The 118,573-nt window shown below is 29.4% G+C and overlaps 11 protein-coding genes across 17 annotated transcripts; 5 read left to right on the top strand and 6 right to left on the bottom strand.

Annotated features, from left to right (window-relative positions):
- Positions 1-872: 872 nt before the first annotated feature.
- On the bottom strand, positions 873-5,679 carry LOC137821506 (oxysterol-binding protein-related protein 4B-like). 2 transcript variants are annotated; one of them, XM_068626128.1, is made up of 7 exons: positions 5,523-5,679; positions 4,334-4,495; positions 3,055-3,300; positions 2,617-2,713; positions 1,602-1,896; positions 1,311-1,410; positions 873-1,184 (listed from the first exon to the last, which is right to left on the bottom strand). In XM_068626128.1, exons 1-7 carry the CDS (start codon positions 5,523-5,525, stop codon positions 936-938), a joined length of 1,152 nt encoding a protein of 383 aa, XP_068482229.1. In that variant the 5' UTR covers positions 5,526-5,679; the 3' UTR covers positions 873-935. The 2 variants fall into 2 exon arrangements, with proteins under 2 accessions (XP_068482229.1, XP_068482228.1); XM_068626127.1 differs by lacking the exon at positions 5,523-5,679 and having other exon boundaries at positions 4,334-4,504.
- Positions 5,680-15,736: 10,057 nt separating this feature from the next.
- Positions 15,737-22,401, bottom strand: LOC137820391 (subtilisin-like protease SBT2.6). 2 transcript variants are annotated; one of them, XM_068624464.1, is made up of 12 exons: positions 22,079-22,160; positions 21,709-21,943; positions 21,520-21,566; positions 21,006-21,150; positions 20,510-20,904; positions 20,218-20,313; positions 20,071-20,143; positions 19,471-19,756; positions 18,357-18,682; positions 17,920-18,187; positions 16,989-17,270; positions 15,737-16,375 (listed from the first exon to the last, which is right to left on the bottom strand). In XM_068624464.1, exons 4-12 carry the CDS (start codon positions 21,102-21,104, stop codon positions 15,966-15,968), a joined length of 2,235 nt encoding a protein of 744 aa, XP_068480565.1. In that variant the 5' UTR covers positions 21,105-21,150; positions 21,520-21,566; positions 21,709-21,943; positions 22,079-22,160; the 3' UTR covers positions 15,737-15,965. The 2 variants fall into 2 exon arrangements, with proteins under 2 accessions (XP_068480565.1, XP_068480564.1); XM_068624463.1 differs by lacking the exon at positions 21,520-21,566 and having other exon boundaries at positions 22,079-22,401.
- A 10,245-nt stretch (positions 22,402-32,646) lies between these two features.
- Positions 32,647-36,494, bottom strand: LOC137821157 (DNA-directed RNA polymerase I subunit rpa49). Its single transcript, XM_068625620.1, has 5 exons — positions 36,385-36,494; positions 35,723-36,137; positions 35,495-35,635; positions 33,995-34,306; positions 32,647-33,248 (listed from the first exon to the last, which is right to left on the bottom strand). Exons 2-5 carry the CDS (start codon positions 36,131-36,133, stop codon positions 32,832-32,834), a joined length of 1,281 nt encoding a protein of 426 aa, XP_068481721.1. The 5' UTR covers positions 36,134-36,137; positions 36,385-36,494; the 3' UTR covers positions 32,647-32,831.
- Positions 36,495-56,734: 20,240 nt separating this feature from the next.
- On the top strand, positions 56,735-61,717 carry LOC137820353 (uncharacterized). Of its 2 annotated transcripts, none has more exons than XM_068624398.1 (6): positions 56,735-57,174; positions 57,263-57,463; positions 57,885-57,988; positions 58,474-58,650; positions 59,171-61,272; positions 61,445-61,717. In XM_068624398.1, the coding sequence occupies exons 2-6, from the start codon at positions 57,267-57,269 to the stop codon at positions 61,544-61,546; spliced, it is 2,682 nt and encodes an 893-aa protein (XP_068480499.1). In that variant the 5' UTR covers positions 56,735-57,174; positions 57,263-57,266; the 3' UTR covers positions 61,547-61,717. The 2 variants fall into 2 exon arrangements, with proteins under 2 accessions (XP_068480499.1, XP_068480501.1); XM_068624400.1 differs by having other exon boundaries at positions 56,737-57,123.
- Positions 61,718-62,706: 989 nt separating this feature from the next.
- LOC137820967 (uncharacterized) lies at positions 62,707-66,809 on the bottom strand. The gene is made up of 5 exons (XM_068625325.1): positions 66,652-66,809; positions 65,944-66,161; positions 63,881-64,114; positions 63,504-63,652; positions 62,707-63,234 (listed from the first exon to the last, which is right to left on the bottom strand). The coding sequence occupies exons 1-5, from the start codon at positions 66,736-66,738 to the stop codon at positions 63,041-63,043; spliced, it is 882 nt and encodes a 293-aa protein (XP_068481426.1). The 5' UTR covers positions 66,739-66,809; the 3' UTR covers positions 62,707-63,040.
- A 2,510-nt stretch (positions 66,810-69,319) lies between these two features.
- LOC137821143 (uncharacterized) lies at positions 69,320-72,042 on the top strand. Of its 4 annotated transcripts, none has more exons than XM_068625603.1 (3): positions 69,320-69,872; positions 71,118-71,277; positions 71,676-72,042. In XM_068625603.1, the coding sequence occupies exons 1-2, from the start codon at positions 69,509-69,511 to the stop codon at positions 71,246-71,248; spliced, it is 495 nt and encodes a 164-aa protein (XP_068481704.1). In that variant the 5' UTR covers positions 69,320-69,508; the 3' UTR covers positions 71,249-71,277; positions 71,676-72,042. The 4 variants fall into 4 exon arrangements, with proteins under 4 accessions (XP_068481704.1, XP_068481703.1, XP_068481702.1 ...); XM_068625602.1 differs by having other exon boundaries at positions 69,395-69,872; positions 71,538-72,042; XM_068625601.1 differs by having other exon boundaries at positions 69,427-69,944; positions 71,538-72,042.
- A 1,977-nt stretch (positions 72,043-74,019) lies between these two features.
- LOC137821460 (putative clathrin assembly protein At5g57200) lies at positions 74,020-80,244 on the bottom strand. The gene is made up of 15 exons (XM_068626068.1): positions 80,155-80,244; positions 79,966-80,035; positions 79,667-79,764; positions 79,377-79,515; positions 78,813-78,940; positions 78,624-78,716; positions 78,487-78,537; positions 77,357-77,422; positions 77,212-77,277; positions 77,049-77,129; positions 76,884-76,961; positions 76,190-76,396; positions 76,025-76,103; positions 75,359-75,471; positions 74,020-74,496 (listed from the first exon to the last, which is right to left on the bottom strand). The coding sequence occupies exons 1-15, from the start codon at positions 80,242-80,244 to the stop codon at positions 74,074-74,076; spliced, it is 1,782 nt and encodes a 593-aa protein (XP_068482169.1). The 3' UTR covers positions 74,020-74,073.
- Positions 80,245-86,415: 6,171 nt separating this feature from the next.
- On the top strand, positions 86,416-92,757 carry LOC137821514 (pathogenesis-related homeodomain protein). Its single transcript, XM_068626142.1, has 11 exons — positions 86,416-86,638; positions 87,806-88,360; positions 89,398-89,563; positions 89,778-89,901; positions 89,979-90,091; positions 90,204-90,542; positions 90,871-91,104; positions 91,255-91,344; positions 91,545-91,595; positions 91,982-92,218; positions 92,380-92,757. Exons 2-11 carry the CDS (start codon positions 87,828-87,830, stop codon positions 92,629-92,631), a joined length of 2,139 nt encoding a protein of 712 aa, XP_068482243.1. The 5' UTR covers positions 86,416-86,638; positions 87,806-87,827; the 3' UTR covers positions 92,632-92,757.
- A 3,875-nt stretch (positions 92,758-96,632) lies between these two features.
- On the bottom strand, positions 96,633-97,920 carry LOC137821148 (protein CHLOROPLAST IMPORT APPARATUS 2-like). Its single transcript, XM_068625607.1, has one exon. It carries the CDS (start codon positions 97,505-97,507, stop codon positions 96,713-96,715), a length of 795 nt encoding a protein of 264 aa, XP_068481708.1. The 5' UTR covers positions 97,508-97,920; the 3' UTR covers positions 96,633-96,712.
- Positions 97,921-102,111: 4,191 nt separating this feature from the next.
- LOC137821660 (pectinesterase inhibitor 10-like) lies at positions 102,112-102,906 on the top strand. The gene has a single exon (XM_068626360.1). It carries the CDS (start codon positions 102,185-102,187, stop codon positions 102,734-102,736), a length of 552 nt encoding a protein of 183 aa, XP_068482461.1. The 5' UTR covers positions 102,112-102,184; the 3' UTR covers positions 102,737-102,906.
- A 5,156-nt stretch (positions 102,907-108,062) lies between these two features.
- On the top strand, positions 108,063-117,250 carry LOC137821260 (RNA-binding KH domain-containing protein PEPPER-like). The gene is made up of 6 exons (XM_068625767.1): positions 108,063-108,448; positions 109,522-109,777; positions 112,072-112,220; positions 115,116-115,370; positions 115,897-116,088; positions 116,859-117,250. The coding sequence occupies exons 1-6, from the start codon at positions 108,155-108,157 to the stop codon at positions 117,036-117,038; spliced, it is 1,326 nt and encodes a 441-aa protein (XP_068481868.1). The 5' UTR covers positions 108,063-108,154; the 3' UTR covers positions 117,039-117,250.
- Positions 117,251-118,573: the final 1,323 nt, after the last annotated feature.

Below are 118,573 nucleotides of genomic sequence, written 5' to 3'. Positions count from 1 at the left end.
ATAAAAAAAGTGGGACCATCTAATGGTTATGAAAAAAAATGTTCTGTTTAAGTAGTATAATTGTAATAAAATAGAAACACTTTAAATATATTTTTTAAAATAATTATCATGAAACCAATAATTTATATTATATATGTACAATCCACGAATGAATTCAGTGTATAAATTTCTATATTAAAATTTTCTACCAGTTAAAAGAAAAGTATACAAGTAATTGTTGAAAACAAAAAATATTTGTTTAATTTCTAAAAGGAATTAAATGATATACGTAAAAAAAATAAAAAGATAAAGATTATATGTATGGAAAGTAAAACAATTATAAACTATTAACAAAAAACAAAATAACCATTGGTGTGATTTTTCAACTATCCTCAAGAAAATTCAACAACTTTATCACAAATGGTGATTTATGATTAAAAACCATAATAAAACTTTGCACTTTACAAAAAGAGTTTGTTTTTAAAGTGAACGATTAATTTTTTTTTATTTGTCATAAATAGTTCTTGAAACATTTATATAAGTTTCTTGAGAATTTAAAAGTAATGTGATTTTTTACAAAAAATAATTAATTATTTATCATGTTAAATGATCTAATAATAAGAATATCATATTACTTTTATCTATTATTTTTTTAAAAAATTGAAAAGAATTAGATTCTTATCTCTGAAAAAACTTATTTAAAAACATTTCCTGGTTTTCTAATAATGTTACTTTTTAAGACATAAACCAAACATTTATAACCAACATTTTCAATCTTGGATTCCTAAAGATCTTTTTCTTTTTTTTATCAAATTCTCCATTATTAGATAACTTTTTTTTCTCATATATATATATATATATATATAAGTTTTATAAGAATTTGAACAACTAAATTCTTCAATGAAGATTCTCTTCTAAAATGTATTTCATTGCTTTTGAGTAGTGAACATGAACAATTATTGTGCTATGATGGGGGCAGCTGGTACAATCTTATGAATAGGTGAACATTCCCACCCTTCTTTGTTGTTAGATACTACAAAATGCTTAGAAATCCATGTTTCTCCTTTTGATTCTCTTTCTTTCACAATCTTCCTTTGTCTTTCCTCAACTTCTAGCTTTGCTTCTCTTGCTCTCTCCCACTCCTTGCTCAATATGGCTTCACTCAGTTCTCCCCAAACATGAGTTGATTCTGTTGGCCACACACTCTGATGAACAACAAAATCTCATGTCAAACTCAGCAAAACATGACACAACACAATCACTTTTTGAACATAAAGTTTGATTGTTTGATGTGTATACACTTTGAGTATATAAAGTAGAATTTCAATTACCTCTGAATCCTTGAGTATAGGAGTTAGAACTGACATAACTTCCTTTGCATCGTATATTACTCTTTCTTCCCTATTATTTCTATCCTTCAACTTTACAATCCTGCATAACAAAAGGGATAAGAACATGCACTATGGTTTGAAAATACTATTCTTGAAAATAACACAGGCATGTAACTAGTGTAGAAGTTAATCAATTGTGTTATCTACTGCTATGCTCTTTATATACTTATACTACATATGATTTGAAAAACAAGTGAAAGTTCTAAGATGTGTTTAGAAGGAAGATAATACCTATCCCAATGACCATCAACTTCATACAAAACTTTTAATGATGAAGAATCAAGGATCTTTCCTTTGATCACTCTATGGTTCCCTCCAATTCCTAGAAAGGAATTACTTGATCTGTAGGATAACTCAGCTACTAGGCCTGTCTCTTTGCACCGGATAGTAACTGTGCCAGACCAATCAGCCGAAGTAACTGGGAAAATTCTAAGTAAAAGGTGAGGGCAATTCATTTCATATGTTTCACCATGATTTAGTAGCTTCAGCTGCCGAATACCATGCACTTTAGCTTCAATTGATGTGCCTGTGTGTTTAATTTGCAGACACAGATAAAAATATGTAAGTCTTTGCAGTAAGAGGCTACATTTAGAACATGAAAGTTGAAACTGACTTGCTTAGGTCTGTCTGATTAATCTTTTCACCCAGAAATTAAAATCAAATCATGTTCCTCAACTTATTGATGAGAACTCAAACGAAGAGACTTTTCTACAATGTTGAAATTTTAATTTTTGAGAAAGTTTGATTTTTTTTTCTTCATTTTCTATGAGTACTTGTTGAAAAGTTTATTCAATTTGGACCTTACTTTAACTATCATTTGGGAAGAATTTAAAAAAATCCAAGAATTCAAATTGTGATGCACATTTCTGATTTGAAAATCAGAAAGATCTTTAAAGGGTTAGATAAACACTGAGACTGAGTTCCTAATAATTTTGTCAAAATGGAAGTTTCCTTGGTACTAGAAACTATCAAATGCAGTACTTGATATAAAGGATTGATAAGAAGTGTGTCTAGAACCACTGGTTCTTAGATTTCCCCTGTTGACATCTGATTGATAATATGAAAAATATGTCCTCAGAATTGATTCTTTGTTGACATCTGATCATAGTTTTATTTAGTCAATTAATCAGAAACACAATTTTTTGCTGCACCAATCACACAAAGTTCGAAACTTTTTGAGCAAACATCTGAAAGTTTACTTTTGAAATGGATAATAGTCTAGAAAAGGGTCAATATAGTGAAATACCATTAAACTTTGGATCAGGTCGCTGGCACCATATCATTTCAATGTTTTCCTTCTCATCTGTTGCATGGAGAGCAGCTACTGGAGGGTGATGTGAAATCTGCACACAAGAAGTAAACCAAGAATTTAATTATCTTTGAAATGGATATCAAGAACAAAGTAACCAAGCCAAAAATCATGTTTCAAGTTTGAACCAATAGAGAGGTCAGGAGAAATAGAATTTGTGCAATTTTTTCTATAACAAACAAAGAAGTATACAATTGATGGTTGATGTGATGATCAACAGAGAAAGAAAAACGGATGCAGAATTTGTTTATGAATAACATTACTTCATAAGAGTTCAGAATGAGGCCATGTTTTAGCATTGTGACCACACGAAAATAAGCATTTATCCATAATATTAGGAAGAAATATGCAAATGTGGAAATGAGAAGCATGTACCTGCTCCAATAACACATTAAGATTTCCCTTTGAAACGTGGTGTGTCTCTCCAAGAATTGGATTATAAGGGGCAACCCCAAAAGTCACAGGGCGAGTGGTAGATATGCTCCATGCTACAACAGATATGAACCTCTCAATTGGACTCTCTCCATTGTTGCACATGCTTAGCAAGTCTGAACCTGTGCAATACACTGATTCACCATAGCACTGAAGTTGTGACTTTGGTAAGTTGAATAGTGGTGGAAGCTGCAATCATGGCAAAACATTTTCATCATTCTCTGTAATATGGTCACTCAAATGACACCAGTTAATAAACTAATCAAATGTATACAATATTTGCATTTCAACAAACATCTCAACATTACACATTATATACCACCTTCCAATGGTTGCTCTTATGAAATGAATTCAAGTATGTCAAAATACAACTAGTAAGGATAAATTATTTTTAAAAATTTGAGACATAAAAGATAAACAAAATTAAGTTAGAATTGGTGAAAATTGAAGTACAACAACTGAATGTAAGTCAAAATAATGTACTATTTATCTGAGTTTTTTTTCTACCTGCATTTCTAAAACTTGAATTTAACACCGCAGAACAATCTCTGATTTACATGCTGATAATAACAAGAGAGAGCAATTGTGTTTATTTGAAGAAAAATCACAAAGAAACCAGACTTTACATTTATTTTAATATACGTCGTGATCATCATTGTGTAGTTGCCAACTAGGGACATTATTTGCTCCCAGAGGGTGGCTCAGGCTCTTTGTTAGCCATAAATGTACATATTGAACCAATCAACTTTAATATCCCAATTTATCAAATATCCAATTTGTTCCATACATTAGAGATAATTATCAAATTATGATGCAAATATCACTTTAGAAGATGATTTTACGAGATCCAGTTAAAGTTAAACTAGGAGGGTATCAGAAGAAATAGTCAAAATCTTTCCTTTTTATTCTCATTTTTCAAGATGTCTAATCTTTGGTAAAAGCAAGCATAAGGGTAGGTCGATTTGTGAATTGAGTTAAACTTTCTATTAAAAACAAATTTAAGTGAAGCACCTCCAAAGATTTTCTAAGTTTCATCAATGGAAAAACATAATAAAAAAATTATATAAAAGGTAGATTACCAGAACTATTTTGAATAGTTAGTAATTTTTTGAAGTTGGAAAGTGATAAGACAGTGCAAGTGTGAGATCAAAGTGGCAATGGAACAAGAAGAAGAGAATTTGAAGAAGAAGAAGAAAAAGACGTGAAAGAAAGTGAGAGATACCTGAAAGCGTGTGAGGTCAGAACCAGGGCGTACATTCTTGAATAAACTGAGTATTCTTTGCATAAGATTAGGGGCTTTATACGTGTCTGAATCAGATTCACTTTCTATTGTTAATGGCTTTGTCAGCACAATTTTCCTCTCTTTTTCCTCTTTCATCTGAACCTGCACCATTTCACATTCTTATGTTCCAAAACGCCAAAAGGGTTACAACAACATTGCCATAAACATGTGTTTATGAATTGTACGTTATCATTCCTGAATATTCTTAGTTTATGCAAAGTAAAAGCAACGATGACTACAATGCAGCCTTGGCCTGCAAATTGCAAATACAGTCCAAATCTAGGTCCACAAAGTTTGACCCGACCAAACATTCTAAAATTTCGATTGTGTCTTATGGTAAGGTCTAAACATTGTTATGCAAACATATCGAACTTTTCTTTTATCATAAGACACTTCATGAGCAGTGTTCCAATCCTTATAGAAATAATCCTAACACAAGCTTTTTATCCCCAATCAGTTGAGTATCCAAGACATTACAACACATCAGAGACATTAAAAACATATTGAACTTGTTGTTTGAGGGTTTACAATTTAATTTGGTAACTTGCATAATGATAATGATGTTTGATTTATACTTGCACAAAAAAAATTGTATTCTTGAGCCAATCAAAACACTCTCAACCAAAGGGTTGCCAACTCGAAATTGACAGGTTCCAAGGCACTGTGCCCGTGAACTAAGGAGAACTAAATTAAACAACACCAAATTTTGTTTTCCTTTTTGGCATTCACATGCATGTTTGAAGAGAGAATCATTATATTATTGTAAAATATTCTGTGCACAAAACGAACTGTTATATTAATTTTGTAATGGTAAAGATAGATTAACTAGTTTCCAAGACCAGAAACTCGGAATGTGTGATTAGCTATGAAATTGCATGCCTCAGAACACCACTCATTTGACCCTCCAAACACTAAAACCACCCTCAGAATCCGAAAAGCAGAGACATCAGAGAGATTTTCACCCCTGGATCCTTCACACTTTTGAAAAAAATTATGCAGAAAAAAAAACTCATGCAGAAAAGAAAACACATGAAACAAAGGAACGTGTCCATACAAAAGCACATATATAATAGAGAGAAACTCATGCTTATGAGAAAACAGAACTAAATGAAGAGATTAGAGAACATACCATGTTTATGTTGAAGAAGAAAGAGCCTGAGATATGAGAAGTGAGGTTAGATTTGAAAAGAAATGAGAAATGGGGTGTTAAAGGAGAGTGTGCAGTGCTTTGGTTTTGGTGCTGAAATTAAGAAAAGTGGTGTTTATAGAGAGAGCCAATGGAACATGCAATATGCAATGGTGGGGTGTATATATGTGTGCAAAGGTTGTCTTTTTTCTATTTTTATATATAAAATGTTTGCAATATCTATTCACAGATGATCATCAATATATTATTTGTCTTTACCTTTTTTTTCCTTTTCTGGAATTTGTCTTTACTGTAAAACTTTATTTATTTTTAATAATTATAATGAACTTTTAATTACATAATTAAGAGTAAATTGATGCTTTTGGAGAGTTTGTTAATGTGATTTATCTTTGCTTTTTTAACAAAACACTAACAAAGATAATTTAGAAAATCACCAATTGTAAGTGATTTGCGTCATGGTTTTCTTTTCTTTTTTTTCTTTTTTTACATTTTTTATTTAGTTTGTGAGTTGTACCTGTGCAAAGTGCCATCAAATAAAATATATATATAAAAAAAAATATTTCAATTTGAGGATGTGCAAATGATTGATCCATCATACACGGAAAAAAAAGGAAAAAAAAAGGGTATTGGATGCATTTTATATGAAGAATATTAAAAAGTTTCTTTCATGAATATTTATTAGATGGAAAGTCAAAAGAATTCCACGCGTTATCATCAAATGAACCTTCCAACATAATATCTTAAGTGGGAAAAGAATTTTGACCTTAGCACATGTTTGAATAGTTGAAGTATATCATATAAATTACGTTCTAAAAAAAAGTTTATACAAAAGAGAAAAAGAGATAGTCTTTCTACCAAACTTCTTTTATAGTAAGACTAAACAAAGACATTTGAATCTCCTTCAGAGTTTTTTTTTATATATCGGTATAAATTATTATCGTTTTTTCTAATATATAAGTTTTCGATACAAGAAAATAATGAAATAAAAATTAATTTTAGAGACAAAAACAATTAATTGGTATATTTACTAAATTAGAAATTATTTTAAAAATTTAAAAAAAAATAATTTTTAAATTAATTTATATAATTATTAAATAGTTTAAAAATTGGTATCTAATTAGCTTAGCTACTAAGATTTTTGCTACCAAATTTATAATCTAAATAATTAGTAGCTAAAACTTTGGTAGCTAATTAGATACCAATTTAGAAACTATTTACCACTAATTTAGAAACTTTTTTTTTTAGTTTATAAAATAGTCTCTAATTTAATTAATTATTTTTTGTCTTTAAAATTGATTTTTTATTTTATGATTTTTTTTAGTGTTTAGTCTAGTTTTTTATATTTATTTATATTTTTCTTTTTATTTATAATAATATTTTTTTGTTAATTTAAGTATTAGTTCTGTAAAGTATCATAATAATGTCTAATCTAAAAAATTTTAATAAAAACAAAGACATGTGAATGCAATTATATTCAAAACAAAGCATGTAATTAATGTTCCGTCCATTTATAAAATTCGACCAAAATAAAAAGTACTATTATTAATGTTGATTTTACACATGTTCAGAATGTCAATATTAAAAATTAAAAGGTTCACATAAATTAGTTCTTTACATATTATAGTAAAAACACGTTAACAAGCGCGTCCAAATATTTGTGGACATATTATATTAGTTGATAAAATCTTAATTCATTTCAAAATTTAAAATTAAAAGAAATTGATTTTTTATTTTTATTTTTTTTTGTCTGCTGATATATCTGTTAAATGAAATGAGAGAGAACATTACTGAAATTAGAGAGCAGTAAAAATTTTATATAATAATTTTCTATAATTTATAGTATTTATTTAATAACTTAATTACTTCATACGCTTTAAAATCTTTAAAGAACTACAAAATACTCATGAATATTTCTCCTAACTAACTTATTAAAAGTTTTGATTGAAATCGAAATATTTATATGAAATTTGTTTTCTTATTATATATATTATATATAGCTGTTATAACATTACAAGAAAATCACTAAATAAAAATTAATTTTAAAAACTAAAACAATTAATTACAAATTGATTAATTATATAGTATTTTATAAACTAAAAAAATTATAGATATCTAAATTAGTTTCTATTATTAATAAAAATTTATAAAATAGTTTCTAAATTTGTATCTAACCATTAACTACCAAAGTTTTAGCTACTTACTAATTTATATTATAAATTAATCTCTATTAGTCTCTAAATTAGAATCTAAAATATTAGTAGCTAAAACTTTAGTAGTTAATTTATATTTAAAAATTATTTTATAAATTTTTATTAATACTAGAAACCACTTTAGATACCAATAATTTTTTTAGTCTCTAAAATAATATCTAATTTAATCAATACAGTGACTAATTATTTTTTGTCTTTAAATTTGGTTGTTGCTTAATGATTTTCTTGTGGTGTATATTTCGTTAAATAATTTTTATTTAAGATATATATGCTTATTTTACCATGATTAATAAACATAATTTATGTGCAAACAACCTAACTTCAAACATTCTTTTCAGTTTATTATATTTGTATTTTTGTATATATCTGAAAAAAAAATATTTTTATAGAAAAGTATAGGTGTATTCTTATTAAAAATAATCATGTTTGAGTTTGATCAAGGTGTAAATGATGATAAAGTTTTCCTTTCAAATTACATAAATTTATACCAATGTTACTAGTTAAGTTAGAAAAACATATACCAATTAATTCATGTGTAGATCATATTCTTTTTCTAGGAGAAGTTACCATGTGAAATGTGATATAAAAAAATTATGAGATTATTTGAATTAACCTCAAAATTGAAGGAGAATTTTGGTATCATTGAAATGTTTCTTATAAATATAAAAAGGATAGCTTTCTTATATAGAAGACACCTTTCTTATATAGTGAACTTTCTATTGGGATAAACCCATTAAAGCATTCTATGTGTTGGTCCATAATTGAAAAAGTTGAGAAGAAATATTGCTTGTAAAAAGAAAAGTGTTTATCATTTGCCCAAAAAAAAGTGTATTTGGTAAATTGTTATCTTTACCTATTTTTTCTATTTTAATAGAATAACATTGTTTTGAATGTAATTTTTAGAAATTATAATTTACTTTCATTGTATTTTCTTTCATTTGTAAAACATGTATAAAAAGTAATTTTTGTAATTAGGTATATGAAGGTGTAAAGGACATTGGAAAATAAAAAGAGTAAGGAGTATTTTTTAAGTCAACCAAACTCAATTGGGGTCCAATTAAAATTCAACCAAAGTAAGTTAAATAAACGGAGAAGATTAGGTCTAACAAGTGCAACTCTGATATGGAAACATAGACCTCATCTTAGCTATTGATCTAGATCTATGTTTTGAATTTTAAAATTTAAATTTTCCCTCTATATGAGGATTTAATTTTCTTTCAAATTGATATGATCCTAGATCTCTCATTCTAGTTGTCCTTTTAGGAAAATTGAGATGTCATTAAGGAGAAATTTCATCTACTCTTAGATTATAACTCCCAGATTATAAATAGTCATCTCCTCTCTTTGTAAACAAATTTGAACTAAATTTGATGAGAGTAATTTCTAGAGTACTTTGAAAAGGAGAGAGTTCTTTTCTTGCTTTATTCTTATCTTGAATCATTGGATTAAGTAACGACTCCATCAACACTTATCTTAGAGCTTCTCCGAGTGGCATGACAACTTTTATTTTCTCATAAGTTTTCTATTCCATTTTCTCTTTTCTTTCCTTGAATTTCTAAATTTGTATCTTGTTCTCGATTATCTTGTTTCACTCTTATTATATTTTTTTTGCGTATATTCAATTTTCTCTTATGAGTGACATGTAAGGACATGGAAGGACAAGTAACAATACGAGAAAGAAATGCATTCAAAATCCACTATATAAATGGGATACGACAACTATTTCTTTTAAATTGTTGTGTATCCATTTTACGATGATGATTTCCTATAAAATTGTCATTAATACATCAACAATTCAAAAGTAACCATACAAAGTGGATGATGCAAAAACATTTTTCATTGTATAGTTGAAGAAAATTTTAAAAAAGTCATTGGTCACTCATCAATAACAATTATAAGGGCATCATCATTGTTTAAATCGTAGATTAATTACTTTATAATAGTGATGTGTGTGTGAATTCTATTACACTTATTGTCACATTAATATATTTCTTATGCTTAGAGCTAAAACTTTGCACCAATTTTTAAAAGACACTGGAAAAAATAAAAGTTTGGACATGTTTGGATGAGTTTCTCTAGAAAGACTTTCAGGAAAAAAAAATATATGAAAAAAAAATAATTTGAATTCTACTTAAATTAAAAATACATTATAAAAAAGTTCAAAATTAAAAATTAAAGAAACCATATGAAAGACTTCTTAGAAATTAATTTATACATAAACATGAAGAAGTCAATTAGGTCTTCAACAATTAGTTTTGCACCATAAGCTAATTTTAAATGGTAGAGAAGTCAAGTTCATTTTTTTTTTATGTCTTTATGAAGAAGTTCATCCAAACAAACTCTTTGAGTTACAATATGTTTGGAAGTTGTTCTTGGTTAGCACCAATTGCTAATTTGTCACTTGAGCATAGGATAAAAAAGTTATACCTTAATTAAAAAGAAATTCTAGATATTCATTTCCAGACATCTAAAATCTTAGAATGAATTTCTCATGTTTTAGTTGATTCATCTCTTTATTATTTTTGTTCGTTCATCATTGATTTCACCTTTATTAGAGGTTGGATGCAACTAAGCTACTTTCATGTAATTTTTTAATATTTATAAAAGCATTCATTAACATCTTTTATATACTTCAAATAACTTATGTTGTGATCATTCTCTTTTTAACTATATATCATCTATCTATATCTACCTTTCATTACTTAAATTAAGTCTATTATTTATGCAATTGTGTTTAATTTCAAATTCTAACTATATCTAGTTTTCTTCATATTAAATAATTATATGGTTATTATTTAACTTTCTAGGCACACATTTTAAGAGGAGAGTGGAAAGGGTAGTTGTCCTTTCAAACAACATATATTAAACTCATTGATGAATGGATATGGGAGTCCATAGTTTGTAGTTTTGCATGTTGAACTTTTTGAGAAAATATTTTCAAACATTATCATTAAATCTAAAATTTATGGATTCTTCAACTATAGAAGTTCTAGGGTTAAATGAAATGTTGGATATATTTTCTTTCCACAATTCATATGGAGTCTTTTCAATTATAGGTCTCATTAATACTTTGTTTTCTATATAACATTATTCAAATCATCTATCTGGTAGTACTCAAAGATTTAATTCTTACAAAATTTTGTAAGAGTCATCTCTTGCAGTATTATATTTTTCCTTTCAACTGCTAAATTTTGTTGATGTATTCTTAATGAAGAGAAAATGCGAAAAGTTCTATTTTGTTGAAAAAATATTCTACACCATGCATTTTCAAACTTAGTTTCATGGTTTCATCCAATGACAAAGATGCAAATTTCTTTCCCATTTTGAACTCTTTTACATAATATTTCAAAGATCTCGAATGAATCATGTTTGTGAGTTAGAAAGTATAATTATGTGAATATAGAATAAGCGTCTACAACGACAAAAACATATATCTTTCCTCAAATACATATTATTCTTGTAGGACAAAACAAGTTCATATATAGCCGAGCTTAATGGTTAAAACTACACTCAAGGACTTAAAAGAGATCTTAATTTTGTTTTCTTTGTTAACAGACTTTACAAAGAATTCAAGTTTTTGAAGAGATTTCGAGAAATATTTTAACTAAGAACTTTCTATAAAATTTTGAAATATGTTCCAAATTGATAAATCCAAATCTTTTGTGTCATAACGATTAATCAAGTGACATTTTGACTACTTAGTTCTTTGAATATATAAATTGTTTTTTCTTTTGAAAACATTGTGTTTTTGAAAAATGTTATAATATACCCAAAAAAAAAAATAGTATAGTTTAGTGATTTTATGATCAAAATATTTTTAAAAGTAACTAAAGATCCATTTCCAACCTTACTCATACCTACAACTTTTTCTTCCCATTGCCATTAAAGAATATGGTTCCCTCGTGTGGTTGAAGGTTTTCTAATATTGAACTTTTTCCCATTGGATCAAGTTTTTTATTCTTCTATTAACTATATTTGCAGCTCAAATAATTTGAGTTATTTCCTCATTATTCTTCACTTTTTTTAATAATAAAATAAATAAATGTGCATGTTCCTACTTCCATCAATCTTTCTTAAATATGACACTACTACAAGAAAATTATACAATAATAACTAAATTTAGAGATAAAAAATAATTACTCATTATATTGATTAAATTAGATACTAATTTAGAGAATAATAAATATTCATATCTAAAATGGTTTCTATTATTAATAAAAATTTATAAAATGGTTTTAAATTAATATCTAAATTAGCTACCTAAATTTTAGCTACTAATATTTTAGATTCTAAATTAGTCTCTAAAAGACTAATAGAGACTAATTTAGAATATAAAGTAGCAAGTAGCTAAATATTTGGTAGCTAATGACTAAATACCAACTTAAAAATTATTTTATAAATTTTTATTAATAATAAAAATATTTTAAATACCAATAATTTTTTAATTTATAAAATAGTTTTTAATTTAATTAAATAATAATTAATTATTTGGATCTCTAAAATTAGTTTTTATTTAATAATTTTATTTGATTTATATATGTATATCTTCTAAATAAGTCCTCAGAAAATTTTATGGCCGTTGGTTCCAAATTAGTTTATTATATCTTGTGGAAGTAAATTGATAGTGATGCATCCATTGTTTTATATATTAATCTTATCATAAAAATTTGTGCAAATAAATACTTCCAACTTTCCCTTATCTTCAACTCATCTTTCTCTTTCTCTTGCAATTTAGTTAGATGTGGATGTTTCCAAGAAGATATTTAATGAGAAGGGAACACAATTTTATAGGGAAACAAAGATTTTAAATTTAAATATTCTCAAAATAAATATTATTTTATAATTTGGATTCTCTACTAATGGCTTATTCAGTATGAATTTTTTAAGCAATCAATATGATTAAATAGTAACAAAAAATTAAAAATATATTTAATGGTTGAATTAAATTACTATAAAATGAAACTTTAAGAGGTATGTTGATAAAAAAGATAATACTTCACGCGTTACCCAAAAAACTTGAATGCTTTGATATATAAAAAACAATGGGTTTATTAATTTGTTCCAGTCACCAAAGCATTTAAAAAATACTAATAGTTTTTTTTATAAATTGAAATTAATTTATACACGTGTTCGGAAAGGACATTTAGATAAGTATTTATAAAAAAAAATAACTTTCTTATAAATTAAAATGTATAGCTTAAACACCTGATTTTAAAGGAACTAATACGAGATAGTTTATATAAATAAATTAACACGGAAATCAATTTAAAGTAATGAAAACCTTATTTTGTTTTATTTTAAAATGTTGAAAAAGTTCATCAAAACATTCTTCAAGTATTCTAAGATCCATTTTATGAAAAAAAAAAAAACGCAGAAACCAACACATAATCACAAATTAACTACAGAAAATAAACAACAATATAAGATTTAAAGTGGTTTGGTCACCAATCTGCAACCTATATCTATGGGCAACCAATTAGGTTTGCATTTTGTTTGTTACAATTTTATTACGAGTACAAAGATTTCTTAAATAGAAATTACAGAGAAAACACAATAATTAAACTCAATCACTAAAACATGGTGTCTAATCAACTCAGTTCAATTGGTCCTGACTTCACACTCAACATCAATGCATGATATTAAAAGAAAATCTTTTTCTCTTAATTACACTTTGGACATTTGGACATTTTGTTATATATTTTGATTTTTTTTAAGATCTACAATATTTTAATAATAAATTTCAAAGTAAAAAGGAAATTAAGTTTATAAATGAAACTTTGAGGTTCATTCAACAATATTTTTTTATATATTTTTTTATTTTCTCTAAAGTCTAACGAGTTTTTGACCCTCAAACTTTTTTTTATTAGACCAAGGTTACGAGGAACATGTAGATTAAAGAAAGTTTAGAATTAATCAAAATTTAATTTTGGTAAGTAAAATCAAGTTTTAGTCATTTTCATCTATTATTTTGTATATGTTAAGTGAAGGTGCTGGTGTGAACTTAACTTTCAGAGGCTTAACTAAGTTAATAAAGTTGATTGGAAGGTTGTGAAGATATTTTTGTATGAATAAAAATATTTTTTATTTTATGTAAGGGGAGTTAATGGATTTTTTATGATTGTACTTATATAATCATTACACTCATAGTCTTTAACTTGTTCAAAAAATTATATAAATCACTTATATAATTATATATTGTATAGTTTAAATGATAACTTAGAGATTAAGTAAGAGGGAAATCCTCTTTTCTTTAGAAACATATATCTAAGCATTGTTCTAAACTCTTTAAATAATATGATTTGTAACTCTAATATTATCTTAGAAACTCATTAAAGGATTTACCAATCACTATGGAGATGCTCTTATCAAAGTTCTGTTATAACTTAGGAGTGCTTTAAATTTGAGTGAGTTATAGGTAAGAAAAAACTCTATTGTTATTACTCTCTTTCTTATGACCTTTATAAGGTGCATGTAGAACATTAAGATGGACCTTCAAAGGAATTGTAGTGTTCTGTTCTCTGAGGTCCCCCTAGACTTTGATAACATTATATTTAGTGGATGGATCCAAACTTACTTCATTGTGCTTTCTTTGGATCAAAGGTGGCAGAAAATAGGGATGAAGTTTTTGGTTGGCTTGGTAATGAGTAATGAACCAATCCCAACTTAAATTTTTTCTCTTTAAAATTGAACCAAGTTGTTTAAAAGAAACCAGCAAACCATTAAGGTAGTATGGTTCCTTTGACTCTTTCTTCCTCTTCTTCTCACATCCCCGTACAAAACATGAAAATACGGTTTTATCCTTTTTTATGTTATTTTCATATTTCGGATTACATAATTCGAAAGTTAATTTCAAATCTGGAAATAGCTTATGGATTATATAATCCAGAATATATCTTTAAAAAATGGTATTCTGGATTATATAATTTGGAAGTCTGGATTTGAGAGTGGCTTCCAGATTATGTAATCCATAAACGCATTTGAAAAACGACTTCCAAATTACGTAATCCAAAAGCTTAAAAAGATATTCGGATTATGTAATCTGGAAACTAATCATACATCTGAAAAAAATACTTCCAAATTATGTAATGCAGGAAGAGTTGATTCCTTTTGGTCTATTTAGATTTGCGAATGGAAAGTTGAAGAAGTAGAAAAGAGAATGATAGAAATTAAAAAAAACATAATTATTACAAAAATATAAATTTTGAAAAATTAAACTTTCTTTGAAAGGAAGATTTATGCAAAAACAGACATAAATAATCATGTCTCTGTATATTGACTATATGTTATCATATAATCATTATGTTGAAACATAAATTAATTATGTTGTTAATATTTTATTAATATTTATATATTGTTTAATATAATAAAATAAGTAAATAATATAACATTATTAAAATAAAAATATCAAAAATAAATAAATATATTTAATTTTTTTCACTCACTTTTTCTAAATCTAATAAACTTTACTTTTCACTAAAAATAAGACATTTTTTAATTATTTTCTTGTGTTGCAATCGATGTAGCTCAGACACTACACAAAAATATATATAATCATAATCTCTAAAATGTAAGACACAGATACACGAATCTATATATTATAAAATTAAGAATTATATAAATTGACAATAAAAATTTATATGCACAAATATGTTTCAGATTTTTTTAGTAAAAATATATTTTTCTTGACTGGTTAAAAATATTTGTTTCTTATTTTTATAATTATAATAAAAAAATTACAATAAGTTGAGTTTTTAAAAAATTAATGTATTTTTTTTAAAAAAAAATTGTTAAAATCATGTTATAATTATCATAAATTTAATAAATATTTTTTTGAATTGTACACTTTCTTAATATATGTCTACTAATGTTAACAAATGTCTACAAGTGTTAGTGTATCTGTGTCTACAAATATTGCGAACCTCGTTGCAACCTGGTATAAGAAATTTGATATTGACATTGGAAAAAGGGGGAGATACATGGAAAACCTTGAGAAGAAGAAGAAGCATTTTAATAAATAACAAGATGTTATTTGCAAAACTTGAAATGTGGAATAAAATAAAGCAGGAGTCTCCCCTTACACCTGCTTATACCTTTACATCTATTGAATACCATATTATATTTTGTGAATAAATCTAAGAGCGTACATACCTTATTTCCACGAGTTACAAAGAATATTACACGCATAACTTTTCTTTGCTGACCAGACTAAAGCTATCTATCTTGAGTATCCATTGGCAAGAACAGGGATCCTCACCTTGTGCCCTCTGCTTCCCTTCATTAACACCTCTCCAAAACTATACGTTCCTGTCACTGACCGAACACTGAGTGTCACAGTGAACTTACGTGATGAACCTGCTCTAATGGTCATTGCTGGAGGGTTCACGTCAATGGCCACTGCTGGTTGCATCCTGGCTGTCATCGTGTAGGTTTCTTCCTCATGAGCAACATTCGTGACAGTTCGCGTCACAATTTGAGTTCTTACAAGATGGGAAATTGTAATGGATGGAGTGTTTAAGTTTGATGGGTGGCCCAGGGTGTAGTTACATGGCGAGTTTGTGTAGTTCTTTATCTCATTAACATCAATGCCAGGTGTTGTGCACAAGAACCCAAGATAATCCTCATACCCTGAAAAATCAATACAAAAATTACTTAAGCAGTTTTTCCTTCTTCTTTTTTTCTTGCTCTACATATTGATACTTAAACGGATTTTTATAAATTTATTAAGAAATATAATTTAAGTTTAACTAGACTTCGTAATATCGACTTATGAAATTAAGTTTGTAACTACTTATATACTATAAAATATCTAATTGATTAAATAATTTAAATTAAACCTTGTAAAATCAATTTATGAAATTAAGTTTGTATCTACTTACTTATAAAATATTTAAATTTATAAAATATTTAAACGATTAATTGATGTGAAATCTCTAACAAAATTTAAAATACATTCACAAAACTGGAAAGATATTTAAGTACATATTTTAGTAAGAGAAGATTCCAAAGGAAGTCATCACACAATATTTTCCATAAAGGAACAACAATATCTTAGAATAACTATTTTAACCATTTTTTTTAAATGACTTATCTTTAACCCAATGCCCATTTCTTGTCACAGAAATTCCTGGATTTTACTTACCTTAAATTCTCACATACAAGGGAATTAAAGTTTATTGATCAACTCAGAACACAAACGTGCCAGGAGAGGAGTACATTAGAGAGGGAGGGGTGAACAAACCTGCGTCAAAGACGAGACCAGGGTCCAAGGCAGCTCTTGGATGAACGTGTCCACTCCCATAATCAAAAGGAGTGGCTCTGACCAGGTTCATAGCTTTTGATTCACAATATTGCTGTGCTAGAATAGGATTTCCTGCTCTGTCTAGAGTTGTAGATGTTGTCATCAAGGCTGATTTAATGGCAGCAGGACTCCAATGTGGATGTTTTTGCTTTAGAAGAGCAGCAATTCCAGCTATATGTGGTGCAGCCATACTAGTCCCGGATATCATGGCAAACCCCTCTCCTGCTCAAACACAAACTGCTTAAATAAATCAATTTCTATAATATATTGATGATATATTTTATTTCATGTTTTTCTTCTGTCTTCCGTACTTAATAGTGCAACAATTCTTCCGAAAATGCTAATAAATCCTGCCACATGCGTAGGGTCCGAAGTCTTTCAAAGTAGTAGATCTATGGGCAAATTTGAAGACACTTTTTTCTGGATATTGCAGACTGAACCTATCACCCGCAATAAATTTTACAGTATCATGTGACAAAACTAAGCATTGTTATAACCTTTAAAATAATTATATGCTGACTTATGATTAGATGATGGTCTAAAAGTAATTTTCTAAAAACACTAATTGACGTCAATTGAGAAATTTAATAAGCATTATTTAATTGTATGAACATTTAAAGAATAAACTTTCTATCAAACTACTTTTTCTTAAAACTTCGTCTCAAGAATAAAGCAGAGTTATGGGAAATAAAATCTCAAATATATGAAAGGTATTGTAGGATAATCTCATTAAATTATTTGAGATTTGTTGACACGAACAAGATTTTTATCTTTTTTATATATTTGAGATGAAAGGGAGTAATTGTTTGAATAGAGGCAAAAAAAATTAAAACATCAACATTAAAAGCAACTTAGTCAAACCATTACTTACCAAGAAAATTTGGCTCATCAGTTCCATTTAGAGACCAAGCAGCCCAAATCAAAGATCCCGGAGCTAATATATCTGGTTTGAGAAGATCTGCCTCTTGGAAACTAAAGTCCTTTATATTTGGTCCTCTAGCAGAAAATACTGCTACTTGTGGTGCAGATTTATGGAGAATAGGCATCAAACCGTCCTCAATTTTACCTTTACCTGTGAAAGTCTTCACCCTTCCAGTCCAGTCTCTTGGTGTGGAGATATTATAATAATCTATCAGTTCCTGAAGATTAGAGTTTGCATGTTCCATATAATTATATATAGCACACTTTGTGATAAAAGAAATAGTGATAAAAACATACAAAAAAATGGAGTAAATAATCGGGTACAAGAAAACATATGCAAACAGTTAGCATTGATCTTCAATCTCTACCTATATGTGATTCAAGTACCTTTGATTTGCTGGCATCTGTGATAAGAATCCCAGGAATGCCGACAGGGACCGGATCAAATTTTTCTCCAGGAGAAACATTTTCAACACAGAGAACAAATCCAACAGCTCCAAGGGCCTTTGCTGTTTCTGAGACCTGCTTTATTGATGCAGAACCATCAACAAAATTGTAAGAATAGCCACAGAGAAGAATATTTCCCTTTATTAAGTTCTTATTAAAAACTTCTGGCCTCTGACAATCAGTAGGGCTGTACTTCGTAACCGAAGAATCTAGAAGCACATCATTTGCAGCAACTAATGTGTATGTTTGGTTTAAACGTGTAGAAGCTGCAAAAGACATTAGCAACAAAAGTAAATGAATTGTGGACAACCATCAATATGCTTTGGCACATAAGCATGAAGTTTGCAGAACACTAAAATGACAAATTAATTGCTAGAAACAACTCATGAATTTGCATACCCACCAGCACGGCATTTATACTCCCATTTAAAACAAACCTTACGAATTTAAACCCATAATATGATAATAGCGAGTTGGAAAGAGTGTATTAAAGACTATGCTACTATCATTATCTTTTCACATAATAACTTATATTACCAAAATACCTTAGACAACTAGAGATGAATACCATTCCACATTTCTGTTATTTTTTTTATAAATTAAACATGAATGAGGGAATAACAATACTCATACTTTTTTCTTCAATAACTTTAAACAACTTGATACAATTAATCTAGTATATGCTTTTCGTCAATTATTGTAAAGAAAAATACATAAGATTATTTGACAAAGGCATTAGGTTTTTCGTCAAAGTGATTCACATCTACACTCAGAACTAATTGATTTTATTTGAAAAGAAAAGATTATGACTTATACTGTCTTTTCTATTTTCTTCTTGTCGCGTATGAGAACAATGCTGAAATAATCTATTGAGCAAAGCCGTAAAATGAAAAGAGACTACCTGAACAATGTGGTTTTCTTTTTTACTTTTTATTCTTTACTTCAATTATAAGTAAGATTTCCATCATAATCATCGACATTGTATCTCCAAGCATCAATCCATGATTAAGAAAATTACATCTTAAGAAACATAGTAAGAAGTTTGAGAACTCACGTGACAACCCAATTCCAGCTAAGATTTTTCCATTTTCAAGGATCAAATGATTTTTGTATCTACGATCATCAATTGCGGCTGCTACTGTTGCTATCCATGGACTATATGAAACTAATGACTTGGGAAAAGGACCACCATTTCCAGCAGCCTGTGCGACAAATACACCAGCTTTCACAGCTCCAAGAAGTGTAGCATCAAAAGGATTCAAAAACGTAGTTTTGGTGTTTGATGGAGGACTATCTGGTCCAACTGATAGGTTAAGTATATCCACCCCATCATGCACAGCCTGTTCACGTTCAAATTTAAATAATTAGACATCTTGAGATAAATGCTTAAAAAGTTAAGTATATACGTGATTGTTTAATTTTATGATGAGCTTCAATTTTGAGTTAGACTTTTTCATTCGAAAATAAGAAAACTGAGGAATCATTTCGTCATAAGCAATTTAGAACATTGCCTCAAGATTAGTGAAGTAAAACATCAGAGATTTTCGTGCAGAGTCAATGAGCTAAAAGGAAATTTCTGTCATCAATTTGTTGCAAGGTCAACAGATCATTTTGAGATAAAACACCATCATAAACATACAGCAAACTTGCATACCTGATCAATTGCAGCAACTACATCTGCCACAAATCCTCCAAAAAGTCTATAAAGTGCTTTATACACAGCAATCCTGAATACAGAAAACATCAAGTAGTTCCCCGTTTTAATCAAAAGGTGATCAATTGGGGAGGCGTCATTCCTCACCTGGCACGTGGAGCCATTCCACTTGCTTTCCCGAATTCATGTCCGTACATCCTCACTGCAATTCCAGTTCTTCCAGCTGCAATAGAGGCTGTATGACTGCCAGATGAAGATGCAAGAAGAATGGGCAATTGTTAAAAGAACAACCGTTATCAAATTGGTATTACCCATTTCCTACGTTTATAAGACACAGAAATAGTTTTCTTTTATGCAAAGCATAGGACCCCTTGTAAGAGCATCAGAAGAATTCCTACTTCCAAGTGCGGAAATCAATAAAAAGGGAATCAGGGCTGACCTCCCATGCCCATCTCCATCGAGAGGTGAATCAAAATCAATTGAAGGGTTAAATACCCCCGCAGCTATTGCAGCTTTAGCAAAATGTTGTGCTCCAATAATTTTCCCATTACAAAAACTTCTTTTAGTGTCAGGATCAACCTCACATTTTCCTCTATATCTCGAAACTGGCCCATATGGTTCAGTGTTATAAGTGGTAAAGCTTGGATGGTGAGGGTAGATTCCAGAGTCTACAAATCCAATCACAATGTCTTCTCCAGCCCTTTCATAGCCACCTCCTGTTGGCCACACCCCAGTTGGAAGCCCCAAAAATTGTGGGGTATGTGTTGTGAGCCTCTTCACTTTCCAGTCCCTCTCAACAGATTTCACCCCAGGAGCATGTCTAAGAGTTTCTGCCTACTAATATAAGAGGATAGACAGATGAAGCTCAAAAACTCAACATATGATTATTAACATAACCACAACATAGTAAAAAAGATAACAACACAAGACATCACCTGTTCGGGGGAAAGATGAACAGCAAACCCATTTATAAGATGTCGATAGCTATAGAGTTTCTTATACGTCCCACTCTCAAACAGCAATCCGAGAAGCATGTCATGTCTCTTCTCAAGGTGGCGAGCATAAGAAACCACCACCTCACTAAAACAAGATTAAAAACATCACAAAAATTAAGCAAAAACTCACTATTCAGTCCTTAGTCAACAACGCACTTAGCATTAATTCACGTAAAGGAAAAGCATCGCAAAAACAGAGTGACGCGATGAATAACAAACAAAAAAAGTAATAGCCAAATTCACAAGTCACCATATAGGAATATCACCACTTTATTATATTTAGAAAAATGTATACATATTATGTTATCCATTAAACACTATTTTTTAAAAATTCTAGGCATTAACATCAATAATTTTATTTTACACTTCCCTCTCGTCTCAACCCATATCTCTTCATTGTATTAAATTCTGTATATAAAAAAATAATATCAATACAAATTATCTTAAAGAATACCTTATCCGACCAATCGTTGACAAAATTTTCCACAACCACGTTCTTTTCTGGGAATTTAATTTAAAAACAAGGTAAAATAAAAAATTCAACACGCGATTCCTAACTTAGTAAGAATAATAATAATAATACAACACTAAATAATAATAATAATAATAAAGTATAGAAGAATATTATGATTAAACATTACACCTCGTGGAATCAAGCTTGTGATCATCGTCAGATTCCACCGCAGTGGCTTCAAAGCCATCGACACCACCCGTGTAACTTACAATAGGCTCTCCTTCAACCGTCACTATGTAAATCTCTGCCTTCCCGAATTTCGCAAGGCCAAACAGAATTACCACAAACACACACACGAACTCCAACCTCATTTCTCACCAGTGCAGTCACAATCTCAATAAATAAACCAGTACAAGCTTTAGATCTGTTTCATGATACAACAGAGTTAGAGAAGAAAAACAGCATAACATTAATTAAGGAAAGTGAAATTGGTGAAGAGAGTGAGAAAAAAAACAGAGTAAGCAGCATTGAGAGTGGAAGTTAGTTAACGATAACGAACCTGCGTGTGAGAGAGTGCGATCGGAGAAGAGAAAGGCGCGTGGAGAAGACGATGCATAGAATAAAGGAGCGCAGCGAAAAGTGAAAGCGAAGAAAGAATCGTGCGAGAGAAGAAAAGAGGAAGGTTGAAAGAATGAATGAATGAATGAATGATTGATTCAGATACACGCCATTCCAACGGTGATCGGAGAATGAGATCTAACGGTCACCGTTCGTTGTTGAGCATAGTGAAAGTGAATGAGTGAGTGAAGTTGCTCTGTGATGAAGGAGCATCGACACTCCATTTATGGAAACTTTTTTTAATCGTCTTCTCATTTTTTTAATATTAATAAATATGGGTTACGTGCTTTTATTAAGTTTTTTAATCTTTATTATTAGTATATAAATAAATAAATAAAAATGTTGGTTTAATTTTCAATTTTCACCGTCAAATGAAATGGAATAATGTTTCTTCTTCTTCAATTTTCTGTTAAGTAGCGCCGGCAAATTTAGTGAAATTATTGTTGCTTACTTTTACCGGTTTCTTTGTCAAAAAAATTACACACACTTCTCCTACACTCATCATTAATTAAAGGATTACGTTATTTTTTTAAAAATTTATATTATCATATTAACAATAATATAAATCATCGCAACTAAAAAATATTAAAAAAATTATATTTTATCTCTTTTCTCTGTTTTGGATTTCAAGGTTCGGATACGTCTCTTAAATAGTGTGTCTGTGTTGGACATTTGTATTGGACACTGACATCGTACGATATTTGTAAAACACGTAACGATGAAGTGTCCAATTTAAGAAATATTTGTTGAATTTTTAACAATTTTAGCACGGTTCTAACACAATTTTAAAAGGACAAATGTATTAATTTTCTAAAATCTCAACTTATTGTATAAAATTTTATTATGATTATAAAAATAAGGAACAAATCCTTTTGGACCAATCATGAGAAACATAGCAAAAAAACTAAACATACTTTTGCACATAAATTTTTATTGTTAATTTATATAATTCATAATTATATAATATATAGATATGTCTTCCCGTGTCTTACATTTTAAAAATTATAAGTCTATGCTACATATGTTTTGAACTAACGTAACAAATATTGAAAAATAAAAGTAAACAATATAGAAAGTTTAGAAGCTATATAGATATAAGAGATAAAAACTAATTATAATTCAAGTTAAATCTATAATATTTTGTGATAAAATAATATGAAATTAAATTTGTCGAATAACAATAGAAATACTTAAAGTGGTGCAATTGAATTTTGTCAAATATTAACACTGATTAATATAACTTTAATATTACCTTTTGGAAATAAATAAATTGTTTAATTACTTTAATTACTTAGGTTTTTAGAATTTCTTCCAACATGAAATTGACTTTAGAAAGAATATGTTCCCGACATGAAATTGACTTTAGTAACACATTATGTATTTTTAATATAAATTTCATATCAATCTTACTAAATAAAGAGTATATATTCATGTAATAAACTTTATATAAAAGTAGTAAAAATGAAGTTATAAAAATGTGTAATAAAAGTGTCTTAATCCTAATTAATTGTTGAACTAATAATAAAGGTAAGTGACAACTTTTGATTATTCTATGGCAACATGACCTAATTGAGAAGTTATTATACCTGTAGTACTATTATAAGCAATTTTCCATCTTAGGATTTTGTTGCTCTTTTTAAGATTTGACATTACTTTTTACTGTTGAGGTTTTTTTTTTATTATTCAGAAAATTAACAACCAATTCTGTAATTAAAATAACATACCAAATATTTATCAGAAGAAGATGTAGAATTACATTTTCTAATTCTACCTTTAATTCCATATATCAATATATAAATTTCATATATTTTTAAATAAATTTCAACCTATAAGAATGTATTGAAAATAATTTTTTTTTAATTCAACCTTTATCTTTTCTGAATATTCTATCTTCATAAATTCTTCTCACTTTTGAGATCTTACAAAATAATACTCACGCCCTAATTTTATTAAAACAAATATTTATCTGTTTTTTTATTTTTAATAAAGTGGTACATGTTGACTACAATTGAAATAAAATAATTAAAAATTAAAGTATTTAAAGAGTGAAACTTCTAACTTACACTTAACTTCTAACTTACAAACATATTAATTTTAAATTTTAAATTAAAGATAATTTTTTAATCTTTTTCATAATTTCTTTGTTACTCGTTAGTCTTTAATATATGAAATCTTCTTATTTTTAATTTTAAATTTTATGTTAGGATAAGATTGTGGAATCACACTTTAGTTGATGTTACTTGTATTTTGAGGAGTGATGGTTATTAATAATCAGTAATTAAATGGACCGACAAACATGTTTGTTACTTTGTCGAAATAGATTTGATGGTAGTGGAATATAGTGTAGCCATGCTCATCAATTCAACTTATGATAAAACAATGTCAACGTAATGAAGAAAAAAAATGCTTACATAGAGAAAATGAGAAATAACATGTATATTGTTGTTTTAAAGGGGTTCAGATAGTAATTCCAATTAGATATTCTCTTTGCCCATGTGCTTCCTTCTTTTCACTTTCTTCGTAAAACTTTCGGCTTTCTATCGCCTTGTAAAAGGTTTTCCGACATTTGAATGAGTATTATATATTTAAATGCAATAAATATTATAATAATATACTTTTATTTTGTTTATTGTATGTTTATTTATATAATATTGATATATTTTTTTATTATTGGACTGTGGTATGATTAAGAGTGTATAACATAATCTTTCGTATGATTTATTCTAAATTAATCGTTCATTTACTTTAATACACAATTGTATGATGGTCAACTGAATACCGATACATATTTGAGACTATTTGATCGTAATATTATTTATATATATATTATTTCTTAAAAAAAAAATAATTATTCATTTAATATAAGAAAATTTGATATTATATTATTTATGAATGGACAATAACACAGACGTCAAAATATAATTATTATAATAAACTACTATTTCTTTAAAAACATACAAGTTATTGTAAAAAGAATTACAATTAATAAATGCTAATTTTAATAGATAAATAAAAATTATGTTAATATTGTTCTAATTGACACTAAGTTAAATAAAGGTTAAAAAGTAAATTATTCTAGTGTGATTGACACTCTCTTTATCATTTATTTTTACTTTAGATGTTACATTTTTTTTTGCCAGAGTTAAATGATAAAGATTTTTATAAAAGGGTTTGGATTACATGGATAATTTCAAAATAAAATTATAAGATAAATAACAATAATAAAAATCAATTATAAAGAATAAAAAGTTTGATTAAACTTAATTTGGGAGGAAAAAATATTGTCTCTTTTAATGTTTTAAGGTGTAATTTTGGCATTTGAAATTGAGACAAAATATGAAGGCAGATAAAGAAAAAATGAGGAGTAGTTTTCTATAAAAAGTAAGTGTTTAAATATAAACAACAATTTTGAAAATGAGACACTTATATGTTTGTTAATGTTGACAGGGTATATCTTTTTAATTCTACATTTTCTCCAGATTATGTTTTAAATATTTTTATTTATTGTTTTTTTTTTCGTGATCTTCAATTACATATGGTTGAATGTAATGGACTTGAATATATTTATAACAAAAATTGCATAACAAATTTTAGAAAAGAGAAAAGAAAATCTATAAATTAAAATTTACTTATATATAATTTAATTTGTACAAATTATATTTTATATTTTTTTCAAATTTTTATTTTTAACATATGTATATACTAATTTTAGTTTATGAGTTAGTTTTATTTTTTACTTTTCCTTTTTTATAAATATTTACAGATAAATCTTTTTTAATGTCCAAAATAGATTATAAGTAATTTTAGAAAAGAAAAGAAAGATGGTTGTATCTTTCATTTCGTCTTATTAGTTATTATTATTAATATTTTAAATATTATTAGTTATTATTATTATTAAAGTAACTAAAGTTAATATTTTTTTTTTAAAATTGCAATATTATTTTACTTATTGGATGCTTCTATTGTAGTATAGAAGATTACAAGTCTTAATATCATATGTACAATGTATATGTAGTTTTATTTTGACAAGACATAAAATCATTTGTTTAATACTATTATACAACACCATACAGTAATATTTATTATAAGATCAGAAAATTATTAAATAAAAATTAATTTAAAAACAAAAATAATTAATTGTTACAGTGAATAAATTAGAGATCATATTTTAAAGACTAAATAAATTTATTGGTTTCTAAATTAGTTTTTATTATTGATAAATAGTTTCTAAATCGATATCTAATTAGTTATTAAGATTTTTGCTACCAAATTTGGAATCTAAATAATTAATAGTTAAAACTTTGATAGATAATTAGATACTAATTTTGAAGCTATTTATTAATAATATAAACTAATTTAAAAATCAATAATTTTTTAGTTTTTAAAATAGTCTTTAATTTAGTCACTATAGCAACTAATTATCTTTTTTCTTTAAAATTGATTTCTATTTATTGATTTTGTTGTAGTGGATATTAGAAGTTAAAATGAATGAATATGTTATTTTATTCATGTGAAATTTATAAATACTTAATATACAACTATTATATATAGATTGTTTTTAAAACCTCATAATTTGTTTGCACAGACTTTGTATTTAAGGAAAGTATATATATATATATATATATATATATATATATATATATATATATATATATATATGGAGATAAAAAAAATGAAAGTAGTTACTCACACAAATAAAAGGCAATATACTTGTTTTTTGAATAATAGAACAATATTTGAATTTTTTAAGATTAATTTAATGATTTTTTGTTAATTAAAAAACTAATGTAAAAAGTGATATTATTTAATAAATGATATGAATATAAGTCTTCAACAACAAAAAAAGATATTAATTTTTTTTTCTAATTTTTAGATGTATCTTTTTTAATATATGTTTAGTCTTTATTTTGTTTTTTTTTTAATTATCTAGAATGACAGTCAATGCTTGTATATATATATATTGAGTCTTTATTTTCAATTTTATATTTTCAATTTTTTTGTTTTAATTTAATAAAAAAATAAAAAATAAATATTATTTCTCATATATTTGTCTTCTTTTTCTTATTTGTTTATCCCAGTTTTCTTTATAACATATTTAAAATATTAACATGAATTATAATGAATGAAAGGAAGAGTGCACGTACACTTTGATGAAACGACCTTTTGGATAAGAAATTGAAAAGGTTTATGCAAAGTCATTTTCAGTAATTAAAGTTAATGATATGATCCAATAATATATTCTCATTATGGGATAAGACAAAGAGAACCATTTTTTTTTTTTGCTATTTATTTGGAATAATGAAATAAGATATTCTTATGGGACACTTTCCCTGCACATGTAGGGCTGACCCACCACTCTTGCCTTCATGTTTATGACACCATGTGTTGTAGGATGCCAATTTAATTACTACTTTTTTTCTCTATTTTAATTTCTGATTTTACCAATTTTATTTAAATGATTTTGTGAAATTCTGAAACTGTTTTAATCTTAATGTCAGAGGAAAATATCATAAAAATACTAAATAAAATGAAACCTTATAATTTTAATACACTGTAAATAATTATTAAATATAAATCAATTTAAAAAAATAATTAATTATTATATTGACTAAATTAAATTAGATATTATTTTAAAAATTAAAAATAATTTTTATTATTAATAAAATATTATAAATTAATTTTTAAATTAATATTTAATTAATTAAGATTTTAATTATTAATTTATTTTAAAATTGATAACTATAACTTTAGTAATTAATTCAAAATCAATTTATAAATTTTTATCAATAATAAACACTATTTAGATACTAATATTTTTTAGTTTATAAAATAATATCTAATTTAATTAATATAGTGATTATTATTTTTATTTTTAAAATTAATTTTTATTAAATTATATTTTTTATAGTTAAAATTATTTTTTATTTAAGGATTTATTAGTAATTATTTTGAGATATAAACTATCCTTTTTACAGATATAAATGTAAAAAAGAGGTCATTCAGACTTGTGGATATGAACTATCTAATTTATCTTTATATTTGAATCAATTTAAACTTTCTTTAACATATAATATGTTAAATGCTATTTCGATTTATTCCATTGAATTACAGAAGTCCACCTAAATTTAAAATAGATATTTTAAATATATATATATATATATATATATTAGTTTTTTTATATATTTAACAAAACATAATATATAAAAAATTGTAATTAATAATTAAAGATTACATACAAGACATATTGTATAATAAATTTTTAAAAATTGAAAATTTCAGTATAAATTTAAGTTATGTAATCAGTTTCTATGCCCCTTTGTTTAATAGATCTTTGTATTTCAATTTTTTTATAAACTAGCTCTTTATTATATAAAAAAAAAAAATAGTAACTCACTAAAATAACAACAAAAATTAATGTGTGAAATCCAACATAATATGTACTTGTTTAAAATATATTAAAACAGGGACATTTTTCACTTTATTATTGTTACTTAATTTTAATAAATTTAATATAATTTTTTTATAGTATTTAATTAACTGATAAAATTATTTTTTATAAATTATTTAAAATGTAACATCTAGTAAAAGTTGTATAGAAATAATTTCATTAAAAAATTAAATAAACATACTAATTTAAGTTTGTAATTTTTTTCATTAAAAATTAATGTTAAGGTCTAAAATTAAATATAATTTTGAAAATAAAGTAGAAATTGTATCACAAATTTTATTCCTGCTAACAAAGAGATAATTCTAAAAAAAATAACTAGTAAAAAATGTCATTCAAGTTTAACTTAATCTTATGCTTATATGGTTTTATAAAAAGGTTTAATGTGAAAAAACTATGTATGAAGTAGAAAATAAAGGATTTTTAAATATGGTATGTAAATGACTATTTTGCTCCCTGTTTATTTATTTCATTTTTATTTACTTTATTAAATTATTATGTTCAATTAATAAATAATAATTTATATCAATAATTAATATTTAAGAAATAATTCATTTTCATTTTGTCATTTAATTTTTCTAACAACAAACAAAGGTTTATATTTTAAAGTATATATCAAGAGCAATTTTGACTTCACACAAAAAGCAATAACTTATCAACATTTTTTGAATTCAAGCAAATTAATTACACACACTAATAAACTTTCTATTTAAATCTATTATCTTTACATTAAACCAAATCATCTCAATTTTCATTTACTTTCTTTCATTTTTTTTTTATAAATCACTTTCTCTACCATCCACCTCCTCAATCAAATAAAGCATATTAAAGTAAAAAAAAATAAAAAAAATCTTTCTCATTTTAATATTGCCTCTTTGTAAAATATGTCTAGTAAAGAAAACCATTATGAATGTGATTAAAATTAGAAGCATGTTGTTGAGAAATATAAATGCAAGATTAGAAGGGAAATGTGACATTTACCTTTATTGATTGATAAGTTTTTTGACCTTTTCCTCACTTTCTAGTTTGTGCCCATGTGTGATAGGACACCTCATTCTTGATAAATTTGTTGAATATGACATTTACTAATTCATTTGTGATAAATGGGGACAATAGCATTGTCACATGTGAACAAGTTACTAGATCTTTGGTTGTCATGAAAGCTAAATAATCACACTATCTAATCCAATATACCATTTACACTCTCTTACTACCATTTTCATTTATTCTTGAGATGTGGTGTTGGTGATCATCAACTATTAAGTTAAAGAATTCTTCTAATAACTCCAATATATATATATATTTATAGAAAAATAATTTTATTTGTCAAAATTATATTTGATAGCAATCATTCAACCACACATAACTACATAATAAGATGATGAAAATCTAAAATTAGTTTATGGACTTATTTGTAAATATGGGTATAATTGAACTTTTTTATTTCTAAGTTATCAATATTCAAAATTTAGTTTAAGAAGATGTATACTTTATCATACGTAATTTAGTCACTCTATCAACATTTCAACAAGAGTATCATATTTAAAGAATTTTAAACAATTCTCTATTTATCAAAAATTCAATATAACATTTTTCTTAAATTTGAAACAAAAATATAGTCTCTGCATAAAAATTAAGATATTATGATCAAGTCACATTTACTTCCAGATCATCTATCTTACGGTTTTATCAAAAATATAAATAACTATTGTTATCTGTAATTCTTTACTTGAGAGAATTTCAACTCAAAGAAGATAACTACTCAAAATCTAAAGACTCATATCAAAGTCTTTAACCATAATAAAAATTTAGAATAAGTTTAACCAAGTCAAATGTTCACTCTTCCCAACCAAAACATAACCTAATTACATAATAAATGTATAGTAAAATTATTATTTGTTAAACAATTTTATAAACATTAATCTTTTAGATGATGATATGAATATTCTTTTATAAATATTATGAATAAATATTTTATACCATATGCATATTATTTCAATTAAATATTTCATACATATATCCTTTCTAAAAACTATCTATAATGCAACCTTCTTTATAAGTTTTATAAGAAACTCACATAATTTGATTTTTCTCTAAATGGATTTTAAAATGTGACCTCACTTTTAATAACCTCGCATTATAGCTTTATAATATTTATTTCAATAGTAAGGTCATATATGTTTTTACACCTTAAACTTTTTAGAATTTAAAAAATTATTTTAATTAGTGAAATACATTTTTATCATCAAAGCTTAAAGGCTTATATAAGACTCAACTTTTAATTTCAAAAACCTCAATCATGTCATATAAATTTGGTTTAATAAAAATTTCTTATGGGACTTAAGTTTAAGATCGTTCTTAGTACCTTTCCATGAAAAATACCCTAAGTTTCCATCATTTGGTGTCATTCTCATCTTAAATCACAATCAAATTTTCTCACCAAAATTATCCCTAAAAAATTTAACAGCGGCTATTGTAACAACGAATATAAAAACTTATATACTAATACTTTGAAGTGTGAAATTTTGATTTACAAAAACTCGTTTTAAGTATTTTTGTTCAACAAACACAATAATTATAGATTCTTCTTTATGCACCCCATATTACTAACTTCACTCCAAACAAAAAAGAAGAAGAAAAGTTGTGTTAGTGCGATTAGAAACTATGTGGTAGTAGGAAGAAAAGTCCTAATTATATGAAACCGATTACTTTTCTGTTAAGCCTATGTGAAAGGTACACGCTTTAAAAAAAGGAAAATGTTATTTCAAATAACTATTTAATTTACGTAAATATTTTGAACTTTTATTTTAATCTCTAAGATTTTTGGTATTGGGTTCTAGTCATCCCTATTTTTTTATAATTTACGTGAGATATCGATTCTTATCATTAAACGATTTTTTAACTGTAAATTTGAATTAATAACGATCCTAACTTATTCGTATCATATTATTACCTAAATAAGTTTGTGATCTTTATGCAAAAATTGATTTCAGCCCTAGAAATATCTTTGTTTTGTTTTAGTACATATTCTTTTAAAAGTGAATGATTTTACTCTGAAGTGACTTCTATTAATGCTGAATAGAGTAAATGTAAGTTACCATTGTCCTTTTATCCTAACAGTGGTAGTGACTAAGAAGGTAAGAAGTGGAACAAAATGAAATATGCAATGGAAGAAAACAATGGTGAATATGAGGAAGATGGAGGCATGAAAGATGGACAATGTTTAATATTCAAATCAAATGAAATGCCAGTGAAAGTTTAGGGTTTATACTGAGTTAAAATTTAATAAAAATTCATTGTTTAAAAAATACTCATAACTTTGTATTTCAAATTATCTACGTTATTGAAAATAGTATGGTAAAAAAGAATATATTTAAAGAGGTACTATTCCAAAATCAAATATCAGGTCCCAGCCCTGAAATTCCACAAGTTCAATGTCAAGTTTAGGAGAAGAAATATCACAGGCTATTTACCTGCACCCATATTCTTTTTTTGTTCACCTTCATATTTTTCAAAAATTTAAATTTTACTCTTTCCTGTTTATAACATTCAGAATAGAAAAGTTTTTCACATTTTGCATATTCTATAACACATTCTTTAGCCGTACCATAATCAAAAGTGTGTAAATGATGTATTTTACATAATTATGAAAATTAACGTTCCAGCAAATTTCATATTACCATAGATTATCCAATCCAAAACACATCTTCACCAACAAATAATCTGAAATTTTGGATAATATTCCTAAATATGTAAAGGGATTTCAAAATATATTTTTGTCTACCAAATATACTCATAGGGATTCCATGATCTTTATAAGGTTTCGGTTTCAAACACAAATTAAAGTGATTCTAGGCCACAAAGAACTAAAATACCAAATTTATCTTGCACGGCTAGTTTGTAAGATCAAGGAAATGGCAGTAGCCAGTTAGAGGGAGTATAGTTTTGATGTTTTATCAGTACAAATAATAGTGTTTTCTCCCACAAGTGTTCATGGTTTAGTTTGTTCAATGGTAGGTTTGTGAATAGAGAACTAGATTCTATTTTTATCAAAATAATTGGGGTATGCCAATTTCAAAATTGCTTCTTAAAATACTAAAACGGCAAACAGGGTTCAGATGTATGCAGATAGAAATAATAACAAATATCCTATCAGAAGAGTTGTTAGATAACAGAGTTTAACATCAGATCAGAGTGGCCAACAACTTGATAAGTCAAAGACCTTAAAAGGGGCTCAAAAGTGATGCATCTACCTTTTCCTCTTTCTTTCCCTTAACTCGGGAAATTTAAGAGGGACAGGAAGCGTAGCACACCAACCGTCCCAAGATTTTTTCTGGCGCGAAAATTTGCAACCTAACTGCTCATAGACTTTTCTCACGGCCATAACATTCATGCCCAGATCTTTTGCTATATCTACGCAGTCAGTCAGGAAGTCATCCGCAAAAAGCGTAAGCACCAACACATAACATACGAGGAGAGAAATCTTTTCAGGGGGTAGCCTTCTTAATTCAGAAACAGCAAACATATTTGCAAACTTATGTCGTAGGATGTTGGGGATTTTATGGCCCTTTGCAGTGAAAACATCAAAGGAATGCTGATCTTTGAACTTTATCAGATGATTGATGTATGAGCATATGCACGAATGCTTCCTCTTTTCTGATTCATCCTGTAAACATAAACAATAGATCACAGATATTTTAGTTGGAAAAGACAAAAAACAAACTTGAAGAGTATTTGGATAAAAAGGGATCTAGTACTGAAATAACAGACATCTCATCAGACATTAGTAAAAGAAAATGAGAAGGTAAAAATAAATGAAACTTCTCTCATAGGTTAAAATCAACTTATGTACCTAAACTATTTAGACTCTATCTTCTCAAAAAATTGAAGTGCATTACTTGATTTTAATTTATGGAAGTTCAATTCATTTTACCTCCCAATTTCTTCTGTTGTAAGTGTTGACAAGCTAAGACAAACTAGCCTTAGTATATACACATTCAGGTCCCCCAATCTACGACAATAACATTGGGGGTAATCATATTAACTAATTTCTTACAAATCCCCCATCAAAGAATTCTAGAACGTTGATGAAATATAAATTCTTCAATTATTGTTGATTATCTCATCGTTCCAAGATGTAGCCAGTTGGAGAGTATAACTGGTACGGCTGAAACATTCTCTCTTTAAAACCCAAACAGTTTTCAGATGATAAACAACTAAACTCAGAAGTTATAATTTTTAAGCGGTTGAATTGTAATGTAATTTTATTAATATTTATTTTGTGTACACAGCTTTAGGGTTAGGGTTTTAGGTAAGTGCCTTGCCTCTTTATGTAAATGCCTCTTGAATACACTGCTTTCTATCCATCTAATTTTTTCAATTTAAGCAAAAGGGTTATATCTGTATCAATACCTTAATTTTCCTTAATCTCTGTATCCTGTTGCGAACAAATGTTGGATAAGAACTGAAGTCCGCTTCTTCCTGATGCAAAATACAATAAATGTCTTCAAGGTAATCCCATTCTCCTTTAAGAATGATTTTATCCAATACATAAGCCTCCTGAGGTGTAGTTGCAGAAGTATCATATGGTGGTACATTACGAGAAACATGAGATTCTGTACTTTCAAGAGCACTTTTGTTTACAGAAACGTTTCTCATTTTCACATCCAGATTCCTTTGAGAATCAGGATTTTCATCTTGTTTGAGGGCTAGTTTCTTTTTAGCCTGCAAAATGATGTAGATACAAAGATTAGTTAAAAATAATTGCAATTAAGTCAGCTAAATATAGTTGAGTGAAAACTAACATAAGACATGCTTCACATACTATCCCAAAGCTGACAACCAAAGACTAATTTGTCCATAGACCAATAAAAAACTAATGGAAGACACTTAAATGCACACTTTTTTGAGGATGATGTAGTTATGATTGAGGAAGCAAAAGAGGTTAACTCTAAGCTTGAGCTTTGGAGACAAACTTTGAAATCAAAGGTTTTTGCTTAGGATGTGCATTGCAATTTTAGGAACAAATGAGGGGAAAATAATTTATATTGAGGTAAAAATTGGAGATGCCATACTACAAGTTTCTATGTTAAGTACTTGAGATCACTATTATAAAATTTGAGAGAAATTAATTAAGATGTCACACATGGCATACAAGCTGAGTGGTTAAAATGGAGCAATGCATCAGGGGTTATTTGCAACTGCAAAATACCTATAAAACATAAGTTTTATCATATGGCTAAATTACCAGTTATCTTTTATGGTAGACAATGTTGTAAATTAAAAGAATAACACCAGAATGAAAGAAAAATTAGTAGTAAAAATCAGAACGCTAAGGATGTGTCACCACACAATATATAGAGATACTGGTGTGAGACACCTATGCAGGACATGACAGAAAACTAGTTAAGGCCATTTAGACATGTTTAAAAGAGGCGACTAAGGGCACCAATGAGGGGTTAAATTGCAGAAATTTTAGACAAATGAAAAGGAGTAGAACAACTTTTGAATAAATTATTAAAAGGAATCTCAAGGTGAATAATAATATCTCTAATTCAGTTTTTCACCAAGCCCAATTGATGTTGCATGATTCATGTAGTTGACCGCACTTAGTGAGATAATACATATCACTAATAAATAAAAAAATCATTCATTACACCTTTGCTTCCCTACCAATTTCCCACCTTCCCTTCTAAGCATACCCAACACACATGGAGCAAACAAATTAACAGGTTTTACTATGTTAAGAAACACAGTCCCTTTTCACAACTATTACCACTCAAACTAACAGTATCTAGCCACTGCAATTCTGTAAACATCCACAAATTAATATCAACTTTTCACTGTGGAAACAGATTTACTAGTTGATATTAGCATAGCTAGCAAAATGGGCTAAATGAGTAAAAAAATTACCTTCTCTATATCCTTCTTTGTTCCCCATATAGCAGTAGTCTCCGCAAACATCTGCTGTGGAGTCATGTCTTCAAGTGCTGAGCTCGCAGGCTCATTGTCAGCCGCGCCTACAGCTTTAACCTTTGGCTCCAATCTGAAAACCTGAACAGCAACCACTAATTAACACAATACACACTGACTTATTCAACAGCAAGGCAAATGAAATTGTTCTTCCCCTTCGCATTTTACCTTATTACCAGCAATGGGAACAATCTTCAGGGACCCAGCTTCCTTGTCAAGGACTCCAAGCGCGAACATGGACCGCTGTCCAGCCGCAGCCTCGCCAGAAAAACTGGTTCCAACAAATTCCACCGAAGACCTAGGAGGGCGAACAACAACCTGCATCCTCTTGGACATGTTCCTGTGCCTGTAAAGTTGAAAATCACAGGGACCGTGACCATTGGCATGATTCTTCACCGGATCAAAGCCCGAAGGAAAATAACCAACAATTGGAGGCGTTATATTGGGGTGCTCACGGACAACCTCCACCTCAACCTCAATTGAATCAGGTTGAGGGGCAACATCTTTTTTCTTCTTGTTCTTCTTATTCTTCTCCTTTTTGGGAGTTTTGGATTTTGATGGCTCAGTGTCCGAATCCATTACACTGTATCAGTTAAAAATTCTCAGAATTCACAGCAAAGAATAAACAGAAACGTCGGCAATCATTGTTCACACACAAAATCGTAGGCACAGTACAATTCACAGATTTTTAAATCAAATAGTGTCATTTGTTATGCAAAACCTAAATAAAATACACAAATTAATAGAAAGAAAGAGAAAGGTAACAGAAATTATGAAACCATAAACCCAATGAGAAAATCAATCAAAGAAGGTGTTCCAGGAAAACGCACCGTTAAGATGAGTTGACCCCGATTCGACCGCGTTTGTTACTGAATGGAGAAAACCCTAAACCCCAACTCAACCCTAGAGCTATATAAAATAGAACATCCCAATGCTTTTTAAGTTATAAATCACATATTATATATTATTATTATTATTATTATCATTATTATAGATTATATATTTTAAACTTTACATTATTATTATTAGTGTGATTGTTATTATTGGACACTAATTTTTTTAAATGTGATTATTTGAAGATAGATTTCTCAATTACTAAAACCTACAATTATGGTAGGAAATTATATGTTATTTTAAAATATTTAAAATAAATTAGTATTTTAATTATAGTATCCGATTTTTACGTTTTCACAAGATATTATAATTTTTTTATCTTTTAATTGAGATAGAAAAAAACTAATGAAACATTCATTGATAAATATTTTTCATTTAGATGGTCTTTATTCCATACAATACATACTAGATATTTTTTAATTTTTGAAATGAAAAATAAAAATTCTTATTTGGACAATAGAATATAAATTTGATTTCCAAAAGATTAATTTAGTAAATAAAAATATTTTAATATTTTTTTCTCTTATCAAACACTGTCATTTATAATTTGTAACATTATATAAGGAAACTCTCTAATGTATACAAAATTGTTTTCTAATTTGATTCCTAATAATATTTTAAAATTATAACAATGAGAAAGCCTACAAAAACTGCTTACTTACTTCATTTCTGAAACTATTTTATTCAGTGAAATGCATTTTGAAAAGTTGATGTAGAATACATTTTAAAATATAAATAATGTTCTGAATATATGTTACAAACCAATTTTTTTTATATATAGTATATTTTGAAAGATATATTACTGAATAATTTTTAAAATTATTTTTGTGAGATATTTTAATTATTTACATGGTTTTTTAGGGTTTAACATTGTATTGTTTTGGCAAAAGCAAGAGCTCAGGAACTAATTTCGTGATTTGGGGAACTTGATGAAGTGCATGAAGGAATATGGGGTGTAGAAAGTAGTCCATCAATTGATCCATGCTTCGAGATTTTTTTAACTTGTGTTTCTAATTAGAGTTGGAACTATTTCTAAGTCATTTCTGGCCATTTCTTTCTGTACCCTGTAGTTTTCATGTACACCTCCATGACTTCATTAAAAAACTAAATTGTTTCTTTACTGCCACTCTCTAAATTATACAATTTGAAAATTATTTTTGAGTAAAAAAAAATTATATTTGTATTTTCCAAATTGATTATTCTCATATTACATAACCCATAAGTTTTTTTATAAAAAATAAATAAATTTTAAATTTTTCAATAAAGAAAACTTGTCATATAAAAATGACTTTCAAATTATGCAATAAAAAAAATTCTTGCAAAAATAACTTCTTGTACAATCAAAAGTCAATATACAGTCCAAAATTAAAAAAAAAAAATCAAAATGCATAATCTAAAAGTAAAAATAAATAAATTGTGAATTACACGTTTTAATGATCTTATTTTTTTAAAATTAAAAGTCATAATTATTTTATGATAAAACTTCAATAAAAAAAATTCAATAAAAAACTTTAAAAGGATTATATAAATTTATAATTTATATAGTTTTTGAATTTTTGAAAAAGAAATTGCCTTATATCCATATTTTCTATGTCCATGCATTACAACCAATGAGAACTTAACATTTCTTATCTTTTCTTAAAACTTTTCTTGACCTTTTGAAGTATGCAGATAATTGTTTTATATTCTCTTAATATACTTTCTAAAGGTTAATATGCCTATTTAATTATAGTCAGAAAGTTATTTTAAATTACTTTTTAGTACTTAACAAAAATCATTATATATACTTTTACTGCAACTTGGTGTGGTAATAAATTATGAAGAACTTCAGAATTTATATTTAATCTTATTATTTATGAACTTGGTACAAAGTAATTTCAAGTTTTTTATTATAAATATATATTGGAGAAGGATTTTAGGCAGTTTTCTCTTTCACATATTTTCCCATTTTTTTATTTGGTTTCCCAGATTTTTTTTAGCCAGATGTTATTATCATAAGTTTGTTATTGTAAATTATTATTTTATATTTTTAAAAACTTGCAATCACACATAAATAAATATCCCATTCCTTAGAAAGAAAAAGCCTAAACATGTTTCATTGTACAAAACTCAAACATCAAGTTACGCATTAAATGAGTAGGATCCATTTTTTAATACAACAGTTTATAGACTGAAATTTCATACACTTTAAATAATTTTTTATATGTTGGAGATAGTAAAAGGACATTTTATAAATACTATATAAAGGGTGTGAAATTTTTATTTTATAAGATTTAGTTTCATTTAAAAGTTTACTCTTTAATATCTTATTAGATTTATTTGTAGCTTCTTATAGCGAAAGTTTGTTAAACTTATTAAGTTATCTGGATTGTTATTAGATCATTTATAAATATACAGGTTCACCTAGAAGTTGATAGTTTCAACGTCAGAAGATATTGAAAATTTTACATCGATTATAAATAAACATATTTCATAGTATATAAGTGAATACAAACTTTATTTTATAATTAAGTTAAATTTAAAATTCACCTTTAATATTTTTAATATTATACTTTTATTAATGATTAGAAAATCAAATTAATAAGATAAAAATTGAGCTTCATTCCTCTTACTGTAAGGAGCACACCATGAATATTGGAATTTCCACACTATAATACAAAGTTTAGGTAGCATTATTACTATATACATGTCACTACCAAATTGATCAACGATGGTAGAAAGATCAAATTTGCAGATACACCAATCATCTTTGCTGCAATTTTAGGTTGTATATCTGAAATTTGAAGCCTATAGAGACATTGATAATGACCAATAATTGAAATATTATGATCTAATTGCCATCATATAAGGACAAAATTTAATTAATAGATGATTATGACTTGATTCATAAAGTTATGCATGACCTTATATATAAAAAACATTCTTCTTTCTGTCCTTAAACCCTAACCCTAGCTATTCTTCTTTTTCACCTTCTCTTCAACCTCTTTCACAACACCATATGTAAAAACAATCTTCCTCATCCTCTCTGCGAAATCATTGTTACCTTCATGCACAAACTTGACTCAAACCATCATGTTTTCTCAATTCAAGTTGTAAGTTTCATAATGGGAACAAATTATCACTAGAATTTAATTTTTTAAAATTATTTTTCATTCTATATTAAGAAGTGAACTTTAAACCTAACTCAACCTTACAATATGAGTTTATAAAACGAGATTTACACTCACTTAGATATTATGAAGTGTCATAATCTCTTAATCTGAATCTCCAACACACACCCTTCAAGCCGAAACTGTCAACTCGTGTATGAGACTATATATTTAAGGATTGTTCAATAGCGGGTGGTCTGATAAGCCCAATAAACTCTCACTAAGATAAACTCTAATTAAATTACTTTAATATCATATTAAGAAGTGAAATTCAAACCTAACTCAACCTTACAAAATCAGTTCATAAGGTGATATTTGTACTCAGTTATATATTAGGGGATAACAAAAATCCACTTATATACAATTAAAATTTTCTAACACTTTTAAGTAATTTTTAGTTTTAAAAAGTAGTTTTTTCCCAATGTTAATGATGCTAATTAACAACAATAACACTATTGGAATCTTCTTCAATAACTTTTACACTTTAAAAAAATACTCTTTGACTGTATTAGAGAAGTACCTCAACTCACACTCAATATTAGGTTCAATTATACAACAAGAATTGAATTTTGTTTCCTTGTGAATTAATAAATAATGTTGGTATATGTCATTATCATGAGTGGCTGAAGACAACTAAAACACTCATGGGAATAAATAAAAAAAATGTGCATTAGGGAAGAAGGCATACACAAATGGGAAACTGAATTATTTACACAAACTATATAATATATAAAAATGATTTGGAAACATAACATATTATTTTGAAAGCACCGACTTATAAAATGCAGCATGCAAATTTAATATTATCTAAGAACAATGCAACAAACCCAATCCTTTGTTTTCCCTAAACTTTAGTATGAGTGATGATGAAAGAGTGGTTTGAATTCTTAATAAATTAACGTATCTTGATTATGTTTTTTAAATATGATTTTAATAGTTCCAATTATAAAGGTTGATTTCTTTATAATCTAGGGGCTTAGACAACCACATAATTTTTTTATGTTGATCTCGTTTTCTATCTTTAATAAAATATTCAAAGTCAAGCCAAATAATAAAGTAAAAAAAAGTATATTTTCATAAATTAAAAGATGAATTCTATTCTACCTTATTAATTAATGTTTTGTGAACGTCAATTGAGCTAACATTCATCCTCCGAACACAAAATAATCTGCTATGTGCACATATTTTTTAAATACTTAAGGAGGTCTAATAAAAAAATTGTGATAAAAAAAAATACTTAAGTGTGATGGAAAAAAAATGTGCTTGGGTAGAATAATTTTTAAAAAATATATATTAAAAAAGGGGTGTGTTTGTTTAATTTCAAAAAGTCTCACATTAATGATAAATGCAACTTATTCTCTATTTTGTATTATATATATAGTATAATACATGCGTGTGAATCTAATTACAATATTAATGGTTAGTTTTATTCTCTCAATTAGTATAACTCTTTATTTTAATTTCTAAAAAAAAATCTTATTTTAAGGAATTTATTAGTAGAGTTTCTTTTATTAACAAAAGAATTATAATATACACTAAAAAAAATCATTAAATAAAAATCAATTTTAGAGACAAAAAATAATTAGTTGCTATATTGATAAAATTAAATACTATTTTAGAGACTAGAAAAATTATTGTCATCTAAATTAGTTTCTATTATTGATAAATAATTTCTAAATTGGTATCTAATTAGATACCAAAGTTTTAAATACCAACTTTAGAATCTAAAGAATTGGTAGCTAATTAGATACAAATTTATAAATTATTTATTAATGATAGAAACTAATTTAGATACCAATAATTTTTTTAGTCTTTAAAATAATATCTAATTTAGTCACTATAGAAACTGTTCTCGAACTAATTTGGGGACTGAGAGAACTATTGTCTTCAGATGCTACTCGGTCGGTTCAGTTGTGTCCAACGCTCCTCCTTCTAACTTCTTCGCCGAACGGCTCCTCAGGCTGGTGGGGTACCTGCAGATGGCACTCCAACGCTCAAGTCAGTGGGGTATCGTACTCGGCTAGTTAGAATACTGTAGATAATGACGTACATTCTTTCTTGGAATGCGTGATATTTATATTACCTTGATGGGCCCTTGTTGTTGGGTCGGATTAGGAGGTTGTTTAGCGATTAGGGTTGGATTAAGTCGTTTCCTAACCATGGGTTAGCCTTTGCTAATCGGGTCAACATTTGACTTGAGCATCTTATGTCAGTCGCCCACATATGCCACATGGTCGACCTCGTACCTTGAGGTGGGGACTGGTTGCGTAGTTTGACCGGGTCAACAGACCGGTCGGTCATCCCAGTATAAAAACTAATAATTTTTTACCTCTAAAATTGGTTTCTATTTAATGATTTTCTTATAGTGATAAATAAAACATTCTGAAATTAATATACAAAATTAAAAAAAAAAAACACTATACAAATGTTTTATATTTAAAATATACAAGTTAGAAGTGTAGATATCAATCTCTAACTTAGCTTCCTACTATATTCAATAACTCGTTCACAAAAGACATTTGCATCAACCAATATAACGACAGAAAGACTATCAAATGTAAATGCACCTTTAGATAAAAAAGAAGCATAGTTATCTTCAATTTTGCAATTGACTTCCTTACATTACTCAAGAGAAATTTTTTTATTTTCTCTCCTGTGGTATTGTTTCCAATGTGTCTTCATTTAATAAAGTGATTTTGATATGGTTTTTGGTAGGTCATAGGTTTGGCCCGATAGTTGGTCATTTATGATCATTTCCCAACCTATGTTATGAGGGAGCACAAGTCAAAGGATTTCAATCAATTAGCCTTAATCACTCAATTAATACAGAATCATGACTAAAGTTAGAGAGGTTACATTTCAGTCCATATATACCAGATTATTACTCTCAACTCATATTTTATCATATACTCATTATATTTTGTGCTCTTACTGACTTGAGCGTCGAAGTGTTCTCGCAGGAGGAGTCCCCTCGTTTCCCGAATGTTGAATCACTAAAGCTTGAAAGGAGACCACTAGAAGCTCATCCCGATTCTGACCGACCTCGATAGAGATTATATGCTTATGAAACTATTAGGCCCGAAACAAAAGCAACTCTACAACCACCTACATTATATGTCAATCCTATTCTTTAATCATCATTAGCTTAATTTTACTTCTATCTCTACTCAAATAACCTCACCAAACCTAGTTATACATTTATTAAGGAAATAATAATTATAAAATTATATGCAATTATTGTATGCAATATTTGACGATATTGTACCCAATTATATGCAATTAATTTAATAATTATAGAATCTTATGATTAGTATCCTACCTAATTAGATTGTAATTTGGAGAGAGAAACTCCCTATATATTTACTATACATGCAGTGATGTAATATACACATAAGAGAATAAGAAACATTTCTTCTTCTTACCATTTTGTATCATTTTCTTATATGGTATCAGAGCACCGATCTTGGTGCCCTGACAGCCTCTCCATTTTTATCCCCTAAAAAAAAATCATGTCTGACAAAGAAGGCACCAATAACGAGTCCGATAGAAACCTCGTACAACGCTTCAGTGCCGAGCAAATTTAGCAATTGGCAAGGGCTATTTACTCGCTCAACAATAACGGTAAAAGTGACACGTTTGTTAGCTCTGCAGGTCTGCTTGCCCATAACTCCTCTTCTAATTCTGCTTTTACGAAACCATGGATTTTGGATAGCGGAGCAACCCATCACATTGCATCTGATTCACAATTTTTCACACACACTTCATCATCATTTATTTCAAATGTTAATCTGCCCACAGGCTCAACTGGGCCCATCTCATCTACAGGCACAATTACAAAATCACTCTCAAAGATGTTCTTTGTGTTCCTTCTTTTAATTTAAATCTTATGTCCATTAGTAAGATAACCAGTTCACTAAATTGTTGTGTCGTTTTTACTCCATGGTTGCGTTTTACAGGATTTGGCTCGGGTAAACAACACGCAGGCTTATACTACATGTCCCCTCTTCCAAGCCAAGCCCACACATCTCAAATATCGACCGATCCTGATTTATGGCACAAGCGCCTTGGACATCCTTCTCCGGTGTGTCTACAACTTGTATCTTCCTTACTACCTATCCCTATCAGTAAAAATATCATTCCCATTCATAATCATTGTAGTATTTGTCCCAAAGCTAAACAGACAAGACTACCCTTTCCTTTAAGCACAATAAAATCTCATTCTCCATTTAATCTATTGCATTGTGACATTTGGGGTCCTCATAAAACCCCAACTCATTTTGGAAAACGTTTTTTTCTCACTATAGTCGATGACTATACTAGATGTACTTGGCTATTTCTTATGAGTCACAAATCTGAAACCCAACATCTCTTAGAGTCATTCATTACATTTGCACAAAATCAATTTCAGGCATCTATTAAAACCATCCGTGTTGACAACGGACTGGAATTTATTTCAATGTATGATTTTTTTCTCAAAAAAGGTATTGAATGTCAACACACTTGCGTTTACACTCCTCAACAAAATGGAGTAGTAGAACGTAAACATAGACATGTTTTAAACACAGCACGAGCCCTCCTATTTCAGTCCAATTTACTATTAGAATTTTGGGGAGAATGCGTTTTAACCGCCACATATATCATTAATCGCTTGCCATCACCTTTACTAAAAAATAAATCACCTTTTGAGCTACTATATAATCAACCACCTTCACTTTCTCACCTAAAAACTTTTGGTTGCCTCTGTTACGCAACTGTTGTTTCACCTAAGCAAAAATTTGATCCGCGTGCCCGACAATGCATCTTCATTGGTTATCCTCACAATCAAAAAACATACAAATTATTTGATATAGATGCAGACACTTTTTTTACAAGTCGGGATGTCATCTTCCATGAGAGTGTTTTCCCATTCTGCCAACAGTCACAGACACAATCCTCACCTCCATTACAAGGTATTTTGCCCACTATTGACATTGACTTACCCACTCCTGTCCAACATTCACTCGATCAACCTTCTTCTCCTACTCGTCACAATACACTTGAACCTCCATCAAACCAACTCTCTTCTCCTACTCGTCACAATGCACATGAACCTCCATCAAACCAACTTTCTTCTCCTACTCGTCATAATACACCTGAACCTCTAGTAGACCAACCTTCTTCTCTCATGCCAAGAAGTTTAGCACCCATTACCAAACCTTCTCCAACCGACCTTCCTGTTTGACGATCCAGTCGCACATTAACCCAACCTTCCTGGCTTCAAGACTAAGTAATGGGATCTCAAGCCAATCATTCGACCACTGCCCAAGACCGACCGAATGGAACCAGGTATCCTATGCATCATTTTCTTTCTAATTCACGATTTTCTTCTACACATAGTCCATATCTTGCTAACATCACAGCCACCAAAGATCCTCACACTTATGCTCAAGCTATCCTTGATCCAAATTGGCAAAAAGCAATGGACGAAGAGCTTTCCGCCTTGCAGCTAAATCAAACGTGGACCTTGACACCGTTACCCGCTGGGCAGAAACCCATCGGATGCAAATAGGTCTATAAAATAAAGTACAACTCATATGGTAGCGTCGACAGATATAAGGCGCGCCTTGTCGCAAAGGGGTACACTCAGATTGAAGGTGTCGACTATTCTGAAACTTTTTCACCAACAGCAAAATTAACAACTTTGAGGTGTCTCCTCACCATTGCAGCAGCCAGAAATTGGTTTACTCACCAGCTAGATGTGCAAAATGCCTTCTTACATGGCACATTGCATGAAATTATTTACATGGACTTGCCACCCGAGCATCATCGACAGGGGGAGAACATTGTATGTCGACTCAACAAATCCCTTTATGGTCTCAAACAAGCATCTCGAACATGGTTTTCAACATTTTCTCATGTGATTAAATCTGTAGGATTTCAACAGTCCAAGACAGATTACTCTCTATTCATAAGACAGAATAACTCATCATTTACTGCCCTTTTGATTTATGTGGATGATATTCATTTGACAGGAAATGATTTGACAGAAATTCAGCGTGTTAAAAATTGTTTATTACAACAATTTCGCATTAAAGATCTTGGAGACCTAAAATATTTTCTAGGGATTGAATTTTCCCGTTCCAAAGCTGGTATTTACATGTCCCAAAGAAAATATGCGCTTGATATTTTGCAGGATACGGGACTCACAGGTGCTCGTCCAGACAAATTTTCAATGGAACAATACCTAAAACTCACACCAGACGATGGAGAGTTATTAAAGGATCCAGTCAAATACAGGCGACTCGTGGGACGACTTATATACCTCACGGTTACTCGGCCTAACATAGCATTTTCGGTTCGGACCCTAAGTCAATATATACAGGATCCACGGAAACCTCATTGGGATGCTGCAATTCGAGTACTAAAGTACACCAGGACAAGGATTGCTATTGTCATCCGAAAACAATCTGACATTAACAGCTTATTGCGACTCAGACTGGGGAGGTTGTCAGACAACTCGGAGATCAGTATCTGGATATTGCATTTTTCTTGGTTCCTCTATTATCTCATGGAAGTCAAAAAAACAGACAAATGTATCAAGATCATCAGCGGAAGCAGAATACCGCGCAATGGCCAATACTTGTTTGGAGATAGTTTGGTTGCGATATCTGTTGCAGGATTTAAATGTGCCATGTAACTTGCCAGCTCAACTTTTCTGTGACAATCCAGCGACATTACATATAGCAGCAAACCCAGTATTTCATGAACGCACAAAACACATTGAGATAGACTGCCACATTGTGCGAGAAAAATTACAAGCTGGGATAATCAGTCCTTCATATGTACCGACACAGTATCAGCTCGCAGATATTTTTACGAAGGCATTGGGTAAGGAACGATTTTTTACGCTACGACACAAGTTGGGGGTTCTTGATCTTCACCTACCAACTTGAGGGAGAGTATTAAGGAAATAATAATTATAAAATTATATGCAATTATTGTATGCAATATTTGACGATATTGTACCAATTATATGCAATTAATTTAATAATTATAATTAGATTGTAATTTGGAGAGAGAAACTCCCTATATATTTACTATACATGCAGTGATGTAATATACACATAAGAGAATAAGAAACATTTCTTCTTCTTACCATTTTGTATCATTTTCTTATAACATTGTCTCTATGTAACATCCATGAAACTATGTAATGAGTTGCCTATACTTCTTAGCATTTTAGCACAATTTCCATTTTCAACTCAACAAATTTTAAGCATGTTGTTGGACATACTCATGTTTTTAGTTGTGCCACCAAAGATTTTCTCATCCCCATTCATCATTGCATTCTTGAAAATTATGTTACTTTTATGATTCCATGTGCACCACACAATTGTTACTTGCATACACATTCATATCTAATTTCTTTTATTGTTAACATTTGTCAAACAAAAATTATTCATATTCTATTTAGGATTGTTATGAGACATACTAGTTATTCATATCCGCCTAATAGAGATTTCAAACAAAACATGTTATCTTACATGTAAAGAATAAATGATTCTTTATTGCTGAGCAAAATAAATAAAAATAAATGATTCATCATTTTCCCACTTCCCCACATAAAGCACGCATCAAAGTAGCCATTGTCACACTCTTCTCTTCTCATTTTTTTTTTTGTAGATACTCTATTTAACAATATCCTCCACACGAGGCAGGAAGCAAATGGAGTAGCATTATGTTCCATAAAATGTTATAAAAATCATAATCTTCTTCGTTTAAGCTATCCCACATAATGTGTATGTGAATCTTACATAGTACTCTCCTATGTCCTCTCCCCGCCACACCTACATATCTTCTTTATCCTGATTTGAACTACACTCGTTCAAATATTGCATCAATATATCAACTTAAGAAGTTCCTATGTTCAGATGTTATCATTTCATACCTTCCTTTGTTGTTGCATCTTTTAAGCTAGAATTGTGGTACTTAAGATTGAGTGGTATGTCCCCAATCCACATATTCTCTCGAAATCTAAATCTTGTGTCATTTTCTACTTTCCAAGACATTAGTGCCGAACCAATCTTCTTGGTCTCCTTTATCACACATCCTTCTTAAGTTCATCCACCACCATGATTTTTTTCTTCCTCGATAAATTTCTCCAAGACCCATTTTTTTCTCTATAATAATTTTCCACAAACTTTTTTCTTTAATAGCTAATCTCCATTTTCATTTTTCCAATAAAGCATAATTAAATATATTAACATAATTTATTATAAAAAAAATGAGATAAACAAAAGAGAAAAGAAGGAAGACAAAGAATATGAGAAGCAATATTTCTTTTATTTTATTTTTCTTAACAAAGCAAAGAGTCTGAATATATACAAGCAGTACACTCATTTTAGGTCACATATATACAAAGAGAAACAACTAAGAATTAAAAAACACAAAATTAATATTAATTTTTTTTTTCTAAAAATCTTGTATCCAGATTCTTTGTTTTCATTTACTCATAAGCTACCCTTTTCTTTTGGCTTACACAATGATTCTCACTTTACTCATAACATAATAAAGGCTAGACATATATACAAAAAGAACAACTAAGAATTAGAAAAGACAAAATTAATATTAATTTCCTTCTATTTTTACCCATACCATTTTCCTCCTTTCATTACCCCTGCCACCTCATAAAATGTTTTTGAATTTTCATGATCTCCTTTCCTTCCTACCAATATAGGCATTTTAAACAATAATAAATAAAATAATGATAGGGTTGTTATGATAGATTTTAGCATAACACTCTACCTGCAAACAATAATTGGTTGTCTTCCATCTCATTAATTTCTTTAAAATCCTTTTAACTATCTTTTGCCACATTTTACTCCTAATAGGATTGTCTTCAATTTGTATTCTCAAATATGGCATATCTATCCAAAATTAGTTGTGTTCTATTTTATTATTGAAAAAATTGACCTTAAAAAATAACCTTAAAATGTACTTTATTATGGTCATGATGTTTTTCACATTCTCCTTTACACAAAAATAACATATCATGAGCAAATTATTTTAAGACACCAAAGCTTACACCCCTGCCATTCCTGTTATGTCACTGAAATTTTAGCAATGATTTCCTATCGTTTCAATCTGTTTATCTTCAAATAATATACCCATTTGGACAAAACATCAACTTCAGGACCAATTTCATCTATGGTTCATGCTAAATTTTGCTAATTGTAAGCCACTTCACATTCACACCATCAATAATTTCATTGTAAAGATAAAAATATATAATTTTAATATAAAACTTACAAAAATATAAAAAAAATGAAATATACAATTAAATAATATATAAATATCATGATATATTTGATAACAAAAATACAAAATTAAAATATATTTCTTTTATCTAATTCACTCCTACACTACTACAAGAAAATTATTGAAATAGAAACCAATTTTAGAGATAAAAAAATAATTAGTTGCTATAATGACTAAATTAGAGATATTTTAGAGACTAAATAAATTTTTGGCTTCTAAATTAGTTTCTATTATCTACCAAATTTAGAATCTAAATAATTGGTAGTTAAAACCTTGGTAGGTTATTAAATATTATTTAACAATAATAAAAATTAATTTAGAAACTAATTTTTTTTAATTTCTAAAATACTCCCTAATTTAGTTACTATTGCAACTAATTATTTTTTGTTTCTAAAAATTGGTTTCTATTTAAGAATCATGTATTACAATTTATTTGATAATATTGAATTAAGTTTAAAAGTCTATTTATTGAGTAAAGAGATTAAAACAAGTTTTGATCTTCAAATCAAAGTAACTAAACAAATAAGATTTAAATTTTAGAAAAATACTTTTTAAATTTGTTTAAATGTTAGTTTGGTTTCAAAAGAGATGGTTTTTAAAGTAATAAGATTTTGTTATAATGAAGAATTGTTTCCTAAAAAGTGAATAAAAAAGAGAGTTGAAGAAGTTAATTGTGGAGAAGGTAAGGGTGCACTTTTTCTTTGGCTTCATATGAACAACCCCAGTGGGGTATACCATTATAATTGCAAACTTTGCACCACAACCACATTTTCTGCTCCACTTTTCTTCTGTTAATCTCATAATTCATCACTAAAATATATTAATTGGAAATGAATAGATACAAAAAGATAAATAAATTTATAATGGTTTTGGAAAAGATGAGTAGCAGACACACACTGTCCTTATCTGCATCTATTATCATCCCTTCTGTCAAAATCTCCTTCTCTTCTTTTTCATGCATATTATTATTTCACTTTTATTATATTTTTTTTAAAATTTCACATCGATTAGAGATTAAAATATTTTATTGTATATAAGTAAGTGTAAACTTCAACTTTATGAGCTAATTTTATGAGATTGTGTTAAACTAAAAGTTCACTTTATAATATAGTATCAAAGTAATTTTCGAATCTATCCTAGCGAGTATTTGTTGGATTATCAGACCTTTAATTGATGAAAAAAAAAATAGTTAACATGTGTACTAATAAAGCAATATTAAAAAAAAAAATTCGACATTATAGAGCCACCCATTTTGTAGTGTTTTTATCACGTGCATGTACTTATGCCTATTTTTGGATTCTTATGCATATTTAGTTTACCTTAATTTGGATTTTTTTTAATATTTTAGAATTTAATCATTTTTATCTTTTTACTGTAGATAGAATTTTAATTCTACAGAGTATAATTTTTTTAAATGATCACAATACTTGTTAACAATTGTTTTTTTAATTTACATTTGTTAAGGATTTATTTAAACCAAAACATATACTTGAAACAAACGCCATAAGGACATAAGTTAATTATCATAAGTTACTTAATCTTATTCTAATATCTTTTTAAAGGGAATTTTTAATATCGGTCGGATTCGTACAACATATGAAAATCCAGTACTTGATCAACGTCGATGAGATATTTAAAGTCATTATGTCTAAGCAGAAGATTAAATTAGTGGCCAAACATGAGGTAATACACTTTTAGTCATGATCCAAAATTTTAATCCGGTCCAATAACAAAATGTCAATGATAATTATATAAATAAGCACAAATTTCAAGAATCAGGTACGTCATTATTCAATACTAATAATACTGAATGCTAATACTAAAATCTCATTTGAGCGTGTCAAAGTGTTTCCTGCATGTATGATCCGAACTTGGAATCCAAGTTGATGAGTACTAAAGTAGAAAGAGAACACAAAAACCATTTTGAAAAAAAAGAAGAACAGATAGACTGACCAACAAAAATATAATAAATCGTTCTCTTGATCTCAACCCAGTTTGAAAACATTATTCACTATCACATCAACATTTGTCAACAGATAAGAAAATTAATATAAGAAACATTGAAACACATGTTATAAAAATAAAAAAAAACACGTACTAAAAAAGGATGTGAATGGTGGAAGAAGATGAAGATTTGGTGAAAGTGTGTGGTAGGAAATAATAATGGGTGTTGCTTATTTGCTTCCTGAGAGGTTCTTCTCTGTTTCCTTGCTTTTACCAAATCAAATTTTGTAACACAAAATCATCTTCAAGAGAACAACACGTATGCGCCACGTCAATGAAACTAATGATTGTGCCAACACAGTCATCATCATCATCAATGCAATGCAAAAATATAATATAAAATTTTCATGGCTATGCATGACTTTCACTTTATCCTCTCTTCTTCAAATTCTAATCACTTACGTCTTCTCCATAACAAAAATAAAAACGTATGAAAAACGTTTTGCTTCTCAAATTCAAAATTACCTAATTTCAACTCACATTTTAATTGAGTGATTGGTTAAGATTATTTCCAAAAAAAAGTATGAGATCAAAGAAACATAAATACAACTTTCATTTCTTAGTATATTATTAAAAAGTAGAATTTCAACTTAATTAACTATTGTAAAATCCGTTTGTAAATGAACTACACTCATATATTATAAAATAAAATATTTTTATTATTGGTTTATTTATGATATTCAAAACACACGTAAAATTATATATTTATGATAATCTAATATTTACTAAATTTATCAAATTTTTGTTTAAATAAATTCTAAATGACTCAATAAAACTTTTCACTCAGTTGTATAATATAAAAATATTGTTATAAAATATCACTTGGTATCTTCAAACTATTATGCTCAATCCACAAGTTTAATCATATTTTATTTTAAAAAAAATCATTTTAATTCAATTTTCATTTTTTTAGGTGTTTTTATTTCGTCCAATCGTACCCATAAGTCTCACATGGTCATTTAAGGTATCACAAAAAATAATTTAATCAATTAAAGTTTAAAAATATCAACAAAATTATTGTTATGTAAAAGGAAAGGGAGATCAAATATTATATTTATGTTATTACATAAATTCTTAATATATTTTCAAATAAAACTATAATTTTCTTGAACTATGATATTTTAAAGTATTTGGGTTTCACTCTAGTTTCTAAAAATGATAAATAATTTTCCATGTGAATAGTAGCTTGAAGTTTATTTTGGGTTCGATTTTTCATTGAAAGAAATTCATGTGAAAGTGAGCATAAAAATCCGAAGTGGAAAGTGCATAATGACTAAAAGCATAATGAGAAGAAGGAAATCACAAAATGAATATGCCTCCACCACACTTCTTCACTCTCCTACATATTACAACAAATTCATAATCTTCCATTTTTAATTTTATATATCTTCTAAAAATTTATACATCAATTATTAAAACCATTTAATCAAAAAAAAATTTAAAACAGGATTAAGATTTTTCATTCTCTACTTGTACATATTAGAATAAATGGTCATCTTTACATAATATATATGTGGACACTTTTAAGTGTCACAATTTTCTACCTTTTTAACTAATTAAATAAAAAGAAAACTAAACTACCAGCTACATTAAAATATAGACATATCAACTAATTAACCAACTCTACTAAACAACATCAATGGATTGATAACTTAGAATTGAATATTTATGATAATTTTTCTCAAAATATAAAATTTGAACCCTTCCTAATTTGTAGTGGTCATTAAAGGGATTAAGAAGATCTATTGGTTAGTGCATCTTTAACATGGGTGTTTAGGAGGAGATTAACTCAAAAAACTCAAGTGTGATTGATAATAATACAAGGTAGTTGTAAGTAACACTCATAGTCATCTCTAGCTATATCATGCACGTAAATATATATATATATAATTTACATAATCACCAAATAATATTATAAAATAATATTTGATTTAAAAATATATACATATACTAAAATAAAACATCAAAAATATATATGACTCGTTTAGTGAATATGCATAATTTGCATAATCTTAAAACTGATTCAGGTGTCTTAAGTTGAGTTTTTCAAATCCTTTCTTATTAATTTTGAAAATTATCCTATCCAACACAATTCACTTTATCTTATTTAGAATTCTACAATTGCTCAAGTCCTTTTTCACACGCATTCAATTAGTTCAAAACAAAAGATATTTTCAAATCATTTAACAAAAGATTAGAGCAAACTACATTTTAATTAACAAAAATCTCAATTTTCTAAATTAATTATTTAATTAAACACAAACATTTACGGTACTCATAAAGAACTTCAACTCCTAGAAAATGCAGGAATAACCTAACCTACACATGAGAGTCCTAATAACTATCTAAATACACCATTATGACTCTGAACTAACAAAAACTAATTATAAGCACAAATACCTTCCATACAAGACACATGTAAACATGAAAACTATAATTGTTTCAAAGAAAAAACGAATAAAATTGAATTTATTCAAATAAAAAATATGATTGGATACATTTACTCTAATTAGTGTTAAGAGTACAAAAATAATAAATTTTATAAATGATATAGTCAGTATTTTAGAAAAAAAAAAAGAAGAAGGTAGATTAATTACTTTTAAGTGAAATCTGATTTTTTATTTATATGATATTTTCACTTTATTAATAAAATATTTTAATATTATTTTAATCATAATACTTTTATTTTAAATTTATTTTTTAAGTCCTTAAAATACTATTTAATTAAAAATTCAATGGTTTGATGAAATTGGTTATTGAATCAATTTAGAAATGAAAATAGCATAACAATAACATATTAATTATTTTAAAAAAATTATAAAAATATATTTAAATTAAATCAGTGAGGTTAAGAATATATAGTTTTAATACATTATAAAATAATGTAGTGAAAAAAAATTGTTATTATTTATATAGACCAACCCGCTGGTCTATTTTAAATTAAAAAAAGGTAAATTACAAATATATGCTTAAAATATTGATTTTTATTTATTTAAAGTTGTGATTTGAAAAATAATATATCTATTTCTGTAAAAAAAATATAAAAAATATTTTAATAAAAAAAAAAATTATCCAATTACTAAAAAAGGTCCGATTTAACAAAAAAAAAATGATGTATTTTTCTTGTAACCTCTAAAACATCATAAATTTGCTTTTAAAAGAAAAAACAAATTACTCTATTGTACTCAAAGCTATTGAATGGATCATGAATACTTATTAGAAAGGAAGTAAAATTAAATGCAAAAACATCAAAATTTTGGATCCCATCAATTAAATATGCGCCCATTTAAAAAAAATCTATATCACATTAAAATTTAATTGTCTTTAAAAAAATAAACTCTAAAGTAACAAGACAGTTAATTATTTTTCTTTTTCTCTTTCTCTTCTCTTATTAAATAGTTATTGTTTCAAACATCATAGGAGAATAAAAAAAAATACCTCAAATTTTTTAATATAAACCTAATTAATTATGTTCACTTTATTTATTTTTTTACAAAAACTTTCATATTAGGCATCATTATTCAACTTAACATCTCAGGTATATAGACACCTCAAGTAATAACAATCACTGCAAGAAAATCATGAAATATAAACCAACTTTAAAGAAAAAAAATAATTAGTTGCTATAGTGACCAAGGTTTTTGCTACCAGATTTAGAATCTAAATAATTGGTAGTTAAAACCTTGGTAGTTAATTAGATACCAATTTAGAAACCATTTAACAATAGTAGAAACTAATTTAGAAACTATTTTTTTAGTTTCTAAAATGATATCTAATTTAGTTACTATAGCAACTATTTATTTTTCGTCTCTAAAATTGGTTTTTATTTTATGTTTTTCTTGTAATGAATCATTTGTCACATGAAAAAATATTATTATTAAAAAAAATACAAAAATATAGAAGATTATACCAAAACTCATATGTTAACAAAAACGGTAAATTATATTTATTCATAAAGAATTATAAGAACATACCAGATGGAAACACCTATTATACCATGAAATAATTCTCAATGAATAAATCATAATCAACCAACTTATCAATATTACGTTCTCTTTATCATTTTTTAAATTTTTTTAATATCATGAGATGATTAAAATAAAAATTTAAGTGTGACATATTAATAGTAAAAATTACACTATATATAGTACTAAATTGTTTTATAAATAAAATTATAATTTTAAAGAATTATTTACTCTTTTATTAATCACTTAATATTTATATTTATAAATTTTAATTTTGTTATATAAAAACCCAAAAATTAAGTTAAAAGTTATAACGGTAGTTAGTCTAATATTTTATTTAGAAAAAATATAATTGATCTGAAATCAATTATAAGAGACCTATTAATCGTTAAACAGAAATATATTATAAAATTACAATTGTACTACGTAAAATCGGATTAAAAATATACATTAATAATATTAATTAATAATTAAATAGGACTTCAAATAAGTAGATTATTGTTTGAATGTTTTGGTTAGAAATTATTTAAACTTTAAATTAAAGGAGAAGTAATTAAACAATTATGTACTAAGGTTTATTATTTGAAAATAAATATTAGAAGCAATATTTTTAACATTTTAGACAATTTCTCTCATTAATTTGAATTTTATTGAAAATTAAATTTGTTTGAAACAAATTTTTTGTGTTAAATTATTTCCAATAAAAGTGTGAAAGAGAGGTCCACTAAGATTAGCAAATCACTATATAGCGAGTTTATATATATATATATATATATATATATATATATATATATATATATATTTTAGCGAGTTTATATTCAATTACATATTTTATTAAATAATAAAATTACTTTAATTAAATAAAAATAAAATAGTATAATTAAAAGTGACACTAAAAGCAATTAAAAAACAATATCCTCTATATATCACTTTTGTTAAATAATCGTTAATGTGTTGTTCACAAAATATTATTTAGAAAGATAAATACATATAAGTTTTATTTTATACAAGGTGAAATCATATAATTATAATGCAATATAACATAAAAGTATATGTAATTTTCTTTGAATAATTTTTTCAAGCAACATAAAATTGATTACTATAAAAATAAAATATATGTGGTTATCTAATTTGTATAAAATGATAGATACACTATTGAATTATACAATAAATAATATAATTATTGTAATATAATTTTTTTTATTTTAATTATCTTAATTAGCAAAATCTCATTCAAACATTAAAACAACAATTAAGGATAAATATTAAAAACATAAACAAAATACTAAATATCTAAACCTGAATTAGTTTTGGAACTAAATTCAGGTAAGATTATATTTGCAAGTTCTTAAAACGAATCTAAATCAAATTTCTTTATAAATAAAATGAGTCAAAAACTTCTAATTAAGCCGGCGCTGAAAGATATGCATTTATTATTCACTTTTTTCAATTAATAACTCATTCATTGACAGTTAAAATAAAGCACAAATAAATAACTCATTTTCTTATAGTGAAATTTTTGTTTTTATTTTCTTTAGTAAAATAAAGCATAATGGTCCTTCAATATACAAGTTATTATTTAAAAAATGTAAAATAAAAAATAAAAGAATTTATATAAATAACAAAAATAACTAAAATGAATGAAATTTTATCTAAACAAACAAGATCTGCAGATTCACCCAACAAAATGAAACTCTGTTACTGTCAAAAAATAAAAAAATAAAAAAATAAATATAATAATGTTTTGGTGAGACAGAGAGAGATAGGCACAGAAGAGAAAGTGACAAAATGTTGGGAATTTTGAGCAGCAACTATGGGATTGGCATGTGATTTATTTATGTATTATATGATTTTATTTATGAGAGAGAGAAGAAAAAGAAGATAACATAATATAGAACACAAATTGATGAACATGTTTTTGTGAATAAGACAACTCACCATACCTTCCATTCCAATAGGTAAAGCACAATCACACCATTGCACAATTTCACCATTGCTTTTGCTTTTTCCCCTTCTTCTCCAACCCAATCCAACCCCTTTTTCTCTACACAAACAAACTTATTATTCTCTCTCTCTTTCTCTCTCTTCCTCTTCTCAACCGACCAATCCATAATACACTCACACAACAAATGCAACTGTGTGAATCATTCTGTTTCTCTGCACTGAATTCTCGCACCCCAGTTCGTTTTTCTGCTTAAATTGTGCTTCTTCTTCACTCTGCCAACTCAATTTCGTGAGCTTATCTTTATAACTGAACTGGGTATTCTCTCTTTTTGACTTTGGGCCTTTCTATTGACTTCCTGAGTTTGAGGTGAGGGTGGTTTCTGTTTGCTAGAAAGTTCGAGTCTTTTGGGATTTTCGTTGATTTTTACCATCTGGGTTGTTGGGACTTACTGCAGGGTCATGCCACCGGCGCTGTCTGATCCGTTGTCAGCGACTACTGCCAGCTCCGACGCCGTTTTGAAGCGATCGGCGCCGGAGAATCGGCGATTCGGCGATCTTAGAGGGCTGCAGTGGCGGATAAATCTTGGGGTGTTGCCGTGCTCGACTTCGACTTCAATTGATGATTTTCGTCGAGTCACCGCCAATTGCAGAAGAAGGTAAATCCTCTGCTACATTTCATGTTTTTAGTTTTATTTTTCGTTGTTTAATTTTGATGATAATGTATTTGTGTGTGTGTTTGTGACGTGAGTTTATGGTGGAGATAAAGTCGTGGAGTTACAGAATTTTTTATCGCTGGCATTTGAATTTGGGATGCATTCATTAGGTTAAGGGCAACACTATTCATTATGAGGGTAGATTATTACATCGACGATTTCATTGGTGGGAAATAGAAATGATTAATCTGTTCTTTCTCTGGTAGAGAGGGCTTGCTGCGTGTTTGATGAATTCTGTGTTTCCTTGCATTTTGATAATGTGTTTTCTGTGCAAATAATCGAGGAGTGGACTTTAGAAATGAGTGTGCTTTCGTACAGCTAATGGTTGTTTTTTTGTGATCACGAAATTTGTTTTTCTTGTTAGGTATGCTAGCTTGAGAAGGCGCCTTCTGGTTGAACCACATGTTCCAAAGGATGGAACTAATTCACCCAATCTTGCCATTGACAATCCACTTTCACTGAATCCAGGTAAATCTAAGCTTTTCTCACTCTATTTCAGCACCTTAATTGTTAACCTAATTATGTATCCCTGATTCAGCCAATCTAGTTTGCAGCATGTTTGATATCTGTGCTGACAATGTACACTATATTGAAAACCTTTTCTCAGTTGGCTAAACCAGAGCCTCATATGTACTCTATATTCAGTCTATTTCATTTTTAAGGATAAGTAAATGAATTCTTATGTTGTTATGGAGGAGTACAGCGATGTAGCCTGTTTATTTTATGTAAATTCAATTCGTGTGAAGATTAAGATAAGAGTTAGTGCATAGTGGCAATCAATCACTTGTTATGGTAAATGGCAATAATGGATTTAAAAGAAGAAAATTGTCTATCTTGTGTCGTCGTGTTCATGGAATTCTTTCATGTGAATTGCCATCAGTTAGCCATCTTTGTCTCTCTTAAGTATAATATCTGGAATTGAACCTGATCTGTAAATTGGCCTTTATATGCAGATAGTACATGGAGTCGCTTTTTCCGCAATGCAGAGCTAGAGAGAATGGTTGATCAGGATTTATCACGATTATACCCAGAACATGGCAGTTATTTTCAGGCACCAGGATGCCAGAGCATGTTGAGACGAATTTTGTTACTGTGGTGTCTAAGGAACCCAGAATGTGGTTATAGACAAGGTAAAATTATCTGGGCCAAGCCAAGCAATGGTGTCTAACAATTCATCAACATTAATTAAATTTATCGCCATTATAAATATGCTTCTCATTTTCATGTGCTGTATTTTTCTTCTAACACCAAATACATATTTATAGCTAATATTCTTTTATTTTATGTATGCTTTCTCATTCTGTGATGTTTGTCAAAATTTTCCTTCCAATTTCCAACCCTGCATAATTGACAGTGGAGCATCCAAATGCCTTTTACTACACTAGCCAAAATCTGTCAAGAATTTGATCATGGCTTTGGCCATTAACATATTTCCAAACTCAAATCAATTCTTTTAAAACCAATCTCTTCAAAGTCAAGTCTATCCTGATCCGAAGCAAACAGGCTATTAATTGTTGAGAAACCTAATACCTGGGAAGATGCAAATTCCTCCAATTTGGTTTCCCAGCTTTCACATAATTAGTTTTACTGTAGTTTTATTTGCTATGAAAATATTGACTGATTAATTTCTTTCATTCACTTATTTTATAGGAATGCACGAGTTACTTGCTCCTCTGCTTTATGTTCTGCAAGTTGATTTGGAGCGTCTCTCAGAAGTTCGGAAGCTTTATGAAGATCACTTTACAGACAGATTTGATGGCCTTTTAGGTCAAGAGAATGATCTTTCTTACAGCTTTGATTTTAAAAAGTCTCCAGAATTGATGGAGGATGGATTTGATTCCCTTGGAAATTCCATTAAAGTCAATAGTCTTGATGAACTTGATCCTGAGATACAGACCATTGTATTATTAAGTGATGCTTATGGAGCTGAAGGTGAACTGGGCATTGTTTTATCTGAGAAATTCATGGAACATGATGCGTACTGTATGTTTGAGGCTTTAATGAACGGGGCCCATGGTTCAGTTGCAATGGTTGATTTCTTCTCTTCCTCCCCTGTATCCGGGTCCCACAGTGGCCTTACTCCTGTGATTGAAGCTTCTACTGCATTGTATTATTTGTTGTCTCAAGTAGATTCATCTCTTCACAGCCATCTTTTTGATCTTGGGGTTGAACCCCAGTACTTTTCTCTTCGATGGCTGCGAGTTTTATTTGGACGAGAGTTTTCACTTGCCAACCTCTTGATCATCTGGGATGAGATATTTGCATCAGAGAATAACAGCAATGGAAAAGGTTCCGATGACTGTGAGTTCAGAATCTTAAATTCACCCCGAGGAGCATTTATCTTAGCTATGGCAGTAGCAATGTTACTTCATTTAAGATCTTCACTGCTTGCAACTGAAAACCCTACAAGGTGTCTCCAGAGATTATTAAACTTCCCTGAAGACATTAATATAAAAAAACTACTAGAGAAGGCCAGATCCTTGCAGGCTGTTGCTCTAAGTGTTGATATTTCATCCTCATCACTTTTGCTTATGGGGTTCCATTACCAAAGTAAATCGATTTATAGTAGATCTGCGACCCTTCCATCTGAATCTCTGTCTCCGAAAACTTCTCTGAATTTGGTACCTGATAGCTACTGGGAAGAAAAGTGGAGAGTTGCCCAGAAGGCTGAAGAACACAGGCAAGATGGTCTAGAAAAACAGGTTCCCACCCGGAAAAAGGGGTGGACAGAAAAAGTAAAATTCAGTTTGAGAAGAGCAGAATCTGACCCTCCTAGATCAAGGTTTCAGAGTGCCAAAAATTTTAGGCGCAATTTGTTGCAAGATCTACGCAAGGCACTTGGCTCAGAGGAAGATGCAGAGAAAATGAAGCCAGATGAAACCCTTTGCCAGAATGATAATCCTTCTGAAGCAGTTGAAGTACAAGAAGACAGTAGCTCCAATGGTGACAACAATTACTCATCTGATGACAGATCTCCAGGTGTACATTCTGGCAGTGAGGAAGACTTGTCTATATATTCTGACCCAACTAGCCCCCCTAATGAGGCCAATGATCATGAAATAACCTCAGAGAAAAGTAGTCTTGCATCTGATTCATCCCTAGACGAACGTAATGAAACATCAGGTATTAGTTCGCCATTGCCAATCTCCTATCCTCTTGAGAACATTTCTCAGACATTGTTCAGCAATACAGGAAATTCTGAATGCAATGGAACTGCAGATAGCAGTTCCAGTGATCAACCCCTTCCAATCTCTGATCTTCCTGAGAACATTTCTCAGACATCAATCTGCAATACAGGAAATTCTGAATGCAATGAAACTTCAGATACCACTCCCAATGACCCACCCCTTCCAATCTCTGATCCTTCTGAGAACATTTCTCAGACATCATTCCACAATACAGGAAACTCTGAATCGAATGAAACTTCAGATACCAGTCCCAATGATCCACCCCTAACATCAGGGTGCAATACCAATGATGCTGAAAATAAAGTCACACCTCCTAAAGAGAAAAAGCATAATAAGTTGCAGTGGCTTTGGCCCTTTGGACGGAATACTGTTGAGGCTATATCTGAGAAAGCTGGTGCTGCCGAATCTACAAACCGTGGTAGCACTCAAAATAATGCTCCACATGCCACCTCATCCACAACTAATGAGCATGGTGGTTCTGTTAGCTGCAGAGGAGAATCGGTAGACCAGAATGTTATGGGCACTTTGAAGAATATTGGGCAGTCTATGCTTGACCATATTCAGGTAGAGAGCTCTTTCCCACAATCACACTTCAATGACAAGTTATTTAGTAAGATAAGCACAGTTTGAGTGCTTTTCTTTTCTTAATATGAAAACATTTTATGAATGAAATTTGGTTCCAAATCTGATGTCTCTCCCTGGTTGCATATACTTGTTTGTTTGGCTTGTGGTGTAGGTAATTGAATCTGTTTTCCAACAAGACCGAAAAGGCCAGGTTACTGCTGTGACAGCTCTCAAAGAGCTTCGGAAAATTAGCAATCTTTTGTCAGAGATGTGAGATGGATCGTGTATATAGATCATATGTATAAATACTTGATTACAATTCGTTAGGGCCAATGGAATTAAGTTCTTCTGCTGCTCTTTCTGAACCCCACCAAAATTTTGCAGAGATGAATTTGTAAATATATTTATTCGGGTTACATAATAAAAAGACCTGCATTTATGAATATGTTCTGCTTTCTTGCATTCTACAACAGTGTTTGAGGGTCAAAAACCAAATACCGAGCTATATTCACATTTAGTTCAAGTTTAGATGAGTTGGTTAATTTTGGGGGGTTGGTTTGCTTCTGTTACTGGCTTTTCTTCCTGCATCCTAAAGAAAATTCAGGCTATAATCTTGTTCCAAGAATTATCATGATGTTTAAAATTTGGATTAGAGACAAATTAATAAACTTTAGAAAGTAATTATATAGAATTCATAATCAGCTTTTGTTTATAGTTAACTATATGGAAAATTATCTCAGTGAATAAAAAATGTTTGTAAGCCTCAGTGATAAGTTAAGTTTTTATTTATTCTGCCGGGTCTTTATTTTGATCACCGACACAAGTTCTTTATTTTAAGGATTTCTGTTATTATGTTTTACATAAGTTTCATTTTTTGTATATACCAAATATTTAGTGGGAATATATAAAAAATTAAATTATACATTCTTTTAGTATTAATAATGTTATTGATAAATCAATACTGATAATATTATTAGATTATTAATATTACAATATTAAAATTTATTAATTTGATAGTTTTTAGCTTACTTCAATAAGTTACTCATGTCTGACACTGACATATGTCTGAGTATTAACATTGTGTTAAAATACTTCAGATGCTTATTCATGAATCAAAATTGCATAGGTGAGGCATCTATAGTGTCTAATGATTATTTGTTTTTTTTTACCTTTTTTCTGCTTATCCAAAGCTGAAAAAAACGTCCACTTTTCTTAATTATATCTATTGAAACCACAAAGTTCTAACATAATTATATTTTTTCCCATTTTTTATTTCATTAAAAAAAAGACAAAAAGGAGATTGCAGATAAAATAATTGTGCATTTGAAACATCAAGGAACGATTCAACAATCTTGTTCCGTTCATTGTGGGCAATTCAGCTTCAAACATAAACAATTAAGAGATGGAGGAACTAAAGAGTAGTTTGGAGAGTGATTGGAAAAAGCACGAGTCACTGAGAAATATCATACAAAGTTAGAAAAGAAATAAATGACCAGGCACTAGCAGTAGAAAACAGTACTGGGGAAAAAATAAGAAATCTAAAGTCCCTGCTATGGAAGCCACAAAAACTGTTTTATGAACAAACCAAGTAATGATACAAAAACGGCACCCTATAGTTGCACCATATCTTCCTCTGGATTATAGTAGCACCTAACTATGTATGTATTAGTTATGACGCTTGGAACTTCTGATGCTATACATTTTTATTTCAGGCATGGTCACAGACCATATGTCAATTCCACAAACCTTTTAAGCTACAAATTATGGTTCAATCCATGTGGTTGTGGAACCCAGGGAGAAGGGAAGTGATAAATCCAAACACAATCATCTGGATCTCCTTCACAATGCCCCACCACTGATTCCCTCCATTTACTCCTCCAACTTCTGCACCATTTTCATTTTCAACTGCCCGGTCTGCTTCATTTGCACGCTGGTTCCCAATCTCGGCTTCAGGTTGACCCTCTTCCAAAAGATAAGAACCAAAGGTAAGCATGTGTCAATAATACGTGATCAAAACTTCAATTGATACTTATTGCACACAAGACCATTACAAGTATTCGGAAAATGAAATTTAACCTAAAGAAAATTAATGAATAAAGTATAACAAAATAAAATGAACCTCACAAGCTTACAAGGCTTCCAAATTATATTACAAATCACATAAGCTAATATCACTAGTGATTCCCAAAAATGCACATGTAAACCACATGCATAAAATGTACAAATCATACCTGCTGGAGCAGCATTATCACCCTCTTGCCTGGGTGCAGGAACATTTTCAGCCCTGGCTGCAGGTCTTGCTGGATGAGGAGGTGCTGCTGCTCTCTGCATACCTCGTGAAAGCCATCTTATAACTGGTGTCAAAGCTCCAGTTTGGTATCTGTCACACATGTCCATTAATAAATACTACAGCTTCCATTTGCAATCCAAACAGTATTAGTACACTTATATTATATAAAGAATTGGAAAACAAAAAGGTTAAATCGTGGGTTGGAGGATTTATATAAGAAGCATTCACTGGGTTTGATGATTACATAAACCAGCAGAACTTACAAGCATAGAAAATATGTAAAAAAATAGAAAAAGAAGGATAAATAGTTGTACTTACAAATATACAATAGCAGCAAAGAACACAAGGACAATAAGCCTCTGCCTTGATCCATCTTGGTTAAATAAAAAGATCACAGCTGCCAGCTTCAACATAAGCAATAAATCAATTTGAAATGCAATTTGAAATCTCCTAATAACAACTTGTCTTTGAGGTGCAGGCTGCTGTTGAGGTTGCTGTCCTGCTTGACCCTGATTTTCACTGGCAGCAGCAGCTTCAGAACTTGGCCTATTGCTGATGATGGCCATTCAGTTACAGAAACCATTAATTAACATTAATAAACATATTTGTTCACAAAAACAAATAAAACAAATAAAATTTTCATCAATTAATCAATTGCCGCTATCTTTTTCTAAAATATAAAGAAACACTAAATGAAACTGGTGTGAAAGAAAGACATAACATCAATCACTAGATCTATTGATAACATTGAAAGCATACAGGACATCCAAAACTGACGCAGGAACAAAAATGAAAATCCAACATCAAGTGTAGTTCATGCTGCCAGTGAATCAGAATCAGGTCCAATTTTCCTTGAATGTTTCGGTCCTTATTCAATTTTTGGCATATTTTTTATTATATAAGTGGACTCCTCTTTACCCCTTGTAATGAATAAAAAATATCAATGTTTATCTTTTAGCTTCTCTATAATTTAGAGTAGTATAGCCATTAGCTTCCTACAATATGGCACAAACACAAGAAATGTTGTTCATGTTATCAAATGTCAAGAATGCAGAGTTGGGACCAATTTCCCTAGAACATTTGGAGGTCCAATGATGACCTATTAGTGCTTGCTTTTTTCAAGCTAGTTTCAGATGAACCTGGTTGCACGTTATGTTTATATAAACTTTTCAACAAGTATTTGTAGAAAAATAAAAAAGATACAAGGAATCAAATTTCCTCCCAGGAGTTAAAATTATATAAAGCACACCAGTTTTTTCTGAATTCTCTCATCTAAATTTTCTAACACATGAGGAGCATATATTGATTTTAACTTACGGGAGAAATTTGAATCCTCTTACATCCTATTTTATTCTCTTATGAGTGCTTGTTGAGAAGTTTTTAAATTGAGCCCCCTAATATAAAACCATTCAGGCGTCTTCACAACACAGTTTAAGCTTTCGCCATAGTTGGTTTAGGTTCAGGATATGGTATCAAAGCCTACTTATCAAGTTTGAAGTCCTATGGGACTCATAAAATCAATGATTCCTTTCAGTTCATTGCTCGGATTGCAAGATTGCGGAAAATTGTTAATTACTTGGCAGGCTGACACAAACACAAGATGTGGTGAAGAGTCTTTCTTCTTGTTATCAGCTACAATTCTTTTTTCTTTAATTTCTTCATTCTCTACACATAATTTTCTGACAGACTAGCAGACTGTCTTAAAAATTCACCCCCAATCAAATTCTTAATTGTTTCTTGCATGACTCATCCCAACCTATCAACCCCAAATCCTTATTTTCATTCATGTGGCCACCTACTCTTAACTCTAATTTTACTTCCAGCTACCAAAATCCCCATACATTTACAGCTAACAATAACCCTTGAACCAATCTACCTTTGATTCCCCACACAAAAGTGAAAGGCAGATTAGATCAAATAAAGTAAAAATAGTTATCAAAGAGGAAACTCATGCATGGTCATTCTTACACCTCTAAAAAATCATCCATGCTAAGCGATCACTGCCTACTAGGTGTAAATTTAATAACAATTTCACATCAAAGTCATTTCTCATATTGCTAGCAGTTACAACTTTCCCCCTGTGGTAAATAATTTCATTTCAACAATTTTTTCGCTTTTTATTTAGCAATTGAAGAAATTATTGGTTTTCTATATCACCAATCACTGTGACCAAGTAGAAACTGAAGTCAGTAGAAATATTACAGTTTACTAAAGGTTCTATGGAAAAACAAAGCATGGAAAAGGTATAAAACGTACTTTCATTTCCAACAAGTCCATGTAGAAAATTATGCTTAAATATCAGACTACAAAATGTAAATTGTGCAATAACTGAGCTTCACATCCCACACAACGTCATCACAACAAAATAACCTGCCACTTACGTGGGTATGCGGTAAGTAAGCGGAATCAGGTTGTTGCATGGAAGTCCAGTAACTTGTCTATCAAAGGAGTTAACAGGAACAGCATATATGCCAGCTCCGCGGTTCCCATGTTCCTCATGTTGCGGCAGAGTTAACCCTGGAATTAGTGCAGGGTACATACCAGGAATCATTTGATAATATCCACCCAAATACGGCGGAAAATTCGAATATGCAGGGACCTGGAACAACATCCACACAAAACCATTACCACGATTCAGATAGATGCGTTTAAAACAAAATTTCAGGGCACATTTTCTTGCTACGTGTGTTCACACAGCAAGCTAAAAAACGGTACAAATTAAACCACAGATTTGAGCTAAATTAGGTTGTTAACAGAAAAGGCCTAACGCATCCCATCTTAACATTGACTATTCCGCTCAAAATTCTGCTTCTCGGCTCGTATTTGATAATAAAAACAAAAAAGAGAGAAAAAAAAATAACACGGATTTGATGCCCGAAAAGCATCGTGCGCAGATTAGGTTGTAGGGAGAATGGTTCTGGTCTATCAGCTACACAAATCAAACAATTACCGACTTGAAATGACAAATAAAACGAACAACAATGATAGTAACCCTAGTTTTGAGTTCCAATTATATGAAAAAGGGGTTTGTGCATTGGAGGGAAGTGAAGAATACGAAAGGAAAGTGCAATTGAAGTAGATTATGGAACCTGAGGAGAATCTTGAGCCAATTTCTGAGAAGAAGACGAAGAGGGTTGTGAGCTAGACGGCACCGTTTTGAGAGCGTTTTCCGCCATTGTTGATCATACACGCTCAGTGTCTTTGGGTTCTGAACCTGGAAATGAATAAAACGAAAAAAAAAAGAGATTTTAATATACATATTACGTAGTGTGAACCAATCCCCGAATGACACGTACCTTCCTGTTTTGTGCAAATGTTAAAGTAAGAAGGAAGAAGAAAATAAAAGAAAAAAATTATAAAAAACAGAATATAGATTAACTTGGATGAAGATAAAGAAAAAATTATTAATCACTCTTATTTTCATATGTGTATATTTAATTAATAACTCTTTTTAAGTTCATAAATTTTCATCATGTCAATTATTTTAGTTTTTATCTTTAACTAGGGTTTTGTTCGTATAATATACAGTAATTTTTTATTACTGTATCTTAAAATTTATCATTAACAAAAATTATTATTAAAGTTGAGTTTATGGGAATTCTGTATGTTAGTTGTAAGTATTTTGTTTTTTTCACACCAACTTCGTTTATGACTTAAATTAATAATTTATTCACTTTAATAAAATAATCGATATATTATATAAAATTATTCACGTGTAGCCATTTCACAACAATAACATTGATAGATGTATATATAAGGAGTGTAAAAGAAAACACCTTGATGCATTACCTTATTCTAATAGGTAAACATGCATAACTTTGACTTTAAATGCTTTTTAATACTAATGAATGTTTAAATTAATTATGATTTTTCATATACATATAAATTTGTCCATGTGACTAAATGAATGAAATAAATATTTTAAACATACTTATTGAAATATTAGAAACATAATTAAATAAAAACATCATTTACATGATCATACATTTATCATAAAAATGTTTAAAGTCTATTTTCCCTAATGATCTTTAATGCATTTAGTTTAGTAGAAAAATATGCAGTGGAACAATCAAATTATTGACTTAAAAAAAAATGTTGTCACACTCTACGTGTAATGATGTCTCGTCTCAATGATGATAATATGGTCAAAAGCGTGTTATAAGATTATATTTAACTCTTGTCATGTCATTATGATTATGAATAATAAGTTATCTCCTATAAGGAGGTACATCTCATTTCCGTCTCAGTCAACATCATAAATAATGAACAAAAGTTAATGCAATATTAATAAAAAATAAACATAACTTAATTAAAATATATGTCTACACTAAAACTTCTTGACCAAATACCTTAGTCATGTAAAAAATGTCTTTAATACCTATCTCTTTTGGTTGAACATCTCTTTAATGTCTAATCTTTTTGGTTGAACATCTGTATTAGGCATAAGTGCTCGATTAGAAACATGTTGAGTTTCATCAACCATCACTTTTATCTAGTTGTAAAGAGACATCATAATGATTAAATATCCTTTAAATTATCGTCCACTTTCTAGTAGAGGAATGAGATTATCTTCAACATATAAGTCGAAATGTTAGCATATTAGTGTGATTATGTTCCACTGGGGAATCTTAAGAAGCACAACTCCCTTTAATCTTGACTTAAACGACCTTAGGTACCATATAAAGTGTCTTTTAGTCTATTGTTGAGAAAAATACAAATTCATATCTCTGCATCAAACTAATATAAATAATTAATATTTAATCATTTATACTAAATTTCAATAATATTTACTTTATACATATATGAATATAAACTTAAACATTATAAGATAAATACATTATATAAATTAAATATATAAAAATCAAATAAAATAGCTTATTGAATTAGAAAGGGGATTATGTATGTAAGAAGGAGGATACCTATAATCTTAAAGATATTTTATTTTATTTTTTAATATTTCACAAGATGAATATGTATGGTCTTAAACCATAAATAATAATATTACTTGGTACTCGATCAATATTAATTACTACTTTTACCTTCCCATTCTTATTTACACTAAAAACCATGTCTCATCATCATCTATATAAATTAATTGAAATCTATCCAATGATTCAGATGTTAGAAAAATTAATAAAATAAACAGAAAAATAATTACATTAAATAATGGAATAACTTCATAAAAAAACTATATAATAACTTAAAACAAATAACCTATTATCTTCTAATAACTAATACTAACAAAGCCACAGTATTAGAGATAAGACTAATTATATAAATATCATGGATAAGATTAGAATAAGAGGAGAAAAACAATTAATCACGTGGAACTTTTTTTATTACCTACCTTTCTCACATGATAACTTTTTAAGCAATTGAACAACTCATCAGATCATACATTTCAATAAGACAGAATAATTTATCAGTATATTTTTCATATATCATCAAAGTAAATATTTGAAATTATCAATAAATAAAAAAGTAGTACATAATAATTTATAAAATAACTTTTTTACTGGTTTAGTCCGTAAGTAAAAAATCAGGTCAACCAAAAAAAATTATGACTTAAATCAAACTACTTTTTTTACCTGTTTAATCTATAATATAAATAAACTTAAATATGTTTTATCAATAATATTTTATTAGAAAAACTAAATTGCACTTGAAAAATAATATGAAATTTTTTATTAATGTTATTTTGAGGGCTGAAGCAGTTTCAACCACCACGCTTCTACGGTTAAAAATGGATTAGATAAAATGTATGGCAATTAATTAATTAAATAGTTGATTAAGGTATTAATTAAGCAATTAAAAAGTTTATTTTTGTGAAATTTGGTGCTATATCTGTGTGCATCTGCAAGGAGCAGATTTTTCATTCGTTCTCAACCCAACAGAACCAAACCCTCTTTTTCTCTCTCTGTCTCTCTTTTTCTGTCTTTGTCAAACATGACTATGATGCCGGGTTTTCTGTGGAGGGCGAAGTCGGTGGGCCGAATCCCGTCGCTGGCGGTGGCGTTGAGGCGGAGGTCTAGCAAGGCGGGGGCCTCGCAGGTGGTGGAGGTCGACATGGCGGAGTACGACGTGGCGCTGAAGCACTTCGATGACCTAATCCACAGGATTCTCGTGAAGAAGGCCACCCCGGATTGGCTACCCTTCGTGCCCGGCTCCTCCTTCTGGGTGCCGCCGCGACCCTCGCCCACCAACGTCGTCGACCTCGTCCACAGGCTCACCCGCGAAGACGATCGTCCCCACGATTCCCCTCTTCTCTCCACCCTCCGCGGTTGGCCCTCCTCAAATTTCTTCATCAATGGTAACTACCCTTCTCACAAAATCTCATTTTTTGCCCTTTTTGTGCAATTGGGTCTGTGGATAAACCATCAAAGTTGGTGCTTTTTTTTTTTTTACCGCTTTTTGGTTGTGTTTGGGGGTTTCGGGGAACTTGAGAAAAGGCGTGGGTTTCTGGGTGTGTATTTTTCTTGTTGATTGATTTCGTCGTTTGTGGGTGGTGTTTGTTTTGGATTGTTCCTGCTCACATTTAGAAAAACTGAGGTTTTAACAATCGTTCACTCCCTCAATTTCGACCTTAATGTCGAGGTTTTTGAGGGTTGGCTATTGTAATTGTGGTCATATCAATTGCATTTGTCTGCAATTGCAAGGTTTTAAAAATCTTTCCACCACCGCTATTTCGACCGTAATTTCGAGGTTTTTGAATGTTTGCAATTGCGAATGTGGTTACATCAATCGCATTTGTCTGCAGTTTTCTGCAATTCGTAGAAACCTGTGTAGACTGTGGCTGTGACCTTGACCGTGATTTAAAGCTTTGTTTTGAACTTGCAGCTTTGTACCAGTGCTGAAGTTGTGGGTCTTTTCTTCTTTGTTGATTTGTGTCCTTTTCATTGCCATATACCACAACCTTTTGCATTGACAAGAATGTTTTTTTCCTCCTCTTTTGGTTATGGTTGGATTAGGAGGGGGTTGCCCAATTTTTAAAAAAATGTTGTTTTGGCTCGAGTTATGTTATGTGTAGATTTTGGTTAGAAAGGGACAAACTAATGGTTCTGATGCTGATTGCGCATTTCTTTCAAGCGGCTTATTTTGAGTGCATCTAATTCCAATTGAAATTTTGTATGACTTTCGTCAGATTCTGCTGCATCTTGTTCGTGGCAGTGGGTGTAAAAAGTGATACGTACATGTTTGTTAATGGAGAATAGTTGTTGCTGTTAGTTTTTATTGGCTGGGGGTTGGCTTGTTAGAAGTGTGAAACTTGGAACCTGAAAAGCAATGCGATGGGTGTTCCTTCTTATTATGTACTTATGAGAGGGGTAGATTGGTGTATGAACTCTGATGGGCATTGCTAACAAGTTAGTGAAACTTTGAGGATCAGAATATTAATTTATTTTGATGTTCATGACTTTCTTCTCTAAAATGTTGTTCATAAGTATCATACATTGAAGGCTGCAGATGTTGTTTTATTTATTTTTGCACTTTGAGTTGGGTGAAAATACTGTGATTTACGAGCTCAAACAATTCCATGTGCTTGTCTTTTTGACTTCAGAGAGTGAATCTTCTGATGATGAGGATACTGATGTGGAGGTAACTAGCCAGGAAGGGAGAGAGAGGACTGTGAAGGTGAAGGTTTTGACATTTTCAGAAAATGTAGCTCACTCAGAAGATGAAGAGAGTTAATTCATAATTTAGCTGAACCAGTTGCTGCGGTGAGCTAGCTTCTTCCTTAGCTTGGAATCTTCTTCTGTGCTTGTGTCTTTATTTATGGACATTATAACACGCTGCACATCAACATTTACTAGGTAATGGTAATGCATGTCATGTAAAAAGTGGGGGAAGGATAGAGAGGAATTTTAAAGATAACAAAAATTCTAGATAGATCCTAAAAAAATACAATTTTCCTTAGCATAGATATGTAATCAAAGATGAAATCTCATTCTTTAATCCCCACCTTTTGGTTTGGGAACAGGGAGCATCTCAGGATGAAAGAGAAGTAAAGCATTTGGCAATCATATGATTTTGTAGTTCAAGATCTGCACAATATATTTTTCAACATCTGTATATTGTTTGCCCATGTAACAATACTATGTTGAACTCTTATTTGTAGGATTTTCATGATGCAAACTAAGGTTGTTGAGAAGTCCAAAAAAACATGGGAGAAAGCCCTGACTAAAATATTGAAATTGAAATTCCTTAAGGCGCAGAACTGGTGGTTCTTTGGGATTAAACCCATCTCACTGTACTTGACGCAACATTGATCTGTTTATCCTGTGTATGCTGAATATTTGCAATCTTAGGTTGAATGAATCCTTGTAGGCTGAATGTATATACTTATCCACTAATAAAAAAAAGACCTTTAGAATATTTCCCTCTAAACCTGCAAGGAAATTCTCTATTTAGAGCACATGTATTATGTTCATTATGATCTGTATATATCTGTAACAGACATTTCTTTAAAAGCTTCATTGAAGTCACACTCTCTGTCTTGAATCTCAGCACCAAGTTATTTTATATTTTCTTCTCAATCCCTCTCCCCTTTGATTTGTATTTGAAGAAATAGTTTCCCATGGAAAGGTCACAAGGCAAGCAAACTCACTAAGCAATGTGTTTAAGAAACAGTGCTGTTAAAGCATTGAGATTTCCTAATGAGTTTTAACAATGCTTGCAACTATACAAATCATAAACACCTCTCCATGTTTTTAACATTGTTGATCTCTTTTCTACTACATCTTTTTACCAGAAACAACTTCAATAAGTTTCAAGAAAAAGGTAGAAAATTACTTTTTGTTCTGTTTTTACTTTTCTAAACAGGTTTAGCCAAACATTTTAAAGATCATAAAAAGTAGTATTTCATAATAAAAACACTTTTTTTTTTTCTAAAATAAGTTTAAACAAATGGACCCATTATAATACTGTAGGGGGGGTAGATTAATGGTTAAAAGTTGTCAAAATTATCATTAGTTAAATCAATGTTTAATAACTTAATTAGATTTGATGAAACTTTCCCTCTTAGTCTATTACAACTCAAGGTATTAAATGTTTTATAATGAATATTTAGGCAGTCTATTAACATTTTCTGATGAGGAGTTTAGATAATTTTGAATGTTTGATTCATGTTGATGGTGTTAGAAGGGCAAAGTCAGCCATTGAAGAATGTGAATTCATTTGTACAAAAGTCAATTTCTAACAAAGAAGCTAAAACTTCAATCAACATACAGCACATAATAACATCATAAGTCAATTTGTTTGAAAGTCACAAAATGAAAATCTAGATCTAGATTTAGACGAAGGGCACAATCTAGAAAAAATTGAAATCTAAGAACCCAAACCAACACAATCTTCCCCTTTTAAAAACTGATTTCTGTAGAAATTTTAATTAAATACCTACCAGTTAGTAGACTTATCCTTTAGGATAAATTTAGATATTTACTCAATTTTCATGTATTATTTTTCTGTTATAAGGATATATGTGCCTTTCATATTTATAAATTGTAATTACTATTATATGTAAGATTAAAAAAAAATACTTATTAAACTAAATAAATAGAACTGGTTCACTGTGAACCAGTTTCCTTACTGGTCTACCGACAACTTACTTTTTTTTTTAAATATCAAAACTATTTTTTTAAAATAATAGGTAAGGTTCTTTTTATGTACAAGCCCACAAATTTTAATTTTAAAAAAATAAAATATTTTTTTTGATAAAAAATGTAAATTTGAAAATATGTCAAAGCTAATTTTATTTTACCCTACCATTTGTGGACCTAATGTCAAGACATGTAAACTACCTCAAGACTGAATGCTACAATGAGCATTGTGAATGCTATAAGGTGAAAGGTTTGGAGAACTAAAACACCTTTTTTTTAATAAAAAACTTGGCATTACAAAATGGTTATTTTATTATTAGTATGGTTATTTTAATTATATTGAAAGTGGTAATTAAGATACAGCAAAGATTAAACACAATTATAAAAAATAAGAGACATTTAGATGAAACTTACTTATAAAATGACAAGTTGTTAAAATACAAAAATATTCACTTTTTAGAAGAAAATAAATCACAATTTTTAAGAGGATTCTAACAAAAGTATACAAACTTTATGTATATTTTTAGTGAATAGATGAGATTGAACTAATATTCACTAGATAATAAAATTATATTTATAAGTAAATGAGAGGGGAACATTTAGTATCAACATTATTCGAATTAGATTCACATGGATATAAACTTTTATTATAAAAATGATTAAAAATATTTTTCAAAAATAGTTTACCAAGTTTAGGGTTTATGTTAAAAGAAGAACAAGTTTTGAATGAATCATTTCATCATTGATAACTACAAATGAAAAAAAATTAAGCATGTCATTCACTAGTCAATAATCAGTCAAAGAATGTTAATATGAAAAGAAATGTATACTTCTATCAGCAAAAAGAACACAATCTTTCTGGTATGGAAAGTTGGGGTGAGGAAAGAGGAGAAGATCAAATGACAAGAAAGGCAAAATCTACATTAAATTGTAATTTCCTTGTTGGGGTGTGTAATTCTGGTTATAGTTTGGTCCTGGCAAAGGATCCCCAAATGGATTATGAGAACCTGCATTCTGTTGAGAGTATTGGTTGTGTGGTTGCTGCTGGTGAGGGACCATCATCATGTTGTGTTGTTGTGGCTGTTGTTGGTACATCATTTGTTGTTGTTGGAACATCATTTGTTGTTGCTGTTGTTGAGCCATTTGTGCCATTTGCACATTGGGTGGGGGTGCTATGTTGTTGGACATTGCAAATGGATCTTGTTGGTTATAATGATGAAAAGGGTTCTGTATATCCATGGATCCCCCATGTCCATAACCTGCATTTTGGAGTTGAAGTTGTCTTCTGGCATTTTCATCTTCATACAGACTGTCCAATAATAGGTTATCAAACCCACCGGCCTGGCTTAATAAAAAGAAGGGAAAATGAATTGTGTTAATATCTTTTTGCATCATGATTTGTAAGCTATGTAACACAGATACGGGCATTAGTACAACACGGATCAGACAATTCGATACATATAATCTTCAAATTGTAGGACACGGGAACACAAATGTATATATTATATAATTATGAATTATATAAATTGACAATAAAGATTTATGTGCACAAATATGTATGAGTTCTTTTTTTGTGGTAGAAAGAGGTTTCTAATAGCTGGTTAAAAAGTATTTGTTCATTATTTTCATAATTATGATAAAAATTTATACAATAAGTTTGAGTTTTTAGAAAATTAATGTATTTGTTCTTTTTAAAATTGTGTTTGAACGGTATTAAAGTTGTCAGAAATTCAAAAAATATTTTTTGAATTAGATACTTTACCAACATGTGTTGTATGAGTGTCGTACGCGTTACTTATATCTGAAACAAACGCATCATTTTAGAGGCGTGTCTGAGCCTGATAGTGTAAGTTTCTATAACCTATAAAGCCAAGGATACATGTTTCTTTGATGTTTGTTATCTTCTTTTCCTATTTCTACTGTGTTTCCTGACTTTAGAAGTTTGTTCTAATGCAGACTTGTAGAAGCAAAACCAAAATGAAAACAAAAACATCTTCAAACCTTTATCTTTTACACTAATAGCTCCATTCGCCATGATCTTGATGCAGCACCAAGATCAATGTGAAAGTGTATATGTCTAGCCTAATTGAGTAGGGATGAAAATTGTGCAGTTCTAACATATCTGAATAGTTTTATTTTGTGAAAATAGATGAAGAGATAAACGTAAATGAGTAATTGATTTTACTGTAGTAGAGAAACAAACCATTCTGCGATCTGTGGTTTGACTAGTATGGTTACTTCGTGTTGTAACTAATGAAAGTTCCCAACCAGTTGCACCATCAATGTTACTCAAAGCAAGATTGTTTGGATTACTTCCTACACAAGCTTGAAACTTTTAGAAATCAACAGAGTCAAACAACAAAGTTTAATTGATTATATGCTGCATATTTAAAGTTTCTTTGGTTTAAGTTCTGTATAGTGTATGTTAATAAGCATCCTCATGGATATTAGACAAAATTATGTGTGAAAATCACATTGCTAAGATGTTAATCTTACTAAAACAAGTGTTTATCATCTTGTTCTATCAACTTCAAGTGGAAAAATTGAAAAGATAACCTTGTTTGGATTCCTAAATTGCATATCAAAATGTAAATATGAACTTGTCCTTGTTTATATCAGAGAATCCCAACAAACATTGCATGATTGTTGAAATGTAAATGTCTGCAACTTCTAAAATATTAGTATGCATCAATGAAGCAAAGTGCAACTCTGGAAAGGCTTATGTGAAATACTTTATACTCTGGAAAGGTTTATTGGTACTTATATACGAGTTGAAACACACCTGAAGTATCTCATTTTTATTCATTCATTTAATTCTTTGCTGATAAAAAAAACTTTATATTTTTCAATCAATTACTTTAGTCCTTACCACCAGGTGGTACAATTGCAAGAGCCATAGCATTGTTTTCCTCCAGTTCCATAGCTTTTAGATTTATTTCATTAAGTCCCTACAAAGGTGTACAAGTGTTATTCATTCCATCAAGTGAACATCACAAACATCCATAAAAACCATTATTTTATAATCAACACATACCAACAAATCATTTGTACCATCATCAGTTGATATCAAAGGAGGAGGCTCAACCACCACCTCCTCCTCCTCCTCCTTGGAATGTACTTCTTCATCTGCTACCGAATCTTCCTCATTGACTTCCTCATATTGTTCTTCATTTTCTTGAGGGTCTTCAGTTTCACTGGATTCTGAATCTTCTTTAGATGATTCCTCATTTTCTTGATATTCCTGATGTTGAATGACACTTATTACATTGCAAGTATAATTACTTTTATAGTGAAAGCATTGGAGCAAGTTTTTTTATGAAAAATGATCACATTTTGTTACTGTATCAGTTTCTCTATGATGAAACCTGAATAAGGCAATGTTATGTGAGAAGTTGCAGAAACAATAAATAATGACACTGATACAATTTTTGTTAACTATAATTCTGAGAATAAATTGTGAAACAGGTTTTGGAAAAGAGATAAAAAGATACATTATTGGAAGCCAATGCAGAGCAAATTAATATCTATAACTTGTTTAATTAGCACATAATGTTTAAGAGTTTGCATGTTATAAAACATACTACATAACACATTGAAGGTTTGTTTAGCTCCTGCTCCTTGAGGAAATGGCTTAAGCCTAACAGTTCACTAAAATTCACATACTAACATAAGAATATGTATGACAGACAAGTTTGTTCCTAAGGAATTTGTTGATAATTTTTTCTTACCAATCTTTTGTTAACATATCCTGTTTGAGGTGCTTCTCTAATGTATTCTTCCATAGTTGCAAGGAAAGAGGGAGGTGGCTGTTCATTATATAGCAAAAAAAATTGTTAGATTCTTCTTTTCATAACATCACACATGGCTTACTGTAACAAACAAATTTAAGGAACCTGTCTCAATGTTGGAAACTGGAAATTCCTAGCAAGTTCCAAGCCCTTGCAATATTCATAGAAGTCAGCAAGATTCTCAGCCTGCATAATGTTCATAAAAAACATCAACACCTTATAAAGCACAAAACAATTAAAATGTGTTTGAAAAAACATTACTGTAAACCTGTTGACCAGCTCTTTTATAAATGTTTAGAGCCTTCACTGCATCATGCCTTGTCATATCGAAGAACTATAATTTTCACTAGTTAGTATGATTTGAATATCCAATAAAATCATCAAATGGTAAATTAAACCATGATAGGAACTACCATATCCACGAGATTGATGATTCCATCATTGAGTGCACAGTATATTTTGAAACTTTCTTTCAAAACCTATGACATTGCCCAAAACCAAAAGTAAATGACAAAATGAGACACAAGCAAAAGATGCACAGAAAAATAATCAAGTTTTTCATTTCTTTTCATGAAGTTAAATGATGTGTTGAAGATGAATCAGGCTCCCATGATTTTGAATTACAGGAGATACAATTCCTTAAAGTAGTAATTTCATTGTGTAATTCACCAAATCAGTGTGATCTTCTTTTATGAGTGGAAGTCATTTGTTCAGTGAATTTGATTCAAGGGTAACATTATCTAATAGCAGGAATCATGCAAATATGAATTTATACAAAAGTTAGATGCAAATCCCTGAGTTACAGTTTCACTTTGATAATTCTTGTAATAAAGATTGACATTAAAGATCATTCTAAGTTAACAAAGAGTTGGAAATCTCTCCTTAATTTAGTGAGAGACCATCACCAATGAATATTAATAACTGATTAGTGATGGTCACTCCAAAAGTTTTTTGGAATTATACTCTCTTTTGAAAATGTGATAAACATTAGTTATCCACTATCTCTTTATGAAGAAACTTTCCTCTCATTCTTTATATAAAAGAAACTTGTGAGGTAGAGAAAATGCAAGCAAGGGAGAAGAACGACATAGAGAGTAAATAAGAGAATAGATAACCATCAAGAGATTAGATCTTAGTGAGATGCTAGAGAAACTTTGTATTGTATCATTCTTGGGTGAGATTAAGTGTTATACTGATTCACAGAAACAAATATTGTAATCCTACTTTTATAGTGAAGACATTTTCTGAACTATGTCCAGTGAGTTTTTATTTCTCAAGTTGAGAAGGTTTTTCGACATTAAAAATTTTCAGTGTCATTATTCAATTTTGTTGGAGAATTAGTTCTGATTTTCCCAACAATAACATAAAAAAAACCTAATTAAAGCAATTGAATTGTCCATATAATAGCTCCTTGTTAACATATAGTAGCTCAATTGAATACTATGAGCACAATAAAGGTATCCATAACTAATCATGTTATTGCAGATGATACTGAAATTACTATTGTGTTGAGAGTGCAAATATTGAATAATAAAATGCATACCAGGGCCAAAGCATATTGCACTAGATAGTTGCTATAAGAACATCCTTCAGGCTGCAACATATTAAAGAAAATTGAATGGTAAGGAATATGTTATAACAAATTAAGTCATCAATTATGAAATTTCCATTAGTTCATACTTGACAACCAATAAGGCGATATAAGAGTTGTTGCAGAGCAGGTAACTGCCCCAACAGGTCCTCACTACTCAATGATCGAGTTCTACTGTGTGCCTGTCAAAGTGGAAAAAGTCAACAGTATTCTGAACATAGAAACATGATGCTTGGAAAATAAACTTGAGTGTGAACAAGACAAGGAAAAGCACACACTTTAGTTGCAGCAGGTGATGCTTTTGTTAAACGTTCTGATTCTATATCATATTTAAGCACTCTAAAGCATTCAAGTCTTTCTTCCAAAAATAGTGCATAGGTTCGAACCCATGCAGAACAATCCCAAGCTGCAAGGATAAGTTGAATTGGTCATGTAATGAAAAAATATTGAAGGAGAAATAAAAGTATTAAGAAGTGGACTTTAGGCCCAACTCAACCTTATAAAACAAGTCTATGAGATGAAGTTTGCGCTTACTTATATATTATAAAATGTTCTAATCTTTAGTTGATGTAGGATCTCCAATACACCTCCTCATACTAAGAGTGTGGCCTGATAAGGCCAAACACTCGCTAGAATATGTTCGAAATGTCTGATACTATATTAAGAAACGAACTTTAAGTCTAATTGAATCTCATAAAATTAACTTATGAGGTAAGGTTTGTACCACTTATATACTATGAAATGATCTAATCTCTAGTCAACGTGAGATCTAAAAAAAAAAAGGTCCAGATTTTCAAAATAGTCACAGACAACAAATTAATCTGCATAACTAATTCATTTACCTTGAGGGCTTGAATCATCTTTGAAATTGGATATTTGGAGGATATGTCCCCTGCGTGAGTAGTTAAGAATCTCTTCTCTAAAGGTAGGGTCACCCTCTCTCAAAGTCCTGTGAATGACTATTAATGCCTTTATGGCAACCTGTAATTCATTCAATCATGAAAGTTATATGCATAAAGAGAATGAAATATAACAAAAATCATTAACTAAACTGTTCCAAAACCTATTGCTATCTCATATCTGAAAAATAAGTTCTTAAGATGATTTCAAAGGTATCAATAAAAGGATTTACTATCCAGCTTCGTGTTTTGGAGAGTCTCTTAGAAAGTTTATGAATGCAGTATGAGACATCTGCTCGTGGCTGGTGTGCTGATGTTGCATAGAATATTTCTGCAAACAATTTAAGGAATATTGTATATAAGAGAAAAAGGTGAAAGGAAAATAAACAAACAAACATGATTGAAATAAGCAAGAGATTACGTAGATTAAACTAGTTTCATGATGCCATATGATATTATATATCAGAATGTAAAAATATGATCTGCATTATTCAATAGAAATTGTAATAAATTGTATGTTTAACATATATACTTCGAACATGACGTTCCTTGGGAGGGTATTCCACATGATTGGTGGCCTTTACAATTGCAATATCCAACTCCTTTATAAACAAAAAGGAACAGAATCAATCTATGCATTAAAATTCGAAAAGAATAAGAAAACACTGTGTGCATGCATGCATGCATGCATTTTTACGTAGAAATGATATATGATTATGACCTTGTATTCGCTATTGACTTTGGCAAGGCCAACCTTGGTGGAGTCCTTGAGAGCACCATAGGCTTTTCTGAAGCTGTTAAACGTTCCCATTATTCATTAAAAATGGTTCAGTTTTATGGATTTGATGAAGGAAAGAGAAGAAACAAAGAGAAGAAGAATGAAGGATTTGCTTGTTTTGTTCTTCGTTTGTTTTATCTCTGGGAAGGGTACTTTGGTACTTTGAATTGTTCTGACGAAAATTTCTGCAGAATCGGTTGGTTGAATTTTCAAGAATAGAAAAAGTCGACTTATGTTTCGTTTTCATTACTTCTACTCTTTCATTTCTGTGGTGTCTTCAACTTAATCACAATCTTGCTTCAAATAATAACAATTAATATGAATTCTAAATGTTTTCAATAAAAATTACACAACATTTAGCCTCATTCTAATTATAAATATTCCTAATAGATTTTTTATTTTATTAAGTATTCTGATTTTTTATAATTTTCAATTGATTTGTGATTTAATTTTGTCTTTAACTCAATTTATCTAATTAATGCTTTTTATCATCCTTGTGTTTTCTTCAATTTAGTATTTTTAATTGAATATTTATTAAGAAGTATTATTCTCTTTGAATATTTTAAATTTATATATTTTCTAACTAAATTTGTTTTCTTTTAATTTGCTATCAAATAAAGTAACACTACTTTTTTATTTTATTTTATACTATGATTTAAATACATCTTTTTCTCTATGTGTTGGAGATCCCACTGATTAAAGATTAAGATATTTATTTTTTATGAGTGAATGCAAACCTCACTTTAAGATAATGAAATATGTGAAAGAGATCGGATTTTAATTTGGTTCCAGTGCTTTAGTTCATGGTGAATTTAGTTTTTTTGGGCTTGCACAACTAAAATATATGAACTTTTATTCTTTCAAACACTTGGTCATCTATATAACCTATGAAGTTTTAGAATTTCAGTAATCTAGCAGAACAAAAAATTTAAAGGTTTGATGCTACAAAAAGTTATTTATGTTTGCTTTCAAAAGTTTTGTTTGGAATCTTCTGTGACCTCTCCTCTCAAAAACAAAAATTATTTCACGCATCTCCATTCTCAAATGTGCTTAGAAAACATTGGGAGAATCATTCTTTAGAAACACTTAATGGCCAATATGTGTCGACGTATAGTTTCCATTATTGGTATTTTGGGATAGCGATAAATGCGTAAAAGAAATATATTGATAAAGATGTATTAACCCCACACATTCTTGTTACTTGTGATGTATCAACCAAGGTCTGGAATATGTGCTTTAACTGGTCAGGAAATAGTTCGGTAAATCATAATGATTTGATTCATCATTTCAAACAATTTTCTTGTATGTGTTTTAACAAAGAAGACAACAAACTATGGAAAAGTCTATGGGTCTCAGTGGTTTGGTGCATTTGAAAGCATAGAAACAAGGTTATTTTTAACCAAACAAAGATAGATGCAGAGGAAATCTTTACTATGGCACAAGTACAAACATGGGTGTGGATGAAACATAAAGTAAGAAAAGTTAAGTTCTCCTTCTCCGCTTGGATTTTATCCCCTTTAACATGCATTAATATGGCAACAAAATAAATATAGATAAGCATAATTATTGTTTTCTCAATTAAGTACATGGTTAGCTGGTTTTGTTATAAATCTGTTAATGACTTATTCTATGATCACTCTTATGGGTATGTATTATATTTTGAACTAGCTGAAAGGTTTGGAAGGTAGTGATATGTGGTGCAGGGTAAAGCGTTAGAAGAACACATGTCAAAGGTTGGTATTCTTGGCTTGATTATGCTGTTGGCAGGGAGCAGATTGACGAAGCTGATATTGGCAAGGTATAAGACACCCCATCTGGTGAAATTTTGAAGGAAAAGCTTAGGTTCAAAGGAATGAAGTCTTGTTACAGTCTCTCCACTAGAGTGGCACAAGGCTCTTGTTACATATACAAACTTTAAATTCTGTTGAAATCAGCTTTTTGGGGAAGTTGAGTGTAACATAGACGAACTATGAAGTTTGAATATAACAGATATTGGTCAGGGAATAGTATTGTGCTTTTTAGATCTTACAGCAAGGAGATTGTGGTTATCTATAGCTAAGCACTTATGTTTGACTATCTGTTTATCCTCTATTTTAGTGTATTAAACTGGCCACACAGGAACAACTTTCTTTCTTTTTAGTGTGCCCAATTGTCATAGGACCGAGTAAGATTTTTTTGTGGTTTTGAGCGATAGTGGCTTGTTTTGGTGGTCCATGAGTGTGGGCAACAATTTATTTTTTAGTAGTTTTTTTTTTTTTCTGTTTGTGGGTTGTGGGTTTGATCTTGGTTTTGGGATGTAAGGGTTGATCTTGTGGGCTCCGTTATTTTTAGGAGTCTTCTGTATAAGGGTTGGAACACTCCTAAAGTGTTTCTTTTATTTATTTAATTAATTCTTTGCTAGAAAAAAAATGGCCAATATGTTTGTTTGTAACCTTAGGTATGATAATAGATGACCTCTTTATTTGTTCATGTTAATTACAGTTAGTTAGTTAGTTAAGGAGCTATGTAGTACAAACACTGATACGACACGGATATAAACATGGAGATACGTATAATTTCTAAAATGTAGGATATGGGAACAAATATTTACATATTATATAATTATGAATTATATAAATTGACAATAAAGATTTATGTGCACAAGTATGTTTCAATTTTTTTTGTAGCAGAAATATGTTTCTCGGGACTAGTTCAAAAGAACTTGTTCCTTATTTTTGTAACCATAATAAAAATTTATACAATAAGTTTAATTTTTTTTAAATTAAAATATTTTTCCTTTTTAAAATTGTGTTAGAACTGTGTTAGAGTTGTCAGAAATCCAACAATTTTTTTTTTAATTAAACACTTCACCGATACATGTCGGTGTCCGATACGTCAGACACACCATTGTGTCCGAGCCTCATAAGTTAGGAGTGTACTAGATTACAACCGAAATTGTTGGGTAGAAGGAGGGAGTATTAGGTAATAGAAAGGGTGAACAAGGGGAGGGAGTTTAGATTGGAAAGGAAAGTATTAGGTAGTGGGGATAGGATTCTCAACTTCCTGGAGTTGAGAGGAGACAGCTTCTTCTGTAGTTTTTATAAGCATCCAATCTTCTGCAATCTTCTTGATTCAGACTTGGGAACAGGGGACTCACTCACACACCAAAGTGCCAAATTTCTTAAGGGGTTTTGCTACCCTTAGTCCAAAACTTCCGAAGTAATTTTGCTACCCTGAAATGCTGCCTTCCTCATTTTTTAAGGGGTAATTTTACATGCACAATACCCTGAACAGGAGAGGATGTGTGAGAATTTGAGGGAGTGGATGTGTGAGGATTTGAGAGGAAAGTGTGAAGAAAGTGAGTGTGTTTGGATTGATGTATATTAGAGTAGATTTGTAAGAAAAGTTTATTGAAGTTTGTGAGTGATGTGATAGTTGTAAGATTTTTTTAATTTTTTTTAAAAGTGTAAAATGTAAGTTTATAAATTTACTCTTGTATTTAAAAATATTTAAATAATGAAATATGTTGTATTTAGTGTAGATTTGAGTTAATTGAAATATTTTAAATTATTTTCAGTACAATTAAATAATTTATTTTGTTAAATAATTACTTTCGAAAAAAATATGAGTTACTTATATTATCGAAACATGAAAAGAATCATAACAATAATATTATCTAAGCATATACAAATTTATTATTATATTTATTTATACATTTTGAAAGATTTTTATATTCATTGATTTAGATTGTATGTAGATATATAACTATGTATATATTTTAGAAGACATTTTATAATAAAAAAATGTTATATATAGAGTGAATTGTACAACAAATTTATTTATAAAGAAAAAAAGATATATAGAATAAAGTATGAAATATCATAATGAAAAATAATAAAAATAAAAGATATTATTATATATATTATTGCATGAATGACAAAGCAAAAAAGAAGGTCAAAAAGAAAAAATACCATCAGGTGGCTTTCCTCTCAAAATTTTGGATATTAAGAGGATGAGAAAAATCATTATTCATGCACATTCACTCTCTTTTCTTCCATGCACATCTCTTGATGAATATCCCTTCATATATTTCCTCTTGAAGAGTACAACCCTTTAAACTCATGAAGAATACAACCCTTAAAGCAAACAGAACCTTAATGGTTGCATTCAATCTTGTACATATATTCTGGTCAAACAAAAGAAATATGAGTCTCTTTGTATCATATTAAAACAAACTTTAATCCTAATTGGTACTGTTTACCTTAGATCTACCTTTTCCTGCCATATACATATGAAAAAAGTTTAATCAATTTATCTGATAAAAGGAATAATGATATTTGATTGCAAAAACTCGGATTAATTGATTGTTTTTACTTATAATTTTAACCAAATCAATTGCAATTGGTTTGGTATTTGGATATTTTTTTTTTTTTTCAATTTAATTGCACTTGATCTAATAAGTCATGTTTAACTTTAGATTGATACATTTTATGATTGGTATTTAAGTTTTCTTTCTTTTTTTTCACTTCATTCAAATTCACCTTTTAATTTTAACTAGTATTAGCAAGCGTTTTAATATGGTCATATTTATCATAATTTAAATAAATAAGGTATTTGTCTTCATATAAATAACATAGTTTTGAAAACCGATTTGAATAAAAAAATTATAAAAAATATATTTTTTAAATTGAATTTCTAAAAACGGCTTTAAGAGTTAGTTTAAAAAAAATATTTTAAACTATAAATGAATTTTTAAAACTTATTCTAAAATAATTTTAAGGCAAATAGAAGGACAATATTAGTAAGATTTATAAATTGGTATAAATTATTGTTATATTTTTGTTAAAAAACATATAACTTAGTCATTTGCATTCATTTATATATTTATATCCTACATTATTAAAATTTTATATTATATTAATTTATTATTTTTTGCATTAAAGTATTTATTGTTACTGAAAATTCTTATATTTTTTATTAAAAATTATACATGAATATTAGGATAGATTTGACTAAGAATTTTCTGATCAATTTTTTTAATGTAATCTATGAAATTAAATTTTACTTTAGTTTTGAGTCTTATTAATGCATGATTTTATATATGCAATTTAATAATATTTTGTATATTGTTTAATTATTATTAAATTCCACTATGATTCAATTATGTGAAAAAAGTTAAACTTTAAGCCATTGATATGGTCATGTTACTATTCCAGTTTTAAAATAATTGTTAATTGTTGTTATTGTACTTTAAATATCTTAAGTAAATTCTACATGCATATTAAAACCATACAAACTTAAATGTTTATACCAATTAAAACAAGATTCTACTGTGTCTTAAAAAATTATTTTAGAACATTATGTTAGATTTCGTAAACTCATTACATAACTCAAAGACTAAAGTCATCATAACATAAATTTATTCTTCCATTTTAGCCATAGCTTATTTTTAAAAAAAAATCCTTTAAATTTAGAGCAATGTATTTTTACCTCTTTAATTTAAAATTGATTTTGTTTTCATCTCTATCATGTAAAAAAAATACAATTAAAAATGTTATCTCATGACTTGTTATAATTTTATATAATTTTTAAATACTTTACACTTTTTATTAAACTCTCACTCTATTAGGTGAAAGTTGTAATAATACTTGTTTTAAACATAATTTATGTCATGATATTATCAAAATTTAAACAATAAACCACTTGGTTAAAAACAGAATATTAGAATTTGATTATAGAGATAAAAAAGTTAACTATAAAAAATTAAAAATCAATTTAAATTTTGAAAAAACATAAAACAAATTTATTACAAAACTATTTTTTTTTTTCTCTTTCTCAAAGACAAGTGTGTGCACTCAACCCTACTAACCAAGTAACCATTTTCTTTGGCTTCCAAAACCATCCAAATCTTATATTAGTTTTATGTCGGAAACTAGTTGGAGACACTTCATTGAGTTCATTCTCATTGGCTCCACACACTGAAAAAAGTTAACACATCAGGGATTTGAGTTCTCCAAAGAACACTTTTGTTTTTGTTTGACCTAGGTAAAAAATACTGTTTTGATATAAATAGATATTAATGTAAAAGTTTTTCTTAATTTTCAGTCACAAAAAAATTCTTTAACATAATGTTTAAAAGAGTTATTGTAAATTTTAATGAATTCAGTGTACATGACAATTAATCTATCAGTTAATATATCATTTAATAGGGACAAACAAAAACAAAAAAGAACACTTTTTAGTGACTGGAATAGTCATTGTAAGGTGTAATATACACACCAAAACAAAGGTTAGTGTTTAAAAGTGAAGAGAAAGAAAAGAAGCAGCATAAGAAGCTTGCCGTGGGTGGTGGTGATGCTTCCGGAACAGCCACACCATCGCCGGTGACTGTTCTGTGCATTGGGAATCAAAGACCCAGTTTCAATTCAAACCATTCACTCAATAAAAGGTTAGTTTCACTTATTTATTCAAAGTTCTAAGCTTAAATTCCCTTTCTTTCCCTTGTGATACTGCTTCAGAGCAATTCAAAGTTCAGATCTTTACCCATATTTTTTCTTCCATTGCAGGTTGGTTTCTCTTATTGGCCTTAAACTCATGTGGGTTCCTTTTGTTTTGGCTTGGAACTTTGTGGGGCTCAGCTAAGTCTAGGCCTTGGCGTTACTTTGTAGACCAATTTACCACACTAATCACTTAGCTTCTCTAACCATAAAGTTCTTGTTTTTTTTTTAATATTGAATTGTGGTTCTGAGAGAGATTGGGAAAATTATGATCACTGAATTTTGAGGTTCTTTTAGCCTTCGAAGTGATCAGGTTCCTGTAGTCTTCATGCCTAAGATGTTTTCTTCTTCATTGAATTGGTCGAGTGATTCTTGAATTAGTGTTCTTCTTCTGTGTCTTTTTCATGTGTTGTTGACCATGCGGTGCTTGAAATGTTTTCTGGCTCCTCTTGAGCTGTATGTGCTTGGCAGTGTTGCATCGGGGTTTTCATGAACTATTTGTGTAGGTTATCAATTACTATGCTGTTGATGATTGTGGCTTGATTTCCTGGGGTATTTTGAAGTGGGTGTTTTCACTCATCATTACCTTGGGTTAATTTCTTACCCCCTTTTGAAATACTCTTTCTGACTTTGTATGCTTATGTATTTGGATTGATTTACTGCGAGTAAACACTATGTTGGTTTGTCAGTTTTGGGATAGGATAGGATGTTCCCTCTTAGGTATACTTGCAATGGAATGGTGCAACCAAAATGCATAAACTTGGTTCTGTGTGAATTTGGTTACAATGATATCTTTCATCATCTTATCATTTGCTAACATGGATTCATAAGTCAGGGTTCTAGTCGTGTATGAAATTGTCAATGCTTTAATCAATTGAACTGCTCTTGGTATTTCCTATGAAGCATTGTTATTTTAAGTGTATGATAAAATGTTTTGTATGTTATATCTTAACAATGGAAAAGAAGTAATACTACTGATTTTCATTTGAAAGTGCAAGTAATCATCTTTGTGTGTGTTTTTATTTGTACAAAATATATGTTGGCATAGAAATATGTTGAGTTCTTGGTTACTTGTTCTTTTGATGTCACTATTTATCAATTTTATGTCTGTGCATCAGGCGTGATTCATAATCAAATAATATGCGGGATGCGGAGAATTTAAATAAGAAAGGATCTATAAAATCCTGTTACTCAAAGGAACAGATTAAGTCCAAGCTATTATCATCAAAATTAAAAACAAGTAGCACAAAACACCGAAAAAAGGAACACAAAGAGAAGTCAAGATCTCATAAATACAGAGTTGGTACGAACAGATCAAAGAAAAGAGTTGTTGATTCTTCTATCAAGGCACCACTTGAGGACTCTTCAAATAAAAGAGTGATTATTCGAAAAACTCTCCATAAAACTGATGGGAACTCTTCACGGATGGTGTCTTCAACAAGGCTACAAGGAAGAAAAAATCCTCATAGTTCTAGAAAAGAGGGCAATGGTGTTGATGAGGAGGCAAAAATTAAAAAACGTAAGAGCAGCAAAAAGAAGAATAGTCAAAGGGACAACATGGATCATGACGATGCTTCACGCCTTAAAAGGAGAACAAGATACCTCTTAATCAAAATGAAGTTGGAGCAAAACCTTATTGATGCTTACTCTGGAGAAGGTTGGAAGGGTCAAAGGTATGGAACAATTTTTCTTTAGCATATATATTTTCTAAATGTTTGATAAATGAAATGCAAATATTAATCTTTAAATGATTGAATGAGATTTAGACCTCCCTTCTACAGTTTCAGAAGAATTTGTGAAGGGATTTTTTTTAAGTAGGAAAAATGTATTCACTTCACAGTATCACACTAAGCAAATGTAGATATATACCCTTTTTACATTGGTAGGATAATCATGGCAGTGTTGTGTATGATACATAGTTTCTCCATCAATAGAAAATAGATAATATAAGGAAATTATACAACTTGTGAAGAAAATATATGAATTTCTAGACTCTAGCCATTGTCAAGGACAACTAAAAATTTGTTTACTCTAATTAATTTACATGTAAGCTGACAATTTGAGGGAACCATACTTTGTCAAAAATGAAATAGCAAAGACAAACAATTCATAATCAACATTACCTTGGGATCCTTAGTAGGACCTGTTTCTGTCTTGTGTTTACCATGTGTCATGTCTTCACACGGATATTTTAGAATGCTTTTAGACAATTTAATTTGTCCTGGAACTACTAACCTTCGATGTGTTTTCAAACTATTTCTGTGTCTCAAAATAGTGAAAATTACCAGCGGAACAGAAAACAAAAGAGATCGAGAAATAGATGCTTTTTGAAAGAAACTTTATTGAAGTTTTTGAAATGACAATACATTTTATCATGGTTCGGTTAAATTAGATAGAAGATAATGTATAATTCTTCAAGCGATAAGTTTTTGAAAAGTTTATTTATAACATGGTATTAGAGCTTCTATTGCTAATAAGTCATGAGTTTGAACCCTGCCACCCATTATTTTAAGTAAATGTTGAATTTCCGCCTAAGGTAGGCTTGTGCATTGTACACACACTTCAAGCCCACTCATGAGCCTTGAACTAATTAACTTAAGCTTTTGGAGCAATGCAGTGTGATCTTTATTGAAAAGAAACAACTAAATTTTAGAATTCAAAACTTTCCCTTGAGAAATAGTTTGGTGACTAATCATTATTCTTGTCACAGTCGGGAGAAGATTAGGCCAGAAAAGGAGCTACTAAGAGCAAAAAAGCAGATTTTAAATTGTAAACTTAGTATTCGTGATGTTATACGCCAACTGGATTCTCTTAGCTCTGTGGGTAGTATTGAAGATTCTGTCATTGCTCCAGACGGATCTGTTTATCATGAACATGTGAGCAAGTGTCAAAACTACATATACTTGTACTACGTTATCTTTTTGCATTCTTTCCTGTTCAAGACCTTTTATGACGCTTTGTATCTTGTTTTAATTTTCTGATGGGGAATCATTAATTTTTACTGTTCTTATGTTGAATCAACTCTTTCGGAGAAGAGATGGTTCACCATTTCAAAAGTCGATTATAAATTTTTCTGTTTTCTTCATCTAGATATTCTGTGCCAATTGCAAACTACATGAAGCTTTCCCAGATAATGATATTATACTCTGTGATGGCACATGCAATCGTGCTTTTCACCAAAGATGTCTCAATCCTCCTTTGGATACTGAAAATAGTGAGTTCCTGTTTACACTAGTAAACTTGTTCTGTAACCTTTATTTAGAAAATAAATTGCTTAATTATACATTGCAGTTCCTCCTGGAGATCAAGGCTGGTTTTGCAAGTTTTGTGAATGTAAGATAGAAATAATAGAGTCAACAAATGCCCATCTTGGGACTCAATTTTCCTTGGACAGTAGTTGGCAGGTTTTTTACCTTTAATAATCTCTTATCCACCAATTTTTCTGATTTCAACTTCGCTTTTGATATAGTTATTCTTACTGGCCCAAGTAATAATATCTTTCTTCCACAAATTAAGGATGTATTCAAGGAAGAGGCTGCTATGCCTGATGGTGATATTGCATTACTAAATCCAGAAGAAGAATGGCCATCAGATGATCCTGAAGATGATGATTACAACCCAGAGAGGAAAGAAGACAGCCACAGCATCAATACAGAAGGTGCTGATGAAAATTCATCCAATGATTCAACCAGTTCTTCGAGTTTGTGGCCTTTGAATGGAGAATGTCCTCCAGTAGATGAAGACCTTAGTCATGAATATTATTCTGTGAATAGTTTCATTGATTCTGATGAATCTGGGGAAATAGCATGTGGCCGTAGGCAGCGTAAAGCCGTTGACTACAAGAAACTGTACGATGTGAGTATCCAAGTTCTCACTCAACATAAGCAAAGTTGACAAATTCAGCCTTAAGTTAATAATTCAAAATTTAAGGCTTTCGTTAAGTCACTGCCTGCCATTTAATAACTGGTACAAACTACAAAGTGTTTGTCTTTCTTATGTTTTGGGTTGGAAAATTTTGTTTACATTACTGATTTAAAAATAATTTTCCAATTGGATGTACTTTTTGCCCTTTGTTGTGCAGATGGAAATTTTGTGTTGTTTGTGCATGAAAATGCTACTAAAAGATAGAGCTCTCCATTTTCTTCTCTGGTTATCAGTTTCATTTGATTTAACATCTTTTCAGGAAATGTTTGGGAAGGATGCTCCACCTTGTGAGCAAGTGAGTGAAGATGAAGACTGGGGTCCTGGCAAAAGAAAGCGAAGAGAAAAGGAGTCTGATGCTGTTAATACTCTAATGACTCTGCATGAAAGTGAAAATAAATATCACAATAATGAGAGCAATGATAGAATAAGAGAGGGTTCTTCAGGCTTACAAATAAGAAGATCTTGTTTCAGAATTCCACTTGATGCAGTTGAGGTATCACTTGTGGCAATTCCTGTAGTCATCTTTCTTAATTGTCATTAACCCCCTCCCTCCCCTCCTTTGAAATTCCAGTGGACAACACATAGAAATAGCTATATATGCACAAATGGTGTCTGTTAATTGTTTTGTAATGAAATGTGCCAGAAACTTCGCCAAGTTTTTGCAGAGAACGAGCTTCCTCCTAGATCCGTGAAGGAAGGTCTTTCAAAAGAGTTGGGACTAGATCCTGAAAAGGTTATGCCTCGCATTCTCTAGTTGCATCTTGTTTCTATTCTAATCAAAATTCATCTTATAGCAGCAATAACTTTGCTAAACGTTAAGTATTCAACTGAAAATATTGTACTATTTCTATCTGCAACTTACTGCCATTGTTTTTGGTCTTTATTCATGTCTTGATCTGTTCAAACTCTGAAACTAATGTCTTAGAAATGCAGGTTAGCAAATGGTTCAAAAATGCACGTTACCTGGCACTTAAAACCAGAAAGGTAAGCTTTACCATTAACCTTTTGCTCTGTCTTTTTTCAGTTTATGAGTAACATTGTTTCTCTTTTATTTGTTCTTTCTCTGATTCATAGTTCTTAAGAAATTCTGCTGTATGTCTCCGTTGAATGATCATCATCCATGTAAACATCTTTTAGTGTTGATATACTTATAATCAGTTGGTGAATAAGATTTACAATATTCAGGTCAGATCATAGGCAATTAAGAATAATATATTGAATAGGAGGTTATATGATGAAGATAAGGATTCATTTGCCATTTTGTTCATATTAATTTGTTAATAACGTAGCATCTTTTTATGACAAAAATTAAGAAATTGTTTTGTTCTTGGAATTTGCAAAGAAGTCTGACATAAGTGAGTTTTGTTCAGTATGAATCAGAAGAACAGCTTCAGAGTTCCACATCTCAGATATCAAAGGATTCTACATCTCCAAACATGCAGAAAGACGAACTTCTGGAACCAGAAGTCCCCAAAATTACTCTGATGCATTCCCAGAAGGATGGTCAAAACATCACAGGGCAAGAGAAAAATAAATTATCTAACAGTCTTTTGAAGAAAAGGAAGAAAAAACCATCTCCACCTCTATCAAGAGAAAATAGCAACAAGGTGCATTTCTTGCAGATCACTTGAGAAAGGGTTCTCTGAAATGATCCATATTTATTTATTCATTATTACTGATAAAGAAAAAACTAAACTTTGTGAAAGGGTGGCCTATGTTGTTGGAAGTTTTATTAATAATTTGTTGCTCTTTGGTGTTCTATGTTCAGGACTCTATGGAGATGAGTGATGATGTTAATTTGAAGAAACTTTTGAAAGAAAGGAAAAGAAGGGTAAATTTTACATATGAAGGAGACTCTGAGGTAGCAGAGTTGGAATTTGAAAGACTGAGCAAAGTGAAGAGTAAAGTAGATAGCATGAAGCAAAAACTAAGTGAAGTTCAATATTGCAGAGCTAAGGGATCAAATGAACCCTCCATTATATATGTTCCCACAGCCCAATTAAGGGAAAAGGTTGACTAATAATTATATTTTTTTATTACATTTTTCACATGATATGATATGATGAAAGTTTGATGTAAATGAACATGTAACAATCTCTTATAAGTTATTGATATTAGGAAATGTCCATTTAGGTATTACAAGGTATTTAGTCTCATAAACTTTGAATAAAACACTTCATGAATAGAGAATCTAACTCATTTGCTGTCAAAAAAAGAATATCTAACTAACTTTAGTATTTAATTATAAATTATAACTTAATAATATTTAAATAAATAGTAATTAATGAATACAATACCAAAAATTTATTAAAATATAAAATTTAGATATTTTAAATATTTAATAAAAAGTATGACCTAATACTACAAGAAATCGTGCTGATAAAAAAAACTAAAAGATAATTAAATAGGAACCAAATTTAGATAAAAATAATAATTAGTCACTGTATTGACTAAATTATATACTAATTTAAAGATTAAAAAATTATTGATATCTAAGGTGTTTTCTATTATTAATAAAATATTGTAAAATGGTTTCTAAATTAGTATTTAAATTAGCTACCGAAGTTTTAACTACTAATATTTTAGATATTAAATTAGTCTCTAAAAGTCTAATAAAGACTAATTTAGAACATAAGTAGTTAGTAGCTAAAACCTTAATAGTTAATAGTTAGATACCGATTTGGAAACTATTATAGTTTCTAAACTTTTATTAATAATAGAAATTATTTTAGATATAAGTAATTTTATTTTTATAAAGTAGTCTTTAATATAGTCAATATAATGTCTAATTATTTTAGTCTCTAAAATTATTTTTTATTTAATTATTCTCTTTGTAGTGTAAGAGATATTTAGATTGAGTATTAATGAATAGAATATTGATTTCAATTTGGAATTCATAAATATTTAAAAATAGGAAACTTTTATTTTGATGAACAAACTTGGGAAGTTTTGATTAAAGTATGAGATAGTTATGGTTAGATACTTTTTTTAAAGCATAGGTTGTTACGCAATTTATTTCATACTAGTTAATACATCTGCCCAATCAATTGCATTCATTACAGCCACAGTTATTTATTTCAAATTAGGTCATTAAAATAGGATTATATAATTGCTCTGAATTATGTAATTTAGGATATAATTCTAAAGTCCTCAATATAAATAAAACTATTTTAAATTATATAATTTCAAATATATTTTAAATAATTCTATATTACGTAAAATTGTGTGTTTTATTATGAAATGTTATTATTACAGGTAAAAGAAGAAAAGCCCTGAAAATAAATAGGGTATATGCAGTTCTTGAATTGGTGTTTTTTTTTCATGAACTTCTACATTTTTTTCCTCCATCCCTACATTTATGTATAATTACAAAATTGTCTCTAGAACTTTTTAAAAATCCACAACGCATCATATCGTGGTGACTATTTTTTTTTCTTTTTTATTTTAAAAAATAGTTTTCGGATTACATAATATAAAAGTCAATCTCAGATTACTTTGATAGTTATTTTTCATATTATTCAATTTGAAAATTTTTATATTGGAGATCCCACGTCGACTAGAGATGATGACATTTCATTATATATAAGTGGGTGCAAACCTTAATCCTATGAGTCGGTTTTAGGCAATTGCTTCCTGCACCATATCACTGCACCCGATATCAGCGCAAAAGACGAAACTGTCCTTAAAAAAAATTTCCAAAATATGTGTTCCAGATTTTTTTTTCCGGAATGAAATTTTATATTACGGATTTTTTTATCCGGAATGAGTTTTTCATTCTTGTTTCCAAATTTTCATTTCTGAAACACAATAATTTCTTTTCTGGATTTGTTTTTCCGGAATGTATTATTTTTCAAGTCTGGAACTTTTTGTCCGAAATAGAATTTTAATTTTTGTTTCCAGATTTTTATTTTCGGAACTCAATAATCACTTCTGGATTTATTTTTCTGGAATATATTATTTTCAATTCCGGATTTTTATTTCCAGAATTAAGAGTATTTTTGGAAATTAAAAAATATGTTGGGTGTAGGAAGCATTTGTCTTGGTTGTATGAGATTGAGTTAAGCTTAAAGTCAACTTCGTAATACTTTATTCTTTGGGAAAAAAAATTAGATTGTATAATCCATAATGTATTAGAAATGTTCTCATACAAGAAAAAAAAAAATACAACAAAAGCAGTGCATGAAAAGAGTGAAATACATTAAAAAAAATAAAAATCTAATACAGAATCACAAAGACACTATAAAATACTCTCAAACGTTATATACAAATTAGATTGGTGAAACTATATTGGTTAAATCTTATTTAGTTGTGCTTAAAATTAAATAGGCTACTATTGGTTTTTATCTTTTGTAATTTTGTATAAAATATATATTAATTATAGTAGCTAGTGGAAACACATATTTTTTTTTACGTATATGTAATTTTTCAATTTAAATAATTTGATTTTAAGAAATATACAATTTTAGAATAATGATTTAAAAGATATATTAGTTATTTTAAGTGTGAAAATCACGTAAGTATATTAAATTTAAAAGAATATTTAGTTTTAAAGTAATGATTTAAAAAACTATAAGTTATACGTATTAGTGATTTTAGTAGGAAAGTTACAAGATTTAGGGTGAGAAATTGTACAATTATGTATTCTATCAAGTAATTTTTTTTGTCTTTCTTTTTTTCCTTCCCATTAATTTTGATGGTTATGTTTTAAGTGTATGAAATTAATTTTCCCAACACCATTTTCAAATTTAATTAATGCATGTGACAAGTATAAGATTTAGAAAAATATATATTTTATCGTTAAACTCAAAGATAACTCTCAAAACAATCATTATTTTAAACTTTTAGTTCATAAAATTAGAGGTAAGCTATTTCAATAAAGGTAGATTTAGTCTAATTTTGTTGAATTTGATTAGATTAAATTTATTTATTTTATTTATCAATTCAATCTCGTCTCACACCATTATAATTGATAGAATACAATAATCAAATTAAGAATTTTCTTTTTAATTAACCAATATTTTAATATTTCTTATTTTTCACAAGTTAGTAATGCTTTTAAGAGAGACAGTGGCAAGTTAATATAATCCTAAGAAAGAAAGTTAAAGATAATATTTAGCTATAACAATAACATACGTGTGTTATAAATAGAATTTACAAAATAATATTCACATTATTATAAATATATGTTTTTTATAATAGAAAAATAACATTTTTACATTTATTGTATAATTTGATTATATTAATACAGATTGATCAGATTTAAAACTTATAAATTTATAACAATTTAATTTTAATCAAGTGAAGAAAGGTTCATTCAAAATGCGAAAAAAAAAATGTAATTAAATTGAAATTGAGTTGGATTAGATAAACATGTAACGCAGCTCTTCTACACTCTACATGTAATGAAATCAAATATTTTTATTATATTAATTTCCACGCAAAAAAATATTTAAGATATATTGAATTAAATGTTGACAATTTAACGGAATAAAAAATGTGAAATTATTTTATATGTACTATTTTTTCTATCTTTTAAAATTATTCCTTTTATTATTTTTAAGTTGTTTTTTGTTAGGAGTTTTATTTTTTATTTAATTGCTATCTACTATGACGCAGAAACAAAAATAATAAAAATAGAAAATTTAAAAATTTTATTAAAATGAAAAAAAAATTGTTAGATTAAAAAAAAATCGTAAATAAAGGAATGGAGTTTATAAAACTCAAACACTCTTCTTAAATGACCGTAAGTATCAGATACACGGAGACACCAGTAGGACATGCATTTGTGAAATATCCAATTCAAAAAATATTTGCTAGATTTCTGACAATTTTAACACGATTCTAACACAATTTAAAAAAAAATACATTAATTTTCTTAAAAGTTAAATTTATTGTATAAATTTTTATTATAATTATATAAATAAAAAATAAATTATTTTAAACCAAAACATATATTTGTACACATAAATCTCTATTTCTCTATTGTGAATTTATATAATTCATAATTATATAATATATAGATTATATAATATATAGATTTGTTTATTTGATATGCGTGTAATATGATGAGTACTACCAAATTTTCTTAAACTTTTATTCTTCTAGATTTTAAAACGTGGGGCGACGTCGTTTCCTGGAAAACCACTGGCGAACGGCGACCCCCGGTCCGACCAAGCTTTCTGAACGTCGTCGCAATTCAACTTCAATAGTGAACCCTTACTCAATCCCTCCTCTGATAATTTCTTCAACACCTTCTTCTCCTTCTTCTTCCTTTTCGTCGGAACCAAATTCTCCGTCGTAGCGTTCTCCATTGGCGGCGAAACTTGAAGCATGTCAACCACAAGAAAGTTCCACCACTTCGAATCGTCGTGAACTCGCCGGAGCGCCCTCACCCAACTGAACTCTCCGTGGGAGAAGCGTTCTTCATTGGCGCCGCAGTCGGCATCTTCCACTCTGCTTCTCCCCATGATGCTATCGATCCCTTCCTCGATTTCCTCCTCCAGCATCGATTCGCAATCCAACTCTTCCCTCTCCAAATCCAAATCTACTTCCTCACAATTCGCGTTCTTCTTCTTCTTGTTCCTCTCTCGCGCGCCGAAGGACAACCTGTTAGGTTCCGTTTGGAAGCGGCGTTTGCTTTCGAAAGAGAAGGCGTCGCTGTCGATTGCATCATATTCTCTGAACACTAACAACGGTTCCGACGAGTCCTTGTAACACTCCTGTATCGGTTTGATGAACTTTTCGGAGTTTTTGAGGTTTCTGGTAGAGAAGAGGCTGGGATACGCTGCGGCGAGGAGTATGGTAGCTTCGTTGTAGTTTTGGTTGGGCCGCTTTCGGAGGGTCCGAAGTTTTTTGGTGAAGGTTGGTGAAGTGAGGGTAGATGTGGTTGAATCCATAGCTTCTTCCCCAACTTGATCTCATTGGTTCAACTCAAGTAAAACAAAACAAAAAAAGAAGAACTTGATTGAAGAAGAAGGTATTTGAAAGAAGGTTTTTTGAATTGTGGAGAAGATAAGGGCATTTCGGAAGGTGCAAAACCCTAAACCCAATGAGTTGACAATAAAAGTTGTTGTTTTGTTTTATTAGGTTAAAAAAAGAGTGTGGTGTTACACCGCCAAAGAAAGTGGATAGATGTTATGAGTAATGTTATGGAAGAGAAGAAGGAAAAATAATAAAGAAAATTGTGATGATGATATATGAATATACTTAATAGGGTTTGGAGTGTCTCATAGTGTTTGTAGAAAAATAAGGTGAAAATAGGAAGAAAGAATTCTTAGATTTCTTTTCCCTTAAATATTATAAATTAACTTCTCCTTTTATTTTTATATTTTAATTTGTAATATCTTTTCTTACATTAATAAAAACATATTGTTTCAGTTATGCTTCGAAATTAAGCTAAATTGACTGAATTTCGATAGTAAGTTTTAGAAACAAGTGTTCATTTGTTTTAAAATAAGTGTTCATTTGTTCTGAACTGGTTGATTTCATTAGTTGTGTTATTTTAGTGGAGAAATTACCGATTTTCTGAACAATAATGATAGCAAAGAAAAAGGGAAAAAATTGTTATATCTAAGAATGAGATATATATAGAAAGAACAGCGTTGAATAAGATATAGTATAAGGAGCAATTATAGGTAAAGGCCAAAAAGAATGGTGTGTGAAATGAAGCAGAAGTGTAGGAGATGATGAGAATGTTGTTGTAGCAGAAGTGGCAGAAAGAAGGGTGATGGAGATGAGAAGGAAGGAAAAGACAATGCTCAGCTTCATTATTGGACCACTCATGTCTCTTTTCTATTATTATTACTTGTTTTACCCAATCAATTTCATTATTTTAAACATTAAAAACATTACTTACTACTACAAAATGTCTCATTTATGTCATCATTAATCCATATAATAAATATATACAATAATACTTTCTTGCTAATCCATATAACACTTTTTAGGTCGGTTTACTTGGATTCAATGAAGAGTCACAAATTTTTACTCAATTAACCAAAATTTGATGTAGAATGTTAACTTTTAAGATAAACTACATTTTATCTATAGTGAAAATTTATAAGTATAAAAGAGTACTTTTATAATTCATAAATAATTTTATTTACACATTTAAAAAAATTATTAAATAAAAATTAATTTTTGAGAAAAATTAATTAATTATTATATTATTTAAATTAAAAAAAATTTTACAAATTAAAAAATTATTAGTATTTAAAATAATTTTTTATATTATTAATAAAAATTTATAAAGTATTTAACTTTTAGTTATTAAGATTTTAGCTACTAACTACTTATATTCTAAATTAGTTTCTATTAATCATTTAGAGACTAATTTAGAATTTAAAATATTAGTAGCTAAAATTTTGATAATTGATTTAAATATAAATTTAGAAATTGTTTTATAATATTTTATTAATAATATAAATTATATTTAATTTAGTTAATATAGTGAATAATTATTTTTTATTTTTAAAATTAGTTATTATATAATAATTTTTTTGAAGTGACAATTTTTAAATCAGTGTTGACTTAGATTTTATGTAGAATAATGTTAATTTTAAAATTAATTTAAACTAATTTAGAAAAAAAAATTATAAATTTTAAGTAATTGAAGTAAGAAGTATTGAAGATGTAAATATTTTAGTAAATAGTATTATTTTTTGTAATCTTTTATGTCAGACCAATAACCATTAAATTTCTTTTTATGCCAAAAATTCCAAAATAAGAAGTTTGGTGTTAAATTTCACATTTTATTTGTAAAAAAAAAGTATTAATTGCAGTAACCTGTATAATAACCAATTTTAAATTTAAATAAGAAAAATCAATTTTAAATTTTAAAAGTATTTTCAATTCATCACTCAAAGATGGGGTCATGGAAACATGTGTTAAGAGGGTGCAACTTAAACAACCTTTGATCTTTTCCCAAATTGTTGCATAATCACAGTTACTTCTAATCATAAAACTATTATGTACACTTCAACTTAAAAGTTGATAACTAAAATAATAATTTTCATGACACAAAAAATAAATATTTATTTTATATATAAAATATATTCCTCATATAACAAGAAATATTATGATAAATAACTTAATAAAAATATTTTTCTTTCTTCATTCAACTTACCTAACAAAGGTTAAATTTATTAGAGTTCAAATTGATTACGTTAAGAGGATAAATCGTTTTAATTATATCCAATATTCATTCAACTACTCTTCTAAAGGATTACATATTTGGAATTAAAAATACTACAAATAATGTATTAATTAATACAATATTATAAGGTAATATTAATTATTAGAATAATTCATTCAACTATAACTTGAATGTTCACATCTATCTGTGGTACGTAATAAAAGAGATCTATTAATACTTATCCTATAAATATTATTGCGTGTATATTAATAATATTATTCATAAAAACTTTATATAAAAACAAATTAGAGTAAAGTTATAAGAAAATTTATTTCTTATTATAATAATTTCTATGAATATTAAATTATAAAAAAACTATTACATCAAATAATAATAATAATGTTTTAGTTAGGGAGATAAGACCTAGAGAACTATTGAAAAACTTAATCTTCCTCCCTCCTATCGGCGGTTGGTGTATGCTTCACCTTCCTCTTCCAAACTTCTTGCTACTCCTTCCGTCTCAATTGCTCGATCACTCGGTCTTCTAGGGAATACCGAATGTGGGTACCTGCAGAAGACACTTCGACGCTCAAGTCAGCAAAGGGAGTTCGATATCCGATTGTCAGATTACAATAATACATGACGTACCTACTTATTGGAATGTGCGCTATTATATTATTTTAGTGAGCCTACCTTGTTGAGCCGGATTAGTGAGGTGAATCGTGTTTAAAGGTGTATTACCTAGTTTTTAATGATGGGTTAACTTCATTGACCTTAATTGAACGTATAATTGGACCAAAAGTGTTGGTCAACCCTCACGGACGTGAGACATTCAATCAACCAGATTGTGGAAGTCGAGACATGATATTAACCTTCGGTCCATATCAGTACAAATAATAATAAAGTAGTAATTAATACTTTTATGCCTTCTATTTATATTCTTTACTTTAGATATTCTTGTAGAATTTTAAAGATCTGAAGTACTTTTAAATGAACTTTGCTACATTTCTTATCCAGCTCGAGTACTTTCATCCATTGAATTTTCTACATCGCGTTCAATTTGACATTATTTATTTGTTTCATCATATTAGTCACTTTCAAATCTGGTTGAAGGTATATACAATTTTACGTATTTATCTTATCAAACACATATTAAATTAAAATTATATATATATATATGAGAGATACATGTTTATTATCAATTTATTTAAATATATCTGTTCTTACAAGGACCTAGAAACAAACTATCTTCGTCTTCCACCCGTTGACCTCTCGGCCTTCGCTTCCGGACTCCCTTCTCGGTGTGATCTTTCGGCTTACTTGTTCTTGATTTGTATTTAGTTCGAAAATCTTTCACGTTTTATTGAATTGCTTGACGGACACTTCCCGGTCAACTTTAATTTACTCCATTTGATCTTTCGGTTTTTGGTCTCGGCTTCCTCTCACAGATGGGTGTGCGTACCTGAAAGGTGCTCCGATGCCAAAGTTAGATTCAGTTTTTCAAGATATTAAAATGAATTCAACCCCCTTACCTCTCAGGATGACCCTCTATTTATACTACTCTTTTATTGGGCCCATAAGTTATTTGGGCCTTTTCTTTTTGTATTAAACATGTACTACACATACCTACATATTTGGGCCCAGTTTCATGGGCTTTTGCTTAATAATAATTTCCATTCTATTTTATTTCTTTCGTTATTTAGTTTACTTTCGGGTTGAGCTCTCGGCTTAGTACACCTTGCTTTCGGTCGGCTTAGTACACCTTGCTTTCGGTCCAATCTCTCGGCCCAGTACAATATCCATCTCAATATATCACTAAATTTATTTTAAAATAAATGTTATAAAGTAGTATTTTTCATAAAGTGTGTGAAACAGAGTAAGATATAATATTTTATGCATGTTAAAGAAGAAAAGTGCATTTTAACACAACAAGAATATGACATTTATATATTTGAAGAAATAACCACGTAAATCATCTTTGAAGAGTTATTAGAGTATCAATAAAAAAATTAAAAAGTGGAGATGCAATGAGGGACTTAAATTTCATTGTAACAGAGAAAATATAATACTTATATATCTTAAAAGAATAAAACAAAATACTTATACATTGATCTTAAACAATTAGACATTTTTGAAGGTAGAATATGTCCCTCCTTAATTATAGTGAGTGATAACAAAACGTGAGAAAATATAGTTGCATAACTGGATTGAAGCAAAGAAAAAGAGAGAAACATGGAGGAACACAAAACAACAACCTCAAAATATATTTTGTGCTAAGATTAAGCATTGAACAATAACCAATCCCTAATTAGTTTTGACTTTTTCACTATAAATAATTTCCCTATGGCTAAGTGATTTCTCATCCTGGTGAGCAACACACAAAACCAAACCCTAGAAGAGAAGAAGAAGAAATTTGTAACGTTCGTTCCAATAATACAAAATGGAACGCTCCACAAAACTCTTCTGGGTGTTGGTTCTGTGTGTTGCTGCAATGGCGCACCAGGGAACTGCACAAGAACTATTAAGAGGGAAGAGCTTGATCAAGAATGTGTGCTCAATCTCCCCAAGCAGAGATCTCTGCGTTCAGGTTCTCTCTTCTGACAAACTCAGAAGCCCTGATGCAAACCTTAAAGACTTGGCAATCATTTCTCTTAGGGTTGCTGCCACCAACGCTTCTGGGATCCTCAGCGAAGCGAAAACGCTAATCGATGACGACAACCTTAGCCCTGATGTGCAGCAAGGTTTGGCGGATTGCAAGGAAACCATTCTGGACGCAGAGAGCCAGCTGGAGGACACCATTGCTGCTATGATGGTGGATTCCGATGCCGAAACATCGCTTTGGCTCAAAGCTGCTTTGGCTGCAATCGACACGTGTGACGCCTCCATCCCCGGAGACGACGACATTCTCTCCGTTCAGAGCGCCGTCTTCCGCAAGCTCTGCAACATTGCCATCACCGTCAACAGGCTCATTGTTCATCCCATTTTATTCTGAAAACCTTCGCTCATGTTTGTAACCATTTTCTTCATCTTGTGCATGTCAATCTTAAACCGAGATCTGCATGTTGTTGCCCAACATGAGGGCTCCAACGAATGAACACGAATAATGTGATGATAGGTTGAATCCTTGTTCGTTGAAAATCTTTATTTGATGAATTTGGATCATCTTTGTTTTTGGTTCTTATACGTTCTTCATCCAACACGTAATAATGGTGGATGAGATTTTCCTTAGAAAAACATTGATAATGTTGGTAAAAGATGGTAATAAAGAGATAAAGATATTGGAAAAATACCACCTTTTAATTTTAATAACAAAATTTTATTATCATACCAATAACCAATCTAGGAACACTTTTCACTGTTACACTTGTTTCTTATTCACACTCACACTCTACTATTGTGATTACTTTCATTGTTCCACACATTGTTAGCAATTTTTTTGTAATGTTTTCTTTATCTTCCATTCTCCAACATGTACCTAAATCTAAATCACAAGCTTGGTTTACGAACTAAAACTCAAACCAAATTTTGATTTTAAAATTAAAATTAAAATTATTATTATTATTATTATTACTATTGTTAATAATTAAAACATATATTAATCATATTTTTTATTATTATTAACGATAATAATAGTATTATTATTATTATTAATCTATACCTATACATAAAGGGGTCTCAAATTTTTTCCTATTTTATCTTTAGATTAATATTTGGTTTTATTTCAGGCGCAACTCCGTGACACGATCATTGGTAATGAAGAGATTAATATTTGGGTTCATTTTTCTATAATAATGTTCTTCTATAATAATTTATTATTTAGGTCTCTCTCCTTTTCCGTAACTATACCAACCTTTTTTAAAAATACCATTATCTTTGAGTTGATTTGAGTTCTAATGGGATCATTCATTTTTTAAATTGTTTTTTTTCAATATTTCTGTAATATAAAAATGTGTATATTTAATTGTTTTAAACTGATATTCTTCTTTATTAAATAAGCATATTTTTAATTTTAAAATATTTTTATTAAATTATGAAAAACATATTGAGATTCTGAAATTGTGTATTGCTAATTTTCTTCATATTTCATCTCTTTTATTTATCTTATTTTAAACATATTTAATTAAAAATAAATATAAATATAAAAAATAAAAAATTAACACAAATAATAATATATTATTTAATTTGATTAAATTTTATATTTAATTATATAAAAATAAAAAAATAAAAAATGCGGATACATGCGAGAGCGCAGGTGTGCCCGCTAGTCCTAATAACAGTGATAATGATAATAATAATAATATTATAAACATAATATTAATAAAAATAATAATCATAATCATAATCATAAAAATATTAATTATAATAATAATAATAATATTATGTGAACACAGTTAGTTTGTATAATATAATGATTGTAAGTTTTATGTATAATGGGAAGACTTAAATTCGATACTTTTAAAAATGAATTGTTAATAATAATAATGATAATATAATGTAGAATGAAAGAATAAGCTATAATTATGGAAATGTTATTAGCACAATTAAATAATTATGGCCTAAATGTAAATACAATACTTAATAGTTGCATAAAATTATGATAAAAAGTATTGTTTAAATATTGGCATAAAAGTATGACCTAGTGCTAAAGGATATTTGTTGTAGAATCTCTACGTAAAATAAAAATGTCTTGTTGGTAATGTTTTCATTTTCCATAATTCCTTAAACAATACGTCTTCTCCCAACATCTTGTGTCCTACAATCTCATATATTCTAATTTCTTAACTTTAATTTTTAATAGTAATTTATGTTAGAAAATTTGAATGTGGAGGAGACATGGTCCCAAGTTTTAATTTCTCTTGCAGAGATGTTATATGATAAAATTGTTTGATTTGATATTGTGTGGTGTATAAATATTATATTTTTATAATTTGGAAGTTAAATATTGTTTTTTATTATTGAAAATGTTCCTGAATGTTGTGAATTTTTAAATGTATGTGATTGATTGATATTTATTATATATGAATGATGAAAATTGTATGAAATTGATGTCATACATTTGGAATAATGTATGAATTATTTTTTTATAATACATTAACTATGAAAAATTTATGTTTAACCGAAATCTTCTAACTTCACTGATGATCTAAATCATATAGACTTTTTTTGAAAAAACGTTTGAAGGTCTCGAGGCTCAATTCCCTATGTAGCACCATTTACACTTTTATTTCCCTATCTAGCACCCTTTTGTTTTTATTTCCCTATCTAGCACCCTTTTATTTTTTATTTCCCTATCTAGCACCATTTCATAAATAAATAAATAAATAATAATTTTTTTTTTTATAATTTTAATTTTTAATACTTTAAAAATAAGTATTTTTAATGTTTAAAATAGTTAGAAATATAATTAATGAATAAATAAATAAATTTTTACAAAATAAAAATAAAAAAGTAATAAATTAAAAATGTTTAGTTTAATTTTTTTTTAAAGAATGAAAAAAATTAAAAATTAAACTCTACAAAAACATAAAAGTTGAAAATCTATAAACATAAATTAGTATTTATTTTTATTATTATTGATGATGTAATCATGTTAATTTCAAGTAAAAAATACATGACATAATTATAAAAAAATCAAAGTCAATTAGTATTAATTAATATTGAACGCACAAATAATATTGAAGTGTTTATCTACCCTAAATGCAAAATCCTAAAAAAAACTAATGCAATTACTACCCTTAATGCTTAAAAATGAGAAGAAGAAAAATGTAAAAATAAATAAATATAGAAAATAAAAACAACAACATTGCAACAGATCTTTCTTTCCTCCAGGATATTCACGCATGTTACGAAAGACTATTTGATGGAACTCAGAAATGAAGAGTATTGACCTGCATACAGTGGTCAAATACTATGCCCAAGTCCCGACATGAAAATAACCTCAAAGGGAAGACCTAAGTCAAGTCGAATAAGGACTGATATAGACATAAGAGAACAACATGATCGAACAAAAAAATGTTCATATTGTCAAACACCATGACACACAAAAAGAACATGTCCCAACATTATTGGATTGTGCACTTCTCGTCATTAATTATGTTTCATTTCGCACAAACTATTATCAACATCTACTTATTTAGTATTGTCTTACATCTCTTATCTTTATCTTGTTTGGATTTATATTTTTTTTATATATTATATATTTATCTTATCTTGTTTTGCCTCTATTTTATATCTTATATGTTTTTAGTTATTATTTTTTCCTGCCATTGTTTATTTATTTTTGTTTTTATTTTATTATTGCTATTTTTATTTTCTATACTTATTTATTTTTGCATTTTTTTCTTATAATTTTTAAGCATTAAGTGTAGTATTTGCATTAGTTTTTTTTTTGGATTTTGCATTTAGGGTAGTCACTTCAATATTATTTGTGTGTCCATTATTAATTAATACTAATTGACTTTGGTTTTTTTATAATTATGTCCTTTATTTTTTACTTGAAATTAACATGATTACATCATCAATAATAATAAAAATAAATATTAATTTATGTTTTAATTTCTTATTTTCTTCATTCTTAAAAAAATAATTTTAAACTTCCATCTGTTCATTTATAGAAAATTATTTCATTGGTATAATAGATTTTCATCTAGTCTGTTCTTAGAATTCTTTATGAATAGGTATAGTCTACCTATGTATTGTTTTTGTTAACATGTGGGTTTTGGTCTAATCCCCCAATATTTTTGTATTTTTTTTCTTTTTCCTTTTTTTTAATAATACTTTTTTCATGTGATGGCAGATGATTGTTGTTACTTGAGATGTCAGCCTAGCTGAGATGTCAAGTTGCATAGTGATGCCTAACATGAAAACTTCTATAAAAGAAAAAATAAATTAAACTAAACATTTTTAATTTATTATTATTATTTTTTTGTAAAAGCTCATTTCTTTATTCATTATTATATTTCTAACTATTTTAAACATTAAAAATACTTATTTTTTAATGCATTCAAAATTAAAATTATCAAAAAAATAATAAATTATTATTTATTTATTTATTTTTGAAATGGTGCTAGATAGGGAAATAAAAAATAAAAGGGTGCTAGATAGGGAAATAAAAACAAAAGGGTGTTAGATAGGGAAATAAAAGTAAAATGGTGTTATTTAGGGAAATAAAAATGTAAATGGTGCTAGATAGGGAATTTATCGACAAGGATTCAAATGTTGTTAGTGAGGATATGTTTTCTTTTTCTAATTAATATTATTATGTTATTAATTTTGTCATAATTTCAAAATTATGAAGAAATTAACATATTTTTATCTCTCTCCATATTAAATGTAATGACTTTAATTATTTTTGCTTTCAATGAATGACTAATTAATGTTTATCCTATGTTTTAAATACTCATTTAATTTTTAAAAAATATATAATTTTTTAATAATAATAATGAAAATCATTATTAATATCAATTTTCTTATATAACTATATATACTTAATATATATATATAACATAATATAATATAAATTAAATAATCATAAATAATATTAGAATTATATAAACACATTAATTTAACTAAAAAAATTAATTTAAATTAATAAAATAAAAAATAATATAACTATATTTAAAATTTTGATTTTATTTATTTATTTTAATTTACATCATTTTATTCTTTTATTTATAATTAAAATTTTACATTATTTTAATTAATTAAAATATACACAAAATTAATTATTATTTATCTTTTTCTTTTTTTATAATTTGTAATCTTACGATTTATATCATTAAAAATAATTCAAAACATTCTTACATTTATCATATCACTCACACATTTCAATAATTTTTTCTTAATTTCACTTTAATTTTTTCTCAAAATCATCATACTTTCATTCTCAATTTTTAACTCTCCAATCTAAATAAAACATAAATGATTGATTTGGTTCTTTGGCGTGTATATTCTGCTTGAGACCGCAACATTAAACAACCAAATTACTTAAATTATTACTTAAACTTAAATTCACAATAGTTATTTAATTAAAAAATATAAAAGTTATATATATATATATATACTTAAATTTATTAAAGACTTAAAGTTAATTAAATATTTTATTTATTTATTTCTCATATAGAGACAAGTTAGTAATAACGATGTAAAAGAACAATCATATTTGATATAAATAATCAAATTTATTTTCTTAATAAAAATTTAATTCAAGATATTCAAATTTAAGAACTTAAAACTTATAAAGTGGATTTAAGGTAAAATAAAAAGTAAGTAAAAAAACAAAATATATAAATTTAAATTTGAGGATTAAAAGCTCCATTAACCAAAAACAAAAAAAAAAAAACGCACAGTGAAGCTAAGCAATAGAGGCAGGCGCCGGTGTGTTTCATTTCCTCCATACACTCTCAACACTATGGCCACCGCCCAACCACTCCACAACGGCACCGCCGGAAACCTACTCTCGCCGGACAATGTCTCCGCCGCACAGCCACCGGCCGACACGGAGACTGACACCACCGCGGCGGCACCTCCTCCGGAGAGGAGGTGGCTGGGGTGGCCCGGGGACTGCGTGTTCCGTCTCATCGTGCCAGTGGGGAAAGTTGGGAGCATCATAGGGCGCAAGGGAGAACTGATAAAGAAGATGTGTGAAGAGACACGATCTCGCATTCGCGTTCTCGACGCTCCTCTCGGCACTCCTGATCGAATTGTAAGTCTCAATGGCACCTAACCGCTCCCTCTGTCTAGGGTTTTCATTTCCTTTCTCTTTTTCACAATTTCAAGTTTTATACTTCTATTCCAACTCTTTCCAGCACCACGAAAGTGATTGATACCCTAAAAGTAGTCGCTTTTGTTCTGTGCTTTCTCCACTGCTTCGTCTGTTCCCCTTTCTTTAATTTCCATGCTAATGTACCATCCTGCGCGTGATTGTTCTTGCTCAATCAGTTGTCCGAATTCGGATTCTGAATATTTAATTGCACTATATACTACCCTAAAGTCGAGGTTCCATCCGGTGAAGGATTCTACAGTCTTTGGGGAAAAAAATCCATGCTAACGTGCTTCCACTTCTCTTGTTTAGGAAGCCATGGTGTTAACATATGTAGTTTATTTTTTATTCTGTCAAGTGAGTATTTATTTTCAATACAATAGAAATCAAAATTATGGATTTTAGGGTCAAATTAGCATGATTTTCGAGTTTAATTGTCATAACATGATTATCCGTAGTTGGAAGATGGTGAACCGATTCCAGCTACATTCGGTGAAATATAGATATAATTGGAATTTATTTTTGGTTACTTCTTATGAAGTATCAGTTTTTTTTTGTCAGGTCTATTTCTTTTCATTGCGTTTTTCACATTCTGCTTTATTTTATGTCTTCGTCACATTAAATGTGTGTTTTGGTTGGTGTTATGTTTTGGGTTTTATGTTTGCTTTCGTTGTGCAACTTCAATTTTATCATAACTTCATTACTAAGTGGTTTGTGTCTTTTAATCCATGTCAAAGTGTTGCTTTTTATTCTTGTTCATGTGGATTATCAGTGTGACCCCTGTATAGAATCTTCATGCGTATGTGCCTAGAATGTTATTTAGTTTCCTATAGAGAGTGAATGAAAGCGAACTCTATAGTGCAGTTGCTCTGTATGTTGTTGTTCAAATGAGAAATGTATATGCATGCAAATCTACTCTTTCGTATCTTTTCCTTTGATGATGACCTTTATATATTTGTGTATTAGTTTCTGTTGTATACTTAATTTGGTTAATTTTTTTTTTATATTTCTCATAGGTACTTGTATCCGGGAGGGAAGAGACAGAGGCAGTTCTTTCCCCTGCAATGGATGCGGTGATAAGGATCTTCAAGCGTGTCTTTGGATTATCTGAAATTGATGCTGAGAATAAAGAATCTGCTGCTGGTCTTGCATTTTGTTCCATCCGTTTATTGGTTGCATCGACACAGGCTATTAGTTTGATTGGAAAGCAAGGCTCATTAATAAAATCTATTCAGGAGAATACCAGTGCTTCTGTTAGAGTGCTGTCAGGAGGTATGCTTCCTATTATCTACATGGATCTAATACAACGATATGGGTTTCTTCTGCATGCAAATCCTTTAATGCACACAGACACATATTATGGGGGTTTTAGTGTAGAAAAACATTGATGTTTAAGGCTGTCCATAATTGTAGATGACAATTTAATTTGTGTTGGATACTTTCTTTTTATGAATTATTGTGTCAGAGATATTGTCTGCCACTCACTAATTTTATATGGTTAGAGAATGATTTTATCAATTACAGTTAATGTTTGTTGCTCTCATTTGTTTATTTGAGTTATGTTGACATTTTCATCTTGGCTGGAGTGGCAGTTTTTCTTCAAGGTAGATTGCAGGATTTTCTCATTGTGATCATCAATTGAGAAGTTTAAATGAACAATTAATTATCTGTCTACTGATTAGTCATGAATGTGTGCCACAGCCATACTGTCAACTTCCCTAAATCGTTTTTCTTTTCAAATATTGCATGTGCATGTTTTTATAGGTGTGTTTGCCAGTGAAGAAGGTAATCAAGGTAATAAAGGGGTGCTTAGAAGAGCTTATTTTAGTTTATGAAAATAGCTGAACTCCCTTTTAAGCTCTTTACAACTTATTTCAGTTAGCTTTTTGGTGTAGCTTATAAAAAAAACTCTCTTTAGATCATTCTTGCCATCGTCAACGTATTCCATCTTAACATTTCTCATTTATGCAACTCTCACCTTTTTTTTGTCCTTTTAGCAACCAACATTCACAACCCTAGTGTATTATTGGATGTATAGCAGTAAGTAAAACTTGTCTTTGAGTTTGGTAGGTATTCTCTCATCACAAATAACCTCTAATGTCTTTTTCCATTTTAGCCATCCCGCTTGTATTGTATGTGTGATTTTCTCATTATCTTTTCCATTATTTTGTAATATGGACTCTAGATATTCAACCTTAGAAACTTGTGGTATGACATCTTCACTTTTACTTCTAAGTAGTATTTCTCTTGTCTCTTGTTAAAATTGCCATGCATATGTTGTCTTCAACTTAAGTGAAAACCTTTTTTGTTTCTGAAGTCTGTTTCCAAAGCTCAAGTTTTAAAAATAACTTCACTTGATTCCTTCATCAAAAGTATATCATTCTCAAAAAAAGATACAATTAGAGAAAATCTTGTGTCTCGAGTAAGTACATCCAAAATTAGATTAAACAAGGACCTAAGGTTGAGGCTGGATGTAGACTTATCTAGTTATTCCTAGAGGGAAGTCCCTAGTCTCATCTCTTGGGGTTTTGGCTCTAGTAATTACCACATGTCTTGTATAGCCATGATATAAGCGACGAAAAAGATTTTTTTTTAAACATCTTTCACAGGTCCAAAGACACTTCTTTTTACACTTGCTCGTAAGTTTCTTCAAGTTAATAAAAATCATATATGTCTCTTTCAAATTGCTTCGGTATCTTTCCATCAACAACCCATGTAAAAGATAAAATATTTTTGTTATACACCTACATGGCATAAAACCAAATTAATTCTCTGCAATCCTTGTTCTTGTCTTAACTATGCTCAATCACCCTTTTCCATATTTTCATAATTTATACCTCTGTAGTTTAAACAATTCTAAATATCTCCCTTGTTCTTGAGTATAGAAACCGCAAAACTCTCCTGTCCATCATTTGACATTCTCTTATATCTTAAAATCTCATTAAATAGCTTAGAGATTTAAATCATGTCTTATTCTCCTATATACTTCCAAAGTTAAATAGGAATACCATTTAGACCAATAGCTCTTCCCTTATCTATCCTCTTAAGGACTTCTTTGGTTCTCCAGTCCAAATTCTACAATAGTAAGCCAAATTTTGTTCCTCCTTTTAGATTTCTAGTCCTCCATTTTTAAAGCCAATCTTTGTCCATCGTTGAAATGCTTATAAAAGTAATTCTATTTTCACTCTTTGATATTTTTTACCTGTGACCAGAACTTTCCCTTCATCCTTGATACATCTTGATCCAAATTTTTTTGTTTTTCTTTCTCTATATTAGCAAGCTTATTTATCGTACTCTCTCCAAACTCTATCTTGAGATCTTTGTAAAATGAATCTAACGTTTTAAATCACAATATTACTTTAAATGCAATCTTACTGTTCCCAGATTATAATAAGACCTCTTCCAGAATATTCATTTATTAAATTCCTTATTTATTATTAAATCCGGATGCAATAAAGTAATAATCCAAATGCATTTTTTTCTCTTTCATCATAGCACAACTTCCAGTTTACATGCAATGATATAAACTACAATATATTATTTTAATGGAAATCATTTTCATGAAGATGAGGTGCAATTTTATGCTACTGCGGATGAGAGGATTGTGGAAATTCAGGGAGAAACCTTGAAGGTCCTTAAAGCTCTGGAAGCAGTAGTTGGTCATCTGAGGAAATTTTTGGTTGATCACAGCGTTCTTCCCCTATTTGAGAGAAATGTAAGCTTGTAATTTTTCTGACCTCGAATTAGAGAACTTTCTAAAAGATAGTGTTTTCTCCATAATTTTTTATGTTCTGCTGATGACTGTTTTAAAGAAGTTTTCATATAAGATATGCACTGAGATTGTGCAGCTTTGCTTTGTTTTCAATTTAGTTTTCTGATACGTTTTGCCCATTTTTTGTTTTGGAGGATCTTTTACCCTTCTCTAAATCTACTTTTGCTGCCTTTTTTTTTCGGGCAGTATTTTCTTTTACTATATGTTGGTGTCAAGAAGTAAAATACTGAATTCTGACTTAAGATAGAAATAACCTAGTTTTTAGGCAAAATTTGTGTACAAAAACAGGGTTTTCCCCTAAAACACATGTTGTTTACCCCTAACAAGGAGTTTTCTCCTTCAAAACACAAGGAATAACAGTTGGACACCCTTTAGTTGCCTTTTACGAGTTTGGAATATAATATATCACAATAACTGTCCAATTATAACCTATAACTTCCTAAACTGAATGTAACAAACAATAAGTACCCAATAATAATTTCCTAATACATAATTATAAAAATAACCACCAATTGTGATATTTGAACGAAGGGGCCAAACTACAAAGGCACTCTTAGAATTTAGGCCAAGGGACTCACTCAATACCACAAATTTGGCTTGTGGGGTAAGTACAAAAACTTTATAAGCCATATCTCTAGTTGATGTTGGAATAAACACAACTCAAAAGACTATAATTAAGGCAACACCAAAAGATGCCGCAATCAAGGCAAGCTAAGGGTGACAACTACAATTAAAGTGACTTTCCAAAACACACCCTCACTCCTAGGTGTATGGGCTTGGAGTGTGACAATGCAAATGGTTCAAATGAATCTAAGGTTGATATCGATACTGTCTTAAAATTTGGGTTTAGGGCTTAATTCAATATCCCAAATCTGCTTGTAAGGCGAGGATTACCAAAGCTGTATAATCTCTATTTGAATCATATATCTAGTTGATGTAAATCTAAACACACCCTGTTGACAATGCCAGCATTCCCATTAGAAACATATAGTTCATGGAGGGTTATGTCAAATCATTAGCTATCTCATTATTTGGGCTACGATGATTATTGTTTATAATATTAATGGAATCAAATATTACTAACACTGTGAGAACCTATAAGGGTGCACGTGAGTGAATAGAAATAAGTTGGACTCTAATTTCTCATTGGCTAGGCTCATAATGTATTAGTAGTGTTAAAACAATGATGCTTTTATTTGGTACTCAACTTTTATAAAGTTTTTTGATGTATCTAGAAGGATCATAGGTTGTACCCTATTTCCTTCTTTTCCTTTTCTTGTTTGCTTCTCCTTTTCATACACTATGTACATCAATGAGTAGTGTAAGACTCATTAAATTCTCAGAAATCTCAAGTTGGTATTAGAGTGGTATGATCCCACTCTGTCTCTTCCACCAGTCATCATCTGACATTGTTTGTTGTCGTCTACTTTTTGTTTGCTGTCGGCAATATCATTGGCAAGGCTAGGGTTTTGTCCCTCGATGAGCACAACCTAACCTAACAAGTTGTGTGGCCAAAATCATAGCAATGTGTTCGTTACATGTTTGACTACAAGTTCCCTGTCTAGCGCGTGAAGCCCATGCTTTGCTGTGTACTTGCTGGAACATCGTCAAGCCTGTCTAGAAAGGTTCAACAACCTCTTCTATTCCCATATTTGACCTCACCTCCCTCATTCTACCACTCCAAAGGGTGTGTCTAGTCTTTCCTTCGAAAAAGGAAGGGAAGAGGTGTTGTCTGCACTTAGGGCTTCTACAAGGCTGTTTTGGCTATTTCTTGGACTCTCACCTTGCAATTGAGAAACTGAAAGGAAAGAATGACCTGTCATGGGCTGTTGTTGTGGAACTTTGGTTCTTGGGTCAAGGTTACCATGATCATTTGGAGAAGGAAGAGGTTGAAGGTTCAATAGAAGTCAAGCTCAATGGAAGAAGCTTGATGTTTAGTTACGTACCTTGCTATGGCAATTTGTAGAACCCAACATATTAGGAACCTTTAAAACTTATTGCTCCTTTTGGAAGAAGGCACAAAGCATCTATGAAGAAGGCACAAAACTTATTTCAATTTTTGTATGATGTTGCCAAATCTCCTCAAGCTTGGTTTGGCAAATTTAGCCATGTGATGTTGAAATTGGGACTGAAACAAAGTGAAGCCAATTTTTCCGTATTCTCTTGTCACACTTTTGGTAAATGCTTTTATCTAACTTTTGTGCTAAAGATATTATCATTAGAGAAAATGACGTTGGTAGAATTTCCTAACTACAGAACTCTTGTTCTGTTACTTTTAAATCAAAATTTTGGTTGTTTAAAATACTTTATTGGTATTGTTGTGGGGGCCCAACCAAGGAAGGCATTGTGATATCAGAGAAAAATATGCTTTGGACATTGTGAAGGAAACAAGCATGACTGAGTGCAAACCCTATGAATCCAAATTAAAAGTAAATGGCTGATCAAGGTGAACCATTTTCAGATCCTGAGAGATATAGGCCACATTTAACTACAAATACAGGTTTCCCCTAACTGTATCGTCCTTCAAAACACAAGGAGTAACATCCTGACACATATTGCCTTTTACCAGTCTGTAAGACAGTACCACAAGTTACATATCACTACAACTTTCACATCATATTAGTTACCTATAACTGCCTAATCTGAAATTAATATAAAAGTAGCTGTTTGGTAACTTTCTAAAGCAGAATCATAAGGTTGTATTTATGATTTATATTTTCTGCGTTGAACTGCTGCTGTATTTTGTTATGATGACAGTTCACTAAGAACATGAGAAATATATCATTTTCTGAATTTTTGCTATATACTTATACTGTTGTATGTGATTTCTGTGTTAAGTTCAATACACCAATCTCACAAGACCGTCAAGCAGAGACCTGGTCTGACAAGTCATTGCTGCATAGTACTTCACGCACCAGCGTATTTCCTGATATGCCTCTTTCATCAAAAAGGGATTCTATCTTAGCTGAGCGTGAAAGTCAATTGGACTCGTTACTCCCTTCTTCTACCATGTCTTTCTATGGGCAGGATTCTTCACTTTCTGGTTTGCGTTCTTCGGCTCTTGGCCGTGTTGGTGCTCCTATTGTTACTACGGTTAGTTATATTAACCCCTCACATGTTTTATGTTTATTTTCTTGAATGAAATTTACTGGGGAAGGGACTGATGTCTTTGATTGCCTCTATTTTGTAAAGTTTTACTACTTGTTCCAAAATCTGTTTTTCTCTACCAATTGTGAAAAGATGTATGTGTATGCATGCCTCTGTTTTGTCAAATTTTACTATTTATATTGCAAAAGAATATATCTATATGATCTCTCTCTCTCTCTCTCTCTCTCTCTCTATATATATATATATATATACATATGTGTTTTTAAGTTTTACTTCTTGTTGCAAAAGAATATACGTCTGTGACTATGTATCGGATGATGATCTGGCTCTAGGGTTGGTTATGATGTGGGTGTTGTCATAGCTTATAATGTCTATTGACTTCTTCTGCATTAAGCTAAAAGCAAATATGTGGGCTCATTCTTCAATCTATATATTTTGTTTATTTATCTCTTCTGTTGATTTGTTAATAGTCACGGTACCCTTCATTCACCCAATAATGTCTGCTTTTTAGGTAATACAAACAATGCAAATACCGCTATCCTATGCGGAAGACATCATCGGTATTCAAGGGACTAATATTGATTACATTCGTCGCACTAGTGGTGCTGTATTGACTGTGCAAGAGAGCAGGGTGCCTGATGAAATCGTTGTAGAAATAAAAGGCACCTCATCTGAGGTTCAAACAGCACAACAGTTAATTCAGGTAGGAGACTTCAGAGGGCCTTCTCTCGTAATGAAGGAAGTTATATATTTCTGTTTCTGATACTCCTGTATGATTGTCATATTTACATAAGCATACCTGCACGGTCAGATGTGGTGGTTGTTGGTATTTATGCACGGGGAGGTCTTATTTTTATATCTTACCTAGTGCTCATTCTGTAGCCATTAATGCCACACTTAGTAGAATTCTTTAGGATCACTCGCTATTGCCTGTCTTCTTCTTGTTCATCTTCTTGACTAAAGTCTTTTATCACTTGCGTGTTACTTGATAGCGCAATGAGGATCGAAAAAAATAAATTCAATTCTATTTGTCGTAGAGAAGTAGGAAATGAAAGATAATTACAAGTGTTCTATTAGTGCTTTGTGTATATGCAAGAGTAGAGGCCTCGTGAAAGCATGGTAATTTTGATTTCATATACATTGAAGGACATCTTACAATGTCATTTTGTTCGAAGTTCATAGCTGGGTTTTTCACTTACTTGCTTCATCAGTTCAACCTGAATAGGCCAATTGTTTGGGAGTTTTGTTTTGACTTTAATAGGACTAACTTTTCAGAAATAATATGTATTCTGGAAAGGAATATGCTCATGCACAGGACAAAATTAAGCATAAGTGTGCAACTTTCATATTATTTTTTCTCCATTGTCACTAGATTATACTTTTAAAGTAGTTACCATATCAGGGTACAATCTATATCAGAATAATTGGTTACTTTATCTTTTGCTCACCGAAATTCTTTCCTCTGCATTGCAGGATTTTATAAGCACTCACAAAGAACCTGTCAGCATCAGTTACGGCAGGCTAGATGCAGGTTCGAGGTCTTCGTACTCTCAATTGGGCACTGCATCACGCCTCCCATCTTCGTTGTCATCACAACCATATTCAGGTTATGGAGCTTCTGGTTTAGGAGACTACAGTACTTTCAGGCTTTAAATTGGTTTATATTCAAAGGGTACTCCATTTAGACTAGTTTCTTTCTAATTGAGTCTGATTGGAGAGGATTAACGCTTGAATATACCATGAAACCTCAGAAGAACTTGTTTTTATGTATTTCATTGATATCATCTTGTATCGTGGTTAATTTTAGAGGTGGCCAGTAGATGAGAATTTTTTATAGAAAATGTAATGAAATGTCATTTTAGCCATTTTCATTGTTTTGATTTTGTTTAAGTGCGCATGTGGAGCAAATGCAATATCAAATATCTTTATACTCTATTATTTGCTAAATATTTCAAAACGGATGCAGTCTCATTAGTTAATTAAGTAATTAATTTTGTTAATTATTTTAACTTTAACAAGGACTTTTATATCTCTTTACTCTCATGTTATTATACTGTTTTTTTTTATATAGAATAAGAGCCTTTTCTAAATGAGATTTACGAAAATATCCTGAGAATGCGTTTGTCAACATAAAATTACGTCTAAATGTTTTCATTAGACATTAATCTTATGAAAACATTTGATGTGTTTGTTAAGTTAAAACATTGTCTATAATATAGAAAATTCTCACTTTGCTTGTTTTTGAATTATATAATATTCATGTAATGTGAATGGATAACATTACAAATGTTTTGGCTTCAGTTAAGTTTATCGAGCTTAAGTCTATAAAATTTAGCAATATATTTTGTTTTTGACTTTCTTTTTTTGGTTAATCTTATCTTATCTTCTTAACTTTCACATTTTCATAACTATCATTTAACTATTTTTTGTTCTCATATTTTCCCTTTATCCCCCTCTCACTCAATGCCTTTTTTTTTCTGAGTTATTGAGTTCATATAAATAAAAACTTATATGGGAGAATTGTGCAACATATGGACTTTTTTTGAGGTTGGTGCAAAATCTTGATAAAGAGAGAATGTGATTAAAAGATGAGATTTTGGTGGAGAGAAAATCCTTCAGGACTTGTTTCTTCTACTAAGGTACAAAGCTATATTTAATTCAAGTAAAATTCAGTTATACTTGAATAGCAAAATATGAGTAAAATCTTTCCTATTTTGTGGTGTGCATTGATTCATTGATTTATGCCAATTTTCATCTACCTGGTTGCTTTGATTGTTTCTTGGTTCTGGAATCTATTTGGTAAATTTATTGTCTAATTAATCAAACTGTAGTTTTAATTTATGATAAATTCTTTTATCCGAATTATGGATATGGTCAACTTTATACCTCATAAATTTTTTAAAAGTTAAAAATTAAAAATTAAAAGTACTCTAACTTTGTCAACTTTGAACCACAAATAACGTATCATACTTGAAAAATTAGACAATTTACTTTTAATGGACTAAAAGTTGTATAATTTTATTTACATTGACTAAAATTCATAGTAATAATTTCAAATATATAAGACATAGCTTGGAAATATACAATAAAAGGTTTGAATTGTGGCTTAAGTTTATATTTAATTATTGATATCTTCTTTTCCAAAAACTAAAAAAAGTTCAATTTACAAATAAAATAATAATAATTAA

This window comes from Phaseolus vulgaris, chromosome 9 (genome assembly GCF_000499845.2).
Source record: "Phaseolus vulgaris cultivar G19833 chromosome 9, P. vulgaris v2.0, whole genome shotgun sequence".
Taxonomy (NCBI): domain Eukaryota; kingdom Viridiplantae; phylum Streptophyta; class Magnoliopsida; order Fabales; family Fabaceae; genus Phaseolus; species Phaseolus vulgaris.
The sequence above is the reverse complement of the archived record's forward strand: the minus strand, read 5'-3'. Positions and strand labels throughout refer to the sequence as shown.

What these genes read in the sequence shown, in the direction of transcription:
- LOC137821506 (XM_068626127.1), bottom strand. Translation starts at nt 4,504, where the DNA reads ATGGTGCAGGTTCAGATGAAAGAGGAAAAAGAGAGGAAAATTGTGCTG. An exon ending in ACCTGATCCAAAGTTTAATG is followed by an intron (nt 1,897 to 2,616) that starts GTATTTCACTAT and finishes TTAAACACACAG; the next exon opens with GCACATCAATTGAAGCTAAA. An exon ending in CTATACTCAAGGATTCAGAG is followed by an intron (nt 1,185 to 1,310) that starts GTAATTGAAATT and finishes GTTGTTCATCAG; the next exon opens with AGTGTGTGGCCAACAGAATC.
- LOC137820391 (XM_068624463.1), bottom strand. Translation starts at nt 21,890, where the DNA reads ATGAGGTTGGAGTTCGTGTGTGTGTTTGTGGTAATTCTGTTTGGCCTT. An exon ending in CACAAGCTTGATTCCACGAG is followed by an intron (nt 21,151 to 21,708) that starts GTGTAATGTTTA and finishes ATCTTGTTTTAG; the next exon opens with TGAGGTGGTGGTTTCTTATG. An exon ending in CAGATGCCAGCAAATCAAAG is followed by an intron (nt 18,188 to 18,356) that starts GTACTTGAATCA and finishes TCTAATCTTCAG; the next exon opens with GAACTGATAGATTATTATAA.
- LOC137821157 (XM_068625620.1), bottom strand. Translation starts at nt 36,133, where the DNA reads ATGGATTCGGACACTGAGCCATCAAAATCCAAAACTCCCAAAAAGGAG. An exon ending in TTCCCATTGCTGGTAATAAG is followed by an intron (nt 35,636 to 35,722) that starts GTAAAATGCGAA and finishes GTTGCTGTTCAG; the next exon opens with GTTTTCAGATTGGAGCCAAA. An exon ending in CAAAGAAGGATATAGAGAAG is followed by an intron (nt 34,307 to 35,494) that starts GTAATTTTTTTA and finishes ATCATTTTGCAG; the next exon opens with GCTAAAAAGAAACTAGCCCT.
- LOC137820353 (XM_068624398.1), top strand. Translation starts at nt 57,267, where the DNA reads ATGCCACCGGCGCTGTCTGATCCGTTGTCAGCGACTACTGCCAGCTCC. An exon ending in TCCACTTTCACTGAATCCAG is followed by an intron (nt 57,989 to 58,473) that starts GTAAATCTAAGC and finishes CTTTATATGCAG; the next exon opens with ATAGTACATGGAGTCGCTTT. An exon ending in CTATGCTTGACCATATTCAG is followed by an intron (nt 61,273 to 61,444) that starts GTAGAGAGCTCT and finishes CTTGTGGTGTAG; the next exon opens with GTAATTGAATCTGTTTTCCA.
- LOC137820967 (XM_068625325.1), bottom strand. Translation starts at nt 66,738, where the DNA reads ATGGCGGAAAACGCTCTCAAAACGGTGCCGTCTAGCTCACAACCCTCT. An exon ending in TGGCTCAAGATTCTCCTCAG is followed by an intron (nt 66,162 to 66,651) that starts GTTCCATAATCT and finishes ATGTTGTTCCAG; the next exon opens with GTCCCTGCATATTCGAATTT. An exon ending in TGATAATGCTGCTCCAGCAG is followed by an intron (nt 63,235 to 63,503) that starts GTATGATTTGTA and finishes ATCTTTTGGAAG; the next exon opens with AGGGTCAACCTGAAGCCGAG.
- LOC137821143 (XM_068625601.1), top strand. Translation starts at nt 69,509, where the DNA reads ATGACTATGATGCCGGGTTTTCTGTGGAGGGCGAAGTCGGTGGGCCGA. An exon ending in TCTGTGGATAAACCATCAAA is followed by an intron (nt 69,945 to 71,117) that starts GTTGGTGCTTTT and finishes TTTTGACTTCAG; the next exon opens with AGAGTGAATCTTCTGATGAT.
- LOC137821460 (XM_068626068.1), bottom strand. Translation starts at nt 80,244, where the DNA reads ATGGGAACGTTTAACAGCTTCAGAAAAGCCTATGGTGCTCTCAAGGAC. An exon ending in CATCACCTGCTGCAACTAAA is followed by an intron (nt 78,717 to 78,812) that starts GTGTGTGCTTTT and finishes CCACTTTGACAG; the next exon opens with GCACACAGTAGAACTCGATC. An exon ending in ATCGCCTTATTGGTTGTCAA is followed by an intron (nt 78,538 to 78,623) that starts GTATGAACTAAT and finishes AATATGTTGCAG; the next exon opens with CCTGAAGGATGTTCTTATAG.
- LOC137821514 (XM_068626142.1), top strand. Translation starts at nt 87,828, where the DNA reads ATGCGGGATGCGGAGAATTTAAATAAGAAAGGATCTATAAAATCCTGT. An exon ending in GAAGGTTGGAAGGGTCAAAG is followed by an intron (nt 88,361 to 89,397) that starts GTATGGAACAAT and finishes TTCTTGTCACAG; the next exon opens with TCGGGAGAAGATTAGGCCAG. An exon ending in GATCTGTTTATCATGAACAT is followed by an intron (nt 89,564 to 89,777) that starts GTGAGCAAGTGT and finishes TTCTTCATCTAG; the next exon opens with ATATTCTGTGCCAATTGCAA.
- LOC137821148 (XM_068625607.1), bottom strand. Translation starts at nt 97,507, where the DNA reads ATGGATTCAACCACATCTACCCTCACTTCACCAACCTTCACCAAAAAA.
- LOC137821660 (XM_068626360.1), top strand. Translation starts at nt 102,185, where the DNA reads ATGGAACGCTCCACAAAACTCTTCTGGGTGTTGGTTCTGTGTGTTGCT.
- LOC137821260 (XM_068625767.1), top strand. Translation starts at nt 108,155, where the DNA reads ATGGCCACCGCCCAACCACTCCACAACGGCACCGCCGGAAACCTACTC. An exon ending in TCGGCACTCCTGATCGAATT is followed by an intron (nt 108,449 to 109,521) that starts GTAAGTCTCAAT and finishes TATTTCTCATAG; the next exon opens with GTACTTGTATCCGGGAGGGA. An exon ending in CAGCACAACAGTTAATTCAG is followed by an intron (nt 116,089 to 116,858) that starts GTAGGAGACTTC and finishes TCTGCATTGCAG; the next exon opens with GATTTTATAAGCACTCACAA.